Source organism: Grampus griseus (assembly GCF_964374135.1).
Source record: "Grampus griseus genome assembly, chromosome: 14".
Lineage (NCBI taxonomy): Eukaryota > Metazoa > Chordata > Mammalia > Artiodactyla > Delphinidae > Grampus > Grampus griseus.
The window spans coordinates 77200489-77339910 of NC_139008.1; the positions used below are offsets into that span (position 1 = coordinate 77200489).

Sequence of the window (139422 nt, forward strand, 5' to 3'; positions counted from 1 at the left end):
CAGATGTGGCAAAGGACTGGAATAGGATATCTCAGCGTGCAGGCCCCAAAACAGCCCCCAAAAGTATATCCATGTTAAATTCCTGGAACCTGTGAATGGTATCTCATTTGTGAAAAAGGTTCTTTGTAGCTGTGATTAAGTTAAGGCTCTTGAGATGAGGAGATAGTTCTGGATTATTCAGGTGGGCCCTAAGTACCATCAAAAGTGTCCTTATAAGAGAGAGGCAGTGGGAGATGAGAAGCGTGGAGGAGAAGACAATGTGAAAACAGAGCAGAAAGAGATATGTCCACAAGCCAAGGAATGCCGACAGCAGAAAGAGATATGTCCACAAGCCAAGGAATGCCGACAGACACCAAAAGCTGGAAGAGACAAGGGATGGATTCTCTCCCAGAGCCTCCGGAAGGAGGATGGCCCTGCTGACACTTTAATTTCAGCCTTCTGGCCTCCAGAACTATGAAAGAATACGCTTCTATTGTTTGAAGCCACACAGTTTGTGGTAATTTGTTATAGCAGTCCCGGGGAACTAAACACAACATTTCACTTAATCCTCCTGCTTTCAATATAGTACCTCTGCCTGAAAACGTGCTGGGGTCCCCAAGCCCAGATACTCTGTGCTACTGTCTCCAAAGAATAAACCTGCAGACTTTTGCAGAGGTAGGTGGCCAGTTACCTAGAGTCGGGCGGGGGCTGGGAGGATCTGCAAATCTGACTGCTCCTCAAACAGACTTTTAGGGAATTTCCTTTATTTCACATCCTCCTCTCTGCTGCCCACTCCTATCCCCAATTTTACTTTCAGGAATTGGTACCACCAATTCCCGAGCCTTTGGGAGGGATTTTGGGGGATAAATCAGGTTGGCTTTGACTTTCCCCTCTGCTGCCGGAGGATTGGGTTTTCTCAGTTCTGCCGATTAACCCATCTGCTTTCTGTTCTCCAAAATGTTCTCACTCTTGTCTCCTTTCCCATTCTCCAGTCCTTAACGGTTTATGCCTTTAAAAAAAATAATAAATCCCTTTACTGTCAACCTAGTGGAGCCAAGGGGTAAAGCAAAAGTAGAAGTGTGCGCTTAGCTGGCTGTTTTCCCAAAAGTCTCAATGGGCTAATCTTAAAATGACGCTCTGTACTTCTGCTGAAATCCCACTTCCTCCTTCCCCAGGGGTCCATGCCTAACTCATCTCTCCATTCCCTGTGCCAAGAATGGGGCCTGCCACATGGTAAGCACGGAGATGATTTTTTTTTAACAGGATCATCCTCAGCAGTTGTTACCAAGTGTGATTACCATAAGAAATTCTTTTTTTTTTTTGGCCACACCACGTGGCATGCAGGACCTTAGTTCCCTGACCAGGGATTGAACCCATGACCCCTGCAGTGGAAGTGTGGAATCTTAACCACTGGACCGCCAGGGAAGTCCCTACCATAAAAACAATTTTCTTTTAACATCTTTATTGGAGTATAATTGCTTTACAACGGTGTGTTAGTTTCTGCTTTATAACAAAGTGAATCAGCTATACATATACATATGTTCCCATATCTCTTCCCTCTTGTGTCTCCCTCCCTCCCACTCTCCCTATCCCACCCCTCTAGGTGGTCACAAAGCACTGAGCTGATCTCCCTGTGCCATGCGGCTGCTTCCCACTAGCTATCTATTTTACATTTGGTAGTGTATATATGTCCATGCTACTCTCTCACTTCGTCCCAGCTTACCCTTCCCCCTCCCCATGTCCTCAAGTCCATTCTCTAATAGGTCTGCGTCTTTATTCCAATCCTGCCCCTACGTTCTTCATGACCATTTTTTTTTTTTAGATTCCATATATAGGTGCTAGCATATGGTATTTGTTTTTCTTTCTGACTTACTTCACTCTGTACGACAGACTCTAGGTCCATCCACCTCACTACAAATAACTCAATTTCAGATTTTTTTATGGCTGAGTAATATTCCATTGTATATATGTGTCACATCTTCCTTATCCATTTATCTGTTGATGGACACTTAGGTTACTTCCATGTCCTGGCTATTGTAAATAGAGCTGCAATGAACATTGTGGTACATGACTCTTTTTGAATTATGGTTTTCTCAGGGTATATGCCCAGTAGTGGGATTGCTGAGTCGTATGGTAGTTCTTTTTAGTTTTTTAAGGAACCTCCATACTGTTCTCCATAGTGGCTGTATCAATTTTCATTCCCACCAGCAGTGCAAGAGTGTTCCCTTTTCTCCACATCCTCTCCAGCATTTATTGTTTGCAGACTTTTTGATGATGGCCATTCTGACTGGTGTGAGGTGATACCTCATTGTAGTTTGGATTTGCATTTCTCTAATAATTAGTGATGTTGAGCATTCTTTCATGTGTTTGTTGGCAGTCTGTATATCTTCTTTGGAGAAATGTCTATTTAGGTCTTCTGCCCATTTTTGGATTGGGTTGTTTGTTTTTTTGTTTTTTTCTGTGTTTTTTTTTTTTTTGATATTGACATAAAAACTCTTGAAGGGAGTGTCTTAGTTTGCCCAGATGCAGAAGTGGAGAATTAAGACAGGGAAGACAGAGAAGTCAGTGTAGGTTACGTTGTTTGTCAATTATATCTCAATATATATATATATTTAAAGTCTATAGGGAGAACATAAACAATCTTAATTTCAGGACTCTGAAATTAATATGATTGTAAACTTCACAGACACAGAAAACAGACTTGTGGTTACCAAAGGGACAAGGTGGGGAGGGATATATTAGGAGTATGGCATTAACAGATACACACCACTATATATAAAATAGATAAGTGACAAGGATTTATTGTATAGCACAGGGAACTATATTCAATATCTTGTAATAACCTATAATGGAGAATAATCTGAAAAAAAATATGTATAACTGAATCACTTTGCTGTACACCTGAAACTAACACAATATTGTATATCAACTACACGTCAATTAAAATATGATTGTAAACTTGTTCAGAGTTTCATTTATAAACTGTATTTTAAGAGTATGTATTTTTTATTAAAATACAATTAGGGGACTTCCCTGGTGGCACAGTGGTTAAGAATCTGCCTGCCAATGCAGGGGACACAGGTTTGAGCCCTGGTTCGGGAAGATCCCACATGCCACGGAGCAACTAAGCCCCTGCGCCACAACTACTAAGCCTGAGCTCTAGAGCCCGTGAGCCACAACTACTGAGCCCACGAGCCACAACTACTGAAGTTCGTGAGCCTAGAGCCCGTGCTCTGCAACAAGAGAAGCCACCGCAACGAGAAGCCCGTGCACCACAACGAAGGGTAGCCCCCCGCTTGCCACTACTAGAGAAAGCCCGTGCTCAGCAATGAAGACCCAATGCAGCCAAAAATAAATAAATAAATAAAATACAATTAGGAAGAAAGTTATTTTTGGCATTGTTTACTATACAGAATGTTAATGTTTATCAAATATATCCTTTCATTTCCTATGTATTCAAAGCCTTCTATAATCTAAAAAACAAATTAAATGTTTATAGAATTTAAATAATGAGTTACTAAACATCACTATACTCTAAAAATAAAAAATAAACTTTTCCAATTCTCTGTGTACTTCACAAAAATTGTTTATGAATTAGACAGTGAAGTAAGTCTCTGTGAAGTCAAAAAGCAGAAAATGTTTAGTATATACTACTGAGTAAAAATATAATAAAATTGGAAATGAGTAACAAAAGTTACATTTAACACTCAATAAGTAGGAAATTCTAAAACACTCCCTAAGTAAATCTTGTCTCAAAGAAGAAACTACAATGAGAGTATCATGGGTGAAAACTCATGAGATATCCTCAAAGCAGATTTTCAAAACAAAGTTAAACTCCTGAATGTTTATATCATCCAAGCATAACACACACACACACACACACACACACACACACAAACACTGTCCTCCCTTGGTATCCTTGGGGGGATTGGTTCCAGGACCCCTCATAGATACCAAAATCCATAGAGGCTCAAGTCCCTTATATAAAATGGTGTAGCACCTGCATATGACCAGGCATATCCTCTGGTGTACTTTAAATCATCTGTAGATTACTTTAATACATAACATAATGTAAATGCTATGTAAACAGTTGCCAGGGCACAGCAAATTCAAGTTTTGCTTTTTGAAACTTTCCGGAATTTTTTTTTAAATAGTTTTGATCTGCAATTGGTTGAATCCGAGGAGGCAGAACCCAAGGATATGAAGGAGGGCTGGCTGTGTGTGTTTGTGTGTGTGTGTGTGTGTGTGTGTGTGTGTGTGTGTGTGTTCAAGTGGGTCACCATTGAGGGCAGCTGAAGCTTACTCCCACTGAGGGGTTCCAGGAAACTAGAATATGACCGCAGAATTGCCCCACGCGAGGGGCAAAGGATTGGGGGTGTTTATCCTCCAACTCTTTCGAGTTACTGGTTGAGGGGTGCTCTGACAGCATCAACTCCCTAGCACAGCTGGCTTGTACTGTGCTGAGAAGAAGCCCTTAGGCAGCAGTAAGACCCTCCAAGACGGTATGAGCGGGCACTAGCAGAGTCTGGTAAGGGTAGGGGAGAGCCAAGCAGAAATTCAGATTCCCAGGCACCATGCCCAAGCTCCAGCAGGTCTGTAATAGGACTGGAATCTGTACTTTTTCACAAAATCTCTCAGCAGTACCTACTGCACCTGACTCCACTGAATTCTACAAGCCCAATTTTTTCATTTGTGCCTGGTAATTCTAGTGCTTATTACCTGCTAAGTGGCCAGGGCCAGATTAAAACACTAATGTCAACAGGCTTTAAAAAATTATTCCCAACTCTCCCCCATGTGTAAATGAATATGACACAATGCTAAATGATAACAAAAAATACAGGGAAAGCCAACACAGAACTTATTTTTCCATGGCATGGGAGGCAGAGTAATACCTCCCAAAGATGTCCACATGCTAATCCCTGGACCCTGTAAATGTATTATGTCACATGACAAGGGGCAATTAAGGTTGTTAATCAGTTAACCTGGAGACAGGGAGATCCTTCTGGGTGGGTTCAAGGTAATCACAATGCTCCTTATAAAGGAAAGAAGGCAGGACAGTCGGAGTCAGAAATGAAGTGATGATCAAAGCAGAGGTTGGAGTGATGCCATTGCTGGCTTTGAAGATACAGGATGGGACCAAAAGCCATGGAATGCGGGTAGCCTCTAGAAGCTGGAAAAGGCAAGAAAACACATTCTCCCCTAGAGCCTCCAAAAGAATGTAGCCCTGCTGACACCTTGAGTTTAGCCCCATGACACTTCTAACCTATAGAATTATAATAAATCTGTGTTGTTTTGGGAAAATGCCTTGCAATAAATCCCTTAATAAATATCTCCTGTTGGTTCTGCTTCTCTGATTGAACCTTGACTAATAACCACTTGATGGTAACCACTTTGATTCCCTTTTTAAAAAAATATGAAATATCATATTTGTTCAAAAGTTTTCATTGGTAACCCTGTTTTGTTGACACCTTCAGCATTTTCTAAACTCTGGGAACAACGGAATGATGTTCAAGTTTCCACATGCGTGAAATTGGGCTAATCAGTGTACCTCACAGGGTTATTAAAAGGATTAATAAATTACTGAGCATAATGCACTTGGAATAATGTCTGGTACAAAGTGTTCAAAAAATGTTGGAAGAGATAAAGGACAGAAGAAAGGAGAGAGAGGGAGACAAGCTCCCTGCTTTCAAGGAGATTATATCCTAGAGGGGGAAACGGATGATAAACACAGGAAGGAAGGAAAGGAAGGAGGGAGGGAAGAAGGGAAAAAATATCTGATAGTTATAAGTGTCTCAGAAACACTTACGTTTAAGACTAGACCAGGGGTTGGCAGCCCACGGCAGGCCAGATCCAGACTGCCACCTGTTTTCATATGACCCGTGAGCTAAGAATGGCTTCTACATTTTTAAATGGTTGAAAAAATAAATAAAAAGAACACTGTGTGCCACGTGAAAATCATAAGAAATTCAAACTTCAATATCCATAGAGTTTTACTGGAACACAGCCATGCCTATTTAAATCTTCGATGGCTGCTTTCCCACTGCAATGGCAGAGTTGAGTTGTTGCCACAGATCAGAATGCCCACAGAGCCTAAAATATTTACTGTCTGGCTCTTTACCAAAAAAGTTTGCTGACACCTGCTTTAGACTGAGTGGTCAGAGAGGGCCTCCCTGAGGAGGTGACATTTAAACTGAGACCTGAATGGCAGGAAAGAGGAAGATTAGGGGTAAGAGGGCAGAGATCAGAGAACCAAGGCAAAAGCTTTCTCTCTAATCTTACAACAGCCTTCCAAAGAGGGGCTCTGTCAAAACTATGATGGGGCCCTGAGGCTCTGAGGGTGCTGTGGTGTCCCAGGGTCAGAGCCCACAGGTCCCGAGTCGGGGTAGAGAGCCAAAACTGCCTGGCACGAGAGCCTGCCCCTTCTCAGCCTGGCATGGCACATGAACCCAGGAACTGCATGTTGAAAGACTTTGTTTGCCTTCCTGGGGACAGTGACTGGGGATTTTAGATTCGTTCCCAGGAATAGGTGAGGAGGGCTGGGATTGGCTCACGGTCCTGAGAGCAGGTGTTCTACAGCCCCCCTGTTGGCAGCAGGTCCAGGACTGGCACAAAGCCCAGATCTGGCCCTGACAGCAGGATCTGTGGCATGGCAGGGAGAACGGGGCAGCCCTCGATGAATTCAGTGCCCTGCTTTCATCCTGACTGGCCCACAGCTTGTAGCCCAATGCAAGGAAGCCTACCTCCAGCCCAGGGGGGCCCGACTCCAGCCAGGTGGGGTTTTCTGAGGCTGGAAAAAGAGTGACAGTCTCAAGCTCTCAGTTAATGAATGTGGCTCAGAGAGAACCCAGTTCTTAATCCTTTATGGGCCAGTTCATTCCTGCCAGGCTCTGTGCTAATGGAGGAAAGTAGGCTGTTAGTCCCATTTTAGAGCCAGAGAAATTAAGGCAGTGAGGAGCAACAGGGGATACTGGTTAAAACCAAAGACTCTGTACCTGAATCCCAGACTCAGTATTTGCCAGCTGTGTGACTTCACGCAAGTGGCTTGACTTCTCTGTGCTTCAGTTTACCACTGATGATAATCTCTTCCTGAAAGAAATGTAAGGAATTAAGGAAACAATAGCCCAGCACCACACCCACAGAGCCCATTCTCTCAGCTTTGACAACAGCCTTAAGAGGTCTTGGCGTGGCAGAGGACTCTGGCTTTGAGCCAGACAGAGCTCTTCTCCTCAAGGAGAAGACATCATCCTTGACTCCTCTCTTTCTTTTAAGGACCACAGTCCATCAGCAAACCCTGCCTTCAATGACCACCCACAGTCCAACCATTCCTGCCATACCCGTGGTATCAACTTAATCCAAAGTGCCTTCAGCTCTTGCCCAGATTATTGCAAAGGCCTCTTAGCTGGTCTGAGATCGTCCATCCTTGCCTCTGCCCCCAGGTCTCCACAGCACTCCTCTTTTCAAAACCCTTCTGTTTCCTAACACTTCTGGAGTTAACTAACAACTTTTTTTTTTAATTTTTATTTGAGTATAGTTGATTTACAATGTTGTGTTAGTTTCAGGTGTACAGCAAAGTGAATCAGTTATACATATACGTATATCCACTTTTTTTTTTTAAGATTCTTTTCCCATATAGGCCATTACAGAGTATTGAGTAGAGTTCCCTGTGCTATACAGCAGGTTCTTATTAGTTATCTATTTTATATATAGTAGTGTGTATGTCAATTCCAGTCTCCCAATTTATCCCTCCCCCTCTTATCCCCTGGTCACCATAAGTTTGTCTTCTTCATCTGTGACTCTACTTCTGTTTTGTAAATAAGTACATTTGTACCCTTTAAGATTCCACATATAAGCGATATCGTATGATATTTGTTTTTCTGTGTCTGACTTACTTCACTCAGTATGACAATCTCTAGGTCCATCATGTTTCTGCAAATGGCATTATTTTGTTCTTTTTTATGGCTGAGTAATATTCCATTGTGTATATGTACCACATCTTCTTTATACATTCCTCTGTCGATGGACATTTAGGTTGCTTCCATGTCCTGGCCACTGTAAACAGTGCTTCAGTGAACATTGGGGTGCATGTATCTTTTTGAATTATGGTTTTCTCTGGGTATACGCCCAGGAGTGGGATTGCTGGGTCATAGGGTAGTTCTATTTTTAGTTTTTTAAGGAACCTCCATACTGTTCTCCACAGTGGCTGTGCTAATTTACATTCCTACCAACAGTGTAGGAGAGTTCCCTTTTTTCCACACCCTCTCCAGCATTTACTGTTTATAGATTTTTTTGATGATGGCCATTCTGACGGATGTGAGGCGATACCTCTTTGCAGTTTTGATTTGCAATTCTCTAATAATTAGTGATATTGAGCATATTTTCATGTGCTTTTTGGCCATCTGCATGTCTTCTTTGGAGAAATGTCTATTTAGATCTTCTGCCCATTTTTTAATTTATTTTATTTTATTTGTTTACTTTTGGCTGCATTGGGTCTTCGTTGCTGCCCACAGGCTTTCTCCCGTTGCCGCGAGCGGGGGCTACTCTTGGTTATGGTGCGCGGGCCTCTCATTGCGGTGGCTTCTCTTGTTGCAGACCTTGGACTCTAGGCGCATGGGCTTCAGTAGTTTGTGGCACGCGGGCTTAGTTGCTCCACGGCATGTGGGATCTTCCCAGACCAGGGCTCAAACCCGTGTCGCCTGCATTGGCAGGCAGATTCTCAACCACTGTGCCACCAGGGAAGCCCTTCTGTCCATTTTTTATCTGGGTTATTTGTTTTTTTGGTATTGAGCTGCATGAGCTGCATGAGATAATCCCTTGTCGGTTGCTTCATTTGCAAATATTTTCTCCTATTCTGAGAATGAAATTAGAACACTCCCTAACACCATACACAAAAATAAACTCAAAATGGATTATTTATTCAAGGATCATTTTTTCTTGAGTATCTACTATATGCCAGATACTATTCCAGGCACTGGAGATAAAACAGAGAACAAAACTTCTGCATTCAGAAGTTTACATTCTCATGGAGAGAAGGACAATAAACGAATATATAAGTAAAACGTACTATTAATATGTTCAGTGTTCTGTAGGGGAATCACAGAGGGAAGGGAAGAGGGCTTGCGCTTTAGACCCAAGGTGGTCAGAGAAGGTATAATGGACAAGAAAAGGGTAAACAAAAAGCCCAAAAGTGGGAAAGGTGGGAGCCAAGGGGCAACCTAGGAGCCGAGTATCCTTGACTAAGGGCTCAGCAAGTACATGGGTGGAAGTGTTCCTGGTGTGTTTTAGGTACCCCGAGGAAGCCACTGTGACCATCGTGGAAAGTGTGCATGAGGAGAAGAGGGGATTGACCTCACGGGGGTAAGGGGGCAGGGTTCAGTCTTGGAGATTCTCCAAGTTTTTTCTTCCCTCAGATTGAGATTGGAAGCCAGTGTACATTTTGAGCAGCGGCGTGACTGCAGCTCAAAAGGATCACTGAGGCCGATGTGTGGAAAAGCTTAAAGAACAATAGCAGAGTCAGAAAGAGGGTTTAAGCAGCTATCACAGCTGCTGAGATACGATGGTTTCGACCAGGAAGGGAGGTAGCAGCAGAGGTGGTGTCAAACCCAAAGGCCTCATAACAGTGTACCAGCTCTCCCGATGGGGTTCTTCCTACCCCTCCAAACTCACCTTGTTCCTTCCTGTATCCCCAACCCCACAGACCACTGCTAAGCTCATATAGGCGTCTAATGAGTATTTGTTGAGACAATGAACAAATTAATGAACAATCTATCCCTAGATCATCATCACCTATTTTAACGATAGGCATATGGTCAGAACTCAATAAATGTTTGCAGACAGAATACCGCACGATTCTGCTAAACCCAGGTGGCTAGGCCTCTTCACAGCTGGGGAAAACTGAGCCTGGGGAAGTATACATCTGGGGTCCCTCTGCACAGCTTACGCTAGAAGCTTCCTTCCCAATTTCAGTATGGCGAATTCCTGGACACTGAGAAGAAAGAGCTTGCTTTCAGGGTGAGTCACAGTGACCTCACAGGAGTTTCCCCCAAAATGTCCCTACCCTGTGGAAGGGAAAAACTGGAATCTCGTAGGGCCGGAGGGTCAAAAGACTCAGGCCAGACAAACGCTCGGAACGTTCCCGGAAGACCTCCCACCCTCGGGCCATAGAGACGAAAGGACAGAAGTGCCGCCCTTGCGCAGCCGAGACCCCGCCCCCCGTTCCGCGCCTCCAGCGGAAGCCGGAAGCAAAAGCGGGCCCTGCTAGCCCCGCGGCTCGGTGGTCTCGGAGGCTCCGCAGGATTGGGGAGAAGATGGCGGAAGAGGAGTGAGTGGGTTTTTCCGGGGCGGCGGAGGCGGCAGGGCTGGGCCCCATCGGGTGACTGCGAGCACCTCAGGCCGCCCTCCGGCCCCATAAGGCGGAGCTCTTTGTGCTGGTTGGCCAGGACTGACCATGCCGGCGCCTGCGAGGAGGGCTGGAGGGACGGGCCTGGGCCGTGCAGCCTCCTAGAGGTTGGACCCTCTGGCTAGGGATCGGCTGCCCAGCATAGGTCTCGAAAGCCGTCTTGCGGAAGACGCAAGACAAATTTCACTTTCCTAGTTTTCGCATCCGCTGATTACGCAGCGCTTCGCTGCCTCCAGAAAGTCCCCCAGCTGCACCCCTTACGTAGCCAGTCACCTCCTCCATTGTAATGACTATTTTTCACATCTGTTTCCTTCAGTGAGTTTCATTTATTCGTTAACTGGTGGCCATCTACTCTATTTCAGGCCCTGGTCACATGGTAGTGAAGGAGGCCGACCAGGAGCCGCTCTCAGGGAGCTTCCATTCTAGTGGAAAAAGAAGACCATAAATAGACTAGATGATTTCAGTGCTGTGGAGGAAACGGAGTGGTGTTGGTGTGTGGGAGGCTTCTCGGGAAGAGGTGACGTGCCACATGAAACCTTAGTGACCAGAAGGAGGGATAGGAGAGGAAACAAAAGGTGCAAAAGGCCAGGAGCAAGAAAGAGCCTAGTGCCTTTTTGAGGGACAGAAAGAACGGCAGGATGGCTGGAGTGTGGAGAGCAAGGGAGCTAACTGTACAAGATGAGATAAAGGGGGGTGAAGGTGCCTCTGTCCTCCTGGTGCTGCTGGGGAAGGACCACTCTTAGTCCATCTACATACCTGCCAGGCACAGTCTGTTGCGTGTTATAGGTGCCCCATCTATATTTGTGGAATGAGTATGTGAAAATGAACAAGGAACCAACCCCATGGTTGAACTTTGACTTCCTCACCTGACAACTTTTCATGCATGTCTTTTGGCCTGGTGGTCATTTCATTTAGTCACATTACTTATTGAGCATCTTCTCTGTCCCAGACACTAAATTGGGCCTCAGCAGCACAAAGCAAAAGAGGTGGTATGACTCAGTGATTTCAAGTTTGGACTTAAAGCTTGATTCTGCCACTGACTGATACTCGCCAAGCTTTGCAACCTCTCTGAGCTTGTTATTCATGGGTAAAAAAGAGAAAGTAGTAGTGTCCACCTCAGGCTTATTATGCCCATTAAATGAGACTTGGTATGTTACCTGGTTCCTGGAATTAAGCCGTACTCAAAAAACATTAGCTGTTATAATCACAGTTATGGTGGTCATTATGTCAATATCGTGCTAGTTTACAATCCCAACACAGTGTGAGGAGATAGTGTGAGGAACACAGCAGTAGTATGGAGGAGGGGATTACAGAGGGGATTACATTTGGGCTTTTTGAACTCAGAGAAGGTTTTTCTAAAGTAGGGTAGAGCATTCTGACCAGATCAACAACTGGGCAAATTCAGTGGCTTCTTCAGCTTGCAGATACCATCTAAGGAAAAGAATGTAAACTGGAGAAATAAGGCACTTAGTAAATAATGTTGGACCTTGGAATATGATGAGACTCCAGTTTGCCTCCCTTTAAATCCCCCATTAAGTGCCAAAGAGCAGGCAGCCTTTGATTCTACACCGGTCCTGATTCCCCCTTGTCCCTGTCCTCTAAGTGTTTGCGTTCAGAGTACCTGAGGCCACTGGTGCCCTTGTGCTGCAGCAGGAGGGAATCTTCCTAATCAGTTTCTCTCCAAGGCCTGCCTCTTGGTTGCAAGGGTTGTGAATCCCATCAGGCTCCGTGCCGAAGTTCTCTGTCTGGTTTGTATGTGTTGGTAATTTGGAGCCCTTTTTCCTTTGTCTAATTCCGCTGCTTTTTATGTTCTCCAACAGGTTCCCCAATACAACTCATGAAGGTTTCAATGTCACCCTTCACACCACCCTGGCGGTCACTACGAAACTGGTGCGCCCGAGCCCCGCCAAGCCCATCCTCCCGGTGCAGACGGGGCAGCAGGCTCAGCAGGAGGAGCAGTCGAGCGGCATGACCATTTTCTTCAGCCTCCTGGTGCTCGGTGAGTGCGGGCCGGGGTGAGTGCGGCCCTCGGTGAGTGCGGGCCGCGGTGAGTGCGGGCCGCGGTGAGTGCGGCCCGGGGTGAGTGCGGCCCGGGGTGGGTGCGGCCCGCGGTGAGTGCGGCCCTCGGTGAGTGCGGCCCGCGGTGAGTGCGGCCCGCGGTGAGTGCGGCCCTCGGTGAGTGCGTGCGGAGACACCATCATCTGGCATTGCGAGTGTCTGTGTGTGCTGTCTGTGTGGTCAACCCCGTGTCAACCACTGTTGACTTGGTCAAGTCTTCCTCCTGTTTGGTTTTCACTTCAAACGCTGAGGGTCAGTGATCAGTCTGTTCATAACATCATAACAGGGTACTCCTTTTTCTTTATAAAATCATTGAGCTGAGCAATTCTGAAGAGCCCTTTATATATCTTAGACATCCTTTGAAAGGAAGAATTAAAGAATTTTTGCTCTAGAGAGAACTTTGAACATCTAGTTGAGTGTATTTCAGACTCCGCTCCTGAGAGTCTCTGTGTGTTTCTGTGTAGGTGGCGGTGGGAGCAGGGGGTGGGGTGGGGCCTGAAATGGCAGAGCATCCAGCTTTCTGACCAGAGCAGCATTTTGTTCCTCGTACCCATTAGGCCTCCACGTAAAATTTTACTTAGTTAAGAGGTTTGCTGTGAGTAAAAGATCACACACTCTTGCCCTAGCACACTGTTTTCCTTAACTTCCGTCATTCCCATTAACCATGGTCATGACTTTTGCCATATCTGTGTACCACCTGTGCTGTTATTTACCTATATAATGTTTTTCTTTAAACAGATTCACTCTCTCAAACTGAAAATCTCATTTTATTCGACTTCCTCCTTTAACAGGTGAAGAAATTTAGGCCCAGAGAGGTTAAATTATTGACAGACCTGGTTTGGGGGAGACTAGAGGCTAATATCCAGGTTGCCAGATATTGGTCAAGAAGTTTAGATAAAAGGCAGTAACTTAGCTGCCTCCCAGAGACTATGGACAGTAGACACCTGTTTTAGACCAGAAGACCAGTTGAAACTGCACAACCACTTTGGATCAGCTAAAGAAGAAATAGCTTCAAATATGACCCTCCAAACTCTTGTTTGAAGAGTGAAGTTGGGACGTTTACATTTTCTGCTTCTCTTTAATGATACTGAGTCATATTTCTGATTAGATCTTTTCATAAGAAAGTAAGGTACAAAAAAATGGAAAAGTGCAGAGTATTTCCATAGCCATAATAGATGGCTATTAGGACTGTTTTTTTGAGGAAAAGTGTAACTTCTTTCACACTTCTAGTCAGACTCTGTTAATTAAATAATTTTAATAAGATACTAATTTTATTTAAAATCCCAGGACTCATCCTTGTCTTTCATAGTTTTTAAAAAACTTCTAAGTTGTACACTGAAAAAGTACACAAACCACAAGTGTACAATGTCCATTTAGATTTGATATGCCCAAATAATTTTTTACTCTTTCGGTGTAATTGAATTCTACTTCTAGGGGATTACTTTAACAATCAAGGAATCTTGTTTTGTTTTCTTTTTTTTTCCTTTTGTTACAGTAGTTGAATACAAAGAAGAAAAGCAGTTCTTCCCTTGATCAAGAAGTCTTTAGTACCTGAATCCTTAAACCTGAAAGAGTATTATTAGTCTATTTACATTGTTGTCAGCATGATATGTTAGGGAATATAAAAGGCAAGCCTTGGGGAAAAAAACTTCTGTTTTGTAATCACTTTTTTCACCGGAGGGTGAAAAAGATAAGGCTTTCAAAGTAACTTTCAGGGTGTGGAGCGTCTAGGATTAGCTTGTGCCCGAGATCACAAAACAGGTTTTTATGATGTGCTTTTTAATCCAGACAAAATCCTGCCCACTTTTGGCCTCTTTGAGGCCAAAAAGGGCTGAACTGTATTTAGTAGTGCTGAATATTTCTATTGGATTGTCTTCTCTTCAAACAGATCTTCAAACCTATACTTTAGAGTCATACTGATGTCAGATGGTTTCAGTTTTCACCTAATCAGTTGAGTTGGTATCTCCACTTTTTATGTGTAGGTCAGCATACATTAGAAAAGTGGAATGCTTTCTAAGTAAATTTGAAGGCATTTTTTTCCCTCTGTTCTTGTATATCAACAAATTATTAAGTATCTTGTATATTTATTTGTGATTATGTGTCCAAACAGTGTAAATCTGATAAAGAAAAATAAAATGGCTGTTAATAAGTAACTTGCCAGCTCACTAAATATATAGACTAGTGAATTGCGGGAAATAGTCCATAGATTATTCTAGACTTCAGGAACTCATAACCTGGAACAGATTTACCACTTTTGTTTACTATTTTAGTCAGGTCAAATGAAATTGTAACTTTTGTGTGGAAAGGATGCCAAAACTCTGGTTACTTTTGACTTTTAGAAGCTTGAAATCAGTTGACTTACACTTAACCCTTGCTGATCTTTGACTCCACAGAGACAATAGTGAGTCATTATTATTGACTTAGAGTTAACTATTAGCATCATTTGACACATTTTATGGGCCATTAAATTTAATGGAGTTGTTAAAATTGACATGCCTATGTTTCAATATATTTTCTGTAATTAAAACTTCAGGCATGAAAAATTGGAAACATTAATTTGTACTCATACCCTCCATATGGCACAGAAGTTTTTGTCCCTTCTTGCTCTGTTTTTTCCCAAGTGTACTTGAAAACATGCACTTGTATGTGTATATATACATGTGTACATTCGTAAGCACATACACACCAACAGGCACATGTAGTTTGGAGTTTGTTTTAATATAAGTGGGGTCCTATAACTTGCCTTTTCATCTTACAGAATGTCTTGGACATCTTTCCATGTTAGTCTTTTTGTATCTACCTCATTTTTTTTTTAAGAAAAAGGATGTGTATGTGGTAAAATAAACATAACATAAAATTTACCATTTCAAAGTGCACAATTTAGTGGCATTTAGTACATTCACAGTACTGGGCAACCATCACCATTATCTAGTTCTAGAACATTTTCATCACCCCAAAAGGAAACCCAGTTCCTATTAAAAGCAGTCCCTCCCCATTCCGTCCCCTCAGTCTCTGGTAGACACTGTTCTGCTGTCTCTAGGAATTTGCCTACTCAGAATATCTCATACAATTGGAACCATACAATATGTGACCTTTTATGTCTGGCTTCTTTCACTTGGCATATGTTTTCAAGCTTCATCCATGTTGTGGCATGTGTCAGAATTCCCTTCCTTTTTTATGGCTGAATAATATTCCACATTATGTTTATCCATTCATCACTTGATGGGCATTTGGGTTGTTTCCACCTTTTGGCTATTGTGAATAGTGCTGCTATGAACATTTTTGTACTTTTTTTTTTTTTCTTTTGTGGTATGCGGGCCTCTCACTGTTATGGCCTCTCCCATTGCGGAGCACAGGCTCCGGATGCGCAGGCCCAGCGGCCATGGCTTATGGGCCCAGCCGCTCCGCGGCCTGTGGGATCTTCCCGGACCGGGGCACGAACCCGTGTCCCCTGCATCAGCAGGCGGACTCTCAACCACTGTGCCACCAGGGAAGCCCGTTTGTACGGGTTTTTATGTGGGCATATGTTTTTATTTCTCTTGGGTACATACTTAGAAGTGGAATTGCTGGGTTAAGTGGTTACTCTATGTGTAACTTTCTCAGGAACTGCCAAACTTTTCCACAGAGGCTGCACCATTTTACATTCCCACCAGCAATGCACAAGGGTTCCAGTTTCTCTCCATCCTTGTCAACACTTGTTATGTTAATTATAGCCTAGGGTGTGAAGTTTTATCTCATTGTGTTGTTTTTTTTTTGTTTCTCATTGTGGTTTTTTGTTTTTTGGTTTTTGTTTTTTGTTTTTTTGCGGTAGCGGTCCTCTCACTACTGTGACCTCTCCCATTGCGGAGCACAGGCTCCGGACACGCAGGCTCAGTGGCCATGGCTCACAGGCCCAGCCGCTCCGCGGCATGTGGGATCCTCCCGGACCCGGGCACGAACCCTCATCACCTGCATGGCAGGCGTACTCTCAACCACTGCGCCACCAGGGATGTCCTCATTGTGGTTTTGATTTGCATTTTTCTAATGATTAATGCTGATGAGCATCTTTTCATGTGTTTATTGGCCATTTGCATCTCTTTAGAGAAATGTCAGTTTCAGTCTTTTGCCCATTTTAAAATTGTGTTGTCTTTTTGTTGTTGAGTTGTCAGAGTTCTTTATATACTCTGGACACTAGACCTTTATCAGACATATGACTTAAAAATATTTTCTCCGATTCTATGGGTTGTCTTTGCAGATCTCCTTCTTTTTATAGCTGAAGACCATTCCCTGGCATTGATCATTCTTATATGTAGCTCTCTCCATTGATAGAGCTTTCTCTTTTGCTCTTAAAGCTGCAAATAGTTGTGTGATTTATGAGAAGAAACTGTAAACTTTTTTCATCCAGCTTGGTGCAAAGAAAGAGCAGAAACTGATTCCACTCCTTAGATCAATTTTCTGTCTACTTATGTGCTTACCTGCCTGCCTTTTTAGGCAATAGGCGGTCTCATTGGTTACATGTACTAATGCATTGGAACTTTTTTCTTGCTGTTAGTACTTAATGTAGGATTTTTCTAACTAGGCTAAATATTTATAATAAAATAACATCACAGATTGATAGTTTAGAGCACAGAATAAAAGGAGGACAAAATTTCTGTATTTACAGCTGTTTCCTTTCTCTGGCCACCTGGTGCTTCTTGGTGGGACTAAAGATAATCTAATTTGTCAGTGTGGGCTCTGAGGGTGGCCAGTTCACAGCCATGCAGATTGTTTAAACATTTCCTTTTACCAAAAAAAAAAAAGGCAACACATTTATTTTTAGTACTATCAAGGTAATACTTTGATGAGATGGCATACCACCTAGGTGCCTAGTAAGAGAAAAAGACATGCACACTAACATTTGGGTCTTGAAATTACATTTAGGAGTTATTTATGCAAAAGTGTGCTTTTTTTTGTTGTTGTTCAGAAATATGTATTCCTTTCAAATAGTTTTACATCTTTCTGTTTCTTTTCTTTCATGACAACACCCCTGTGAGGAAAGTCAGACATTATTCTTATTTTGCTGGTTGAGGAATGAAGGCCACAGGGAGGGAGGTGGTGGGTGCCCAGGATTAAGGGCACAGGGTTAGAATTAAGCTCAACCCTGTGGCGTCTACCAGCAGTGGGACCTCTCTAAGCCTCCGCTTTTATCTTGAATCAAAGGAGGTAGTGGTGATAACAGCTCATTCAGAGAGGGGTGTTGAGGGTCAAATGAGACAGCGTTTGGGAAGTGCTCGGTACAGTGCCTGGCTCATGGGAAGCCCTCAACCAGTGGGAGCCCCAGTACCCATCTGGGGAGCAAACACCCCATCTTCAGGTCTCTGATGCTCTTATCACCAAACTAATATTAACTTTGTTCTGTTTTTTAAAACACCCTTACTTCCTTCTGCGTTAAAAGAGAACAATCATGTGGTGGCAAGATACTTTGTGTCAACATATATTCTGTTGCAGCTCTAGCTGCATAAAAGTGATTGATTTCATTAACTTCCTCCTCACCATTGAGGATCATTTCTCAGAATCAGGGAAATTTGAATAATTTTAAGTGGTTGTATAATGTTTACAGCTTAGAATAGCGGTAGATGTCTGTTGCTCTTTCAACAACTGGAAAACAAACTGGTTCAGGCACGTAAAGAAATACGGAGAAAATGTAGTGAACACCATGCAGCTACCTCCTGGTTAAGAAATAAGAAATTGAAAATACAGCTGAAGTTTACTGTGTCATTGTCAGTTGTCCATTTCCCTGGCAGCCTCCTAGAAATAACCCCTGCCTTGGACTTGGTGTTTATCATTCAAAGTTGGGCTGTTTTCTAGGGGCAGGACAGGAATTAAGACGAAGACATAGAGAATGGACTTGAGGACGTGGGGAGGGGGAAGGGTAAGCTGGGGCAAAATGAGAGTGGCATGGACATATATACACTACCAAATGTAAAATAGCTAGTGGGAAGCAGCTGCATAGCATAGGGAGATCAGCTCAGTGCTTTGTGACCACCTAGAGGGGTGGGTTAGGGAGGGTGGGAGGGAGACGCAAGAGGGAGGAGATATGGGGATATATGTATACTATAGCTGATTCACTTTGTTATAAAGCAGAAACTAACACACCATTGTTAAGCAATTATACTCCAATAAAGATGTTAAAAAAATAATTTTAAAAAAAAGTCTTATTTTTTCCCACAGCTATCTGCATCATATTGGTGCATCTACTGATCCGATACAGATTACATTTCCTGCCAGAGAGCGTTGCTGTTGTCTCTTTAGGTAAGTGCTTATTGGTGATCTTATAATAAAAGCACTAACTATACCACTTTTTGAGTGCCTCCAAAGTGCTAGAAACCACAAGAGATGTGGTGTATACTGAGCTCATTTCATTGTCACTGCAAGCTGCCATGAGGGTGTTATGATCCCATTTTACAGATGAGGACACTGGGGGCTCAGGGGTGATGACCTCCTAAAGGTCACATAGAAGCCCCTCTGTCCAACTTGAGAGCCCTTTCTACTTCTAGAACCACCCTCAGGGCACATCTAAGGCTTTTATCCGCTTATTATATTGTAGTTACTTTATTTCTAGTTTCAAGTTGCCTACCAATGATATTTATTTTTTTCTTATCACCACTGCTTTTTAAGTTAATTTTATATATAAAATTATATATACTTTATAAGTTTTCTTTGCCTTGTAGATCTGGTTTAGTATATTTAGAAATTCTTTCCCAATATAGCGATGGTTTGGGTTAGCTTTGGAAATGAACATTCACACTGTTTATTCTAAGGTCTACTACTAGGCTGTGCTGTCACTCGACTAAGGCGAATAATTGATAGTTAATTCATAGAATCACTGAATTTTACAGCTGGAAGAGGCTCTCACTTTAAGGTTTAGGATGGAGGAATGGCTCACTTTAATGTCAGTCAGATCTAAGGTCTTCAGAGAGCATTCCATTCTACCTCACTTATATTTCCCTCTTTTGTTTCCTGTGGCAATTAACTGTTAAGATAATTAGCCTCTATTTAGAATGTATGAATCACTGTAATCACAGTTGACCTCACATGTAAGTCCATTGAAGTGGTTAATGAAGCAGGGACCTTACTTTTCAGTAAGTATTAAAATGAAGATGTGGGTGGGGAAGCTTAAAGGATAGTAAATAGGGTTTCACTAAGGCCAGCCAAAGCTTTCATCAGCCTATTATATTGTAGTTACTTTTACTAGTTTCCACTTGCCTACTGATGATATTTAATTTTCCTTATCACCACTGGTGCTTTATAAGTTACTTTTCTTTGCCTTAGATCCGGTTTAGTATAGTATTTAGTATTTTTTGCAATATAGCAGCAGCTTAGGTTAGCTTTAGAAATGAATGATCAGACTCTGTTCATTCTCCTTCCCCTACCAGTACCAGCATTCCTACTACTCTGTTTCAGCCCCTCCTATATTTTCCCTGGACTTCACAGTACTACTAAGTGCCAGGTTCTGGCCTATGAGCTTTCACATTGCCATCTCATTTCAGTCCCGTAACCCCCAGGTGATGCCATATTTTAAGGAAGATGTACCACTGGATAATTTTGATCTTCAGTAAAGAGTTAGAAATCAGTTTTACTCAGAGTTCCTGCTCTCTATTGAGCAGTCTCTTCAGCTACACATCCTGGCAGATTCTAACAAACTTAGTTAACAAGAGCCTTAGAGCTCTAAGAAGAGGAGGATCATTTGTTAGCATTCTTTTCCTGATATTAGGCACCTCGAAAATAACCTATATAGCTAATACCTATTATTCTGGGGCATTCAGTAAAGACTTAAAAAGCCACTGCAAGGAAGTTACAGTTTTGTGGTCAGTTTACATAGTTTCTTAAGAATAAGACCTATAGTTGGTATGTATTTAGGTATTGTGCACATGGAAATTTAAGTGGTGGTTCTTGTAATTTGGTTTGGAATGTCAGGTTCTTCACCGTCTCTTGAATGTTTCAGTAACTGCGGGTCACTGAACACCAGTGCTTGTACAAGGACTACAGCGACATTGTTGTGTGCCTACCTAAGGACCACTCCCCCTCCATGAAAACAGAACCCTCGCTTTGACCCCGTGTCTTTCCACAGTGTGGTCAAGGAAGGTGGGCCCCTCCTCCAGGTCAAGATTGGTTTTCTCCATCGTGGTAATTGTTTCAAAGGGGTGGAGGCAGCAGGCAGTGTGAAACCCAGGTCTGGCCAGTGAGACCGAGGGGAAGTGTGCTGGGGTGATGAGTTTTGGAAACATTTTTCCTCTCTGATAAAAAGAGAAATTTCCCCTTCCTTTGATGCTGTTGTATGAGGATGTGATGCCAGGAGCACTAGTAGCCATCTTGCAATCACTGTGGCTCAAAGACGAAGCCGGAATGCTGAGGCTTGCCAAGGGGACAGATGGGAAGCCCAGATTCTTGACTGCACTGTTGTTTTGTAGAATTGATAGCCCCGAAACTACCTATCTCAGAACTGCCTGTTACATGAGATAATAAACATCCATTGTTTAAGCCATTTTTAGTCAGGTGTTCTTTTACTTGCAGAGGAAAACATCTTAACTGATATAGGACTCTTTCCATTCAATGGACAAAATCAATTCAAAATGATTCAAAGAAAACAGATATTGGTGTGGGTGGAGTTGCACACCCATTGGCTCATGGCACCAAAAAACCGACAGGCAGTGCCAGCTTCAGACTTCGCTGGATCAAGTCTCCCGGGCTCCGTTTTTCTCCATTCTCAACAGTGCTTCCCTTTGTTTTGGCTTCACTCTCAGGCGGGCTCTCTCCACATGGTAAGACTTGACAGCTTCAGGCTTGCTGTCCTTACAGTAGCAGTCACGCTGGGAAAGGTGGCCTCCTCTTCCCCCTGCTTCCACCAGAAGTTGTAGGATGAAGTCTGACCAAATGGCCACCCCAGAACTGGACATGGAGTGGAGCAGTGCTGGGGGTCAGCAAAGGCTGTCCGTCCACAAGGTTTCTTTCTTTGCTGATGTTGCGCAAATAACTGTAGCCTATACAGCTAGGGCTTGGGAGTGGGTGATGGAAAGTCAGTCTTGCTTTCAGTACTTATTTGCTAACTCAGGTGATTGGAATACTAAGAGCACTTCTAGGGAGAGTACTGGGGTCCAGAAAGGACTTTTTGTTATATTAGAGGACATTTGGTTAAAATTTAGAAATGCTGACAAAGCTGTCAAAGTAGTTCTGTATTTCATAAAGCTATGTAAATGGAAGGAAAACTTTTTTCTCCTACTGGAGCAAAGTGTAACAAAATATTGAGATATCCACCGTTTCAAGAATTTCCAACTTTTGTGCCAAAAAGAATCTAGATGAAGCTGCCAGAGAAAATGGAGTTTTCATTCTTTCAAGGGTAAGTTTTCCTAGCCTACTTTTTCTAACCAGAAGTTACTTTTTAGTCCACAGTCATTTAGAGATACTGTTGGCCTTTTGTGTTAAGCATTCAGAGTTCCTAAGAAATCGTAGATATAGAAGAGGACTATCTGTACTCAAAAAGCACATTTCCGCTCTTCTATTTTATTGTATTTTCAAATGAATTGAGACTTTTTTCATTCTTTATAAAAGCATAGTATCAACATGAAGTTCTAAAGCTATTTCCTTGGCCCTTGTTCAAAGCTTTCAGATACTTTCTATACTTAGGGAATTCTGTGGTTCGGGCCTTTTAAAAATGTATATATATATTTTTTCACACTTAGCTATAAAGAAGAAAAGTCCTTTTCATTGACAACCAGCTCTTTTTATCATGCTTCCTTCTCTTCCAAACCATGTGTAGACGCACACATGCCCATCAGATGACTTGACTTGGTTTGAGCTTCAATCATTTTTTGTGTTCTTCACTTTTTACTGTTCTTTCCATGTATTAGTAAAGTTCACATATTTATTTTTATTGGCCATATAGTGCTGATTCACTGTTCATATATTTTGGGCTGAAATTGGTAAGGAGTGAAAATGAAATAGTTGTACTGCCTACTGTCCTCTGTTGTATATAGCAAAAATAGTAATAAATTTTTTTTTCATAGTCATACTTTATCGTAGAGTGAGGAAAGGCCTGCATGGGGTTAAGAATGGAATTTGACTACAAAATGCTAGGGTTTAGCCTGAATACTGCTGATAGTTAGAAAAACCGTATTTTAACTTATAACTGGATTTGATTGAATCATTGAATAAATAGGAATACACAAATGTGCTTCCTGTCATAACCTGCTTAACTATGTTTGTGCTTTTGGTTATATTAACTCCTTGTTTTGACTAAAGGATTGAAATTTTTTTTTTTTTTTAAGAGTAGGGCTCTTTTTGTCAATGGGGGTTTTGAGTGGAAGACGAAAAAAAAATCACTCAGTTCCTGAGTTGTTGACTGAAGGTAATTCTGGGAAAAAGTATATATATAGTGATTATATTCTAATTGTACTTAAGTTCTAAAAACGGTTTTTTTAGAGAAAACTTAAAGCAAGAATCCTGACTATAACTCTAACAGCTTTCCTGACTTTTTAGACTGTGAGAGTCCAGTTGTGATGCAGCTTGAGCTGTCCCATGGGGAACTCTCCCTGAGTCTCAGGTACTTTGATTTTTGTTAGAGAAGAAACGGGCATTCATTTGTTGACATTAGAGTAGCTGTCTCAGAGGTAGAGGCCAAAATTGGTTGTCACATTGACAAAATGATCACATTAGACTCTAAGGATTTTCTGGGCTGTCGCATTCCAGGGAAGAGTGCTAGCGCAGACTTTTAGCCTCTGTGTTTCTGGAAACATGGCTGAGAGGTGACAATTTATTCTTGGAACATCTTGTTGCTCGTTAGCTGCCGTTAGCTAAACGTGTGCTCTGTAATAGTGCATATGCTTTTGCCTGGAGTCTTGCTCTGATTCTCCTTAGTTTTATGGTCATCCGCTCTTGGCTCAGCATTTTTTCATCTTAAAGTTGTATTTTATACTTAAATCTTTTAGATATGTCAGAATAGTGAGGTAGTCTGAACTTTAAAGGAAGAAAGGTTGTTAAAGGATTACATTTGGAAACTTGCTACATCTGGGCTGATTTCTATAAATTTCCTCTTTCGCCACATAAATGTTCTCAACAGAACAGAAAGGAACAACATTCCACTGAAAAAGTAAGCTACCTTAAAAACAAAATATATAAACAGCATTTCCCCAGAAAGCAGAGAGACAGCTCTGGGGTCCTGATTCTCATCTTCCTGGCAGGTCTTCTGTCTTTCAGAATACTATCTTTGGAGTATCTATTTTAGTATAGGTAGCAGCATCAAGGACTGGAATTTCAAAATCACCTTATTATAGCATAAGTGATTCTATGATTATAGCTAACAAAATGTGCTAACAATATTTTAAAGTATTTTCAAAAAATCATTTGTGGTTAAAAACATATTACATAAGTAATTATATTCCTTTCTGCCCTATCCTGTAGTAGCAGGGCTGTCTCCTCATGGTAATCAGGGTTAGTCACCCCTGCCAACGTGGTAGCCTTGGTAGCCTGTTTCTAGGCCTGCTGGTCTGTTGGCACAAAAAGCCCAAAGTGACCAGGCAGCAGCCATTGTAACTCTTACTATGTGAACTCTGGTGGAAATGTCCCCTTCTGGGAGCCAGGTTCTTTCAACCCACCGAGCCTAAAGTTTCAGGCTAAGGAAGCAGAAATCCTCCAAGCAGGAATCCCCACTCTTAAGTGAGTCGCTGAGAGTGGTGGTGAGTGGTGTACCCATTGTGTGCTGTACCCATGCTTGCCTGTTGGGGATGTACCACCCTATAATGGCCACTGGTTTCAGGAGTATACCGCACCCTGGAGGAGTATGCTATTCCTTACAATATGTCACCTCCAAGCTGGTGCCTCGGCTCCATTTTTTTTTAAATTTTTATTATTTATTTATTTTTGGCTGCGTTGGGTCTTCGTTGCCGCGCGCGGGCTTTCTTTAGTTGTGGCGAGCGGGGGCTGCTCTTCGTTGCGGTGCGCAGGCTTCTCATTGCGGTGGCTTCTCTTATTGCAGAGCACGGTCTCTAGGGTGCGCAGGCTCAGTTGCTCTGCGGCATGTGGGATCTTCCCGGACCAGGGCTCAAACCTGTGTCCCCTGAATTGGCAGGCGGATTCTTAACCACTGCGCCACCGGGGAAGCCCCTCAGCTCTTTTTTAAGAGGCCATTTACCACTCTGGCTGGCTGGCAGTTTCTGGATAGGACCGTGTGGTGTCCATGTCTCATGCCCACTTCTGCACCTCCTTTGCCAAAAAGTGAGTCTCTTGGTTTGACATGTTGTTGACATATTGTTATGCAGTATCCCACTTTGGTGGCTCAGACACTTATGGACCCTGGGACAGTGGTGCTAGCATATGTGTCAGCCTCAGTCAGAATGAGTTGCTGCCCTTTCCAGGATGGAAGGGGTCTGATGTAATCGAGGTGCTATCATGCAGTTGGCTGGTCTTCTCAAGGGATGGTACCACACCAGGTGATGCGTGTTGATCTCTGTGGCTCTCCAGTCATACATTCAGCAGTGGCAATGGCTACAGAGCAGCCTTGGTGAGAGGGAGTTCATGCCGTAGGGGCCCTGCACAGCTTCCATGTCTGCCATCATGGCTACTGTGCTCATGAGCCCATTGCACAGACGCTGAAGTGGCCAACATCGGAGGCTGGCCGAGTGTTTCATGAACCACGCGTGGGTTTTTTTTTTCTCCTCTGTCAGCTGGTCTTAAAGAGCTCCCCATGAGGCCGTATGTAGGAGCTGAGCTGAGAGAGATGTTGCTGTAACAGCTAAAGATGACATAGAGGTCTGGGCCACAAGTAAAGCATACTTGTGCCTTTTAGATCGGCACAAGTCTGATCGCTAATGTAACACTTCCATCTTAAAATGGATTGCTCCTGGGCCCACCTAGCCTGACAGCAGGTATGGCAACCCAACTTATGAAAGATGATTCTGGCCACCTGGGCACTTGACGTCCCATGCTCAGATGCTCTGTCTCTACCACGGCCCAACAGCATGCCAGGAGCTTTATCGTGTTTTTCCCTTGGGAGTTTTTTGAGTGGTATATGTGTCTCTTCTGCAAATGGCATGACCTTGCTCCAGAGTCCTAGGGATCTATGCTGAGCGACCCTCCTATTGGGGCTTGCCGGCCTCCCTTCCTACCAGATACTTCCAGTTCCATGGGGTCCGCCAGATCGTATGGCGAAAGCAGCAGAGCTGCTTGAACTGCAGCTAACTGTTTTGGGCCTCACTCAAAACCGTCAGTCTCTCAAAATCCAATAAATGGGTTGAAGTGTTGAATAGTTTTCTCAAGTGTGGAATATATTGCCTCCAAAACCTGGAGAAGGCCTACCAAGCATTGTGCTTCCTTTTTTTTTTTTTTTTTTTTTTTTTTTTGTGGTATGCGGGCCTCTCACTGTTGTGGCCTCTCCCGTTGCGGAGCACAGGCTCCGGACGCGCAGGCTCAGCGGCCATGGCTCACAGGCCTACCCACTCCGCAGCATGTGGGATCTTCCCGGACCGGGGCATGAACCCGTGTCCCCTGCATCGGCAGGCGGACTCTCAACCACTGCGCCACCAGGGAAGCCCTGTGCTTCTTTATTACAGTAGAAGGGGCAGACCTTTTCCTTTACTTGGAGGCAATGTCTTGGTGTGCTTCAGACCACTTGACCTCTGAATTCTTCCCAGATGGGCAGGCCCCTGAAACTCTATCCTCTGAAGCATACGTGTCTTACCAAGACATCTCCTCGCCACTTCATGCTTGTCGCAGTACATTAGCATGATGTCAGTAGTGGACCAGTGTATTGTCCTGTGGAACGTCCATATGGTCTGTGTCCTTGGGGACTATATTATGCAGGAAGCAGTAGTTAACCTAAGGCACTTGCCTCATTTGGGGCATCTGTGTAATCTTGAAATAACCTGGGAGCTCTGTATTCCAATGGTGTGGTAGGGGCCACTTCTGCAGGCCTGGAAGGTCCACGGGAACCTGAGGGTTAAAGGTGCTCATGTGCATCTCGCTAGGCACCCCTATCCCATGTCTGAGCCCCACTTCTTCCTTATCAGGGACCTGCTAGGAGAAGGCATAGGAGATTTATCATCTTGAGTTCAGCCTTCTCTGAAGATCTGCCACTCTTGCAGTAAAGACCGGTGCCCAGTCTTCAGGTCTAGAGGCACTCCAGCTGCAGGAGATGAGGGTCTGTTTCAATGCTGCCAAGGAGGCCCTCTGACTCTCACCGTTTGCTTAAAGTTGGTGATTGTTCGGGCCTTTTGTTTTCTTTTTTTCAGAGCATCGGTGGCACTCAGCAACAACCACAATTCCACTTTTCTTACAGTTATTATTTCCGTCATAACCTCTTTAACACCAGAGATACTGCATGAGCCCTTGCCTCCTCCACCAGTGTCCCGATCCAGTCTGCCACAAGTGAAGGTCTTAGCAATGGCACTGCTACCCCCGGTGAGGGACTAGTAGTATTTTACCTGCAGTGTTGGGATCCTCTTTGCCCGGAAGCTGCTGAGTGGTCCAACTCCAGAACCCCATCCTCGAGTTTGCTTCCTTTGACCGCTCCACTCCTGGAACCAGTGGTCTTAGGTTGGCTCCCTAAAAGCAGAATCTGAGACAGGGGTTTGGGGATAGGTAATGTATTGAGGGGTGCTCTTCAAGAGCAAATCTGTAAGGGAGGGAGTCAACAAGACCAGGGAAGGAGAAAGCCAAACGGTGGGTATGATCTCAAGGTAGGCCTGGCCTAGCCTCAGCAGGAGGGCTCTGGGGCAAGAACGCCCAGCAGAGTCTGTCTCTCCTTAAACCAAGGGGGTGGGACTTGTGGACCCCCATCAGTTAGTCATTGACTATGAGCTGATGTGGGGCGGGCACAGCTTCCATGATGAGGTGCCTCTCGGCGGCTAAGGGCAGTTTTCTGGAGAAGGGGACAGCCGTGAGCACTTAGCAGCCAACACGCACAGCAGCTCCCACAGATGGGCCCAGTGAAGGGGAGTGGGCGAGCCTCACAGCATCTACCACAGAAGGCAGCTGATGAGCTCTTTACAAAATTAAAAATGCCTGTACCCTTGACCCAGCAGCCCCTCTTTCAGGAGTTTTGTCTGTGGATACGCTCACACATGTGGAATGATGTTTTTACTCAGATGGCAATGGCAGTGATAGCAGAAGCCTGGAGAACACCTGAGCGCTCATTACAAGGGGACATGTTAGATGGCACAGTGGAATACACTGCAGCCACTAACAAAACAAAAAGTGTGAGGAAGCTCTTTATGTGTTGATATGGAATAGTTTCTAAGAGGTAGTGGTGAGTTAAAAAAACTTCAGAATAGTGTAAATACTGTATTACCATTTGTTTTAAAATTTATTTTATATGTACATGCATATGCATGTATATAATTTTAAACGTACAGACACTCTCAGCAGAAATGTACAGTATAACCAAGAAACTGGTAACGTTTGTGGTCTACGGGAAGGAGAAAAAAACAAGAATGGAACAGAGACTTAAGTTTTCACTGCATACTCTCTTATACCTTTCACATTTTGTACCATAGGCATCTGTTACATAATCAAGTAAAAAATAAAGTAATTCATTTTTAAAACAATTCTGGATCTGCTATTTACTAGCTCAGTGATGCTTGTCCTTAGCCTCGGTTTCCTCACCTGTAAAATGCAGGTGACAAAGCCTTCACTTCATAGGACTGCAAATATTAAACTGGGCAATGCATAGAAATCACTTAGTATAATGCCTCCCTGCTAAGTAATCAATAACTGTTAGCTGCTGCTATTAATATTATTATCATTTATATTATTATGGTTTATTACCTTGTAGGGTAATCGTGAGAATGAGCTTAAATAAAGTATATTGTATACAGTAGCGCAGTGCCTAGCACCACAGTGTGTGTGTGTGTTTCTTTTTAACACAATGCAAATTAATAAATGTGTGTGCATATACATATATACATATATTTTTAAGGGAACTAGAATCATGTTCTACATATTGTTTTGTAACCTGATTATTATACTTAATACATTTTAGGCACTTTCCTGTACTGTTCATATTCAGGAATACTTGTATTTTACAGCGATAATGGTAGACCAGCAGTGCACCCTGGGAGTGGGAAGGGTGTTAGCAGTTCGTAGCAGTAGTGCAGTCTCCCTGTGTCTCATCGTCCAGAGGTGGTAGAAGGCACCCAGGAGCCAGCAGTCCACTGTCACTTGCTGGCCCTGAGCTGTCAGAAGAGGCTCTCTTGAGCCTTCCTGCCTGGAGCATTCTCTTGAGGAGTAAGAATAATTTAACCTGACAGATCCTGGGAGAAGGATCTCAACAAATAATTATGAATTACTCCTGATCCTTTGACTTAATCCAGTGGCATCCATAATGAGGTGTGTGTATGAAGGTCCATAGGAGGCAAAAGGAAATATTAGAACTTACGTTTCTATTTAATTTGAATCTCCCTTACAATCTCTGTTTTTTGTGTTATTTATTTTATTAATTTTTGGCTGTGTCGCACAGCTTGTGGGATCTTAGTTGCCTGACCAGGGATTGAACCTGGGCCCTCGGCAGTGAAAGTGTGGAATCCTAACCACTGGACAGCCAATTCCCTGTGTTATTTTAAAATACATTAATATAGCAGCACTTTTTTTATAATAATAAAATAAAAATTTGTAACTTGAAGGTGCATGCTCATATTCTTTTAACTGATAGGAATATACAAAATTGTATCTAGGGTATTATTTCCAGGGTGTCTGGTTGTATGGTATAAATTAATTTATCCTGGACACTAGGTTGATTTGACCTAACTTTTAACTTCAATCTCAAAAGGTAAAGGAGGAGTTTGCCAATTTAATGTTGTACCATATTTCAGTCCTAGGACATTTCAAAAGGATTACTCATGTAATAGTAATAATAGTAATAGTAGTAATAATATCATATTGTATTTTACAAAGCTTTCCAATGCCTCATTGATAATAATATAGAAACAAGCTTAGGCAATAGAATAATCACTGATTCTCAAATGTAATTGCTTCATGTGTATTAATTACAAAAGCATTGATCATAGTATTAACGTTTTTGGTGTACATTTACAAAGGAAAAAGAAAGTTGAGGTTTAGTAGCACAGAAAAACACTAGCTTTAAAAATTAAATCTGAAATCGTGAAAAAAGTTCCAACTTCCCTAGTAATCAGGAATGATTACTGAGTGCAGGTTGACTGTAAATGCAAATCGAAACCTTAAAGTACAATTTCTTGCCCCTCATACTGGCAGAAGTGTTAAAGTCTGATGATTTTCCAGGGTTGGTGAGGATGCTTTGGTGCAAGGGGTGTAAATCGGCACAGCCACTTTGGAGGACAGTTTGGCAACGTTTTCAGAGATAAAAATGCTCATGCCATTCACTGTCTCTGGATCTGCCCTAGGGAGATACTCAGACATAAAGAGGCACATACAAGCATGTTCACTGCAGCCGTTAATGGCAAACAGTTGGAGACAGCCATCATTGGGGGAACATTAAAAAGATAGTGACTTAAAAAAATTAAAATGGAGGGGAGGGATAAATTAGGAGGTTGGGATTAACACTTACACACTACTATATATAAAATAGATAACCAACAAGGACCTACTATATAGCATAGGGAACTATACTCAATATTTTATAATCTGTAAGGGAAAATAATCTGAAAAAAAAAATATATATATATATATGTTTACCTGAAACTAACATGACAGCGAAAATCAACTATACTTCAATAAAATTTTTTAAACAGTAAAGTAGAATTTATATAACATAAACTTTATAATTTTAAAGTGTAGAATTCAGTGCTTTTTAGTATATTTACAGGGTTGTGCAACCATCACCACTATCTTAATTCCAGAACATTTTTATCACCTCAAAAAGATACTCTCTGCACATTAGCAGTCACTGCCTATTTTCCCCCTCCCCTTTCCACTGGCAACCACTAACCTACCTCCTGTCTCTAGATTTGTCTGTTCTGGACATTTCATATGAATGGAACCATACGATCTGGCCTTTCGGGGCTGAGGGTGGGGCGACCGTTTTATTGTGATATAATTCACATACCATGCAAGTTACTCGTTTTAAACGTACAGTTCAGGGTTTTAGTATATTCACAGAGTTGTGCAACCATGACAACAATTTTAGAACATTTCATCACCCCAAAAAGAAGCCCCATACCCTTTAGCTATCATCCCTGAAACTCTCCTCCCCAGCCCCAGGAAACCATTTCTGTCTCTATAGAGACAAAGGCAATCTATAGATTTGCCAATTCTGAATATTTCATATCAGTGGATCATAAAAGATGTCTTTTGTGTCTGGCTTCTTTTACTTAGCATGTTTTCAAGATTCATCCACACATTGCAATATGTGTCAGTACTTCATTCTTTTTTACTGCCGGATAACATTCCATTGTGTGGATATACCACATTTTGTTGATCCATTCATCAGTTGGTGGACATTTGCGTTGTTTCCACCTTTGGGCTAATAATGCTGTTATGAACATCCATGTACAAGTTTCTGTACGAGCATAGGTTTTCTATTCTCCTTTGTAGAATTGCTGGGTCATATGGTAATTCTGTTTTACTTTTTGAGGAATTGCCAAACGTTTCTACAGCAGTTGTGCCATTTTACTTTTCCACCATTGATGTATTAAGGGTTCCAGTTTCTCTATATCCTTGCCAACACTTATTTTCCATTTAAAAATAGTTATAGCTGTCCTAGTGGGTATGAACTGGTGTCTCATTGTGGTTTTGATTTCCATTTCCCTAATGACTAATGATGTGGAGCGTCTTTTCTTGTGCTTATTGGCGATTTGTGTATCTTCTTTGGAGAAATGTCTATTCAATCTGTGGCATCTTTATGCTGTGCTGTAGAGCTGTTAAAAAGGAATGAGGCAGATCTATATGTAGTCACCCCTGATCATTACACTGAGCAAAATAGCAGGTAGTAGAAACTACCTGCTATAGGACTTCTCTGGCGGTCCCGTGTGCTTCCATTGCAGGGGGCACAGGTTCGATCCCAGGTCTGGGAACTAAGATCCCACGTGCCGGGCAGCCAAAAACAAGAAAAAAAAAGATGCATTATAGTACCATAAGCTTTATATAAATACACATGTGTGCCATGTGTTACATACACACACCCCCTAGTACTGTATGGTAAATATAAATATGTAAGAGCATAGGGAAGGGTCTGGTAGAATAGTCCCCAGACTTATCAAGATGCTTGGTTACCTTGGGGCAGGGAGAGAGAGAACTAGTGGGGGTGGGATTTCATCAAAAGGGACTTTTGTCTTATTTATAACATTTTACAAAGTATTCATGAACTATCTGGTTAATAAAAAATTGTATGAAAACTCCTTAAAATATATACACAGTTTAAAAATATAAGAAAAAGAAAGCAACTGGGGAACTCTAGAGAGGGGTTAGAATCAGTGCTTTCATGCCACGTTGAAGTGAATGTACAATTACTGTTCGGAAAATGTCATTGATCATTGATTCCCTTTATGGCTCAGACCTATTTCGTCTTATATCCTTTTTATCAAAACAGTTTTGTTGGGCTTCCCTGGTGGTGCAGTGGTTGAGAGTCCGCCTGCCGATGCAGGGGACACGGGTTCGTGCCCCGGTCCGGGAAGATCCCACATGCCGCGGAGTGGGTAGGCCCGTGAGCCATGGCCACTGAGCCTGCGCGTCTGGAGCCTGTGCTCCGCAACGGGAGAGGCCACAACAGTGAGAGGCCCGTGTACCGCAAAAAAAAAAAAAAAAAAGTTTTGTTGGTCTTTTACTAATATATAAAAATACAAATAGTAGAGAGGTTTATAAAGTTAAAATTAACTGATCCTCTCTTCACCTCAAACCCCTCCTTCCCCATGACAATTAGTGTTAGTGCAGCTTCTTTTCCTAATAAACCTCTGTGTTTTTGTATGTTCTTCTCACCCCACCCAATAAGGTGTGTTTCGTCAGCTTTCTGTTGTTGATGGGAAAAAGCTCCTTCCCCTCTAGGGGTAAGGGAAGTCCTTTTTTTTGGCTGCATTGGGTCTTCATTGCTGTATGCGGGCTTTTCTCTTGTTGCAGAGAGCGGGGGCTACTCTTGGTTGCGGTGAGCGGACTTGGCTTCTCTTGTTGCGGAGCACGGGCTCTAGGCACGTGGGCTTCAGTAGTTGTGGCTTGTGGGCTCTAGAGCACAGGCTCAGTAGTTATGCCACACAGGCTTAGTTGCTCCGTGGCATATGGGATCTTCCCGGACCAGGGATCGAACCCTGTCCCCTGCATTGGCAGGCGGATTCTTAACCACTGCGCCACCAGGGAAGTCCGAAAGGGAAGTCTGTCTTTAAGCATCTGTGATAGTGGTCTTCAGCCTTGCTTTGTATCACCCCCTACCAGAGATCGTTATTTTGCAGATCCCAAGTTCTGCTCAGGTGTCTTTATTTCATAAAAAGCTCCCATGATGATTCTGATGAGGCCACAGGGTTAAGAATCATTAATCTAGTGAGTAACAGAGCAATCATAAATTGTACCCATGATGCTTCTTCGAGAATTATTTTTGGTAGGTTCTTTATGAGAGAGTAATGAGCCTGTCAGCTTTGTGGAAACATGCCTGAACTAAGATGGTCTGTTTTGTTCCAGGAATTTCACAGAATTTTCACTTTAGGTTATTTTCAGCATTGGAGCTTTAACTCTAACTAAATACTCTACATAGAGCTACCATTTGAGCCTGAGAAAGTGATCTTGGATTCCTTTTTGAAAACGGTAGGAATAGGTAGTACAGGGTAGTACAGTAGTACAGTACAGAACTTTGCTTTCTGCCATTTCAATCGAAAATGAGTGGATATAGCAAGAATGACAGATGCTTAAATCTTCCATGCCAGGCAAACTATCCCTAGGTCTTGTTTTGTAAAGTTTTTTCACCTCTCCCCCCACCCCCACCCCCAGCCCCAGCCCCAGATTTTTGTAGACTTTTTTTTTTTTTTTTTTTTTTTTGTGGTACGCGGGCCTCTCACTGTTGTGGCCTCTCCCGTTGCGGAGCACAGGCTCCGGACGCGCAGGCTTAGCGGCCATGGCTTACGGGCCCAGCCACTCCGCGGCATGTGGGATCTTCCCGGACCAGGGCACGAACCCGTGTGCCCTGCATTGGCAGGCGGACTCTCAACCACTGCACCACCAGGGAAGCCCTGGACTTCTTTATAGTATGTTTGCCTGAGATGCAAGTGAGAAACTCACGTGATTCATAAAACTCCCCACGAATTTCCATTCTTAATGTTTTCAGACGTAAAACACAGAAATTCATAGATGCCATTTAGAGACGTAATAATAATCAGTTTCTTTAGAATAATAAACCTGAGTAATCTTTCTTATATCTTAAATTTTTTTAAACTTTACATTTTCTCTTCTAGGTATTCTCATGGGAGCAGTTATAAAAATTATAGAGTTTAAAAAACTGGCAAATTGGAAGGTAGGTTTACCCAATTGTTCTTTTTTTTAACATATTTACAATTTTTATTGGTTCTTAAGTTTAGTAACACTGATTATGGTGGCTTTCTTATCATTCCTTGACGGTCAGTGAAGTTTATATTGTCCCATTAATTTTTTAACATTCTGGTAGATTAGGGTTGATATCTTTACATCTGAGTTTTCTGAAAAAGCATAAATCTCACACTTTCAAATTAACATAGGCGCATTCAATGCCATGTTTTGTTATTTACTTGCATTTTTATAATCTTAGACTAACTTGCTGTATACAGGGCTCTAATTAGCATTTAACATTAAACAATGTTTATTGCTCCTAATTCCATTCTGACAGCTGAGCCCAATAAGACATATCTGCCCAGCACTGTAGACCTTACAGAACGCTTTATATACTGTAGCTTTTGTCATCCTCATGACAACCATGGAGGCAGATTGACCACGTATTATCCCCGTTTTTACAGATGAAGAAAGTGACCTCTGAGGGGTTGAGACATGTCTAACATCACAGAGCTAGAGAGCGGTTGGGTTGGCTCTTGTGTCCAGACCCTCTGGTTCTATGTGTTCTATATTTTCTCTGCCACAGCATGCTGTCCTCACTTGTGGATGTTCCCACCCTTACGTTCACACAATGGTCATTAGAGCGTGAGGTCCAAGGACTAATTGAAACTCAAGTTTCAGCTTAAACTTTGAGCATCTATATCGAGTAGGGAGTTTAACAAGTGTGTAACAAAACTGATTTTGTGGAGGGAAATAAGGTCCATTTCAAAATATTAAAAGAATTGTATGGTTAAAATGTGTCACATTTGAGCCCTTCCTACTTTGACGCAGCTCCTAGGTGTGAGGATTAATTTACCTGTGGAACTGTAGAGTATAAATTTGCAAAACAGGGCTTCCCTGGTGGCGCAGTGGTTAAGAATCCGCCTGCCAGTGCAAGGGACACGGGTTTGAGCCCTGGTCCGGGAAGATCCCACATGCCGTGGAGCAACTAAGCCCGTGCGCCACAACTACTGAGCCTATGCTCTAGGGCCTGTGAGCCACAATTACTGAAGCCTGTGCACCTAGAGCCTGTGCTCCACAACAAGAGAAGCCCACCACAATGAGAAGCCCGCACACCGCAACGAAGAGGAGCCCCCGCTCACCACAACTAGAGAAAGCCCAAAGCCCACACACGGCAACGAAGACCCAATGCAGCCAAACATAAAGAAATAAGTAAACTAAAAAAAAAAAATTTGCAAAACAAGCCTCATGGTCTGACGTAAAACACAATTTGAAGCTGTTATAAATAATATTCAGGATATATTTTATTAAATGAATTCTCAAAATGTACATTGAGCTTGGAATATTTCTAGAGCTACCCTCAGCTGGGGAAGGGGCGAGGCAGGCCCCACTGGAGCATGCTGTGTATGAAGCTCAACTGGTTCAGTTTAACCCCCCTCCCAGTAGCTTCTGCAACTGGTTCAGTTTAACCCCCCTCACAGTGGCTCATTCTAGGGCAGGAGCAACTGACTGTACACTCTTTCTCAACTCTTAGACTAGATAGAGCCTGATGTGTAAATACCACCTGCTAACACATTTTGTTTGATTTAAAATCAATTGATCAAAATTGGAATCGATTTGAAAACAATTAAAAAATCATTAAGTTTTTTGTTTTGTTTTATTTTGTTTTTCATGGAGGAGAAAGAAAGAGTGGCTTTATTTCTTTGCCAGGCAAAGGGGGAACACAGTAGGTTAGCACCTCAAGAACTGTGCCCCCAGTTTTATTTTAAATGTTATTAATCTATACAAAATTCTAGAAATTTCACATGGATTTTTTTTAATATTTTAAACTGCTTAATTTGTAATCTTTTTAAAAAATTAATTAAAGTATTTATTTTTGGCTGCATTGGGTCTTCGTTGCTGCGCGCGGGCTTTCTCTAGTTGCAGTGAGTGGGGGCTACTCTTCGATGTCATGAGCAGGCTTCTCTTGTTGTGGAGCACGGGCTGTAGGCACGCAGGCTTCAGTAGTTATGGAATGCGGGCTCAGTAGTTGTGGCTCACGGGCTTAGTTGCCCCAAGGCGTGTGGGATCTTCCCGGACCAGGGCTCAAGCCTGTGTCCCCTGCATTGGTAGGCGGATTCTTAACCACTGCGCCACCAGGGAAGTCCTCACATAAAAATTTGAACTTCTAGCTTCTCTCAAAGAAGCAGAAGCTCTCTCAACACCAGGCCCACATTCCCCACAGCAGAGATCCGAGGCACTGAGTGCAGCTGCAGCCCTGGGGAACGCTGTATGATCCCTTCTCCGAGCAGGAGGAGGAAAGGTTATCTTTTATTTTTAGTTTTATATGCTTCGGTATTATTAAATTTATTTTTCAACAGATGTTAGTTTTCAAGTTAAATAATAATAATATATTGAATAGTATAGATGAGTGAACCACAGTTGGGTGGTGAATGTAATTAAGTGCCCTGAAGAGCCATCTAGACAACCAGTGCTTGACCTCAGAAACGGGTGAGGTTTTTAGGCTAAAACCATTGGGCAGGCTTTCTGGAGGAGCAGGTGTTTGTGGAAGCCAAAGCAGGAAGTAGGATCTGTTTGGAAACTGGGTGCTGCAGTGAACAGGGGAGGTAAGAAAAACAGTGAAGTTGCTGGGTATTTTCTTTCCATGTAGGTCTGTTTCCAGACTGCCCTGCTGGGCCTGCCTTCTACCTATATTGTCATATGCTTAATATGTTTCTTTAAGTCAACTTGCTTTTTTGTGTATATAAGTCTTTATAGCAGTTTTTTAAAAGCTTTTATTGTGGTAAAATATACGTAACATAAAATTTAGCATTTTAGCCATTTTTAAGTGTACAATTCAGTGGCATTAAATACATTTACAATGTTGTTTAATCATCACCACTATCTATTTCCAGAATTTTTTCATCATCCCAGACGGAAACTCTACCCATTAAACAATTCCCTATTCCTCTCTCCCTACTTTGTTTTCTACTTTCTATTTTTCTTAGTATTTTCTATTTTTTTAGTAGCCCCTATTCTACTTTCTGTGTTTATGAATTTACCTATTCTAGGTACCTCAAATGGGTGGAATCATATAATATTTGTCCTTTTTTATCTGGCTTATTTTATCAGTACTTAGCATGATGTGTTTTTTCTGTTTTGTTTTGTTTTGTTTTTGCGGTACGTGGGCCTCTCACTGGTGTGGCCTCTCCCGCTGTGGAGCACAGGCTCCGGACGCGCAGGCTCAGCGGCCATGGCTCACGGGCCTAGCTGCTCCGCAGCATGTGGGATCTTCCCAGACCGGGGCACAAACCCATGTCCCCTGCATCGGCAGGTGGACTCTCAACCACTGCGCCACCAGGGAAGCCCTAGCATGCTGTTTTTAAGGTTCATCCACTTTGTAGCCTGTGTCATAACTTGTTTCCTTTTTATGGCTGAATAATATTCCATGGTCAGTATATACGACACTTTGTTTATCCATTTATCTGTTGATGGGCCCTGGGGTTGTTTCCACCTTTTGACTGTCGTGAATAATGCTGCTATGAACGTTGGTGTACTATATACATTTATTTTAAAGGAAACATTATAATACTGTTTTAAGTGGGAAACCAATATTGTTTTTATAAATAAATACGATAAAAACAAAGTGGTACATTTGCTTGCTGAAGCCTCTGAGGACAAGCCTGTCCTCTTTGTCAAAAAGGGGGATCAGCATATTGGAGAGAGGCTTAACACGGTAGCACCAAACTGACGCGTCTGACTTAATTGGGATTGAGAAAGAATCAAAAAGGGCTGACTTTCTCAATCTGTGGGGTCAGTGGTATTCAACACACATTGCTCAAGTACCACCTAAAACCACATCAGATCACTTTAGGGGAGATACCGCCCAAAGGAACTTGGGATCTTTCTGTGACACTATTCACTGTAAGGTGGTGTGTGCATTTCCTGTGGCTTCTGTAACGAATTACCACAAATTGGGTGGCTTAAAACAGCAGAGATTTGTTCTCTCATAGTTCTAGAGGCCAGAAGTCTGAAATCAAGGTGTTGGCAGGGCCACACTCCCTCAAGGGAGTGAATCCAGGCCCTAGGGGAGAATCCTTCGCTGCCTCTTCCGGCTTCAGGTGGTCCCAGGCATTCCTTGGTGATGGCAGCCTAACTCCTGTCTCTGCTTCAGTCTGTCCTCATGTGCCTTCATCTCTGTGTCTGTGTGTCCCTTTCTGTCTCTTTTAAGGACACTGTCATTGGGTTTAGGGCCCACCCTAATCCAGTATGGTCTCAGCTGTGATTCTTCCCTTAATTCCATCTGCAAAGACCCTATTTTCAAATCAGGTCGCATTTTGAGGTTCCAGGTCACATGAATTGGGAGGAGAGGACACTGTGAACCCACTGCAGGTGGGTTCTCCTTTTTCCCAGGGGGTGTTTTGTTTCTGAAACTCCCAGAGTCTCTGCAGTGGCCCAACTGCACAGATCCTGCGAATAGCTTGCCCCACAAAGCACAGAGATCGGCCCATTTCTTTTCACATGGCCCCAGTCTGAGTCATGAGCTTGTGATACAGGCGGTTATTTTAAGACTTAATAAGGCATTTTCAGAAGTCATCATTTGCTTCTATTTTGAGCCTTTTTTGAATGTTATTTTAGTCTTTATGGTAACAGCCGTACATTTGTAAGGATACATTTATCATTCTTTTGAATAGGGATTTTGACAAGAAGTCAGACTGTCAAGATTGTGACATAGAAGTTTTCATATGAAAAGGGCCTGATTTTGCAGTATTAAATAGACTGCGTATTACCTGTAGTCATTTTGGGTTTGAGAACCAGTATGTATTTTCCCCCAATCCACCAACAACTAGAGAACTGTATTACTATAGAAGATGAAATTATTATTCCATTCCCCCCAAAGGTGGCCATATTCTAAAAATACCTTTCATAATGGTACTTAATATTTGAATCTGAAAGCATGACAAGGGGCTCGCTTTATAGCCATGTCCCAGGTTGCAAGGGCATCAGGTGAGGACTGTTTCATCACATCAGATTTAGGAAAATGGCATAGTTGTCTATGACATGCAGAGAAAAGGCAGGGCTATTTTAAACATGAGTAGGGTTTACTCTTCCTCTAAGTGGATTGTTTTAGGGCTTACCGTTAACCTTTTTCCTGGAGGAATCCAATTTGTGGACTTCTTTTTGAAAGTGTTCTATCTGAATTGAAATGTTTTCTATATTAAAATTAGTTTTCTTTCCTTAGTAAAGAATAAAAAGCATACCGCTGTATGTTTGGAAGTGGTTCATTCTGCTATTTATTTTGCTGGTCACCTTTTAAAATCATTTGTCCTACATTTTTAAATGCAGGTTTTGAGAGTTTTGTATATTTGTTTGTTTTTGTCTCTCCTTTTGTTTGTTTTTGTCGCTCCTTTTGTTTGGTTTTATTATCAGGTGGTGGTTTAAGCATTGTATTTTTCCACTGGGCCAGGTTCTAAGAGAACAGTTACTTTGGCTTTTCATTGATGGATTTATTTCTTAATTACACAGATTTCATGCCTCTGAAAATATCCATTTTATATTTACAGGAGGAAGAAATGTTTCGTCCAAATATGTTTTTCCTCCTTTTGCTTCCACCTATTATATTTGAGTCAGGATATTCATTACACAAGGTAAGACTCAGGCACACATTAGTGCTTTTGGTCTGGGTGGCTCCGTGTGTTTGTAAGGCAAGTTCCTTAAAAGCTCAGGTGTTAATTTAGCAGTGGTGGCTCTGTGTGAACACCCTGGCGTGTGTGGTAGAAGCTAGACTGTCATGCCTGACTTGTAGAGGGAGCAAACATGGTCAGTGGGCTGCTTTCATGGTTTTAGGCAGTGTGGCTTACTAGTGTTTTCCATAGAGGGGTACTTTGCCTAGAAAGAAATAGCCAAAGTGATTTTGGTGGTACACAGGTGTTACATTGACTCCTCTTGGACACAGACTGACCCATGTTAAGAGGACAGACTGTGTCCTGGGATGACAGGGACAGGTGCCCCAGGCCTACTGGTTCTCTCACGTCACCATATCGGGCCTTTCTCCTGCCTTGGGCCCATCCATCCTTCAGTGTCTCCCCTCTCAGGGCACTGCCCTGGGCCTCAGCTCCCAGCCATTATGCCCTTTAAGCCCCAGTCTCCATTCCTTCCCACCCTCTCCCTGGCCGTGCTTTTCCTCACCAGACTGGAGCCCCATCCTTCCCCCTAGTCTTCCACCTCCTTCTGGCCCAGCCACCTACTCCCACAGTTGCTCCGCTCATTCTTGGCTCCCTGACCCTGGAGAGCAGCATCACTGGCCCCTGCTCAGTTCTCTGCTTTGCTCTGGCATTTCTGGTCTCTGTCTTCCAGCTTCCAGTGGGGCTCTTTCTGCCTGGGCAGGAGCTTCTCGCTTTTAAGCCAGTTTGTGTGTGTACCTGAGTCTTTTCCTTGTCTATGAGTTCCTTTTTTTTTTTTAATTTGTGTAGCAAACTTGTTTTTTTAAATACATTTATTTATTTATTTATTTATGGCTGCGTTGGGTCTTCGTTGCTGCCTGCGGGCTTTCTCTAGTTGCAGCGAGCGGGGCTACTCTTCATTGCGGTGCGCCGGCTTCTCATTGTGGTGGCTTCTCTTGTTGCGGAGCGTGGGCTCTAGGTGTGTGAGCTTCAGTAGCTGTGGCATGCGGGCTCAGTAGTTGTGGCACACGGGCTCTAGAGCGCAGGCTCAGTAGTTGTAGCGCACAGGCTTAGTTGCTCCGTGGCATGTGGGATCTTCCCGGACCAGGGCTCGAACCCATGTCCCCTGCATTGGCAGGCGGATTCTAAACCACTGCGTCACTAGGGAAGTCCATATGAGTTCTTTTTAAATATAAGTGTATTTAAGTTTTAAAATAAAAAGGTGATTCAACTTAAAATACTAGTAATACAACAGTTATTTTGTAAATATGATTTTAAAAAACTGTGAAGGTTGGAAAGACTAAGGATCGGCATATCTTTGGAGAGAGGAAAGAGCCTGGACTTTAGAGCCGGAGAGACCTAGGCCTAATCATGCGCTGCCCCCTATAGGTTCCTCTTGAGTAGAGTAGAAATTAAAAACAGAGGACAAAAAGATCCCCAAAACCCTACCTCCTAGGTTGCTTTGAGATTTACATTAGATGAAAGTGTATGCAAAGCACCACTCACCACATTAAATAATTGGTAGTGCTTCTTGTTATTATCTATTATAACATGACTAGTGTTACTATTAATAATAATGTAATAAACTTGAGTTAAATTTGTTATGAGAGTTTTGGTAAAAACATACAAATTAAATTTTTAATTTTCCTCCTGGATATTAAAGCAAAATTATTCTAAGATGTTCAGGCCAGATTTTTTTTAAGTTATTATTTTATTGTGCATTAATCAAAAGAAAAAGTGAAAAGGAAATTTAATATTAAAAAAGTCCCATATCTTATAAACCATTACTGACATCAGATAATTGTTAAAAAGAAAACAAGCAAGAAGGATTTGAAGGTCAGTATCTCTCACTCTTTAATTTTGTGAACAAATCTTGAAAGAACTGAGCAGATTATGAAAATATTTCAAAACAGCGCTGAAGAAAATGGATTGATTTTTTTTTTTCCCTTTGGCTGCCACTCGGCATGTGGGATCTTAGTTCCTCGACCAGGGATTGAACCTGGGCCCTCGGCAATGAGAGCAAGAGTCCTAATCACTGGACTGCCAGGGAACTCCCAAAAAATGATTCGATTTTGACTTAAAAACATAAGACTGGTTATTATATTAGCACATGTAAACTTTTTATTTTCTAATTTTTTGGAGGGAGGGGAAATAAACTTATTCAAAATTTGAGGAAAATAGTAGTTTCTTAAGAGAAGAAATTTTTGAAGATGGCTTTACAGCAGAAACTGTGACAATTTATGTGAAAGGGACTAGTGTGAGTTGGAATGGGAATTCAGAGACTTCTGTCCACTGCCTACCCACCCCCAAAGAAGATAGGAAGTTGACTTTATTTTAATATTGCTATATTTGCTGACGTAAATTTGGACTTGGAATAAAAATTTCAGTACAGTTATCATCAGTTGGTATGTATTAGGTAGGCAGCTATTTGGTTCTTTAAATTATTAATATAAAGAATAGAACTTTTTAAAAAATAAATTTATTTATTTATTTACTTTTGGCTGCATTGGGTCTTCGTTGCTGCGCGTCGGCTTTCTCTAGTTGGGGCGAGCGGGGGCTACTCTTCATTGAAGTGCACAGGCTTCTCATTGCGGTGGCTTCTCTTGTTGTGGAGCACGGGCTCTAGGCTCGCGGGCCTCAGAAGCTGTGGCTCACAGGCTCTAGAGCGCAGGCTCAGTAATTGTGGTGCACAGGCTTAGTTGCTCCGCGGCATGTGGGATCTTCCCGGACCAGGGCTCGAACCCATGTTTCCTGTATTGGCAGGCGGATTCTTAACCACTGCACCACCAGGGAAGCCCAAGAATAGAACATTTTTTAAATTATGTCTGAGAGAAGCAGATAAATTTGCTTTATGTAGCAAAGGGAAGTTCTTATAGTGGGGCAACTTGAATTTGGGTAACTTTCCAACATCCAGATTAATATTAGCCAACGACGTAAGTTATATCAGAATTAGATCCCTATAAACAGACCAAGGCTTAGTGTAATCTATTTTTAAATAACAAAATTAAGCAGCTCTCTGCAAAGAAAAACTCATAGATGAAAGCCTTTTGTTTAGGAAAAAACCAAATCATTGTGTTTGCCTTGAGCTATTTTAAAGTTCTTTGTGTGCTAAAGATTGAGATGCCAAACAAAGTAATTGAATGTCTGATTATGGTCAGCCAAATCAAAATTGCAAAAAATGAAGCAAAGAAACTTCCTGAAGGAGATAGGCTTAGTGGGTTGTCAGTGCTGAGCTGAGGACAGTCTTCTGAAGTGAGCTTTAAAGTATCAGTTCCTGGGAATTCCCTCGTGGTCCAGTGGTTAGGACTCAGCACTTTCACTGCCGAGGGCCCGGGTTTCAATCCCTGGTCAGGGAACTAAGATCCCACAAGCTGCATGACGTGGCCAAAAAAAAAAAGTATCAGTTCCTGTTGTTCATGGCTTGACAATTTCTGAGCGAAAAAATGGTTTTCCTTGTCCAGACCCACAATCACGGACCATCAAGTTACCCTGGCCTTATTCCTAAACAGAGTCCACAGGGTTCTAATAAATAGCTTAATTTTTTAAATTTTATGGAAATTTGAAAGATGTTACCATACTGCTTGGACTCAAATATTTTCTCTTAAATGCTGTATAGATGGGAATATATTTTATCTATCATATTTGATGATACTAATAGAGTGAAATAAAATTGCTTAAAAGATGTGGACTACAAAAAGGAGCTTCTGATAGTATAAACTATTATCTTGACATTCTTTGTAGCAATGTACCTTTTCTTAATTAATTGAAAAATTATAATTATATAAACTTCGGACTTTAATCAGACATGAAACACAGTTAATTCCTTTAGTACCTATTCATGGGGCATCTTGCATCTCACAGGCTGTATGCCAGTGACTGTTGTACAAAAGCAGATGTGGTCTTTGCCCCCATTGAGCCTGCAACCTAGTGGGAAAGACAGATACCAAATAATTACATAAAATAAATGTAACGTTTCAGCTATGTCAAGTGCTACCAGGAGAGAGTCACTGTGCATTGAGAGCATAGACTGGGATCTGACTTGGGTAAGGGATCAGAGAAGGCTTCCCTCAGGAAGAGTCAAAATGTCCTGAGATCTTGGGACGATTAAAGTTCACTAAGCGAAGGGGAAGGAAGAGTGGTCCAAGCCCAGGGAGCATGATGTGTTTGAAAAACAAAAAGCTACTAGTGTGACTGGAACCCAGAGAACAAAGGGGAGGTTAGAGGCCTTCGAGGGGTCAAACCATCCAGGCTTTGGTTGGGTTTTAACTGCGTTTTGAGTGGAAGTGGGGGTCAGAATGTAGGCAGCACAGTCAGACTTATCTTTTGCAGAGATCATTCTGGAAGCACTTGGAGAGCAAGAGGGCAAGGGCCAGGGCTGGTTGAGACTTGTTAGAAGCTATTGCAGTGATCCAGGGGAGAGATGATGGCAGTTGGGCAAGGGCAGTGGGGATGGTGATGGAGAGAAGCAGGGAGATGTGAGTGACGGGGGGAACGCAAAAGCCACAGGACTTGGCTCTGCATTGCATGTGGGGGTGAGGGAAGATGCCCAGGTTTCTAGAGCTTGCCAACCAAGGTGGGTGATGGTGCCCTTTACAGAGAATCAAGCATGTGAGGAGGGCCAGCTGTGGGGTCCATGACTTCACTGAGCAGACCAGCCTTTCTAATCATTCCTCTCATTTCTGTTCTCTCAAACAGGGTAACTTCTTTCAAAATATTGGTTCCATCACCCTATTTGCTGTTTTTGGTACGGCAATTTCCGCTTTTGTAGTAGGTGGAGGAATTTACTTTCTGGGTCAGGTAAGGAAAACATCTTTGAAAACTTTGAAAACCTTAAATTCTTAGAGCTCATGCAGGGCAGTGGGGTAGTGACACCTCATGGGGGTTTTACAGTCAAGGTAAATGCTCTCCTGCAAAGAAATCTGGACTCAAACAAGGCACAGTAAAGGCATGCTGAAGTTGTCTCTCAGTGTCCTCGAGAAGCTTTGGTGTCTGGAATTGAGTGAATCTTTTCCATAATCCCCAAAAGTATTTGATATTATTTGCAAACCAATATTGTCTTAAGTTGGAATACCTAAAAATAAAGCAGAATATATACCATCAAGATCTTCAAATTATAACAGTATCAATTCTGTTGTCCGACTGAATCAAGGTTAAACACTGTTTCTTTAATAAAAATTTGCATTTTAAAAATCAAAGATAATTCTGTATGTCTTCACTCAATTCTAAGCTGTCCTGTAGAATTACTTTCCCTGGATTTTCCACCATTGCTAAACCAATTCCCGGTGTCATCAACTGAGTGTTTTGTACTTTGAATTCAAATTAATTTGAGTTAATTTAAACCAGACCTACCTAGGAAGGTAGTATCTGTAGCTTTGCATTATGCACGTCTGTGCATGTCACAGTTCTCTTCCAGTATGGTCAGTTGCAGAAAGTTTCTCCGCCCTAGTTCTGCAAACGCAGTTTGAGATCCAGGCCTTGGGGTAACTGGCAGATTTCTCTTACATGTGTCAGATGTGTCTGCTGCTTTTGATGGCTGTCGGTAAAAGCCCATATATTCCATCTGATTTTCACCTTTACTGCTGCCTCAATGGCACCAGAATAAATCTGTCTGTCATGCAACCTTCTTCATTGCTCAGCTTCCAGCTTCAAATGGGAATAAACTTTAGAGAAGAAAACTCGTTAATTTGGCTTGCAGATATTAGTGTTCATTTTCATACTTCCTGTGTATGATGATTGAATGCATGCCTAAACTAAAACTTAGGAGTTTTCTGTATTTTTCAAGTGGTTTGGGGACTGAAGATTAATGTCCTTATTAGTTTGTAATAAAGCACTAATGGACATTTTAATCTTCTTGGCTGTTCTCCAGGGGTTTTTTTTGTGTGTCTGTGTGTTTGTGTTTTTTATTTTACAGGCTGATGTAATCTCTAAACTCAACATGACAGACAGGTAAACCTTTCATACTGTAACACCCATGTGGCTACTTTTCAGACTGGGGCCAAGTTTTCTCCACATTGATTCCTGGCTGTGGTACTTCTCTATTCTGTCTTTTCGTTTTGCTGACTATTTCTGCTGTAGAATCTATTCTGAATTAATTTGTGTCTCTGAAATGAATCAAAACTATATTGAGGAATTTTGAAGATCTCCAGTCAGAGGGTTGCTGATGAAAATGATTTAGTTTCAGCTTTGAAGGGAATAACTCTTGGTTAGTTAAGTTAACTGCCACCTCACACACACCACACGCTGCACCATTGTCCTTTTATTATTAAGAATCATCTTCAGCTCATTTCTAAGGCTTTGCAATGGCCATAATGAAAAGTTGTCTTCTTGAGAGATTGGGGATGGAGTCGGGGGTGAGGTGTGAATCTTTACTCTGGGATTCCCCCCAAGGCGGTGGGGATGGGGAGGGGGAAGGAGGTGCTCTGTTGTGGGCGCCCTTCTCAGGCTGCAGCTACTCCATTGGGCACTCAGAGCTGCTGTCTAGGAGCCCAATCCAGAAATTTCCATAATTGGCTTAGCAAGAAGCAACCTAGGAAGCCGAAGTTACCAGATCTAGTGCTAAAAAAGTGCACACACACAGCGTGACCTGGTTTCCCGTCTCTGAGAAGTGCAGTGAATATGCAGCCTTGCTCTGTGTTTCTCTCCCGGGAGCACTGGATTCTGTCTTGTGCTTGGCTGGGGAGCTCGGAAGTGGGACCCAGTGCTCTGCCCCGGGGTCCCTTTCACTGGGCCAACCAGAGCTTACAGCCTTCAGCAGCAACTTGGAGATTAAAATCTTGGAGCCCTTTTCGTGAGAAATGTGCCTTTGATAGCATCAAGTCCAGCCTCATTTTCTCTCCAGGGACATAAATTTCAAAGCCTTTGTTGTAAGATAGTCTTGCTATACAAACAAGTAGCGAAAGTCACATCCCTGTTCCATAGGGAGCGTGAAGCCGAGCAGAACTGATGCCATGCATTTTGTAGGTATTTTGCAACTGAAAAGAAATGTTCAAAACCCAGTGGATGTAAAGGAAGATGTCACAGCATTCAGTCCTTCAACCTGTTTGGGGGCAACTGCTTAGAGATACAAAAAACGCTTGATAAATCCTTGTGTAATTGAATTGAACCGGAGGTTGGGATGTTCAGGAAGAGAGGAATAAAAGAATTGGCCCTTAGACAAGCAGAGTAAGAACCAGGTGGAGTTTCTCTCTGTGTGGGCAGACACTTCCTTTCCTGTTAGAAAGTGACTGTCCCACAGATGGGGGGGTGCTCTGGGGGAAATTAGCCAGCAGTCACAAACCCACACAGCTGCAGGGCCTGACAGAACCCTTCACAGAGGGGAGCTGGCCAGGTGTGTGTCTGGAGGTGGTGACAGTGGTGAGCCGGAGAGCCCATCGTCTGAAGGGGACAGCCACCTCTTAGCTCCACCGGCTAATTACCACGTGGGAACATGGACCCAGAATTGCCAGATACTTAATTGTTTTTTTCCCAAAAGAGGCCAAGTTTCTAGATTTTAATAGGGAATTTTCCTGTTTTAAATGTTGCCAACTTGATCCATTTTTCAAAACACCATGCAGGTCAAACATGAGGCCCATGGACCTCTGCACGGTAGGAAACATAAAAATAACTTTTTTGCACAGAAGGTTTTACTTCACTGGTGTTTCCTCTGGAGAGCTAATTCACTCATAGATACACCCTAAATTATTTCACCATCCCAGTCCATTTTCTTTTTTTTTTTTTATTTTTAAATTTTATTTATTTTTGGCTGCGTTGGGTCTTCGTTGCTGCACACAGGCTTTCTCTAGTTGCGGCGAGTGGGGCTTCTCATTGCGGTGGCTTCTCTTGTTGCAGAGCACGGGCTCTAGGTGTGCGGGCTTCAGTAGTTGTGGCATGCAGGCTCAGTAGTTGCGGCTCATGGGCTCTAGAGCGCAGACTCAGTAGTTGTGGTACAGGGGCTTAGCTGCTCCACGGCATGTGGGATCTTCCCAGATCAGGGCTCCCTGCGTTGGCAGGCAGATTCTTAACCACTGTGCCACCAGGGAAGTCCCCCAGTCCATTTTCTTTTTGTTTTGTTGACGTTGCTGTCTTCTGAGATGATGGAATAAAGAAAACACATTGTTCAGTTGAACTGGCTTTTGGCCTTTTAAAAGACTGGGTCATAAGCTGTGATGTGGAACAGCTGCGGGCAAGATTCAATGCCTGCTTATATTCAGACCTCTCCATGATTCAGGCAGTTCATATTTCCGACTTTCCATGTTCACTGTCAGAAACACTGTGCCCCAATTTAGAGTCTCAGCCAAAGCTAAATGTGTTACATAATTTATGCAAAGCACTTCTCCCCCAACATTTTATTATGGAAATTTCAAACACACAGAAAAGGTGAAGCACTGTACAGTGGACACGCACGTGACCGCCTAGATTCTACAGTCACTGTTTTCACTGGATTTGCTTTAACCACAGATCTTTCCATCTCTCCATCCCTCTGTCCATTCATCAATCCGTCTTCTGGTTCCTGCTGTTTGGTTTTCAGTTCAGGATGCCACAGGAACTATGACAAAGAACATCAGTCAGGCCTCTTTCAGTGCAACTGAAACCCAACACGAACTCGTTTTAGCAAAAAAGAAGTGTGTTGACTCATAGAACAGAAGTGTCCCCGGAGTGATGGCTTCCTGCATGACAGCCTCTGGGGGCCTGTGATGTCAGGAACCTCTCCTCTCTCTGTCTTAGCTGTTCCCTGGTCAACGTCATCCTCAGGTGCGCTCACCCCACGTGGCAGCACCAATGGCTTTCGTCTCACGATCACCCTCGCCATCCCCGCCAAAAGGGCCAACCTAATATCTGGTGACCTGGTAGAATGCCTGGCGATGGACCTCTGACCAGGCTTGGGTCCCCTGCCTACTCCTAGAGCCCCACGCAATACAGGGATGGAAGGTGGAGGAGGCCTGGCTCCACAAAGGGAAATTGGAGCCCAGTGGGGCTGTGGGTGCTGTCCACTGTGTGCTTGCTGAGGGATGGAGGGAGGGGCCCGCGAGCCGCACGGAGTCGTCGCCCAGCACACAACTTGCGGCACACTCCCAGGCTCCCACCCTGCTTTGGGATGCACTTTTTTTTTTTTTTTTTTTTACTTATTTAGGCCTCGCCGCACAGCTTGCAGGATCTCAGTTCCCTGACCAGGGATCGAACCAAGGCTTTGGCAGTGAAAGAGCAGAGTCCTAATCAATGGACCACCAGGGAAGTCCCCAAGATGTACTTTTTAGACGTTCTTCTTCCTTCGAGGCCTCTGTTATGTCGCTGTGGGTGATGAGAGTGGGAATAAAAGAAGGAGAGGGGAGAGAAGAATCTCTGTGGGTTGCAGAGCAAGGGCTTCAGGCCAGCTGCCAACAAATCATGGCCTCCCGGGTTGGCAGCTGTTCGGTGGAGTTACCTTTTCTTCCCTCCCGGACCCCTCCCTCCTGCCTGCCTTCCCCAAATATCTCTGGGCGCTCACAGTGAGGTGAGAGGCAGGTGAAGTCACAGCTCATAATGCACGCGACAAGCTCTGTGAGGACAGGGCAAGTCTGGGAACTGAAGTCTGAGCTGAGGCCGTCTTTGAAGTGAGCAGGCTCTCCTGCATGAATTCACATTTCCCTCTGGCGCCACCACGGAAACCGGTACGCCAGATTATCGGTTTATGAAGAGAACTGTAACTGGCAGGGCAGCCACACGTCCCTTCCCACCAGCGCTCCTCTCCCTGAGCCCGGAGCCAGATGATCGTGCTGGTGACATACGGTGGACAGAGCACGCTCCAGTCCCCAGGCCAGGTAGCTCCTCATCCCTCCCAGACCGCAAGCTTGGTGCGGGCAGGAAACAGGTGGATGGGCTCTGGCTCACGTCTCCACCCGAGGCTGTCCCCTCGTGGCTCCTGGTGTTGCGGAAGGGGGCAGACCTAACCATTCTGCTGAGCTGGAAGGAAAGCAGTGCCAGGCGAGGCCTTTTGAGGGAAGCGACGAGGGCTTGCAAGAACTCTAAGGGGAAGAAGACAAATGGGCTGCAAGAATAATCGTCCTGACTCCTCAGGCGGCCCCCAAGGCCCCGCAGGGTGACCCGGCCCTGCCTCCCTCCCAGACTCCAACATTTCCAGCCACTTGCCCTCACTGCGCTGCTGCCAGGCTCACTGTTTTGTTTCTCAGGCAACCAAGCTTGCTCCACCTCAGAGGTAGCTTGCTCTGGTCACTGCCCCCAGGTCTTGGCCTGTCCATCTGCTTCTTGTCAGGTAGGCCCTCGTTTAAATAAGCATCATTTCTTCAGAGAGGCCTTTCCTGACCCCCCCGATCTAAGTGGGCCCCACCCCCATGCCTCCACACCACCCCGCCATGTTACTCTTTCTCTCATCACCCTGACTTCCTGTGTAACACTCGCCTTTTCTAAGTTGACCTTGGCCTCCGGGTATTGCTGTATCCAGTGTAGTGGCTAAGAGCACCCACTCTGAGCCAGATGGCCTGTGTTTGGATCCGGGCTTCGCCACCTCCTAGCTGTCTGACCTTGGGCAAGTTCCTTCACCTCATTGTCCCTCAGTTTTCTCCTATGTAATCAGAGCAATACTAGTACCATTTCATACGGTTGCTTTGTGGATTATTGAGCTACTATATGTAAAGTGCTCAGAACACTGCCTGGCACGTGGTAAGTGCCACATAAATATTTGCTATTATTATAAGCCTTGGGACTTCCCTGGTGGTCCAGTGGTTAAGAATCCACCTTCCAATGCAGGGGACGCAGGTTCAGTCCCTGGTCAGGGAACGAAGATCCCACACGCCGTGGGGCAACTAAGCCCTCACCGCAACTACTGAGCTCGCATGCTCTGGAGCCCGCGCGCTGCAACGAAAGAGCCTGCATGCCGCAACTAAGACCCGACGCAGCCAAATAAATAAATAAATAAATAAATGTTTTTTAAGAAAAAGCCTTAGTGCTTGAAACATGTTAGGCGGTTAATGCCCATTTGTTGGAGGTAGTTAGACCCTCGTGAGTACTGGGGTGAGAGCTGCTGGCCTGGTGGTAGGCAGCACTGGTGTCGCTGTCTGCCTCCCAGGCTGCGCAGCCCCTGAAGCAGGCTGCAGTTGCTGCTGACTTTTGGCACTTTCCTAGATGTTGCAGATCTGAGTGGAGGCTGGCGTCGGTCACAGATGGCACTCCGGTGGCCTGGTGGCAAGGGGCAGAGCAGAGGTCAGACCCAGGAGCACATGGGCCATTTAGGGGACGCCCTCTGGGCCACCATGGTTCCAGCTGCTCTGACCAAGAAGGCTGGGATGGCTGTCATGTATTTAAGCAAAAGTCTTCCCTCTGTCATTGGTCAAAATAAAATCTTGGTATTCTCAGTGGAAAACCAGGCCATTCATAACAACAGCTTGTAGAGTGGGACTTTCACTTCTCCACCCACAATGTTAATTAGCAGGTATTTTAAGTGGAGAAAAAACCACCATCTTCTATAGTTCCTTCAGCTACAGTGTGTACTGTTGTTATACTAAATACCGTCTCTGAGTTTAATGTTTTACTATGTGGACCAGGGGTTAAGCGTTACAGAACTACCCCTTCCTTTTCTCTTTGACAGTTTTGCATTTGGCTCCCTAATATCTGCTGTTGATCCAGTGGCTACTATTGCTATTTTCAATGCACTTCATGTGGACCCGGTGCTCAACATGCTGGTTTTTGGAGAGAGCATTCTCAACGATGCGGTCTCCATTGTCCTGACCAAGTAAGTGTGCTTTCTTCAAGTGACGGAACTAAAGGGCCTTGTATCAGAGGGGCAGATACTTCCGTGCAGCTGCGTGTACAGTTGCTTATCCTCTGGGTGCTTGGTTCACTGCTTCTCCATCTTTCTGGCCTGACAAGCCTTGATGTGCCCCAGGAATCTTGTCAAGGCCCAGGGTGATTAGAGGAGAATCTGCCTTTTAGGGTCTACCTTTTAGCAGTGCTTTTAAATTAAACCCAGCTTGGACTTCGCTGGAGGTCCAGTGGTTAAAACTCCACGCTTCCAATGCAGGGGTGGGGGTTCGATCCCTGGTCGGGGAACTACAATCCCACATGCCATGGGGTGTGGCCTAAATAAATAAATAAAGCCCAGCTTCTCATCAGCATCACGGGGGGTGCTTATTAAATGTAGCATTCCCAGGTGCCACCCTGAGAGCTTCTGATTCAGTAGGTCTGGGGTGAGTCCCCAGATGATGATGGAGCAGCCAGTTGAGGGATCAGTATTTGGGCAGCATTGTTCCAGATGAAAGCATGTGACAGAGGCCCTGTTCTCCCACTTGTGAGCTGGTGCACGTCACCTTCCTTTTCGCAGCTGTAAGGTACGGTAGTGATATTCACGGGCATCCTGCCTTAAGATGCTAATATGTGAAAGCTACTTTGGAAATTGCAGATCTTTTTCAGTTGTTCATTGGTATACTGCCCTTGTTGATAGGATCTGAGAAATTAAAGATGAGCCATAAAATGTCAAGAAGTCATTGGGAAAAGCAAATGAGTCTAAGTTCATCTCAAATCCATTTGTCGGATGCGGGGCTGTTTCCTTGCACTCTGAGGTTTGTGGTGTTCATGTATGGACAGGAGACCCAGACAGTTTGACCAAAAAACAAGAAGGTACAGACAGTCAAAGCAGTTGGAGAAAAGAGCCCTGGACAATGTATCAGAGATGAGCTAAGAGAATTTGGGGGGCCATTATGTGTTCTGTTAAAGAATAGTTTTTCCATTTTGATTTTGAACTTGTTTCCTTTGTTGTGGGATTCCTTGCAAAGCATAACCACTCTGTGGTTTTCTTAAAAGCCTTACTATAGACTATATTCAGCATTCTTATGTTGGAATAAAAGAACATTTTATCGTGGAAAGAGCCCAGGTCTTGGGGTCAGGCTGACCTGGGTTCAAGTTCCAGTGATGGCCACTCAGCTGTGTGACACCCTGGGTCAGCTCCTTAACCTCTCTGAGCCACAGGTGTCTCAACAGTAAAGTGAGGGTGATAATGCCTCAGCCTAGAATCGGATTTGAGGATTGAGTAGTTAAATCTACTATGTGAAAAGCATCTGCCGTCGGTTAATGTGAGATCCTTTCCTCTTCTGCTCCTGTCCCCCAGCTATTGTTTGTCCTGTTTTTGTCCTGCTTTTGCAGGAAACACTTACCAAGTGTTGCTTAATTGAAAGAGGTGCTCAGCAGACCCTTAAACAAAACAAAAACATATGTATATATTCTAAAATAATCCATATATTCTGTATATAAAATTTAGAAAACTTACAAAGAAAGAAAGAAAAGAAAAAAAATGCAAGCATTGTAACTCCCAAGAGATAATTACAGTTAACAATTTGGTAGAAGGTACATGTAATTTATTTAGATGGGTATATACTCTATTGTAACTTTTCCATTGAATGGAGTTGATAAACATCATTTATATTTATAACATCATTTAACTAGTTGCATAGTATTCTTTCTATGGGTTTACTGTGATCTGTTTATGGATTTACTGTAATCTATTTGACCAGTTCCCTATTGTTGGCTTTTTCATGTTTCTCTTGGCAAAAATTTCTGTAGCTTTATTAGGAAATTATATATCATGCTGTAAGAGCTTTTAAAAAAAATCTGATATTTTTTGTTAAGATCTACTTTGAAAGTGTCTTAGTTTTCTGGTTTTTACCTTTAGCTTGTGTCCTGGTTGTGCATTTGAACATTTGTGATAAGGAATTGTGCCTAAATTGGAGGTGACATCATGAGTTATTGTTATACATGAGGAGCTAAACTCAACTGCCTTGTCTCTAATTTATTTTTTTCTTAAATCTGGCAGAAGTAGGATCTTTTCTGAGCTTTCCCAGGTCTCCTTTGCCACAGAAAGGCCAAAGGTTAGGAGATACTTTGTTTTTAAAATGAGAAAGGATGGAGTCATTGTAACTAGCCATACATTCTTCCTGGAAAAGTGCTTTTGAAGGCCAAGTTCACCTATGATGACAGTTTCCAAAATTGAATCAGGGGGCCACATGCATATATGGTTTCCAGCCTTTACCTCCACTACTTACCGGTACACAGGCTGGGGTAGGAGTCACTGACCTAAGTCTCTGACTCAGATGGGTTGTCCCGTGAGTCCGTAGGCATTTTCCGGTGAAAGCGGGAGATGGGGGAGAAAGGGGATGTGGTAGGACTGCCTTGTTTTTGCAGTGTAGGGGGGAGTTGTTGTCAGCTTTCCTTGGTTACAAGGAAGGATCACATCTTGTTTTTCAAAGTGATCTGATGATGATACATTTATCTTTGTAACTGAATATGTGAATGAATTACCCCTTTTTTAATGTTTTCACTTTCATAAATGCCAGAAAGCTGAGTATCTTCTGTTTCTTCATTAACCTTAATTAAATTATTTTTAGCTTTGATTTGTTACTATGACAATCTATTCTTACAATAATTGTGGTAGAGGAAACCTTTAGTTCTCTGCAGCTGCAGCTAAAGCTCATGAAATGGATCCTGAAGCAACATTGTCTTTTATTCTTTAAGGTGTGAGGAACATGACCTGAAAAAGTAAAATGCATGACATTTCCAGGCTAGAAAGAGTCCAAATTCTACCTTCATTTATCTTGAGTTCAGAAACCATTGGCCTCGGCCCTGGGTCTGCTGTTAACCATTGGTGTGACCTCACCCAGTTAGCCACTTTCTTTAGGCCTCAGTCTCCTTTGCATGAAAAGAAAGCAGTGACACCAGCCAGTGTCCCAGATGTGGTAATGAAATGAGGGGGCTGGATGCTATGCTCGTGGCCCACGGATCCATTTGGGACCTAGAGGTGATCTTAGCCTTCAAAAGTACTTTCCCAATAAGAACCTTATTGGTTCCCAGCTTTCCCCAAGGTGGGATGTTAACATGGGATCTGCTGGGAAAGAAAGGGAATGGGGGCTATTGGGGTGAGTTTAGAAAACTTTTATGTGAAAAAAGTTGGTTTTCTTTTTTGCAGCACTTCTCAGAACCTTTATTATGTTATATTATGCTGTAAATCACCACAAAAGCCTGAGGTTATCTGACCGAGCCACCCTTTTATCGCAAATTATCCTGCTTTAAAATTATACCAGTTCATGAAACGCTAATTAATGAAGCTGAGCATTATTATTGACAATTCTTTGTTTTGTTTACTGATTCAGCAAAAATTTGTTGAGTATCTTCTGTGTGCTGGGCTCTGCTTAGGCCCTGGACATATGGCAGTGAACAAGGTGGACACAGGCATGGTCCTCATGGAATGATTCACTAGTTCCACTGCTGTGGAGAAGTCAGGCACCAGGAGAGCCTGTAAATGGGCTGGCCTATGTGAAGGCAGGTGTCCCTGAGGGAGTGTCACTGACCCTGTGTGCTGAGAACAAGCCAGAGTCAGCTGGAGCCCAGGAAGAGTGACATACGACCTACCACCGGGAGGTGTCAGTGACAGTGGAGCCCCGCCCGAATGAGGAGGAGATGGGATGGGAGATGTGGTGGGGAGGAGTCCGTCAGGCTCAGAAGCCTAAGCTTCCCCCTGAAAGCAGCAGGAGACTGACGAGGGGTTTTGAACAGGCCAGTAACTCCATCAGATGTGCATTTTCAAGGGATCGTTCAGGCCCCTGAGTAGAGAATGGGTTCTCCTAGGAAGAGCAGGATGTATAGAGAGAGAGATCCGTGAGGCAGAAGCCCTGAGCTGGAGGATAGTAGGGGAGGGAGGGAGAGAAGTGGATGGATTTGAGAGAAGGTGGACTCAGCAGGAGGAGGAGATTTAATGAGAATAACTCTTTTAATGGTATAATGGTTTTACCCTTGGGGGTAAAACCAACAGTTGAATTTAATGGCTGCTGACATTTTTCTTTGCTCTGTAGCAGTGAAAGGAAAGCCCTTTCAATTCTTCCTCTTGATGTCTCCTCCCAGATCCCCACTCTGGGCCTTACACACTGATATTTCTTCTTCAGGAGGCTCCATTCTAGTCTGACTTCATGCCACAGCCTCAGTTTCGGGTTTTATCCCACAGGATCCCCACTCCCCCACGCCCACCCCGCACTGAAAACATTTCCTGTGACTCCCCAGGGCCTTCAGGATGAAACACCAACTCCTTAGCTTGGTTCATCGAAAGCCTTTCACAGGGCCTGGCCCCGCCTGCTGCTCTTGCCTTACTCTTGCCACTGTCCTCCCCGCCAGCCCCTCCCCCAGCAGCCAGTTCCTGTGTTCTGTCCACAGTTGTCTTTGTAACTTCCTGCTCCTAGATACACTGCTAGTATTTTGGGGCTCCCTACCTCCACACATGCTCTTCCCTCTGCCTTGGGTGCATTCCCTCATTTCTTCACCTGGTTAGCTCTTCTTTATCCTAAATTGAAACCCAGCCCATGTGTCATAAAGAACCTTCCTAGACCCCCACCAGTCTGAGTTCGAAGCCCACCGTGTATTTCCTACAGCTCTCTGCTCTTTCCTGAGATGGTCCTAGTTTCCATCTTGTTAGTTTTTTATTTTCTTTTTGGCTGTGTTGGGTCTTCGTTGCTGCGCGTGGGCTTTCTCTAGTTGCCGTGAGCAGGGGCTACTCTTTGTTGCGGTGCGCGGGCTTCTCATTGCAGTGGCTTCTCTCGTTGCAGAGCACGGGCTCTAGGCGCGTGGGCTTCAGTAGTTGCGGCACGTGGGCTCAGTAGTTGTGACTCACGGGCTCTAGAGCACAGGCTTAGTAGTTGTGGCGCACAGGCTTAGTAGTTGTGGCGCACGGGCTTAGTTGCTCCGTGGCATGTGGGATCTTCCCGGACTGGGGCTCAAACCCGTGTCCCCTGCATTGGCAGGCGGATTCTTAACCACTGCGCCACCAGGGAAGCCCTCCATCTTGTTTTTCTCCCTCATTAGACTATAGAGTTCCCTAAGGGCAGGCACCTGCTCTCATCTCTGAACCCCCAGAAACTAACACAGTGCCTGGAACAAAGTAGGTGAACAAATAAGTGTTTGACTAATGGGTTGAATGATGAATGAATGAGAGAATAAGCCAGAAATAAGTTTTGAGTTCTAAGTTAATTTCTAATAACTTTGTCTATAACATTTTAACTTCTTTCTTTTTTTTCTTTTATTTCCTAGCACAGCTGAAGGTTTAACAAGAAAAAATATGTCAGATGTCAGTGGGTGGCAAACATTTTTACAAGCCCTTGGCTACTTCCTCAAAATGTTCTTTGGCTCAGCAGCACTCGGCACTCTCACTGGCTTAATCTCTGCATTAATATCCTTTTAATATGATGAACACATGTGGCTGAGAAGATTATTCCTAATTACATCCGTCTCTCGTCATTTTCTCCAGTTCCTTAAGGGGACCAATTTTAGTCTAAAGTCATATTTAAGGAGGACTTTTATGCTTAGTTCTGGTTTGAAGAACACTTTAATTTAAACTCAAGGATTTTAAAATTTAACATTAGAAATTTAGGATATCACTTTTCAAAGCTTAAAAAACATGTACACTGTTGAATATCAGATCTGACTTTGGGGTCTTCTCAGTTCCCAGAGTGTGATAACTGCATTCAGATGAATTTCATTTTCTGCTGTCTCACTTTTCATATTAAGAAAATCGGAAATTAATTTCCTTTGAAAATGTCAAATTGAGAAAATCTCTACGCCACTGAAAGTATTTATCTGGAAGAACCAGAAAAGAGACTTTCAAAGTGAGCTCCATCTAAGTTATTCACACTGATTTTGTGGCTTAACAACCCATAAGCTTTTCCAGCCATAGAAGCCAAGAGACTTGTTAAGGCCGCTGACACCTTTATTGCTGTAGAAAATTTGTCACATTTAAAACAGGAACAGGCACCAGACCTTTTCTGTGTGAGCGTAAGCCTGCATGCATCTTGGGGAGATGGCCACCTGGCCCTCCTCCGCCAGCAGTTTGTTTCACAGATGGCCGGCCAGGAAAGCCTCTTCTGCCTGAGACAGGCGTGTTTGTCTGCCATCCTGTTGAATTTTCCCTTCAGTTCCTATGTCCAGAAGTCTCAAGGTGCTGTTGAGTCAGCTGACAGCTTCTTATATTGTATCAATAAACGGAATGGAAAAGAAAACTTTTTCTAGTTCAGTATTTTCCTCTGTATTTATCTCTTTATTTAAAAGAGCGGAGGGGCGGGCGGGGAGAGCATCTTCTTTAATGAAGCCTCAGTAAATGGGTGCTGTGGGCTCCAGCACAGGCATGTGAACAACATTTGAATACGTGGAAGATTCTCCTTTCACAGGAACATGAGTTTATAAATGTCCAGGAATAGGAGAGAAGGTCCTTCAATGGGTCCCCAGGATTCTGGAAACCCCATTAGTGACCTCAGCTGATGTGGTCAGTGGAGTGGAAGAGGGACACGGCCCTGGAAGGGGCCTGGCAGTATGGGGTGTCCTCAGTCTGTCTGCAGCCCCAGCTCCCCACAGCCCGCCCCCCACCCATCCCCCGGTGGCTCCCAGCCCTCCAAGTCAGCATTTCCAAATGAAATGACTTAGGGTGACTTTAGTTTTCCCCTACCGTTTGTCTCAGGAATTTACATCTCTTAGTATTTTGTCAGATGCCCTTCCTTAAAACAAGAGTCTCCCTGCAAAGAAAAAAATCCATAATGACAAATTTTCACCTGTTACCTTGAGATGTTCCCAAATCTTTGTATCCATTGTTTACCTTCTCTATTTGGAAGGCAGCAGTTTTGTGACTTCTCTAGACCGCCCGTAAGTGTCCTTTGATTCTTTTTCCTTGACAATTGTCATTTACGTGCTAAAGCATATTGACTTGAGGAAAACGCCCTCCTTGGAGTTTGGCATGATGATCATTTTTGCTTATCTTCCATATGGGCTCGCAGAAGGAATCTCACTCTCAGGTAAGTGACGGAGAGTGTTGAAATGCTGGGGTTGATGGTCCGTGGTCCTGCCTGGTGAAAGGTTATGTCGATTGGGTCACTTTCAATAATAAGAGAGTCACGACTCAGAAGAGCTTAAGCAGTAAAGGGGACTAACTGGCTCTCTAGGGATACATCTGGATTTAGACCTGGCTGGATCCAGGAACTCAGTGTTGTCAGGGTCACCTTTTCTCTTTACCCGCCATCCTGTAGCAGAGATCAAAACATCTCTTCCAATGTTGCCTCTCTCTCAAACAAGCCCTCTGAAGGGCCTTGAGACTGCCACGGGCAGTCAATCCCTTAGCCCGTCCCTGGGCCCTGGCACCCACTGACCTGCATTCTTCCACTATAGTTTTGCCTTTTCCAGAATATAAATGTCATATAAAGGGAATCATGTAGTTTTTAGTCTTTTGTGACTTGTTTCTTTCAGTTTTCATAATGTTCTTGAGAGACACCACGTTTTTGCTGTATCGGTAGTTTTACATTCTTATTGAGCCGGTTTTTCCATTCACCCTTTGAAGGACATTTGGACTTTTCCAGATTTTGGCTATTAATGTGCGTATCTTCATTTATCTTGGATAAATACCGAGGAGTAAGTAAGGTTGCCGGGTCTTATGGTAGGTGTATATTTTGCTTTATCAGAAACTGCCCAGTGTTTTACAGAGTGACTGGGCCATTTGCATCCCCACCACAATGTATGAGAGAGTGTCAGCTGCTTCACATCCTCGTCAACACTTATTTTAATTTTAAACACTAGCCATTCTGACGGGTATGTGGCAGTTTGGTTTTGATGTGCCTTGGTGTGCTTCTCTTTATCTTCCTCTCGGGATTTGTTGAACTTCATGGGTTTGTAGTTTGTGTAAGTTTATGGCTTTTATCCAATGTAGTACGTTTTTATCAGTTTCTTGAAATGTTTTTTTCTGTTCCTCCTCTGCTGCTGAGCAGAATTCTCCTTCCCTCAGGTCACTGTAGGGCATCACACATGGGTCCTCTGTGAGCAGGTGTTGCCAAGGAGGAGGCAGAGAGGACTCTGGCCATTTTCCCTGGAGAACTTTGTAAACCTCAGGGTCTCGTTTGTTTTTAATCCCAAGCCAGTTCTCTTGGATAATTTCATCCCGGTATCTGCCATCCTGTTCCCTCTCTTACCTTTCCTGAATTTTGGCACTTACATAAACACCACCTGTGAGTCATTTGGCTCTAGCCTAGCTATTTTTACCTCTGTTTTTCTAGATCATTCCCCACCCCTTTGAGATGAACACTGAGTACCTGTTGGCAAAGATGTATTTCTTGCATCCATTTAAAATTTGTGATTAAGACCAGGGAGTGTTTTTCTTGTCTTTTCTTCAGAGAGGCAGTGTTTTCTATTTGTAGGGGTTTCGTTTCCTTGGGGACCTCTGCCGTGCACGCTGATGGGGCCAAAAAGAGCACATGCAAGCCAAGAACACACTTGTCCGCCTCTGGGTGACGGGCTGGCTCTGCCCACACTCTGCCGGTGGGATGTTTGTCACGCAGGGTTTTCAGAGAAGGGGAGGCTCACCCTGTTAATGTAAGGGTACAAACAGGAAAGGTGGCTTTGGTGCGGTCCCCTCCTTCCTCTTTGTGCTCTGCTTTTCCTGACTGTCACAAAGGACGAAGTGGTTACCACAGCCACCAAACAGGACGTTCTCCCTAAGAATCATTTACCTAAATCTGTGTGTCTAGAACACAGTGGTTAAGGGCACCGGACAGACTCGGTTTGAATCCCACCTCCACCTCTCATTAGCTGTGTAACTGCAGAGAGCAGACTTAACCACTCTGAGCTTCTACTTCCTCACATGAAGTAGACATAATAAAAGTGCCACTCTGGGGCTTCCCTGGTGGTGCAGTGGTTGAGAATCTGCCTGCCAATGCAGGGGACACGGGTTCGATCCCTGATCCGGGAAGATCCCACATGCCACGGAGCAACTAAGCCCGTGCGCCACAACTACTAAGCCTGTGCTCTAGAGCCCGTGAGCCACAACTACTGAGCCCATGTGCCGCAACTACTGAAGCCCACGCGCCTAGAGCCCGTGCTCCGCAACAAGAGAAGCCACCGCAATGAGAAACCTGTGCACCGCAATGAAGAGTAGCCCCTGCTTGCCGCAACTAGAGGAAGCCCGCGCGCAGCAACGAAGACCCAACGCAGCCAAAAATTAATTAATTAATTAAATTTAAAAAAGAAAAAGAAAAACCTTTCACTCATCCATTCAGTAAATATTTATTTAATGCCTACCCTGTGCGGAGAACGCTCCTTGGTTTCAGAGGTACAGTAATAAACAAGACAAGATCAGGTTTCTGCCTGGAGAAGGAAGATAATAAGCAAGTAAGCAAACACATAGGGTAATTTCAGGTAGGAAGAAGTGATGTGAAAAAAAGAAATCAGAGTAATGTGATGGAGTGTCACGGGGGCAGGAACGTTATGAGGTAGGGGGTCAGGAAGGTGTCCTCAGAGGGGTGGCACTGGGGCTAAGACCTGTGTGGTGAAAAGGAGCCAGCGTCGGAGGCTCTGGGGAGGGAGTGATTGGCAGCGTGAGCAGCAGGTGCCGAGAGTCCCAGATAGATCTGAGGGAGCTTGGCTTGCTCCAGGAAGAGCAGGAAGATAGCGTGGCTGAAACAGAAGGGCAAGGACCCCATCCCGCAGGGTTCTGTAGGCCTGGGAAGGAGTTGGCATTCTGTTACACACGCAAAGCCAAGTGTTGGAGGACTTTTTAAAAATCACTGTGCCAGTAATACGTGTCATATCTGTAGTATGATACTGTTTATTACTTTTTAAAAATATATTTATTATTTCTTTTTTTGGCTTCATTGGGTCTTCGCTGCTGCGCGCGGCTTTCTCTACTTGCGGCAAGCGGGAGCTACCCTTCGCTGCAGTGTGCGGGCCCCTCATTGCGGTGGCCTCCCTTGCTGCGGAGCTTGGGCTCTAGGTGTGCGGGCCTCAGCAGTTGTGGCTCACGGGCTCTAGATCACAGGCTCCGTAGTTGTGGCGCATGGGCCCAGTCGCTCTGAGGCATCCCGGACCAGGGCCCGAACCTGTGTCCCCTGCACTGCGCCACCAGGGAAGACCCTGTTTATTACTTTTTTTAAAGACAGATAAACTTTATAATGGCATAGTAAAAGAGCTGGCAATCTGCATGTTGAACTGTATGGTAGTTACCTCTGGGCAGGCGGTGTGAATGGAGAGTCTTGTTTTGCTCTTTACCTCTGAGTTCAGATTTTTTATAGCAAAATATGTTCCTTATTGGGTAATTAACAAACAAAACTGACTATGGCCTGACTCAGCCTTCAAGAAGTACATCATGTTTTACCCGCAGTAAAGTTCAGTGCAATAGAAATTGTACACAATACCCTTTCAACTCCTGCCTTTTGGATTTGAATCCCTTTATTCCTTAATTACATTTGAAACAATGGATTTAACTGAGACTAGAAGTGGATTTCCTCCCTCCTCCCTCCCTCTCTTCTTTTCCTGCCTGCCTTCAGAGGCTGACCGCTTGCTGCACTGCTGTCTGCTTCCTTAAATGAACTTGCCTTCTGAAAGAAGTAAATGTGTCAGGATTCTTCATTCCAGGGCATGTTTTAAATCCCCAGGCCTTTTATCTCCAGGAGTGAGCCTGCTGGACCGTTTTCCCCTTCAGTGTCTTTGCAGCCTATGCCGGGGGCAGCTGCAGTGGGTGAGGGTCGTCTAAGTGGTAAAGTCACCTGGGCTTAGGGAGGGCACGTAGGGCAGACACTTGAGCTGTCCCTGCAGCTTTTGTACCCACTGCTGACCCTGACTCTTTCCTTTAGCCCCCGGGATTTGAGAGTTCCCCCGACCCCAGACTGGACTGGCATGAAGGTCGTGGCTGGCTGGTCACTCTTGTAGTCCAGAGGGCCCATTTCTGTATGGTCCAAATTCAGCCCCCAAATGGGATTTGTTTACCTCTACAGAAAATGTTTAAACACTTCAATTAGTTGCTGTCGTTAAAAGTCAGAAGATTTCTGGGAATTCCCTGGCGGTTCAGTGGTTAGGGCTCGCTGCTTTCACCGCCGGGGGCCCGGGGTTCAGTCCCTGGTCAGCGAACTAAGATCCAGCGAGCTGTGCGGCGCGGCCAAAAAAAAAAAAAAAAGTTGGAAGATTTCCCATAAGAAACAGATTTCTGGAGTTTCTCAAAAACCGGAAGGAAGACTGGCCAGCACTAGGCCTCCATCCACAGGGCTGCCATCAGCCCTTTATAGATGGGCTTGTGCCTTCTCTGCCCATGTGCCAGTCACCCGCTTATTGTTTTTATCTTTATTTTTATTGTCTGGCCCCTGAGGAGTTTGGGTTTCCAACCCCTAGCCTACGGTGCACCAGACTAAAGCGGCCAGCCAGACGCCTGCTGCGTTGAGCCTGTCTCCTTGTTTCCTGTGGAGGAAAGCTTGCTGGGCCTCTGGCCGTGGCCTCTCCTGATGCTAGTCCCACGGGAAGTTCCACGTTTCACTGTCAGAGCTGACTTTCCAGAACCTTTGGCTTTCTGCAGTGGCTGTTTAATACCGGGACTCCCGTGGGCTATGATGACCTCGTTCTGTAGGCAGAATGACGACGTGGGCGGAAGGCCACTCGTGTCACAACTTAAGCGGTTGTGATTCACAGCTTAAGTGGTTCAGGCTCCTCCGGGGTTGACTTTCCCTTCAGGGTAAGAACTCCAAAGCCTCAGCTTTGCAGTGAATTGATAACCCTTCTTGAAGCAGGCTGGCGAAACAAAGCCCTTTGAGAGCCCAGAAGCCAGAGCCGTCTCTAGCATTGGACTGCACGGAAGGAAGAGAGAGGCTTAGGAGCAAGTCCATAGGAACTGAAGTGTGCTGTGCCGCGTGCTCCTCCCCCAACCTCGACGGTTCTGGTCTTTCCCTCTGTTTCACCTCACATTGCCTGTGGCGTCTGTGGTCTAGATGCAGAGTCAGGAAGGAGAAGCTCTCGGGTGGTTGCCTGCAGGAACTTACTGAGAAGAGCAGATGAATTGAGGGGACAGCCGGAGGTGTTGTTATTGTGTGTTTTATCTAGCGGAGCAGAGGCTCAGAACGACTCGTAACTTCCAGAGTCTTCTCACTGCTCTGAAGTAGCAAGTAAAGAAGTCTCCTGCCCTCTCCTTTCCCTTCTCCAGGCTCATCAGGTGTGGCTCTTGGGCAGCATTGCTGGAATTTCCCTGTCTGGCCTCCTTTTTGGGAAAAATGAAAGAGCAAAGGAATTTGCTGTTTCCCAAGAGGGCTAGGAGATAACACGTTCCAGCTACTGCTATCTCTCTGGCCAGCAAATACCTGCTGGGCACCGCAAAGAGCGGGGTTTTCCTCTGTTTTGTAAGGTCTTGTTTATGCAGCAAGCTTGGCAGTTGAAATGTCTCCAACGCAATTCTGTGTTTTTCAATCATTTTGTTTTCTGCCAAAACAAACTTTATTGCACCAAAAAGAAAAAACAAGACTTCATTTATGTACAGTCAGATATAAAGACATCTCTTTGACTCCTGTGCATATTTCCTCAACTCAAGATTAGGGTGTAAAAGTCAGGCTGCTATGCCAGACGTGCTCTGCCCATGGCAGGACCAAGGAGAGGATTGTCACTTGAAAGTGGGAACACTTAAATGGATGACAGGTAACACTGGACCAACAGACCAAGGGCATTCTTCCAAGCCTGTACTAGCTCTGGGAATGGAAGAGGGAAATTGGAAGCAGGGCCCCTTTTTGAGACTTCTTTGAAGAGACCCAGCCTTCAGGTATCAAAGCTAAACTTCTGTCCCCCAAGCGCACTTCCTGTCCGGTTCCTTTGCTTCCTGCCCTCCCAAGTAGGACATTCTCCTATGCGTCACTCATTTTTAAATGGAAAGTTAGCCAGTAATCTGTTTCTACAAAATGGCATAAGTGAGTTAAATATTTGCTTATAAAGGTTGACTTGGAATTCATGTATCTTGGCAGCTTGTTTAATGGCTTTGTAAAAATCTCAGCTTCCTTACATGAAATAAAGACCTCTTTGCTGCTGCCTTGCCAGGGAGACACTGAGAGGAAACCCATGGAAGTGGCTTCAGCAGTGATTAGGGGCAGTGGACAAAAGTTGAAACTCAAATCCTGAGTACACAACAAAAGTTGTAGACTCTCTCATGGTGACCTTTAAAGAAAAGACATCACTTTTTTTTAAATAACACATCTCTCTTTTCATATTATAAGGTTAATTCATGGCGATTATAGGAAAATTCAAAATTAAAGTATGACAGAGTAAATAAAAATCCACCCATTCTCCATACCCAGATTCTTATGTTCCCTTTCTGCCCCAAGAGTGGTTCACCTGCCCCTATTATATCCATGGATGACAGTGACGGCTCACACCTGTTCTGCCCTGGTCTTGTGAAGGGCACTTTACATGGCTTCTCTGCATTACCCTCCTAACATGTCCATGAGCGTGGGTACTATTAGTCCCACTGTACAGTTGAGAAAACTGAGGCCTGGTGAGGGGAAGAAACGTGGCCCAAGGTCACCCAGCCGGTAATGAAGCTGCCAGAGAGACGGGCCCTTAGCAGTTCTCTGCAGCCTCTGGGAAGCCTCAGGTATTATTTTCCCATCCTTTTTCTTAAAACACCTAATACTATAGGCTCCAGGGACTTGTAGGAAGTGTGAGGCATTATTGCCTATCACATGGAAGGTGCTTTTCTGTTCTGTTCATGTCTGTGCACTTTGCCCCTTTGTCCCTCTCTAGGCATTATGGCCATCCTGTTCTCAGGCATCGTGATGTCTCACTACACACACCATAACCTGTCCCCAGTCACCCAGATCCTCATGCAGCAAACCCTCCGGACTGTGGCCTTCTTGTGCGGTGAGTTCTGCCTCTGTGTGGTCCCACGTGGGCCTACCCAGAGCTACTTGTTCTTCCTCAGCCTGTTTCAGGAGTCCGTTGAGATTTTCCCTGACAGAAGAGGCAGCAGAATTCCTCAGAGCCAGATACTGCACTCCCTTATCTTTCGTTTGTTACTCTGGCTTTCACATTTCATAAAGTAAGCCTAATACCTAACAAATGGAACTTTCGATGCCTGTAATTTTAAGACCAAAAAATAATGAGAACTGCGAATAACGAACGTTTGAGACTCATGTATTTGCAATATATGAAAGTGACGTTTCTAAAAAATGCGTTCCTTGGAACTGATATTGATGAGAATTAAGTGAAAAAAGACTCCATAGTCAAAAAACAGTTTGGGAAATCCTGGGGTAAATAAAGTTGAACAAGTTTCTGAACTTGTGAGACTTTTCCGCCAACGTGCATTGTGAATTTCTAAGAGAGAGACAGAGTGACAGCATTTCCCAAACTTGTCCACAGGATCCTTTGTTCACAAGAGCATCTTGAAGGATGTGTCTCAGGTAAACCCTGAATTAGAGGTGTCATCGTTGGCCTGGGCCACACCGTGATGACTGTTTCTCTTAAGCAGTTTCAGTTATGCATCACAGTCTGATGAACCCATCATGTACCTGCCCCTAGTTTACACCTGGGAGTGAAGGAACCACTCTCACACTGTCCCTTTACACCGGCCCCCAAGTGGCTGTGCTCTGCCTGTCACCATCAGCACCTCCCCTGGCATTTCTGTGGGCTGTCTCATTTCGAAGCACCAGTTCCACACTGTCACATGCTGGGAGTCGGGGGCAAGCTGTGCAGAGACTTCATTCCACAAACAGGGAGTCTCAGGTCACATGATCTGAGCACTGTCTTATGGCTAAGAAGTGAGTCTGGAAGCGGTCTGTCTCTTCCTGGCCCAGTGGGTATTGTTTCCACAGCACCCTTCTCAGAAAGTCATGGCGAAAGACTCTCTCACCGTAAGGAAATGTAAAGCAAAACATCCATCAAATTCTATTTTGTACCCATCAGATTTTCAGTTTGGTGATTCCCCACTTCCGGCACAAACGTATAGAAAATAGGCCCTGTTGACGGGCATATACATTGATGCCATCTTTTTTGGAGAGTCATTTGCAGCGTCAGTCTGAATTTAAAAGGCACATACTCTTTGACCCAGCGATTCTACCATCAGGGATTTAGTCTGTGCACAGGGATGTTTGTTGTTGCTTTTTCAATATCAGAAATAGAAACAGTCTAAATATCCATCAAGGATTCATTAAATTAACCGTGACGTGTCCACATAATAGTATTCGTGCTGCCAGGGAAAAGCATTACATAGATCTGGATGTGTTCTAAATAAGCTGATTGCAAAAGATGACAAAAATATTTGATAAAAACATTCAAGGAGGAGAAGGGTAAGTATACTGTCCAGCTTGTGGACTTGTTCTAAGAGGATACACATTTGAAGAAAAAAAACATTGCTGAAATGTTTCAAAACAGCCTTGATGTTTTATGATGCTCAACTTTTAAAATAGTGTCTTTGTCTCCCTGGCTCTACGTTTATTCTGGAGGATGTTACAGTCTAAGCGGGGAGCCTGGTGCTAGGAATTTCTAAGGTGCTTTTTCTTAGGATACACAAGTGACTGCTTGTACAGCAAGAATAAATGTCAGACTCTCTTTGACTTGTGGAGTGGAGCCAAGAGTTGAAATGTATTTCTTCCTGCAAATCCTGCAGGATGTAAGCCTTCTTCTAAACTTTGTGGCAACATTAAATATGTGAAGTCAGTCATTTGGCTTTGTCCACTCTGGCAAGGAAGTTAACAAAGGGCCCTTTCACACTAGTCACATGGCATCTGCAGTCATTTGCTCTGAATTTTTGCCACTTTGCCGCAGTTGGGATCCTTGCTGATCACAGTGTTCAGCAAATGGACAGATTCATATATTTATCACCGTCCCCGGGTGGGAGAGTATTTATTTGCATGGGTATTTGACAGCTGGCTTATTAAATTAGGAGATTCTGAATAGCAAGCACTTGGTGCTTATGTGATAGAAAAGAATGAGAGAATCAAAGGACAAGTTTGCCAAGGTACTGGTTGCAGGATTTTCCAGAAAATAAGCAAAGTGGTATACTGGATTCTGATTAACTTCTGAATGTTTGCTTGCATAACAATCCCATGCTGTACTGGAAGAAAATAGTTGAGGCTGAATAATCCATTCTTTGGTTTGTTTCAGAAACATGTGTGTTTGCATTTCTTGGCCTGTCCATTTTTAGTTTCCCTCACAAGTTTGAAATTTCCTTTGTCATCTGGTGCATAGTAAGTATTTTCCTTGTTTTTTATTTAACTACTTATTTGTAGATCGATAACCACATATTCTGGATTCATTTATGTAACTGTTAACTGGTCAAAGTCAACAGCTACATAGACAACCTTCTGTTTGAAGTTTCTTTTTGTTACAAATTCATGAACATACAATAAATGGGAAGGGATGGAATTAAGTAAATAAATATCCCTAGAAAAGAATTCTTGCTTGGTTTTAATTTTAAGTGGCCTTGAACTGTTATAGTCTTCTTTAAAAATTACCATTTTTTTCAGGACTTCCCTGGCAGTCCAGTGGTTAAGACTTCCGAGCTTCCACTGCAGGGAGCCCAGGTTTGATCCCTGGTCAGCAGGGAACTAAGATCCTGCAGGCTGCAAGGCGCAGCCATAAAAAAAAAAAAAAAATTTACCAGTTTGTAACGTTAGGTAGTAAAAGCAGATTTCAGAATTGAAATGTGTAATTGATCATAACCATGTAAAAACGGCATGCATAGAAAAAAGAAAATATGTAAGAAAATGCAGCCGAATGTTCACAGTGGTTGTAGAACGGGGGAAGATTTCTTTCTCTTTTCTACTTTTTCTGGATGATTATAATGAATATACCTAATTCTTGCTGTGGTTTCCTTCAAATGTGTCCATTTATAAGCATGACCTTGGACACTTGTTCAAGGTAAAGATTACGAGGCCCTTACCTCCTTTGGAGATGCATCTGGAGGAATCATCATCCCAGGTGGTTCTTATCATTGAGAAGATTTGGGAAACTGTTGTAATTGGACGAGAGAGGGGTGGTGGCAGTAGGAGACAAGTTAAAATGTACCTTTAAAAAAGAAAAATAGAAGTTTAAATATTTGCATTCAAATCAGATCTTGGGAATGGAATGGGAGAAAAATAAATGTTTAAGCATTTAAAAGAAAGGTCCAGCTCCCTCAGGCATCTGATCAAAGTGACGGGAATGGCTAACATTTGGGCATTAGCCTGGTGTTCCCAGGTCCCTCGTCTGCGTCCCTCCTGTGTCTCTGTCCCGTCAGTGTGAACTCATCTCCCATAGGTCCTCCTGCTGATTTATACTCCTGTCCCTAATTTGATCTGTTTGTTGTCTTTTTAGATCCTCTGTTAATTTAAGGCACTTGCAAAGCACAGCTTGTTGAGTTACCATAATTCATCTTAACTCTTATTACCAGCTCCACTTAACAAAACACAGCTATTGAGAGGCAGGCTTTTTCTTTTAAATCACTGTCACCTACCACGTGCAAACCAGTGAGGCCTACCTATTTGGCATATGGGGAACCTGAGGCAGAGAAGATAAGGAACCCTAAAGAAAAAGATGTTTCCCCTTGCAATCTGGGTGCTTCTGCCTTAGTTGGCACAAGCTCATTGCTTTTATCACTGTTATGTGTCCTCCAAACTCAGGTTTTAGGACAAGAAAACAGCAGCAAAAGTCTTTTATAGAAAGTATAGTAGCCTTTAATGTGGTCACTGGGTGAAAGGGGCCACATTTGGTCAACCCTGAAACACACATGTGGGAATGGAGGATTAGATTTCAGTGGGTGAAACAGGGAGGTGGCGATCTCAGCCATGAGCTGGGAGGGAAAGAAAAATGAGGCGATGCCTGGGGTAGTGACTCAGTTTCCCCTGAGCAACTGGTCAGTCTGGCCCTGGCACTCCTAGAGATGGCCTGTGCCGCTCAGATGGATTACCTTAGACTCACTCAGTGGTCAAGGGCATGGGCTCTGGGGACCGAGCCAGGTTTGGGACTTGGCTCCACCACTTCCTGCCTGCGTCAGCTTGGACCAGTTACTTAATACTTAACCTCTCGCTGTCTCAGTTTACTTGTCTCTAAAATAGAGACAGTAATACCTACCTCATGAGACCTTTGGAAGGATGTAAATTGAACAAGATAATGCATATAAAATCATTAGAGCATTGTGTGGCATATAAATGTTAGATGATTGTGGGTAATTATTAACTTGACCTTCCAAGGCACAACAGTCCAAAGCACACTCAATTCATGCTGGTTGTAAGAATAAACTTAGAGCCTTAGAATGTATATATATATATACAAGTTAGTTCAAGTTAGTTATGGTGAGAACCAAGATGAAGAAACGAAGTAAATTAATAAGTAGTTCTAAGAAGCCACTTAGATAAGATTTAGACTTTACATAAAGCTATATTTTGTTAAAATCGACATGCCTTTGGAGATGGCTAGGAACCAAAAGCCATGGCAAGCAACTGGCTAGACAGGGTGTGTGTGACCTCCTGTTAGAACCCACCTGTGCATTCCTCTTGCGCAGGGAGCAGCATTTACGGACATAGGTAGGCGCTTTTCAGTCTTCGCTCCTTTCCCTGAGGAGTGGGGCCCCCATGGGAGAGGCAGGAATACCTTGTCTGTTCCCCCAGAGCTAGCCCATTGGGAATGATCAGTGCAGGCCTGTCCCACAGCGGAGCACATTTGGAGGAGCCAGATTACCCTTAAATTAATCTCTGGGTACTTCTGCACGGCCTCTTGGCATTACTGAAGCTGTCATTGATACCTTGTTAGTCCTCTCTTTCTGACAATGGAAACGTAACATACAAAGCTTTAATCCTTTCCTAGACACATAGAAACTGGCATCTCCTGGGTCTCTGCCTAGCACTGAGTTCATGTCTTTGATGACAAGGGGATGCTGCCTTTATAATGGGTGTGTTACCAGGTCTGTGTTAGCCTCAACAAGCTTCAACTTGAAGAACCAGAGGTTTCCATGTTAAGACTTAGTTTGTTGCTGTTAACAGGTGCTTGTGCTGTTTGGCAGAGCGGTGAACATTTTCCCTCTCTCCTACCTCCTGAACTTCTTCCGAGATCATAAAATCACACCAAAGATGATGTTCATCATGTGGTTCAGCGGTAAGCCCAATCTTGAACGAACGGTGGAGGGAAGATGTGTGTTGTAAAGGCACAGGCCCTGCGGAGAATGCACGTGCCTGTCCCCGAAGCCCTTGCGAAACGAGCATGCCTCATCGGCCCCAAGTTGCACGTGCTCCCGTTTAAGGGCGCCTGCTATAACACAGGCCCTGAGCGAGGCCCTTCGCAGGCGGTACCCCTCCCCACAGCGCAGCAAGTGGGTGGTGCGTGTCTGCTCTACAGATGAGGAACCTCAGGCTCAAGGGTAAAGGACTTGCTCGGGACGAGGGGCCCCAGGAGGCAGAGCCAGGATTGCCCTCCTTCCCTCCACTCTTTCCTGGACAGACGGGGAAGCCCAGGGCAAGGTGTGCACGGCGCCCCTCCCACCTGAGCGCTTTCTAGGCTGAAGTAACAAGGGGCTCAGAATAAAAAGGTTAAAGTTTAAACTTTTTTGTACTCTAGGTTAGATTTGGCTTTTTTTTATTCAGTTACTAAGTTCTGATAGTTTATTTGACCATTTCAGTTGCTGTTCAATCCCATATTCCTCTACTTTTTAAAGGATCGAAATGATTGCATAAATCTTTGACTCCTAAAGAACCGGATCCGTAGACATCTTTAAATTTACTTAGGAGCAAATACATCCAGTTCTTTGTGCTTTCTTGTTTAAATATTATAATTAAAATATTTCTGTGTGGGTCAGGGTATAGCAACGTGCTTTGTAAGCTGTTTTCTGTCCAACAGCATATCTGTAAATTTCTCGCAGATTTCCTTTTCAAAAGACCTTGTTTAAAATATATTCATAGGTGTGTGTGTGACAGATCTAGGTAGGTAGGTGTGTATATATGTGTGTACAGTGAGAGAAACTTTTTTCTTAATCTTTTTTGCCAGTGAGGGAAAAAAATCGTAAAGTAGTTGATCCAAGGTCTTGAAAATCTGAAAGAAAATCTAAGAAATGTATCAGGCATTTTACAAAGTATGTGAGCTCTTTGGGGTTGCGGGGTGTGGTGAGAGACCTCTACAGGGAAGTGGGCGGTGGTTTTAAACAGGGAGGGCTCTTGGTTCCGGGTGTCCTCAGGCTGTCCAGGCCTCTCTCCATTGATTCCCTCCCTCCTTCCTGGATCCTCACCCTGTCCCACTGGCTCCGCCATCATTCAACAGTTGAAGATTCTCCTTTTCCCCGCAAAAAACCAACGACTTCAGCCAAAACCCCTGCACCTCGTCCCCTCCAGCTGCTTCCCCATCTCTTCCTATCGTGGCCAGACCTCTTGAGTGAGCTTTTCTTGCCCATTTTCTCCACTTCCTCCCCTCCTGTCCTCAGGGCTGGACTTGGCCTCGCCCGGGTCACCAGCAGCCTCCCCCAGGCAGACCTGGTGGGCACCGGTTAGCCCTCATCCCACCCGCCTCCTCGGCTTGGGGCTCCTTCCTCCCACCGACCTGCCCTCTGACTGGGAGGATACCCTCTCCTCTTCCCTTGGCCTCCAGGCCATGCTCTGGTTCCCCTCCTTTCCCTTGGGATCTCCTCAGGCTCCTGTCCAGGTCCCCATCTGCCTTTACCGGCACCTCAGCAAATATTGTCTTCCTCAGGACTCAGCCTCAGACCTGCTTCATCTCTTGCGCTCTCACAAGCTCACCTGTCCTGTGGCCTCAACTTCCATCTGGTTCCCACCCTCCCAAAGCTGTTTCCTCCGACCAGGCCTTCCCTCTGGGATCCAGACTCCAGTGTCTGAATCCTCCTTGGATGTTGTGGAGCCATGGCCATCTCATTGTCTAGGACGGAACTTACCTTCCTGCCCCAGCTGCTTGTTTGCCAGCATCCCCCTTCCTTCCACAGGAAACAATAACACGTGGCTCCCTCTTACGAAGTGTTTACTGTGCGCACATGCTGTTCTATGCCAAGGCATTTCATCCTCGGGCCGCCGTCATGGCAGGCCCTGTGTCTCGTTCCTCATGCCAGCCTGGGAGGCCCCAGGGAAAGCAGGAGGCCAGGGGGTGGACCCAGGAGCCAGACTCCCGACCCCGTGCCCAGACCGTCGCGCAGCCAGCCTCCTAGGACCCGGGCATCCTCCAGGCCCTTCCCTTCCCTGGTCACTCCACCTTCCCCTTGCTCCTGTGACCTGTTGCTTCTGCTCCCCGTGTCTCTTTTAATTCCACCCCCTTCCCTCCGCCCTGCTGTGTCCCCATATAGGGTCTGGGCTGCAGCAGCCAGCCCCCCATCATGCTGTGATGCGCCGGCCTCCACGTCTGGGTCAGATCCTGTCGCTGTGTGCCCGGCCCGCCCTCCCTTCTCCTTCAGGCCCTCACCCTCACACGAGTCCTCGTTTGACATCTCTCCTCCCCGCTGCTCTGGGAGCTTCTGTCCCCCCGTATGGCACCAGACAAGCCAGGAAGTTTTTTAGAGAGAACGTGCCATTTCCCGGCTCAGTCCATACCCCTCAGTCCAGCCAGCACCCTCCCAGGGAACCAAAACAGGAAGTAAGGGAGAGGCCGTGATGCAGTCCCCTGAGCCGCTGGCCACCACGGGGGTGGCATCCTCCACTACAGTGGGCATTGGGCAAAAGGCATTCTGTGACGTTGCCAGTAAAGCGTGTGGCCCTGGGAGGACACCTCATTCTCAGTCTCGGCGCCTCATCTGTGCGCTGTGAGAATAACAGGACCAGCTCTACAGCTGTGACAATCGGATGAGGTCATGTCCGCGGAGCACGTAGCACAGGGAGGGCTCGTCTGCACCAGCTGTCGTGTTTCTAAAACATAAGCGCTGGGCTTGATAAATCCTCAACACGCACACGCCCGGCGCTTCACAGCCTGGACAGGTCACTTCACCCGCTCCGCTCTGCCGCCTTGAGAAGTGGGAGCGGAGGTGAGCCTCCGTTCCTTGCGCCTGCTTCTCTCACACCCCAGAGCCTCACAGGCTGAGTTCGCACTCTCCAGTGGGTGCATTAGGATGTCGAGCGGCTGTGGTGCCGGGCTGGGCCCAGATCCCCCGCGAACTGCTGCCCCCTCCCGCCTGCCTCCGTCCCTCTTACTCCCTTCACTGTCGCCCAGGCCTGCGGGGGGCCATCCCCTACGCCCTGAGCCTGCACCTGGACCTGGAGCCCATGGAGAAGCGGCAGCTCATCGGCACCACCACCATCAGCATCGTGCTCTTCACCATTCTGCTGCTGGGCGGCAGCACCATGCCCCTCATCCGCTTCGCGGACATCGAGGATGCCAGGGCGCGCCGCAGGAACAAGAAGGACGTCAACCTCAGCAAGACCGAGAAGATGGTGAGTGCCGGCCGGGCGGGCAGGGGCAGAGGGTGGGTCCCCACTCGCCGCCAGAAAATGGGGGAACGAGACACGATCTGAGGATGATCCGTCCCTGGGCACGCACGCATAGGCGCGCAGCACATGCACACACGCACGCACCAGCTTCCCAAAGTGACAAGGAGGTTGGACTCAGGGTCTGAAGCGTGACTCTTTGGGGTGGGTTGTCTGCCGGCCTCGTGAAGCCACGGAGGCAGTGGCGTGGGAACGTGAACCTTCCAGACTCTTCCAGGAATGCTCCTCCCCTGCCAGTAACCACACCGCCCCATCAGGCCGGGACTGGAAGGAGGGTTTCAAAATCACAAAATGACAAAATTGTATCATTCCCTAGCATCTACTAAAAAGCCTCCTGTTGGGGCTAGATAAGGGGAAAGTGCTCACAGAGGCTTGGAGAGTCACAGGAGATGGCCCTCCACTGAGGACAGGCAAGGGCATGATTTGGGGGTGGAGGTGCCCAAGGCCATCTGCAGCGAGCCTGAGGCCCCCGGACCCCTGCCCACCTCTGCCTCCTCCAAGCCACCCTCCTCCCCTGAGTCACAGTGATTGTGCCTTTCCTGCCCTGTGTTCCCTCGGGCCCTGGCCTCTGGTCCTGCCTTCCTGCTCCACACACATGCTTTTGCAGAAATGCATCTTTTTCTAGTTCCCTTGTTCAAGGCCATCAGTAACTTTACTCAGCCCTGGAAGGCACAGAAATCCTCAACCAGAGGTGGGGAAGGGGGATGTGGCCCACCTCTCACTCTGGAAAGTCCAGTCTGGGTGGATCTTGGCCTCCAGTCTCTGCCCGCAGCCTCTCCAGCCAGAGTTGTGCTGCTGAGAGAACCTTCAGATGACGTCAGACAGGGCTGGCTCACAGAACTTTCCTCACTCTCCGTGGCCCTTCTCCCCCCACCCCCATCCACCAGCCTTCTTGTCTGTTTTTAACCAAAGTTCAAGTATAGGTTCTCGAAGCTTTTAGTGGGTGTCAGGATTGGTGGAGGGCTCCAGGGTCTTACAGGTCTGGGGTGGGCGCCCAAAGAATTTGCATTTCTGATGAGTTGCCGGGAGGTACAGCCACACTTGGCCAAGCACAGCTCTGGTAGAACCAGGATGTGTGCTCGGGGGGAGCAGCTGCTGTTTAGGGCATGTTTTCTGTGGTGCCTGCGCTGTCCTTGGACTGTCCCTGATAACCTGCAGGAAGCAGATGGTCTCATGATCCCCATTTTGCAGATGAGAGCACTGAGGCACAGAGACCAAACCACACAGCCCTGGTCACACAGACTCTTAACCACCCCACTTTCCATCACTGGTCGTCAAGGTGGGGTTCCTGGTCCAGCAGCATCGGTGGGCGCTTGTTAGAAATGCACATTCTTGGGCCCCCTCCCAGACCTGCTGAATCAGGAACTGCAGGTGGGCCTAGTGGGCCCAGCATTTTGTGGCTCCCCAAGCTCCAGGTGATTCTGACGCCGGCCCGAGTTTAGAAGCGCTGCTCCACGGCAGGGAAATGCCCTCCCTGCCGCTCCCTCTCTCCCACCTCCTACACCCAGGGTACACCTGCGCTTGGGGGCGACTGCAAAACTGCCTATGGTCGCCCCTGCAGAGGGTGGGTGGTCCTTCCCTCCCTCCCTCTCTCCCTCTCCACATCCCTCCCTGCTGCATCCACATGACCAGCAGATGTACAAAAGCCGCCTCCCTCATTCAGTTCACTGGTAAAGAGACAGCCTAGAAGAGCTCCCAGTCCTGGCCGCACAGACAGCCACCTGGAGAGCTTACAGTAGACCAAGCCCCAGCCCTGAGCTTCCAACTTCTTCACAATTCTGATTTTCCTGGATGTCCATCGTTTTCTTACACACCTTCCCGCCTCCCTACAGGCTCCCAGGAGGCCTCTTTGCTGCCACCGTTAGGGTTGGGGACACAGGGGCCGGGGTGAAGAGCTGCGGAGGAGGTAGGCTGGGTGGTGTGAGGGCTTCCAGGCAGGTGTCAGCTGACGAGCCTTCGGCTGCCTTCCCCCCACCCGCCGCAGGGCAACACCGTCGAGTCGGAGCACCTGTCAGAGCTCACCGAGGAGGAGTACGAAGCCCACTACGTCAGGCGGCAGGACCTCAAAGGCTTCCTGTGGCTGGATGCCAAGTACCTGAACCCCTTCTTCACGCGGCGGCTGACCCAGGAGGTGGGACGCAGGCCAGGGGTCCCTCGCCTTCCTCCCTCAGGGCCTGCAGTGGCCAAGAGCAGGGTGGGCAGGGAAGACCCACGTGCCGGGCTGGGTGGGGGCCTCTCCCCACTCAGCGTTCTCTCCTTCCCAGCCTCGCAGGCTGGACATGCTTGCAGCACTCTGCATCTGCTGTTTTTCCTTCGCTGCCGTATTTAATGCTGGTTTGTTTATTTATTTATTTAATTCATTTATTTTTGGCTGCACTGGGTCTTCGTTGCTGCGCGAGGGCTTTCTCTAGTTGCGGCGAGCGGGGGCTACTCTGCGTTGCGGTGCGCGGGCTTCTTATTGTCATGGTTTCTCTTGTTGCAGAGCATGGGCTCTAGGTGCGTGGGCTTCAGTAGTTGTGACACGTGGGCTCAGTAGTTGTGGCTCGCGGGCTCTAGAGTGCAGGCTCGGTAGTTGTGGTAGTTGTGGCTCACGGGCTTAGTTCCTCCACAGCATGTGGGATCTTCCCGGACCAGGGCTCGAACCGTGTCCCCTGCATTGACAGGCAGATTCTTAACCACTGTGACACCAGGGAAGTCTCCAGTGCTAGTTTAATAATAGACTTGTTAACCCAGTTTGGATTTCCTGGATGACAGACTTGGGACATTGATCGGCTACTGAATCTGAGCTGAGGAATTTCAGACCTGCCAGGGCCTTGGACAGTGGCCCGAGGCTCAGGGCTCTTGCTCCATCCCTCCAGGCACCACTGGCCTGACAGTGAGTGACACACTCAGGGACCAGCTTGGGCCTGCTTTGCTGAAACCGTCATCCTGCACCGTGCAGGGTGGGGGAGGGGTTCTGGCTGCTGCCCCGCTTTGGTCCTGAGCCCCGTTTTCCCTCCCTCAGCAGTCAGGATCGCTGTCAGCACGTGAGTTCTTACTGTGAGCCAGGCGCTACACCAGACGTTTTTCACGATTGCTTCATTTCATTCTCCCAGCAACCCATGCAGTAGATGCAGCGGGTTGTCTCAGTTGATAGCCGGGGAGACTGAGGCCCAGAGAGGTGAAGTAACCCCCCGAGGTCACACAGCCAGTACCTGGCAAAGCTGGAAGCAGAGCCCAAGTGTGTCTGATTCCAGAGGCCAGGTTTTTTAACATCATGCCATCCTGCCTCCTACTCCTGTTCCAGGGTGACACCTCCCGTTATCTCCTCCCCAACAGAGAATGATCCCAGCTTGCGGTTAGTCAGTTAACACTTTGAAATTGCTTGTGGCCGCGCCCCCTGCCTCCCGTCTCCTCCCTTCCTCAGCCCTGACCCTGAGCCAGACCACTGACAAGGGCTTGCTGTGTCTCCCACCCCAGGACCTCCACCACGGGCGCATCCAGATGAAAACCCTCACCAACAAGTGGTACGAAGAGGTGCGCCAAGGCCCCTCCGGCTCCGAGGACGACGAGCAGGAGCTGCTGTGACCGACCAGGACGCATGGCTTCCGGGCAACCGGGGCCGCAGCACTGCCATCCAGCCTCCCCGCGGCTCCCAGGACGGCCACCCAGCAAGGGCCCCCGAGGCGTGTGCATGTGGCACTTCTTTGGGGCGGATGGAAGCAGGGTGACGCACAGGCTACTGTCGTCTTAACCCAGGACCTCCCAGGCCTTTGGAGCCAGCCGGCTGCCCTGAAGCACCCTCTCCCCGCTCCCTACTGGGCTGGACCTCTGCCCTCAGGGTGGCTTCCCAGCCTGCGGATTGGAGGGACCACCTTTGCAGGTACATGTTTCCTTCTGCTTCTGTAGCCGGGGAATAGTCATCTGTCACGCCAAGGTGCCTGAGAGGAGAAATCCTGCCATGGACCCACTGTGCAGGGCGTCCCGGGAGCGTGGTGCGCCGTTGCCGCCATCCCTGGCCACTGCCTTCATTACAGGGGCCCTTCCCTGCCGGACGGGTGTCGGTAGCAGCAGGGCGAGAGGCCAGCCGCCGCTTCCCTGTGCGTCATCAAGGCACCTCGACCCTCAGCAGCGGCGGTTCTCACTTAAGCAGCAGGCTCAGAGGCCTTGGAAACCTCACACTCCCCTTCGTGATGTCGCTTGCACTCCCTGAGAAAGAGAAACTGAGTGACCTTTTTCTCTTTACCTCTGATTGGCACCTCACAGGCTGTCTCCCTGGGCAGCAGGCAGCTACTGCCCTTCTCTGGGAATACTGTGAATGTTTACACTGGAACCGAGCACGAGGGCACAGGCACCTCTCTAGAGCCCCATTGGAAGCCGTATCCCTGGGTTTTTTGGGGGTGAGTGACCCTATTCAATGTAGGGTCAGAGCACCCTCTAGAGGGAAAGTCTTCAGGGTTTATGCTGGCCAGCAGCTGCTGTCTTTGAATTCAGTTTAAATTCATGCACTTTTACAAAGTGGTGAGAGCCTAGCAGTCCCTTCCCTGACCTCGATTCCTTACTCAGTGGTCCTTGTTTGTTCAGAGGCCCCTTTTCCTGGGCTCTGCCCACCGTTTACCTGCTGCACCTTCACTGCTCATCGGCATCTTTTTTTTTTCCCCTCCCAATTCTCTACCATCTTGGGTCCCATTTGTCCCCGTGCTCCTCGTCTGCCACCCCTTCCCAGGGCTCCAGTGGCCTGCAGCCAGATGCATCTGAGTCTCACCTGCAATCCCTGAGCAGCCACTGCTCCCTCAGGACTCGCTCACAGAGCGCTTGCGCACGCGCGCACACACACCACACACACCCCTGCCCCGGCCACGCGCGCGCGCACACACACACACACAGCCCTGCCCTGGCCACGCGCGCACACACACACACACACACAAACCACTGCCCCGGCCACGCGCGCGCGCACACACACACACACCACACACACACACACACACACCCCTGCCCCGGCCGCGCGCGCACACACACACACACCCCTGCCCCGGCCCCATGGTCCGGGCCCCTGGGCCACCTCAAGGTGAGGAGCTGCCAATCATGTCCAGAGGACATGGAGTTTCTGACTTCCCCGCATCCACCCCCTTCACCGGCCCTTTAACAAGTCTTTACCTGCTTGCTTGTGCCCATCTACAGGCCTCTGGCAGTTTCCATATGTGGCTCAGGGTCTCAGCTGGAGCCTTGGGACTCAGCACCCCCTGGCGTGGTTTAATTCATCATGTGCATGTCGTTGGTTCTGTTTCGGACACAGTGGGCCAGCATGGACCTTGGGCTGGCAGCAAATATGTTTCCATCTTCTCAGCCTCAGGCAGCGTGGCTCTGGATGTGAGGAAGGACTGACCTCGGGACCCTCCAGGACCCATGTACCCAGCCCACGAGGCCAGACCCCTGCCCTAACCCCTTCCCTTGCCCCAGAAGTGTAAGCGTAAAGCCAGTCAGGCAGGAGGGCACATGGTTTCCTTTTTATGCATGAAAAGTCAATTGGTACTTGATAGAGCTAAAATATGATTTCTTTTTGTAATCTCCCACCGTAACCCCATAATTTGAGCCAAATAGGATTACTTTACTTCACCTAATATCCCCACTGGAAGATTAATGCCATGCATAATTCCAGTCTCCGTCATTTCCTATTTCTTTTTAGTGGAAGAGAGAAGAGGTCAAAGGGAGAGGACCTTTGTCCATAAGGGGAGGGGGCAGGGATCAGAGGCCAGATTGTTCTCTCATTCTCCAATTAGTAAGTAACTGACTTTCCCCCTGAAATTCAGAGTCTGATCTCCGAGGTGTAAGTTGCATTGTAAACTCAGTAGCTTGCCGGAAAAAAATTTTGGGGGCTGTGAGTTCATAGATTAAATAATGAAAACAGGATCTTCTCAGTTCAGACTGCCCTTTGTCACCAGGTCCCACCTGTCCTTCCACTTTTAGCTGAGACCTGAGAGTGACAGTAAGTAGAGAAGCACGCGGGATCGGGGCGAGGTCCCCAAGGCTTGGCTATGTGAAGGTGGCTGGGGGAGAGTCTTGCCTGGCCTGGAGCAGCGCCAGCCTGGGCATCCTGTGAGCTGCTCCTGCCCTCTTCTGGCCAAGTAGTGGCTTAGCAGCGTGGGAGGGCATTTCCCCGCCAAGGAGGGCGCCCCGTGTGCCTCAGCCATCACCTTTGAACAGGCCAAAGCCCATCGAGAGAGATTTTTCTGGTGGACTTTTTTCAGATGTCTTTGCCTGAGAATCAAAAATTGCTGCTGTCTACCTTTAGCATTCCTAATAATTCTATTGTTGGGGGAATAAATGCCTAGAAGATTAAAAATATCCAGCATAACTATAACTTCACACGTTTTCTTTTAGGTCTAGGCCATGGGACAGGAGAAGTATAGCACAGAGAGAAGGTAATACTTGAGGAGGAGGTGGAGGCTGTAAGGTCAGTGCGTGCCTTTGGGGAAGCTGGTTGGCTAGCCAGTGAACTCTGAAGACACACCGTCTTGGGGAGCTGGGGCGTCCTGTAGTGCTAAGGCCCCACCCCAAGGCTCCCCCAGCAGCCCCTCCACAGCAGGCCCTACGATTTTGGACTTGGAATTCATCACGTGTTCTGCAGCCCTGTGGTTGTAGGACCTCTGGGACTAACCATGCTCAGAGGCTTGGAGTGAGAGGCCTCACAGGAAAAGAAGCTGGCTTTTCCTAGGTCCCCAGAGACCAAGTTCGGGCTGAGCTGGAACAGAGCCAGGCAGAAGGTGGCTCAGTTCCATCATCTGGTGCTCACTCAGCCCAGGGGCAGACCCTGTCCCCCTGGCCAGCTGCCTCTTTTCACACACTGGGAATGCTTGCTGGGCCCCGGCTGACATGAGGCCAGGGGCCCAGAATGTTGGCAGCCCCTGAGTGCCCCAAGTCAACCTAGGGAGGCCCTGATTTGCCTGCAGATTCCTCTGTGTGCAGTGGAGTGTGGAAAGGCTGGTGAGTGGGGAGCCTTCTCCTTCAAGCCCTCACCTAAGGTGGCCTTCCGGGGTCTCAGGTCCACACTCCCATGGGGGTCCACACACGTGGCAAAGTCCCCAGTGGGGAGGCCACAGCCAGAATCCCTCTTCTGCTTCAGTGGGGAGAGTGAGGGTGGGGCCTGGTGGCGACCGGCTTCTCCTCAGTCAAGTCCGGGCCATCGAAGGTCCGGCAAGGTGTAGGCGTGGCTTAGGGTGGCCTTAGAACTGACCCCTGATTCTAGTGGGAGGAGGAATCTCTCAACAGCAATGATTGACTGTCAGTTAGGACTTCAAATGCCAAAAAAAGAGGAAAGATCCTTTGCTCCTTCCTCATTCCCTCCAGAATGCAGGCATGTGATTCTCCTGCCGGGTGGTGGGTAGGAAATTATCTGAAACGTTCCTGGTAGAGCAGCCAGAATCATTAAGAAGTTGTTCTACCAGGAACCCGGTCTCCAAAGCCCCAGGCAATGTTTTAAATGAAAACACCACAGTCAGAGTGACGGCTTCGGATAATCAGCCACACTCCCTTCCACTTAGTCTCCTGTCATTTCTCACACAAATGGAGTTAGATGTTCAGGGACTTCCACCATCATTGCCCATGTTACGAAAGAAGACTTTCTAATTTCCCCCACCCCGTTTCACCCTTTCTCAACCCAGCCGACACAGTCCCTAATCCCAGAGGGAAAAAAAATTTGTGGCTTTTCCTACCCAGGAGCTGGTCTTTTCCTAGCTGCTCCGCGTTGAGCATCCTGGCTTCAGGGCGAGAGAGCTGAGTCCTTGGAGTGCAGCTGCGGGCCCCGTGGCCATGGGATCCATGGGGATTGTGCAGTTCGGTGGTCAAGAGAAAGGTCACCTGTCAGCACTATGGGCCCCTGTCCAAGGAGCTGGTCAGCCACGCGGAAGAGCCACTTCTCCAGGCCCCAGCGCTGCTCTGAGGAGCCGCGGAGGCCCATGGGCCGGGGAAGGCTCCTCGCTCGCTCGGCTGACTCGGGGTTTGTGGCTACCAAAGGCTTTAGCGTTTTCTCCAGTACAGCTCCTGCAAAGCTTGATTTATTCTCAAGATTAATCAGAATCTTGTATTCTTTTGAGTAATTTTCTTTTTAAAAATGAAGGATTTTTTTAAGTACAGCTTTTTGATATAAGGACTATTGGGAAGGTCAGGCTTGTTCTTTTGTCCTCCCCCAAGTAAGATGTGAGAGGCAGCCGTTAGTCCTGGTTCCTGAGAAATATGCTGCTCCTCTTGGTGGGGCTGTGGGTTGCAGAGGCGAAGGTGGGTCGGAGGTGGAGGGACCTGCAGCTGCTCTGCTGGAGCCTCTACCTCGTCTCACTGGACTCTTCAAAGAATTCAGAAATGGATGAAAAACAGTAATGTCACTGGATTCTTATTTAGAAATAAAAATGAATGCTGCTGAATCAGACCCACTTTCTGTGTTTGTGTTCCGTGGCTTTGCAAAGGCCTGGGTCATGCCCCCCTAGACTCGGCTCTGTCCACGCCTGCCCGGCTCTCGCGGCCAGAAGCCTGGCAGAACGCAGTGGTTAGTGGGCAGGAGTGCGGGCTTTGGGCCCCAGTTCCTGCCTCTGTCCCTGTTGGGCTGGACCCCGTGAGCCCATAAGCTTTGTAGTTGCCCAGCCTTGAGACCAGAGGAAGAGCCTAGAGACAGCAACAGAGACATGAACGGCTTGTTGGATAGAGGGATCTTAACAAACGGTCCTGGAGCAAAACCCCACGGCATGCAGCAGCCATCGGACAGGACACCAGGACATGGCAGCAGTCCTCACCACATCAGGGAGATTGATGTCAGGTGGGCTCGGTTACCAGGAACTAATTGAGCCCTATGATTAAGAGGATTGGATAGTCACGTGAGGGAAGCAGGGGCTGATCGAGCAGGGGATATGCAGAGAGCAGGGGACAGCCATCTTGAATGGCCTGAGCACACAGTCCCTCAGTGAGGAGGACGTGAGGCCAAGCAGAAGGGCTCAGCTCAGGCCCAGCCTCCAGCCTCCAGCCACAGCTGCTTCCTCACAGGTGCGAGGGACTTGTCCTCCCTGGGGTTCTCTGGGCTAGCCGCCCTCCTCCCTGCTGGGGTTGCAGACTGGCCCCTGGTAGGCCTTTGACTGAAACCAGGCTCTGAACCCACACGGCCGTGCGAGTCAGATGGAAGCTGGTGGCGGTATCTGTGGGGCGTCTGGAGGCTCCGTTTGTTTATACACTCTCATGCTTCCAGAAGGCATCTGAAGCTACTTACGGTAACAGGTGCAAACAAAAAATACATGTGATATAAATGAAACCAGGCAGAAGAACCTGTCCTGACCCCAGGCACGAGCCTCCTGACAGGGAGGCCAGAACCAGGGCTCTTAGTTCCTCTCCACCCTGCAATGCATCCCCACCCCCAGGCCAAAGGAGGAACGGTGGGGGGAGAATAAATCACATCCTGGACCCTTCCTCTACCTGGATTGCTAACTGCACGCCCAAACCAATGCCTGCTGGTGTCAGGCAGGGAACCTGGTCAGGGAGCAGCGCTGGTAGGAGGCGCACGTGGCCCTCAGCTCCCTTCCGCCTGTGACGGAGACCTGGGTTCAGAGAAGGATTCCTCCACCCTAATGAAACCATGCAGGTGGGATGACAGGTGGCACTGGAGTGATAGGCCTCTGGCAAATATAAAGCAGAATCTTCCCAGGCCACCGATGGCTGCAGAGGAGGCTAGGAAATGAGCAGAGTGTCAGCCTGGACAAAATGGAACCCTGGTAGTAAAGGTGAGCAGAGCCTGAGTGGGACTGGGTATTTTCATTCACATTTCAACCTTCTCAATGTCTAGAAAAAGCACTCAGGGTGAAGGGGAGCAAACCAGGGAAGTAGTATTTTGCTTGGAGGCCAGAAAGCTGCAGGGGAGGGTCACACACAAAGTTGAGGGCCCCATGACCTCCACTCGACTCCCAGGGGAGCTGAGGAGAGATGAAGCCATTTATGGTCATTCCACTCCCCTCGCCTGAGAATGCTGAGGAATGGGCCTCTGGCCCAATTCCGACAGAAGAATGAAGCAACGTCTTAGGGAATTTCCAGGACTGTTTCCTCACACTCAGTCACTCAAAGAAGGGAAGCACCCTCTTCCCATGGTCTGGCCTTTGCCTCCCATTATGTGGGGATGCAGTGCTCAGACCTGCTGCAGCAATTCTGAGACAAGGGAAGGCCTCACCAACCTGCTGCGCAGAAAGACAGAGGCCCTGAGTTGTTAACAACACTGTCGGACCAGTGAATTAAGCAGTCCTGGAACCGACCTCCCACCGGAGCTCACTGCGGGAGACAATACATGTTCTTGCTGCTGATGCTGTTTGGGTTGGGTTTTATGTTACAACAAAAATAATCCTAACTGAAAGAACTTCATGAAGTCAGACGAGCAGATTCCAAAACAACATATATAGCATCAGCCTCCAAAAATTAAATTGATGTGTGTGTATATAGGAAAAAATCTGGAAGGATAGGTATGAAGTTTGAGAGAACTTTGGTCCTCTCTGAGTGGAAAGATAATGGGTAACTTTTAAGATCTCGTCTGAAGATATTTTCTATTTCTTTCACAAAGAACTTTTATTCAGACCAGAGGGCAGACAGCAGAAGCAAGAAGAACTACAATTCTGCAGCCTGTGGAACGAAAACCACATTCACAGAAAAGTGGACAAAATTTAAAGGCAGAGGACTGTGTACCAGATGAAGGAACAAGATAAAACCCCAGAAAACAACTAAATGAAGTGGAGATAGGCAAGCTTCCAGAAAAAGAATTCAGAATAATGATAGTGAAGATGATCCAGGGCCCTGGAAAAAGAATGGAGGCAAAGATCGAGAAGATGCAAGAAATGTTTAACAAAGACCTAGAAGAATTAAAGAACAAACACCTAGAAGAATTAAAGAACAAACAGAGATGAACAATACAATAACTGAAATGAAAAATACACTAGAAGGAATCAACAGCAGAATAAATGAAGCAGAAGAACAGATAAGTGACCTGGAAGACAGAATAGTGGAATTCACTGCCGTGGAACAGAATAAAGAAAAAAGAATGAAAGGAAATGAAGACAGTCTAAGAGACCTCTGGGACAACATTAAACACAGCATTTGCATTATAGGGGTCCCAGAAGGAGAAGAGAGAGAAAAAGGACCCGAGAAAATATGTGAACAGATTATAGTTGAAAACTTCCCTAACATGGGAAAGGAAATAGCCACCCAAATCCAGGAAGCACAGAGAGTCCCAGGCAGGATAAACCCAAGGAGAAACATGCTGAGACACACAGTAATCAAACTGACAAAAATTAAAGACAAAATATTATTGAAAGCAACAAGGGAAAAATGACAAGTAACATACAAGGGAACTCCCATAAGGTTAACAGCTGATTTCTCAGCAGAAACTCTACAAGCCAGAAGGGAGTGGCACAATATATTTAAAGTGATGAAAGGGAAGAAACTACAACCAAGATTATTCTACCTAGCAAGGATCTCATTCAGATTCGACGGAGAAATCAAAAGCTTTACAGACAAGCAAAAGCTAAGAGAATTCAGCACCACCAAACCAGCCCTACAACAAATGCTAAAGGAACTTCTGTAAGTGGGAAACGCAAAAGAAAAGGACCTACGAAAACAAACCCATAACAATTAACAAAATGGTAATAGGAACATATGTATCGATAATTACCTTAAACATGAATGGATTAAATGCTCCAACCAAAAGACACAGGCTCGCTGAATGGATACAAAAAGAAGACCCATATATATGCTGTTTACAAGAGACCCACTTCAGACCTAGGGACACTTACAGACTGAAAGTGAGGGGATGGAAAAAGATATTCCATGCAAACGGAAATCAAAAGAAAGCTGGAGTAGCAATACTCATATCAGATAAAATAGACTTTAAAATAAAGAATGTTACAAGAGACAAGGACACTACATAATGATCAAGGGATCTATCCAAGAAGAAGATATAACAATTATATATGCACCCAACATAGGAGCACCTCAATACATAAGGCAACTGCTAACAGCTATAAAAGAGGAAATCGACAGTAACACAATAATAGTGGGGGACTTTAACACCTCACTTACATCAATGGACAGATCATCCAGACAGAAAATTAATAAGGAAACAGAAGGTTTAAATGACATAACAGACCAGATAGATTTAATATTTATAGGACGTTCCATCCAAAAACAGCAGATTACACTTTCTTCTCAAGTGCACATGGAACATTCTCCAGGATAGATCACATCTTGGGTCATAAATCAAGCCTCGGTAAATTTAAGAAAAATTGAAATCATATCAAGCATCTTTTCTGACCACAACGCTATGAGATTAGAAATCAATCACAGGGAAAAAAACCATAAAAAACACAAACACATGGAAGCTAAACAATACGTTACTAAATAACCAAGAGATCACTGAAGAAATCAAAGAGGAAATCAAAAAATACCTAGAGACAAATTACAACGAAAACATGACAATCTAAAACCTATGGGATGCAGCAAAAGCAGTTCTAAGAGGGAAGTTTATAGCAATACAATCCTACCTCAAGAAACAAAAAAAATCTCAAATAAACAACTACACTTACACCTAAAGGAACTAGAGAAAGAAGAACAAACAAAACCCAAAGTTAGTAGAAGGAAAGAAATCATAAAGATCAGAGCAGAAACAAATGGAATAGAAACGAAGAAAACAATAGCAAAGATCAATAAAACTAAAAGCTGGTTCTTTGAGAAGGTAAACAAATTGATAAACCTTTAGCCAGACTCATCAGGAAAAAGAGGGAGAGGACTCAAATCAATAAAATTAGAAATGAAAAAGGAGAAATTACAACGGACACCACAGAAATACAAAGCATCCTAAGAGACTACTACAAGCAACTCTATGCCAATAAAATGGACAACCTGGAAGAAATGGACAAATTCTTAGGAAGGTATAACCTTCCAAGACTGAACCAGGAAAAAACAGAAAATATGAACAGACCATCACAAGTAATGAAATTGAAACTGTGATTAAAAATCTTCCAACAAACAAAAGTCCAGGACCAGGTGGCTTCACAGGTGAATTCTATCAAACATTTACAGAAGAGCTAACACCAATCCTTCTCAAACTCTTCCAAAAAATTGCAGAGGAAGTAACAGTCCCAAACTCATTCTACGAGGCCACCATCACCCTGATACCAAAACCAGACAGAGATACTACAAAAAAAGAAAATTACAGACCAATATCACTGATAAATATAGATGAAAAAATCCTGAACAAAATACTAGCAACAGAATCCAACAACATATTAAAAGGATCATACACCATGATCAAGTGGGATTTATCCCAGGGATGCAAGGATTCTTCAATATACGCAAATCAATCAATGTGATATACCACATTAACAAACTGAAAGATAAAAACCATATGATCATCTCAATAGATGCAGAAAAAGCTTTTGACAAAATTCAACGCCCATTTATGATAAAAACTCTCCAGAAAGTGGGCATAGAGGAAAACTACCTCAAAATAATAAAGGCCATATATGACAAACCCACAGCAAACATCATTCTCAATGGTGAAAAACAAACCATTTCCTCTAAGATCAGGAACAAGACAAGGATGTCCACTCTCGCCACTATTATTCAACATAGTTTTGAAAGTCCTAGCCACGGCAATCAGAGAAGAAAAATAAAAGGAATGCAAATTGGAAAAGAAGAAGTAAAACTGTCACTGTTTGCAGATGACATGATACTATACATAGAGAATCCTAAAGATGCCACCAGAAAACTACTAGAGCTAATCAATGAATTTGGTAAAGTTGCAGGATACAAAATTAATGCACAGAAATCTCTTGCATTCCTATACATTAACAACGAAAGACCAGAAAGAGAAATTAAGGGAACAATCCCATTCACCATTGCAACAAAAAGAATAAAATACCTAGAAATAAACCTACCTAAGGTGGTAAAAGACCTGTACTCAGAAAACTATAAGACACTGATGAAAGAAATCAAAGATGACACAAACAGATGGAGAGATACACCATGTTGTTGGATTGGAAGAATCAATATTGTGAAAATGACTATACTACCCAAAGCAATCTACAGATTCAATGCAATCCCTATCAAATTACGAATGGTATTTTTTACAGAACTAGAACAAAAAAATCTTAAAATTTGTATGGAGACAAAAGACCCCGAATAGCCAAAGCGATCTTAGGGGAAAAAACGGAGCTGGAGGAATCAGACTCCCTGACTTCAGACTATACTACAGAGCTACAGTAATGAAGACAATATGGTACTGGCACAAAAACAGAAATATAGATCAATGGAACAGGATAGAAAGCCCAGAGATAAACCCATGCACCTATGGTCAACTAATCTATGACAAAGGAGGTAAGGATATACAATAGAGAAAAGACAAGTCTCTTCAGTAAGTGGTGCTGGAAAACTGGACAGCTACAGGTAAAAGAATGAAATTAGAACACTCCCTAACACCACACACAAAAATAAATTCAAAATGGATTAAAGACCTAAACATAAGACCAGACACTATAAAACTCTTAGAGGAAAACATAGGAAGAACACTCTTTGACATAAACCACAGCAAGATCTTTTTTGATCCACCTCCTAGAGTAATGGAAATAAAAACAAAAATAAACAAATGGGACCTAATGAAACTTAAAAGCTTTTGCACAGCAAAGGAACTACAAACAAGACGAAAAGGCAACCCTCAGAATGGGAGAAAATATTTGCAAATGAATCAACGGCAAAGGATTAATCTCCAAAATATATAAACAGATCATGCAGTTCAATATTAGAAAAACAAACAACCCAATCAAAAAATGGGCGGAAGACCTAAATAGACATTTCTCCAAAGAAGACATACAGATGGCCAAAGGCTGCTCAACATCACTAATTATTAGAGAAATACAAATCAAAGCTACAATGAGGTATCACCTCACACCTGTTAGAATGGGCATCATCAGAAAATCTACAAACAACAGATGCTGGATAGGGTGTGGAGAAAAGGGAACCCTCTTGCACTGTTGGTGGGAATGTAAATTGATACAGCCACTATGGAGAACAGTATGGAGATTCCTTAAAAAACTAAAAATAGAATTACCATATGACCCAGCAATCCCACTACTGGGCATATACCGAGAGAAAGCCATAATTCAAAAAGACACATGCACCCCAATGTTCACTGCAGCACTATTTACAATAGCCAGGTCATGGAAGCAACCTAAATGCCCATCGACAGACGAATGGATAAAGAAGATGTGGTACATATATACAATGGAATATCAGCCATAAAAAGGAACGAAACTGGGTCATTTGTAGAGACGTGGATGGATCTAGAGACTGTCATATAGAGTGAAGTAAGTCAGAAAAACAAACATCGTATATTAACACAGATATGTGGAATCCAGAAAAATGGTACAGATGAACCAGTTTGCAAGGCAGAAATAGAGACACAGATGTAGAGAACAAACGTATGGACACCAAGGGGGGAAAGTGGCAGGGGGCTCGTGGTGGTGGGATGAATTGGGAGATTGGGATTGACATATATATACTAATATGTGTAAAATGGATAACTAATAAGAACCTGCTGTATAAAAAGTAAATAAAATTCAAAAAGAACTTTCATTCAGTAATAAGGAACATACAGTGTGCTATCTTCACTTTTCAAAATGTGATTATAAATGAAACTAGAACTAGAGGAGCAATGCATTAAATGGAGAGATCTGATGTGATTTCAAGAGGGCTAGGGATGATACAAATGAACTTATTTACAAAACAAATAGACTCACAGACATAGAAAACAAACTTATGGTTACCAAAACGGGAAAAGGGGGTGATAAATTAGGAGTTTGGGAGTAAAATATACACGCTACTATATATAAAATAGATAAGCAACAAAAACCTACTGTATAGCACACAGAACTATACTCAACATCTTCAGTACACCTATAATGGAAAAGAATCTAAAAAATATATATATATATATATATACACACACACACACACACACACACAACTGAATCACTTTGCTGGACACCTCAAACTAACACAACATTGTAAATCAATTATATTTCAATAAAATTTTTAAGAATTTAAAAATAAATTTTAAAAAGATTTTTTTAAAGTGAAGAAAAAAACGCTAGGGAAATAGGAAGTCTCCTCATGCTCTGGTGAGGGTCTAAATTGATGGAATTCACTTTGAAGAGCACCTGGCAGTGCCTAGTAAAGTTAAAGATGCCTGGGACCCTTCAATCCAGCGAGTCCTCTCCTCGGTTTAAGCCCTAGAGAGCAAGGAGAGGCAAACACTGCCTGAGGCCCAAGCCCAGCCTGTCTCCTGTTCTGTACCACCAGCGAGCTGAGCCTGGGATTTTAACGTGTTCAAATGGTTGAAAAAAAAAAATTCAAAAGAACAGTATTTCACGACATGAAAATTATATGAAATTCAAAGTTTAATGTCCATAAAGTTTTGAATGTTTTAATAAAAAATTCGTGGAAATTTGTTTTATTTGTTCTATATTATCTATATAATAATATATAAATATAAATATATATATTTGCCTCTTGTCTCCCAAAGCCAAAAATATTCACTATCACCATTTACAGAAAAAGTGTGCCCACGCCACCCTATAGAAATTCTTACATAGTCATGCATACTCAGGAGACACCTACAAGAATATCTGTAATAGCAAATTATTGGAAACGAGCTGTTTCCCACTAGGAGAATGGATTAAACAGTGGCACAGTAATGTAAGGAACAGTATACAGCAGCAAGAACGGATGGATGGATGAATGAATGAAACTAGAATAACATATCAACATGGATAAATCTCAAAATACTGAAAGAAGGGGAGAAAGAAAGCTGCAGATGAATAAGTACATACAAAACCAGGCAAAATGATGTTGTGAAACAGTAGTGCTTAGGGATGCAGCCAAGTGTAGCAGAGTGTGAAGAGAGGCTGGAAAAGTCAACCCCAGGATCCAGGGCTCCTCTGGGGTAGGGGAAGGAAGGTGAGGAACTGCATTTGAACCACATGACACCTACCCTGGCTTCACTTGTATCCCTGATATTTCATTTCCTAACAGAGCCATGGGCAACCAGGAGTTAATCTTATGTGCAAACTTGCAAAGGCTCCTCACACTCTCTGAGCCTTAGTCCTTCTCCCCGCTCTGTGGTGAGTAACTGAGATGCTCTCCAAGGGTTGTCCCAGGTGACTCCCTCCTTTCAGGATCAGGTCTAGCTATGGTGACAAAATCAAAACTAGTAGTGGCTTCCCTGGACCCCTTGAGAACCAGGATCCTCAGCATGGGAATAAAAGAGAAATGAGGTTGAGCAAAAATCCTGTGGTCCTGAATTTTAATTTAAGTATAAGTATGAACTTACAACGTACTTTGTGTTTTTAGAGATATAAACCCATTGCTAGCTCTGCTCACTGAAAAGACCTGGAAACAATGACCAACCCAGAGGCAGTGAGCACCCTTAGCTCTCGGACTTTGGTATCCAAATGTCATTTCACAGCAAAAGGACCCAGGGCTCTTTGGAGAAACATCTGAGCCCAGGAGTTGGGCAGGAAATGTACAAAGATGAACATGGAGCCCCTTGTCATACCAAACAGAGAGGAAGCAATCAGAGGTTTCAGGGTCAGGTCAGGACTCAGGAGCCAGCTTGAAGAGGTTCTGACTGAACAAAGACAGGAATTTGAGCATCAATAACAGTAATCATGTAATTGATTGAAATACTTAAAATATATGGAAATCAATGAGTTCATAATAATATACTTTTAAAAAATCAGTCACTGCTGGGGAATTCTAAGGCATCAATTCATTATTCTAAGTAAAAATAAAGGCAAAGAGGGCTTCCCTGGTGGCACAGTGGTTAAGAATGCGCCTGCCAATGCAGGGGACAAGGGTTCGAGCCCTGGTCCGGGAAGATCCAACATGCTGCAGAGCAAATAAGCCCATGCGCCGCAGTTACTGAGCCTACACTCTAGAGCCTGCGAGCCACAACTACTGAGCCCGTGTGCCTAGAGCCCGTGCTCTACAACAAGAGAAGCCACCAATGAGAAGCCCGCGCACTGCAACGAAGAGTGGACCCTGCTCACCACAACTAGAGAAAGCCCGTGCGTGCAGCAGCGAAGACCCAGCACAGCCATAAATAAATAAATAAATAAATAAATAAATAAATAAATAAATAAATAAATACAAAGAAGTACGCATCTATCCCCCCACCTTTTTTTTGGCCGTGCAGCATGTGGGATCTTAGTACCCCGATCAGGGATCGGACCTGTGCCTCCTGCAGTGGAAGCACGGAGTCTTAACCACTGGACCACCAGGGAAGTCCCCATCCTGCTTTTCTTAAACTATATCACTGGTAGTCAAATAGTAGATGAGGGAAGTTTCTTTGTCTAACTTTTTTTTTAATTCATAGATTTATAGGAAGTTGCAAAAATAGTACAGAAAGGTCCCATGTACCCATGTTTCTCCCAGGGGTAACATCTTGCACAACTATAAAGCAGTATCACAACCAGGAAACTGACATTGGCATAGACCTTGTTCAGATTACAGCAGTTTTACGTGCTGTCCTCTGTGTGTGTGTGTGTTTAGCTCCATGCAGTTTTGTCCCAGGTATAGAGTCACACCACCACAGAAAAGTTTCTTTTTATAGAAGTATTCCAGTTGCCAAACAAGACTAGAATTGGAATATCTCCATTTTGCATGCTCTGATGAAATAATGGATCTAAGTCCTGACTAACAGCCTTAACAGCTATTAATATCCCAAAGGGAGAGAACTCGACATCATGTGCCTCCTGATGAAAGAAAATAACATCTATGAAGTATTCTTACAACAACAAAAAAAATCATACCCACATCTGAGCAAGCCTCAAAAGTCAACTACCATGTGATATAGCACATTAATGGGATGAAGAACAAAGACTACAAGATCATCTCAATTAATGCATGAAAAGCGTTTGACAAAATTCAACATACTTTCATGATAAAAAACACTCAACAAACTAGGAATAGAAGGAAACTATCTCAACATAATAAAAGCCACATATGAAAACACATACACCACAGCTAACTTCATACTCAGTGATGAAAGACAGAGTTTTTCCTTTAGAAGAGGCCACGATGCCCACTCTTGCCTCTTCTATTAAACATAGTACTGGTAGGCTTAGCCAGAGCAATTAAGCATAAATCAATCAATCAATCAATCAATCAATAGCATCCAAACTGGAAAGAAGTGAAATTATATCTGTTCTCAGATGACATGATCTTACGTAGAAAACCCTAAAGATTACACACATACACACACCTGTTAGAACTAAGAAATGAATTCAGCCAAGTTGCAGGATACAAAATCAACACACAAAAATCAGTTGCATTTCTATACACGAATACTGAACAATCTGAAGAGAAAATTACAAAAACAATTCCACTTACAATAGCATCAAAAAGAATAAAATATTTAGAAGTAAACTTAACCAAGGAGGTGAAGGACTTGCACACCAAAAACTACAAAACATTGCTGAAAGAAATTAAAGAAGAGACAAATTAATGGAAAGACATCCTGTACTCATGAGTTAGAAGACTGAATATCATTAAAATGTCCACACTACCCAAAGCAATCTACTGACTCAATGTAATCCCTATCAAAATCCCAATGGCATATTTGCACAGATGGGAAAAAAATCCTAAAATTTATATGGGATCTCAAGGGACCCCGAATAGCCAGAACAATCTTGAGAAAGAAGAACGACGTTGGAGGCCTCACACTTCCTGATTTCAAAACACATTACATACAGGGCTTCCCTGGTGGCGCAGCGGTGAGAATCTGCCTGCCAATGCAGGGGACACGGGTTCGAGCCCTGGTCTGGGAAGATCCCACATGCCGCAGAGCACCTAGGCCTGTGAGCCACAACTACTGAGCCTGCGCGTCTGGAGCCTGTGCTCCACAACAAGAGAGGCCGCGACAGTGAGAGGCCCGCGCACCACGATGAAGAGTGGCCCCTGCTCGCCGCAACTAGAGAAAGCCCTCGCACAGAAACGAAGACCCAACACAGCCATAAATAAATAAATAAATAAATAAAAATAAAAACACATTACATACAAAGCTACAGTAATCAAAATAGTGTGGTACTGGCATAAAGATAGACCTATGGTCCAATGGAACAGAATAGAGAGGCCAGAAATAAACCCTCACGTATGTAGTCAAAAGATCTTCAACAGGGAAGCCAAGATCACTCAATGGGGAAAGGTCAGTCTCCTCAAATGGTACTGGGAAAACTGGATATCCAAATGCAAAAGAACGAAGTTAGACCCTTACCTTACACCATACACAAAACTGAAAACGGATTAAAGTGTTCAAATGTAAGACCTAAAACTAAAAAGCTCCTAGAAGAAAACAGAGAGAAGTTTCATGACGCTGGATTTGGCAACAATTTCTTGGATATAACACCAAAAGCATAGGTAACAAAAGCAAAAGTAGAAAAGGGGACCACAGCAAACTTTAAAACTTCTGCACATTCAAGGGATGCCCCTTCTCGGCCACTCAGGCAGCCTCACCCACACCCGCCAGGTCCCTACCCCACTGTGAGAGTCCTCGAGCCACTTTCCCATCCCTCCACCTGCCTCGGCCTCATTCGGAGGCTCCCCAAAGTCAGCGAGCTAAAGGCTGCCCCCGGGAGTCCTAACCTGGAGATTCTCCAGGCACAGGGACTTCTCAGAAGCAAAGTTCTCTCCTGTGACTGAATTTCAGTATCTCTTTCCTTCCTGGCACAGGTCCGGGCTCACCTGGTTCGGCGACTGGACCCCCACACTCGTGCCTTTGCCATCAAAGTGGAGATTCCTGTTTCCATTTGCCTTTTCACTTTACACACATCAGCTAGGATTGCCCAGTGAACCTGGCTAAAAGCAGAGCCATGGGGCCAAACAAGCAGTTGGGATTTAGCCATGGCTGCAGCTTGGGTCCTGGTGTTGGCGACTGTGATGCTGGACTTGGCCAGAGCAGGCCCTGTCCCCACGTCCAAGCCCACCACAACCGGGAAGGGCTGCCACATGGGCCGGTTCCAATCTCTGTTGCCAAGGGAGCTGGAGGGCTTCAAGAAAGCCAAGGATGCCTTAGAAGAGTCGCTCTCGCTGAAGAACTGGAGCTGCAGCTCTCACCGCTTCCCCAGGACCCGGGACCTGAGGCAGCGGCAGGTGTGGGAGCGTCCTGTGGCCTTGGAGGCAGAGTTAGACCTGACGCTGAAGGTCCTGGGTGCTGTGGCAGACTCGTCCTCGGGGGTCATCCTGGACCAGCCGCTGCACACGTTGCGCCACATCCACTCCGAGCTTCAGGCTTGCATCCCGGCTCGGCCCACAGCAGAATCCCAGCCCCAGACCGCCTCCACCACTGGCTGTGCCGGCTCCAGGAGGCCACAAAGGAGGAGTCCCAAGGCTGTCTCGAGGCCTCTGTCACATTCAACCTCTTCTGCCTCCTCATGAGGGATCTGAGAATTGTTGCCAGTGGAGACCTGAATATCTGAAAACCTGGACCCAGACCTTACTTATGCACTAAGCCCCAACCCTGCCTTAAGTTATTTCCTCTAATCCTTTATTTATGGAGCTGCAGAAGAAATGTTTATTTTTCTACTTTTGTACAACATGTTCAAACAAACAGTAAGAAACTGTAAAAAAAAAAAAGAAGAGCCAGCTGCCAATTTTCAGGAGGTTGAGAGAACAGAGGAACGTGATAAACAACAGCAGAGGATGCAATCAGCAAAATGTAGACTCTGGCAAACTGAAGGACAAACAATCCGATTTCTTCAACAAATACATTTCAAGGGAAAAGAAGAGAAAGAGGAAAATGTCCTTCTATAGGGACAGCCTTTAGGATAAATGTGATTTAAAGATCTATCCATTGCAACAACATGAGACCTTATTTGGGCCCCAACGCAAACACACAGTTTTAAAAGTATGCACTTCTAAGACAATTGGACCTGCGAACAGTGATTGGGTATTTGTTACAATTAAGAAACTGTTATAAAAATTTAGATGTGATCATGGTATTGTTTTAAAAGTCCTTGTCTTTTAGATACAGGTACTGAAATGTTCACAAGTGAAACAGATGTCTGGAATTTGCTTCTAAGAAACTTAGGAGTGGGGAAAGTGGATTGACAGGTACAGAAAAAAGTCAGATTGGCCGGAAGTTGTTAACCATTGAGCTGCTGAAGTCCTGCGTTCGATGTACATGAGGCATCATTAGAGTAGTCTCACTTCTTTTGTAAATAAAAAGCTTTCCAAAATGAGCAAATGGAAAAAATGTGGTTTAAGCAAGACAGAAGTTTACTTCTCACATATAAAACTCTGAAGGCAGGTGGGGCAGGCCAGGTATGATGGTGGCTTCCTAAGCATCAGGGACCCAGCCTCTTCCAGCTACTCACTGCAGCCCCCTTCACTTGGCCTCTGCCTCAGAGTCTCACATGGCTGCTCCATGCCAGCCAGCGCAGCCAGGGTGGGAAAAACAAGCTTCTTTCTTTGAAGGACATGTCTCAGAAGCCACACACAGTATCTTTCCATCCTAGGGACCAGACATAACCGTATGACCATGCCCAGCTGCAGGAGAGGCTGGGAAAGGCAGTCTTTATTCTGGATGGCTAGATGTCTAAAATTCAAGGCTTCTATTACCAAGGGAGAAAGGGTGAGCAGAGATTGGGGTCCAATTGGCAACGTCGTGTGGGGTACAGAGCTGGCAGCAAGGCTAATGTTAATCTTGTACAACTGGTGGGCCTGAGGATGTTTATGCTTGTCATTTACATATACGAATTAAGCAACCTGCTCAGAGTCTCTGCTCCGCTTTAGATACAGGAGTGAGTGTCTGGCTTCCTTTGCTCTCCCAGGCTGGGTGTTCATCTCTAGGAAGCTGCTGTTCCTGGTAGCCAGGATGGCAGTGCCATTTCCTATGCTGTCACTAAAACCAAACCCAGTACCTGGGCCTTGGTCTGGTCCAAGGCTTGGATATTTGCTCAGCCAGTGAATGAGATGGAGAAAACCGTTCAGTCTCTTCCCCGACAGCTGAGTGGCTTTGTGGGGTCCAACCCTGCAGAGTGGTCAGCATGGTGGCACAGACACCCCACCAGTGCATAAAGACAGGATGTCCCAAACCACAGCTGCGCTTATACCACTCTTAAGATTTTTGCAATACATTCTGCTTTTAAGTCAACCATGATTTATTTTTTATTTATTTTTATTGAAGTAGAGTTGATTTACAATGTTATATTAGTTTCAGGAAACTTCATTTTTAAAAACACCTTAAATTGATTTTTAAAGTAATCCCCCATTATGGCCTGCCCTAAATAGAAGGTAACTGAAAACCTAAGATTCTGCCAGAGGTTCTCAGCCTGACTCCTGCTTTCTCTTGTTAAAGACAAACTCGCATTACACTGACCAGAATCCTCCTTAGGGCATTTAAACGGATCAAAAAAATTTTAAACGGGATTAATTTTTTTCACAACGCCCTTCAATGTTATTTAATTCCTGTCAGGTCACCAGCAACAATCACTTCTCCTGGAGTCTGCAGTCTCACTTCTAGGAAACACGGCTGAACTCTGAACACCTTGGTTTCCCCGTTGGTAAGATGGGGATCAGAACAGGATTTATGTTATCTTCTAGGAGGATTGAGACAATTATATGAGATCACGAACGTAAAGTCTCAGCGTATAAAATGCCTGGCTCACAGTATAAGCATTCAAATGCTGGCTGTTATTATTCGTCAGTTTAATGGAGGAAAAAATGTGAGTCCTGTCACTAAAGAACTAAAACATGGCTTGAGCAAAAAAAACAAAAACAAACAAAAAAACACCGAAAAACCCAAGCAACCGGACTTCCCTGGTGGCGCAGTGGTTAAGAATCCACCTGCCTGGTTAAGAATGCAGGGGACACGGGTTCAAGCCTTGGTCCAGGAAGATCCCACATGCCACAGAGCAGCTAGGCCCGTGTGCCACAACTACTGAGCCTGCACTCTAGAGCCCACGCTCTGCAACAAAAAAAGCCACCGCAACAAGAAGCCTGCGCACTGCGACAAAGAGTAGCCCTCACTCACCGCAACTAAAGAAAGCCCACGCACAGCAACGAAGACCCAACACAGCCATAAATAAATAAATAAATAAATAAATTTTCTTGAAGTTAAATTTAAAAACAAAAAACCCCAAGCAACCCAAACTTCAAAGCAGCAGGGAGGAGGGACATAAAACCCCAAACACTTCATTTAACAATGGAAGACACTTTATTTATTTTTTTAAATCATCTCTCAACATTTCAACTCTTGGTAGAAATCAAATGCAAAACATCTGCTTTTTTAAGTTAGCGTGTATTTATCTCAGTCACAGCAACCTCATACAATAAGATACACAACGAGGAGGAGCACGGTCACAGCATTTCCTATTCCAGTCCACGAACACAGTATTTCCGTGATGATACACACACTGGCCTTTCTCTTCCAGGACAAGTTAGTTATTCCTACTTTCGTCTGCTGTGTAAGTTACGTGGCATCACGGTTGGTTAAAAGAGTTAGTGTAGTGCTAGAGCAGTCTGGAAATGGAAAACTAGAAAACTCAGGACTGGGACAGGCACGGACACTTCTGAAACGTGAAAAGGAAGAACATCAGAGATGAATGCCCCAGAATGGGTGGGTCTTAGTAATAAAGTTGGTTGAAATTCAGCTTTATATACACATTGAATATCTACACGTGATCTACTAGATATATAGAAAAAGAGCCATAGAAGATTTTGAAAACCTTAAAATCACGCAACTAAGTTGGAAGAACATCAGCAAATTCACAGTGGCCTCAGGATTCAGCCAGATTTAAATTTGCTCAAGAGCTGAATACCTCCTTCTATCAGAAAACGCACTGCATGTAAATTCCTACAACGTTCTGTACATCACAAACACTTATGGCTAAAATATACTGTTAGTTCACAAGGAAGCAGTTTTATTTTCAAATTCTTGCCCCACTCCTGCTCTGCACCCCAAAAGGAAATCCGGGGTCAGCAATTCACATTAGGAGTTTAAGAGGCCTTCGGGTTTAGGAGCGCTGAGGCTCGGCTAAGAACCTCAGGACACATCTGTCTGATGGGCGCACGCCGGCTCCTGCCCACTTTTAGTGCAAAAAGGTCACAAATGTTGCAGAGGAATCCTGGAAACAGGTGAAGAGAAGAGGACTGAGATAGAGGGGTGGTGGGAATCCCAAACGATTTTCCTTCTGAATTGAGACTCAAGAAGTTTGGAGTGCAAGGTTCACACTCAGCAAGCGGCAAAGACCAGGCCGGAGATCCACAGGGTGAGGTTCCTGAATGGTCACTAGGTTGTCACAGTCTGCAGGCGCACAGACCTCTCGGCCCAGACTAACCCCCTAAGTGCACACTGGAGGTAGGTGTTAGAAATTTATTGTAGGGAAGACAGTGGCTCTCCACCAACTCAGGGGACATCGTCTCTGTTCCTCCTCTGCCCCTACAATCTCCACTCTACCCTCGGGCTGTGGCGAGTGGAGGATACAAGATGGAAGGGCACGAGCCCCTCCCTTGGAAGACTAAAGAACCCGGGGCATTTTTATAAATAGCTACATCGTTAATGTTTTAACCACTTTGAAACACACAGCAAGTTGAATATTTATTTAAAAATAAATCTCAAAAATATCTATTTACAGTAGAGTAAGAGAGGCATGTGCAAACAACAGAAAGGGGGGAAAAGTCAGTCCCAGTGTGGAAGGTCCACCCTTCAGAGAGCTAGAGCCAACTTCACAAACCCCAAGGCTGAACTGAGCTGTGGAGGCAACAGGATGACATTAAGCGAATCCTGGACTGGGGTCACCCTCGATACGTGGAGAGGCAGTGAAGTTGGGTGGGGGGCTGCCGCCGGGGATCCTCGTGTTTGGGAAAGGGTGGTGGAGGGATGAGCCAGTGGATGAGGCCCGGTGTGGCAGGAGGGCTCATTTCACAAGCCAACAGGCCTCTAGCTCACCACTCCAGGTGGGCGTTTGGAGGGGACCTGGAGGGCCCTTCCCAGTCCAAGTTGGCTTTGCCGTGGGAGCAGTCGGCATGGCAAGAGTCCCAGAGATAGAAATCCTCTTTGAGAGACAAAAACAAAAGAATGGAACAGGGAGTGAGAGCAAAAATGAATCTGAATGCAAGTGCCACCCGTCTCTCTTGCCAGGTGGCGAAGCAGCCATCAGCTGACATATCTGAGTCGATACGGGAACTCCCACGTGGGGCAGCAGACCACACGATCCCCCCCCACAACCACGTGGTCAAGTGCAGGCCTCTGCTTCTGGGATCAACGTGTTAACGTTTCTTCCCCATGAAACCAGAAAGGTCAGTGGTGTAGCCCTTGTAGCAGGGAGGTGCAAGGTCGAGTCTATCTGTACACGAGATGGGAGAACTGGGCGGACTTGTAGTTCAGCTGGTTGTTGGGCATGAACTTGTGCAGCTCACTCTTTTTGCAGCAGGGGTCGTAATGGTAGGTGCTGAGGCAGGCGTCGCAGGAGGCTTTCGAACATTGGGTGCAGGTGTTGGCGGCCCCGGGGCGGTCACAGAAGCCACAGCGGGTGGCGGCTGCAGAGGAGGGCTTGGATTTCGAGTGGAGGTGCGGCGGCCGGTCGAGGCCCTGTGTCTGGCCTGCATACTTCTCCCGCAGAGATGACCCGTGGGCCAGGCTGTCGTGGGCGGAGGCCTTGCTGGGGAAGCCGCCGGGCTTGGAGGCCGGGGAGCAGGCGAGCAGGCTGTCGCAGCGCTGGCAGAGGGAGGAGCTGCAGGACAGACCGCAGTTTTGGCACTTGGAGAGGGCGGACTCTTTGGCGGGGGGCGAGCGCTTGTGGTAGATGGGGTGGGCGTCGTTTCTGACCAGCCAGACATCTGGCCGCAGGGCATCCTGCCTCCGGTACGTGGCCCTGGGTTCCGAGTCTGTGTACAGATCCACATCCTCCTGAGCAGAGAAGTACGTGCCACGCAGCAAGCCAAGGCCGTTGTTGGGGGAGGGGGATGGCAGGTCATCCGGGCTGCCGTGGGGGGAGCTGGACATGGTCAGGAGCGAGGGGGACGGGCGGATGATCTCGTCCTTGAGGTCGTCCCCCAAGTCTGCTGCCACAGGCTCCTTCCGCAGGCTCAACGAGGTCTTCAGGGGCGGCTTCCGGCTCTCCCAATAATTGTCATAGGTGTCCACCGACCTTGAGGGCTTGGTCACACGGGGCTTGTAGTAGTCCTTGGCTGCCCGCTCGCTGGCCGACTTCTGGAGCACCACGCGGGCCATGGAGGTTGTCAGGTGCTCCCGGCCCTCGGCCCGCCGCCGCAGGGCATCTGAGCAGCCTCGCACGTCCTCCGCGCTGCTCTTGCGCTCGCTCACCACGTCCAGCTCAGAGTAGCCTTTGTCCTTGACTTGGGAGTGGATTTCCAGCATCTGTTCACACTCCACCTTGGCCAGAAAGAGTTCAAAGGAGACCATCTTCACTTGGAGGGTCTCTACCAGCTCTTTGAGCTTGTACGCAGTCCCCAACTCGGGCACGTAGCCCATGTAATTCAGGATGGCTCGGATGTCCTCTTCCAGTAATGTGGACTTGACGTAATAAACAAAGGGGCCCGTGTAGGTCTAGGGGAAGGAAGGGGGGTAGAAAAAGAGAGGTGGGTGTTTCTCTCTGCGGCACACAACGAACGGAGCCTGCATCAGAGCGTATCCCATCAAGTCTGAACCGGAACACACAGGGAGAGGAAGGGGGAGTGATCTCCACGGCAGTGTCTCACTGCGCAAGGCAGAGGCTAATGCTTCCCAACAGCTAGGCGCACGGGTCTGAGGGAAATGACGCAGCGCTCCTTTTTCCAGCGTAGGGAACAAAGCCACTAGCTTTCTACGTGGGGTGCAGCGGCTCTGCTCCTTGAGGAAGAGCAGGCACAACACCCATGAGCAATGAGAATATTCCTTTCTGGCATTTCTACAAAGGTTTGAAGCATACGTTAGGCTTAGCCTGACTTGGTGGAAACTCTCCTGAGCCATCACTGCCTTTGGAATGATTCAGAATTCTGTCTCGAGTTCATCCTCCTCCCCGCTCTCTGCTTTCCTCCGCTTGCGCGGACACCTGCAGCAGCCTCCTAACGGTCTCCCCGGCTGACTCTTGCCCCTCTACAATCTCTCTCCCGTACAGCAACCAGGAGGATTCTTTTCCAATGTAAACCTGATCCCGGCACTGCCTGCTTCCCAGCCCCCTTAGAATAAATTCCAGCCCTCTGCCCTGGGCTCCAAGGCCCTGCACAACCGGTACTGCCCACCTTTCCAACCTCAGTTTCAGATGTGAGCTGCCAGGGGTGGGGAGCCAGTTAAGAGATGACACCAGGCAGAGGGGCCAGGTGGGGAGCCATAGGGGCAGTTCTGGTTGTTATCTCAAAGGCAGTGGAGAACCTGGGGGGACCCGTGAGCAGAGGAAGGATGTGATTAGATGGGCACAAACCCTCTCAAGATGGACTGGAAGGGGCAAGAAGGGAGAAGGGAGACCAGTGTGGAGAGCCCGTCCCTAGACCTTACCTTGATGCTTCTGAATTCCTTCTTCCACGGGTAGAGGAAAAGGTTGACACCCACCGTTTCGAGCACACTGAAGGCACAGTGCAGAGCCCGCAGACTGGAGGAGCTCAGTGAGCGCAGAGAGCTCTCCACCACCTCATAGAACTGGATCAGCCGGAATCGATAAAAGGGATCCACCTTGTGCAGGCTGAGCAGGGTCGAGGCTGCCACCCGCAGGGACTCATCACTGCCAGGCCGCTGCTTGCTGGGGGTGGTGTCCACTTTGCCTTCATGGAACTGCACGTACTTCCGAAATAAGTCATCCTTATATTTTGCATCCATTGAACTGGGCTTCCCCATCCGATCCGATCCAGGGACGGGGGCTACCTTATTTCCTCCATGGCTTCTGAGTTAGAGGCAGGGACATTGCTAGAAGCATTGACATGTCGCCTGCCTGGACCAGCAGAGTGCTCTGCAAGAGGAAGAATAAGCAGCACATCATTCCTTGAAATGGTCCACGTCCCAGCTTGTAGCAGCTGAGGCCAAACAAAAAACAGCTGTCCTGAGCTACACTGGGCACCACCAGCCCCTGGCCCTCAACACATTTAGTGAATAGGTACACCATGTTGTAGTGGAAACACGACAGATAAGGTCCTTGACTTTGCTGAGCTCACAAATGAAAAATATGATTGGGGCACCTAACCTGGTTTCATGGGGATGGGGGATGGTTAAAAAGCCCCTGAGAAAGTGACGGTTAGACCCAAAGGATGAGGCGTCGGCAGGGAGGAAGGCCCTGAGCTAACACTATCAGCACTTACTACCTGCCAGGTGCCTACATGGACTAACTCATTCCATCTTCTTAAACAACTCGAGGAGATAGGCACTGTTGTTATCCCCATTTTACAAATGTGAAAACTGAGACATGAAGACATCAAGAAACTTGCCCAAAGTTACAGGACTATTAAGAAGCAGAGCTGAGATCAGAGCCCAGGCAGGCTGGCTCCCAAGTCCGTCCCCTTAACCACCACACCCCGCTTTCCTGAGGCGGGAAGGAGCCTGGCATGTGAACACAAAGAAGGCTAGTGTGGCTGAAGCAGGGAGAGGAGGGGAGTCACAGGAGATGAAGCTGCCGGCAGAAGCAGGATCCTGATCCCCAAGGTCTCAAAGAGTTGTACATTTTATTCAAAGAGCCAAGTGAAGCCCCTGAACAGTTCAAAGCAAGGGGAAGAGGGACATGATCGTATCTGCAATTTTTTTTAAAAAGACCACTTTGGGGCTTCCCTGGTGGTGCAGTGGTTGAGAGTCTGCCTGCCGATGCAGGGGACACGGGTTCGTGCCCCGGTCCGGGAAGATCCCACATGCCGTGGAGCGGCTGGGCCCGTGAGCGTGGCCACTGAGCCTGCGCGTCCGGAGCCTGTGCTCCGCAACGGGAGAGGCCACAGCAGTGAGAGGCCCGCGTACTGCGAGAGGGAAAAAAAAAAAAAAAAAAGACCACTTTGACTGCTGAGCCCTGGAGAGTGCCTTTATCCATCTTTGATTTTTTTGTTTGTTTTTTTGGGCCATGCCACATGTGGGATCTTAATTCCCAGACCAGGGATCGAACCCATGCCCCCTGCAGTGCAAGCGTGGAATCCTAACCATGGACCGCCAGGGAATTCCATATCCGACTTTTACAGTCTGCTGTTGGGAGAGGAAAGGACATTCAGAGCTGGGACACACAGGATTTATACACTCTTGCTGTCTCCTTGGCCACTTGTTAGTAGAACATGTACAGATCCATCAGAATTCTTGGTGTTACGATGCTGGGAGCAAATCTGGATTCATGGAGGGACCTGCCAGGCCAGGGGAGGCGACACAGCATCGGGGTTACAAACAGATTGCAAAGCTGGACTGCCTGGGTGTGAACCCTGGATCTGCTTTTCTAGGTTACTTGGGCAAACTACTCAACCTGGGCCTCAGTTTTCTCATCTGAAAAAGGGGGTTAATAATAGCACTTATAGTCCAGAGTTGGTGGAAGGATTATATGCAATCAGTATAGAAAGCTCTTCAGAATGCCAGCTCAAAGTAAGCCCTTGATACACACAAGCAGACATTTCTGGTGTCTGAAGGTGCTAGACCCTCCAAGCATCCTCAAGGATGTTTGTAAGATCAGAGTGATGCAAATATCTCCGACTGGGGGGTGGACATGCATTTTCACACTTGCCCGTCCTACCTTTCCTGACCACAAGCTCATGGGTGCAGGGATTGCAACCAAATGACTCAGTAGGGGTCACAGTGCCAGAGCAGGTTACATGCTTCATAAACACCTGCTGCCTGAGTGAAGGGTGGGGTCCTGCTGGCTGTGGGAAATGTTGAGGGACCAAAAAGAAGCCGCGGTGGGATGGGACGGACCTGTGGAGTCCTTTAGCAGATCTGAGTTCAGCTCAGAAGTTCTAAGGGCCTACAAGCCTGGCAACTCTCAGGAAGTCAATAAAATCACCCATGTCTCAATGAGCCACTCCTCTGGCTTCTCCACAGTTTTGGGGAGACACCCAGGGGTCTTAACTGTTGGGTGAGGGGTAAGACATGCAGGAGAATTAGGGACACAGAGAGGTCACCTTCTCCCACCCACTGCCCTGCCAAGGAAGCCCAAGGCTTCAGGAACAAATAGAACAAATAGGCCTGAGGAGCACACAAGGCAAACAAATCCATTTGGGATCAAATTCTACCTCCTGACCAACGTCTCTGTGGTCCTCAGAGCAGTCTTTCCCTTCCCTCTTAAGGTCCACCCACAAGGACCCTTCTGTCTGCTCCTCAAACACATCAAGCCCATTTCTACCTCAAGACCTTTTTTTTTTTAAAAGGCCAGGTAACCTTTTTGTTTTGTTTTGTTTTTAATTCATTTATTTATTTTTGGCTGCATTGGGTCTTCGTTGCTGCGCGCGAGCTTCCTCTAGTTGCAGCGAGCGGGGGCTACTCTTCGTTGCGTTGCGCGGGTTTCTCATCGCGGTGGCTTCTCTTGTTGCAGAGCTCGGGCTCTAGGCACGCAGGCTTCAGTAGTTGCGGCTCGCGGGCCCTAGAGCGCAGGCTCAGTAGTTGTGGCGCACGGGCTTAGTTGCTCCGCGGCATGCGGGGTCTTCCCAGACCAGGGCTCGAACCCATGTCCCCTGCATTGGCAGGTGGATTCTCAACCACTGCACCACCAGGGAAGTCCCTACCTCAGGCCTCTGCACATGTTGTTCCTTCTGCATGTTCTTCCTTTGATTCCTCCTGTCGCTGGCTCACTCTCATCATTCAGGTCTCAGCTCAAATGTCATCCCTCCGAGGCTCTCCCTGACAACCGCAGCTCAGTAAATCCCACATGCCCTGTCCCTCGTTATTGCGTTACCCTGGGGTAATCACCATTTGAAATTACCAACTTTATTCATTTACTAGCTTCCTCTCTTTGTCTCCCACCAATACCCAGTAAGCTCCACAAAGGCAAGGACAGTGTCTGTTTTGCTCACCATGATGCCTCACACAGCTCCTGGCACACAGTAGGTGTTTGATAAAACAGGCGAAATGATGCTTTACTTTCTCATTTAGCTCTCCCCAGAATTCTGGGAGACCAGCAAGAGCGAGAAGAAACCGAGGCTCCATGACATGACGTGCTGTCTATAGCTCAGTGTTAGGAAAAGGTGGATCCCAGATTCCACTGGCCTTATGACATGAAACCTGTGTACCTCCCACCACCCCATGATTCCTGAGCTCAACAAGTATGCAGCACCTACCCTATGCCGGGCCCTAGGCTGGGTGCAGTGGGGGGAATGTGGGGTGGGTAGGGGACAGTAGGGAACAGAAGCTGAGAAGATAAAGCTCTGCCCTGAATTCTACTTGAAAGGGCTTACTGCCCAGTATCAAAGTATGTATGTTCTCTTAAAAAATAAAATTGTATTACAACCTGAGAGAAGACATCACTGTCCTTGCTAAAAAAAAACCCATATACATATACCATTTTTTATTTATCCAAAAGAAGCTTTCATCCAGCCTCTGGCCCCAGGGACTTTTTTTTAGTACACCTGAGAACAATTTAAACAGAGGGACATCAAGTCTCCTAAACACTGCTGTGATTTTTCTCCAAGGAAGTCAGCCTTCAGCCAATAGAGACTGATTTTTTTTTTTAAAACAAAGTCAGCCGCCCTCAAGCTCAGCGTCTGCTGCTCTGTAATCACACCACAGTCCACACCCTTGTTTAAGGCTGGCAGATAAACAAGGAAAAGGGATCCAAATAGCCCAGTTGGTATTCAAAGTCCCAAAGTCAAGGATAGGAAACTCATCTAAGAAAAATCTTGAACCAACCTAGGTAGGTGAGGAAACAGGTGAAAGAAAATGAATGCTAAAAGATAATTAAGGCAAGGAGAGAAGGAAACTAACAATTATTGAAGTCCTACTATGTGCTAAACATTGGGCTTTCCACTTTAACTGCATCACCCAGTTTAATCCTCACAATTCTACGAGGAAACAGACCAAGGCTCAGCCATTAAACAACCTGCCCAACACAGCTTGAATGGGTCAGAGCTGGAATCTGAACTTGGGTTGACCGGCCCTGCAGCCTGTGCTTTTTCTCATTTATCTCACTCATTTATTGTTACCATTAGTACCATTCACCAAGGGATTAGTACATAAGGGCCCTTTGCTAAGTGCTCCGTGAAAATCAATGAAATCCACACGACAACCCCAGGGTTAAAAAGAAAAAACTGAGGCTCAGAGGGGCCAAGTCGCTTGCCCTAAGTCACAAGGCTAGGAAGAAGTGGCTCTGAGATCTGAACCTAGGTCTGAGGCCAAAACCCTGACTCAAGCTCTGAGCTGTGCTGCTTTCAGGCAAAGCTGTCCTGCTGCTGGACAGCTCTTCTTGAAAGGGCTCAACTAAGTCAGAACGCCCTATGGCAGGGCCAGCAGAGTTGAGCTCTAAAAATTCCTGTAGTAGCAAAATTCACATCTTCTCACACAGAATGGGGTTGGAAGAGCCACAAATCTATTTATGACGTAAGCTCAAGGGCCAAGAGGAGAGGCGACCAGAGCCGGGCCAGTGGTAGAGCAGCTGACATCATCCCTCCTGAATTCATTCCTGAGAATACAGGCTGCATTGTAGCTGGTGTCTCTTCTGAGCATAGAGCCAGCAATTTATTCCTAGCACTCTGCAAAAACAACAAAAAACACGCTCTCTGCAAAAACAGCGTGGTTACAGGAGACCAAGACAGCCTGGTGACAGAAGCCATTAATTTCTCCAAGCAACCCAAGGATTGGAACGCCAAGACGTGCCAGTGTGGCGGAAAGAAAAAAAAAAAAAAATGGCACCGTGAACGTCCCTAACAGAATCAGACGGGTGCCCAGAGCCAACAGGCCTGGTCAGCACTTCCTGCACCCATAATCCGGGTCCCCTTTGAAAAGCAAAGCAATGAAGAGAGAGATGTTGCAATCAGGGAGGTGGTGGATTTTAATTATTATTTTTTAAACATCTCAAAGGAAAGCTATATCTGTTTAAAACCTCACTAAACGGAATTGAAATGATTCTGGATAGCAAAGCATGAGCTTGGCTTTACCTCAGCTGGCCCATTCAAGCAGAAACATTCTCCAAGCAGCATTTGAAGGCGCCCCCTCCCTGCACAGACAGAAGCTATTTTGGGCCCGGCATCGCCCCAGTCCACAGGTTTATGTATCCCTGGTCTAGCTTCAAGAGGCTCAGAGTTTCCCTGGCCTCCAAACAGCAGCAAGGGGAGCGCAGAACAACCCCCTCCACCTCCGCACCCCAATCCTCTGCATTCATCCCCAGCCCAAGGCCCGTGAGACACATCCTAGGCAACCTTCCACTGGCTGTGAAGCGCCAGAGGGTCCCCACACCCCAACCCAGTTCCAGAGAGATTCAGAGAGAGGATTTCCAAACCTTTGAAAATAATCTCAGCGATGCTGAAATTGGGCTTCCCCAGTGGCAGCTGCGACTCGCAGAGGGGCTCTGAAGCAAGGAGGTTCCCCTCCCTGCAGGGAACAGAAGCTGGCGACTGCTATTCCCAGCCTGATAATTCCAACAACCTCTGAGTGCGACATCAGTTGTGAAAAACACCCTAGTCCCAAACTCGGGCTCTCCCCACGGGTCTGTGAATTAATTAACAGCAGCTATCATTTATTGGACGCCTGCTGTATGCCAGAGACTGTGCTTCGCATGCATCTCACTTCATCCCCACCACGGCCCTAGTAGGCAGGTTCACTACCCATTTAACTGATCAGGCAACTAAGGCTCAGAGACGAAGTGACTTGCCCAAGGTCACACAGTGAGTACAAACCCCAGAATGTCGCCAGAGCGTGAGCTGGGGACCACTGCGCGGTAACTGCCTCACGGTGGAATCGGGGTGTCCTCCTGCCTTGTTAGTCGCTGTAGAGGGGGTGTTCCTCCTGAGCTGCCCTTAGCCACCCTGCGGGAGTGGGGATCCTGAGAATTAAATGGGCCCCCGGAGCGCCGAAAAGACGGGCCCGCCCGTCGCCCCCGCAGGCCGCGAAGGGACCCCGCTCCCGGGCCGGCAGAGCCCCGCCTAACCGGGGGGCCCCCTCCGCCGGGGAAAGCCCCAGAGGCCTTTTCCGCCCACGGCCGCCCCGCACTCACCCCGGCACTGCCGCCGAGGACGCCCCGGCCGAGGGGAGCAGGAAGGAGCCGCGGCCGCCGCCGGAGCCAGGCCCGGCTGGGCTCTCGCAGCTCCGGCCGGCTGCAGGGGACAGAGACCAGTAGCCCGGGGCCACGGCGACCCGGAAACACTCAACCAGGAAGTGACGTATCTCGGAGGCGGGTCCAAAGGGAGGCCCGGCCGCGGCTACGCCCTGGGCTGGGGTGAGGCCGTTGCTCGCTGGCGGTGGAGGAAGAAGCGGGAGGCAGAAGAGTGAGCAGAGAGGCCGCGGAGTCCCGCTTTGAGGTCTAAAGGCCCACTGCCTCTGCTGGGGCTGGAACCCGGAAATAAACGTGCCGGAAGTGACGCACGCCCTCGGTCACAGGATGGCGGCTGGCCGGGTTGTCATGGGAACCGGTCTGTAGTCTGGAGATGGTAGCTCGGAGCTGCGATCTCAGACTGAGCGATCCGCGGCCTCCTCCTCCCCTTGTCGAGATGATCTGCGAGCTGAGCTCCCGACCGCGCCTGACCAGAAGCTGACAATTGGATCCCTCACCCCCATTTTACAGGTGGAAATACCAGAGGCTTAAAAAGAGCAAGTGAGGTGCCCAGTATCACGTGAGCCTGAATCCAGACTTGAGAGGACTGTTGATGTTACAGGCTGTGTTTAGTGAGGGTTCCAGCTTTGCCTTTGCATTTTACCAGCTGCATGACCTTAGGCTAGTTACTTAACTTCTCTGAGCCTCAGCTTTTTCACCTGTAAGATGCAAGAATAATATACCACCTCCTGAGATTCATGTGAGAATGAAGTGAGTATGGAAACAGCTTATTACAGTAGTTGGCATATAGTAATAATCTAAATACACTTTGTTTTTAAAATCTGGTTAAGTTGGGAATTCCCTGGCGGCCTAGTGGTTAGGACTTGGCGCTTTCACTGCGGTCGGCAAGGGTTCAATCCCTGGTGGGGGAACTAAGATCCCGCAAGCCCTGCCGTGGGGCCAGAAATAAATAAATAAAGTAATAAAGTAATAAAATCTGGTTAAGTTAAAGGAAATGACTTCTCTCAGCCCTCAACTTCCTTGAATGGAAACCAGGGTTGGGGAAGACCAAACCAAATATTGCCTCCTTGCTTTGTGACCTCACCAGACACCTGCAGTGTAAACTACACTGGCATAGATTCTGGTGGCTTGTCACTTCACTTCATAGATTTGCCTCCCACCCACCACATTGACCGTGAACTCTGCTTTTGTGGTTCACCACTCACTGAATCCCTAGTGCTTGCAAAGTGCCTAGCACTTACTCAAGACTTTGTTGAACATATTTACCATTGAACCACTCATTCTATCTCTCTAACTTACCCCAGACTCAGAGCCCACTCCGTGCCAAGTTCTCTTTCTCCAACATGGTCTTGGCTGTCTGTACCTACCATACTCTTCCTCCCCTCTGGCCTCTATGCCTCTATATGCTGTTTCCTGGGTTTGAGTGTTCTTCCTTTCGCCTCTTTCCTTCCTTGTTTTCTTGGCTTCCAGCCCCAGCTCAGTCCTCACATCCTTTCTGAAGCTTTCTCTGATTTCTCCAGGCAAAGACCCACCTTCCTCTGGTTTCCCACCCCATAACACTGTCTTTCAATATTTTATCTCAGCTCTTACTATAAATAAGTATATATACATATATATATATATATATATATACACTTAAACCTGACACCCCCCACAAGACCTGGAGCTTCTTATTTATCTGTGTTTCCTGTGAGCTCTGCACATGATCAGAAGGTGCCCAACAGATGTTGCTTGATTGCAGGATTCTCTCTCAGCCTTGGGGTCCCCAGCTAAAGTCAGTGGGTCTTGTCTCAGGAGTCAATGACATAATACAGGGGAGAGCATTTGGAGAACCAGCAACCAGCTATTCAAACAGCAGCAATTACTGTATTTAGCTGTTGCTGTCTGAGCATCACTTAAGGTCTTCGTATACTTCAGCTGTTATCAGCTCATGTTTAAGCTTCTCTCTTAATCACCTGTAAGGTGATGGTGTTTACAGGAATTCCAGCTGAGAAAAACTGTCCTACCCAAACCCTCTGCCTTTGCAACAACTCAAAACTGTCCTTTGGAAACTGTTATAAGACTGCATGAGGCTGCTAATAAGTCCCTTCCATCTCTGTGGTTCTGTGACAGCAAAAAAGAAAACAGATTTTTAAGAAGGCTTTACCGGTAGGAAACCCTGGCCATTGATTCTCGGTGACATTTCGTATCAGAAAAATACCAAAGTCTCTGAAGGGAGCCATGTTTCTCATCTTTTAGACAGGGCTGGAGGTCTGAGAGTTCTCTGCTTGGTGACATGGAATCACGGGAGCATCCTTTTCAGATTTTATTACATAATGATTAGCAGATTATGTAACAGTCATGTAACAATGATTAGGCACCTCTACTTTCTAAAAGCCAACAACATGAACCATCTACCTACTTCTTTCTATTTTTTAGTGGTTTTTTTTTTTAATCACAAAAGTAATGCATGAATTCTAATGACACAGACGTGTAGAGCAAAAAATGAAAAAAAAAGCAATGGGGCTTCCCTGGTGGTGCAGTGGTTGAGAGTCCGCCTGCCGATACAGGGGACACGGGCTCGTGCCCCGGTCCGGGAAGATCCCACATGCTGCGGAGCGGCTGCGCCCGTGAGCCCTGGCCACTGAGCCTGGGCGTCCGGAGCCTGTGCCCCGCAACAGGAGAGGCCACAACAGTGAGAGGCCCGCATACCGCAAAAAAAATAAATAAATATATAAATAAAAGCAAGCCTATGACCCATCAATTTGATTTCTTGTAATCTACCAGAGAAAAAGCGTAAATGCACAAGGACACCTGTTGCATCATTGTTTGTAATGCAAAAACAAAACCCAGAAACATTCTGAATGTCCATCAAGGGAATGGTGTAGCCATACTAATGACTACTATGTATCACTTAAAAAGGATAATGTAAACCTACATAACTCTGCAAGACATATTTTGGAAGGAAAAAAGAGAGACATACCCTGAAATGGAAAACAAAACATCAACTGATACGATATATTTTCTAAGGGTGCGTATGTACGTATGCATATGTATGAAGCCAACTGTGGACAATAATGCAAATACAGATCATGTTTTTTATATCATTCTACAAATACATATTATATGATTTTTATTAATATCTTTGTCCCCTAGAAGTCAGTTAGCTCTGTGAAGTCAAAACTAGTATACCTGTTTTGCTCACAATTATATTACTACTACCTGCCATACTACACTACTACTAGTAGTACACCCATTAGAGAGCATTTGTTTCCAACTGAAATTTTCATTGAATGCCTACAATGTGCCAGGATTGATGTTCGATTTAAGGGGCAGAGACAGACACAAGCAAGACAGATACAGCCCTTGCCCTCAAGGAACATACAGCCTCCTTATCAGAAAGAGAATATTAAGGGACTTCCCTGCTGGCACAGTGGTTAAGACTCCACACTCCCAATGCAGGGGGCCTGGGTTCAATCCCTGGTCAGGGAACTAGATCCCACATGCATGCCACAACTAAGAGTTTTCATGCCACAACTAAGGAGCCCACCTGCCACAACTAAGACCTGGCACAGCCAAATAAATAAAATAAATAACTATTTTTAAAATGAGAGAATATTAATAAATTAGGAGTAGGATGAACTAAAAACCAGTGATTCAGGATAGAAGGTGGCGAATGTTATGAGAGGGATAGAGACCTTAGAGAATGGAGAAGTGACATCTGAGATGGCAAATTGGGGACAGCCTCAAGGAGGAGGTGGCATTTGCACTGGGCTTTGAGTGACTTGGACATGTAAGCATGTCCAGCTTTCCTTCCAGCTGGAGGGAAGAAAGCAATAAAAAGTAAGGACTGGAAATTGAAACTCAACTGCCTACAAGCATGTAAGGTAGGCATAACTAGTACTAGAGTACTATCATCTCATACTATATAGTACCAGAAATTAGTAGTAATGTAATACAACATAGTACCTGGCTCACAGTAGGCATTCAATAAATACTTCAGTGAGAAAACGAAAATTATTGAACCCCTACCATCCTCCAGCTGATTGTTGCCAATTTCCCAGCTGATCATGATCAGATATTCAGGTTTCTGAAGAGGAGCTAAAAGTCCAGATTTTTAAGTGAAATTTTGCAATTATAAACACTATATGTAGATACACTTCCTAGTTCTGTCTACTGAGTGAGCCTATGAGAAATGACACCGCTGTTAGAAAAAAAAAGGGGGGGGGGAATTCCCTGGCAGTCCAGTGATTAGGACTCCCTGGTCCCACTGCAGGGGCACAGGTTCCATCCCTGGTTGGGGAGCTAAGATCCCACAAGCCATGCGATATGGCAAAAAAAAAAAAGAAAGAAAGAAAGAAATGACACCGCTGTAGCAATAAGCACTGACCACCCATATCTTGCTTTCTAAATACCATTCTCCACTAAAATGAGCCAAGCCTTGGAGAAACAACTGATTGTCAGAGCTGGGACAGGGAAATTACAATGTGGGGCTGGTACATCTTACTGAGCCGGAAAGTAAGGAAGTGCCAAAAGCATGATGGGACTTGTGAAAAGAAGCCAAAAGGCCTGAGTTCAGATCCCAGTTCTGCCACTTTCCAACTATATGTGACTTTGGACAAGCTAGTTACCTCGCTGGGCCTCAGTTTCCTTATCAGCAAAATGGGGTTAATAGAACTAACTACCCCCAAGGATTGAATGAGCTAATACAGGTGCCAGTGCGGAGTGATAGTTCAACACAAGCTAGCTAGGATTATTTTTGACTCAGACTCATGGGGCTTGCTAGGCTGGGGTGTACAGTAGGCCTCAGATGTTTGGGCAACGTGGTTGTGCTTGATGTCATTCTGCTCAATCCTGGGCACCTTGCATTTATGCTGCTCAGAAGAGTAGAATTTATAATATCCAAAATATATAAAAAACTCCTACAATTCAACAACAAAAAGACAACTCAATTTAGGGACTTCCCTGGTGGTCCAGTGTTTAAGACTCCGAGCTTCCACTGCAGGGGGCACAGGTTTGATCCCTGGTTGGGGAACTAAGATCCCACATGATGCAGGGTGTGGACAAAAAAAAAGACAACCCAATTTAAAAATGGCCAAAAGACTGGAATAGATATTTGGGATAGATATTTCTCCAAAGAATACAGACAAATGGTGAATAAGCACATGAAAAGACACTCAACATCATTAGCCATTAGGGAATGCAAATCAAAACCACAATGAGGGGCTTCCCTGGTGGCGCAGTGGTTAAGAGTCTGCCTGCCGATGCAGGGGACACGGGTTCGTGCCCCGGTCCGGGAGGATCCCACATGCCGCGGAGCAGCTGGGCCCGTGAGCCATGGCCGCTGAGCCTGCGCGTCCGGAGCCTGTGCTCAGCAACGGGAGAGGCCACAACAGTGAGAGGCCCGCGTACTGCAAAAAAAAAAAACAAAAAACACAATAAGATACAACTTCACACCTATTAGGATGGCTATAATTTAAAAAAAAAAGAAAAGAAAAATAACAAGCGTTGGCAAGGATGTGGAGAAATTGGAAAACTTGTACCTTGCTGGTTGGAATGAAAAATGGTGCAGCTGCTGTGGAAAACAGTTTGGTAGTTCTTGAAAAGTTAAAAAGAATTACCATGTGACCTAGCAATTCTAGTCCTAGGTATATACCCAAAATAATTGAAAACATGGACTTGAGCAGAATATTGTACACCAATATTCATAGCAGTATTATTCACAATAGCCAAAAGGTGAAAACAACCCAAGTGTCCATCAACAGATGAGTGGATATACAAAATATGGTATATCCAAACAATGGAATATTATTCAGCCATAAAAAGGAATGAAGTTTAGACACATGCTACACCATGGATTAACCTTGAAAACATTATGCTGAGTAAAAGAAGCCAGTCACAGAAGGACAAATATTATGTGATTGCACTCACATGAAATGCCTATTGTAGGCAAATTCAAAGAGACAGGGACTTCCCTGGTGGCACAGTGGTTGAGAGTCTGCCTGACATTGCGGGGGACATGGGTTCAATCCCTGGTCTGGGAAGATCCCACATGCCGCAGAGCAACTAAGCCCATGCACCACAGCTACTGAGCCCATGCTCTAGAGTCCGCGTGCCGCAACTACAGAGCCCATGTGCTGCAATTACTGAAGCCCGTGCACCTATAGCCCGTGCTCCGCAACAAGAGAGGCCACCGCAATAAGCCTGCGCACCACAATGAAGAGTAGCCCCTGCTCGCCGCAACTAGAGAAAGCCAGCGCACAGCAACGAAGACCCAACGCAGCCAAAAAAAAACCAACCAAAGGACAGAAAGTAGATTAGACATTACCAGGAGCAACCATAATATCCATTTTTCAGGTTTAGTTCTTATCAGATCTTGCTGACCCTTGATATAATACAAATTGTAAAATGCTGTGCAAAAGCAATGAGCTGGTGGAGTGACTGATGAACTGCAATTTTCTGGAAGCAGCCTTTTTACGTGGTCATCCCCCGTGTCTTTCCTGTTTATATCCAAATCATTCTCTGCCATAATTCCAACACCTATCAGGATACCTGACACCTAGAAGTTATTGGTTAAATAGACATTTATTTATTATTAGTTTACTTATTTATTTGTTTTTGGCTGCATTGGGTCTTCGTTGCTGTGCACGGGCTTTCTCTAGTTGCGGGCGAGCAGCGGCTACTCTTCGTTGTGGTGCGCGGGCTTCTCATTGCAGTGGCTTCTTTTGTTGCAGAGCACGGGTTCTAGGGGCACAGGCTTCAGTTAGTTGTGGCACGCGGGCTTAGTTGCTCCGCAGCATGTGGGATCTTCCCAGACCAAGGCTCAAACCCGTGTCCCCTGCATTGGCAGGTGGATTCTTAACCACCGCGCTACCAGGGAAGTCCCTAAATAGACATTTACATGCCAGTGTCACTCATGTTAAAACTCCTTGCAATCCGACACTATGTCCTTTTTTTCCCCAGTCTTTTTTTTTTTGTTCTTTTTGGTTTTTACTTCCATGCTAAGTACAGTAAGCCATAGAGGTAGGGGCAGTAAACATTTAAGGAACTGTAAAGAACAAGGGAAGCCATGATCACCTAGTTGAGCCAGGCAAGGTGAGCCTGTGAGATACTCCTACGCCCCCTAGTGGTGCAGATGGGAATTCCTCCTGGCTCTCTTACCAGTTTGGCAATCTTTTTTTTTTTTTTTTTTTTAAGGTTTAATTTTAGGGCTTCCCTGGTGGCGCAGTGGTTGAGAGTCCGCCTGCCGATGCAGGGCACATGGGTTCGTACCCTGGTCCAGGAAGATCCGCAGAGCGGCTGGGCCCGTGAGCCATGGCCGCTGAGCCTCCACTTCCAGAGCCTGTGCTCCACAACGGGAGAGACCACAACAGTGAGAGGCCCGCGTATCGCAAAAAAAAAAAAAAAAAAAAAAAAAAAAAGTAATGCATGAACTTGATAGAAAAGTTTAGACAATACAATAGGGAAGAGAATGACAAGTAAGTCTTGCTCCAGGCCCAGAACCTAGGCCCCAGGCCCTCAGTTTCACTTCCTGATAATAGCCACTTGTACTAGATTCTCTGTAATCCTTCCAGCAGGGTAATCAACTCATCCTGCTCTGCCTGGGACTTTCCCAGCTTTAGCACTGAAAGCCTCACATCCTGGGAAACCCCTCAGCCCCAGGCAAATTGGGATAGTTGGTTACCCTACCTTCCAGAGACATCTATTCATCATACACAAACATATTCACATATTATTTGCATTACTCAGCATCCTGGTGTTATTTTAATCAAAACTATATTTCAAACATCATTCCTTATCAGCTGTATATTCATTTAACGAATACTTATGGAGTTACCTACCATGCTCTAGGTACTGTTTTAGAAGGTGAATATACAGTAGTAAACAAAATGGGCAAAAATCCCTTTCCTCATGGAGTTAACATACCAGTAATTATATCTGTTGTATTAATCACTTTGCTATTATGACCAATGCTGTCCTGGACATTTGTGTGTACGTATCTTTCCTACATGTCAGTGTGAGTTGGTCTATAGCAGCACCGTCCACAGAACTTTCTGTGATGACGGAAATGTCCTCTATCTGCTGTGTCCAGTATATAACCACTAGCTACATGGGCTATTGAGCTTTAAAAATATCACTAGTGAGCCTGAAGAATTGAATTTTTAATTTTGTTTTTTAATTTAAATTTTTAAATGTAAATAGCCACAGTATTGGATGATGCAAGTCTGTGGGAGAAAGTCCTAAAAATAGAAAAGATAAATCAAAAGATGTGTGCTCTTGTAAATTGGATAATTATAGGCAAATCGCCCACGAAGAGGTTGTATTAGTTATTTGTTGCTGTATAACAAAAGACCACAAGCTTAGCAGCTTAAGCAACACACACTATGTCACAGTTTCTGTGGGCAAGAAGTGTGGGCATGGTGGGACTGGATCATGGCATAACAAAAGATTACAGGAGCAGATTTCCCATTGATTTTCCTTAGGATCACTATTTAGTTGAATAATTTTTTAAACCATCTGTCGCCACCCGCCTACCTCACTGCCTATTAGAGACCATGTCTTTCTCCCTCACGCCATATCCCCGGCACTGGAGGGCCCAGCACACAGTAGGCCCACAGGGACTCTTTGTTGCCTGAATGAATGAGTCTCCCTTGGCAGTAAAAATCAAGTTTGCGAAGCCTTTGAGCAGGACCCCTTCCCCACTCCAGGCTCTCATCAGAACCCCAAGAGGGTCTTAGATGATGTAGGCCATCTGAGAGAGGCTGCCAAAAACTAAAGAGGAAGAGATGATTGTAGGAAACATTTTCCTCAAGAACATTAAGGGAAAATGGGAGGAGAAAGATCCATTCATTGGACACACATTATTAGGTTGATTGTTTTTGAAAAACAGCCAGTGTGACTGTGGGGAATGAGGGAGGGCTGGCAATACATTTGCAAGCTAAGAAAGGGAGAGTGGGGACATTTTCACGGAGAATGCCCAGAAAAAGCAGGAAGGGATATTGCACATTTAGTCTAGTCTCAGCATTGACCGGGGCTGGGGTTGGGGGACGGGGGTGGGGGGTGGGGGCGTATAATGTAGGTTAGTGGTTCTCAAAGTACAGTCCTGTCCAGCAGTGGCTGCATCACCTGGAAAAAATGTTAGAAATGCAAATCCTCAGGCCACACCCTAGATTTACTGACCTGCTGAATCAAGAACTCTGGGGGTCTGCCCCGGCAAATCTTGTTTTCAGAAGCCCTCCAGGTGACTCTGATGCACGTAAGAGTTTGAGAACGACTGGCACTCTGAAATGCACAGGTACCAAAGCCAGACTGCATGGGTTCAAATCCTCACTCCGGTTTTCCATCTGTGTTAAAAGGTAATTTAATCTCTCTGTGCTTCGATTTGCATAGTTGTAAAATGTGAGTGCTAGAAAGCTACGTCACAGCTTGCTCTGAGGATTCATTCATGGAAAGTGCTTAGAATAATAAGCACACAAAAAGTTCACTATTAATATAGTATTATTTCAATCCTGTCCTCCTGTCTCTGTGACTAAGTGTACGAGCTCATGGAAAGTTCATTTCAAGAGCCCAAACTGGAGGCACTCAGTGGATTTGAAGCCCGGGTCTGGGACTCCCCTGCCCTCACCGTCCTCCCTGCTCTCAGCACAGGGTCTGGTGGCAGCTACAAAGCCAACACAAAGGCTTATAATACCCACAACACACCTCTGCCCCCACTAAAGCACCCCCATCCCTGGAGAGGAGAAAGGGCACTTTTGGCTGGGAAGAGGTCAGATGCACAGGTGCCTGGCATAGGAACAAGAAAAAGAAATGGTAAAACATAAGCATTGGCCCTCTAGGGTTGCTGCCTACCCGCCAGGTTATTCGTTTGTGAAAAGATGCCCACATGGCAAGCTAAAAATAATCCTCCTGCTGCCAGCAGGTCAAGCAAAATCAACCCAGAGGACTGAGAATGGGACAAATGAGGCGCAAATTTGCATTCAATTAATCTGGCTTAGCAAACGTGGTTTATTTGTCCTGTGCAGACTCCTTACTGTGAGGGCTTTGTGGCCTTTCAGGGTGGAGTTTAATTGATCATTGACTTTCCTGGTTAAGAAAACCACACAGACTTGTTAGCAGAGCCTGCCTTTTAAAAAGATGTAGCTTTTGTTAAGTGGGCTATATACAAGAGCCAATTTGGTGCAGTGAAAAGTGGAGAAAGTTGAGATTCAAAACATCTGGGTTTTAGGCCTGCTCCTTTCAGGATTGAGGTTTAGTCTCTCTTCAAACCCGAGGCTCCCCATCTTATACAGAGCTGGAGCTGGACCCCATGGCCAGGAGGCATGTGGACACAATTTTAAATAGTTTGACTCTAAGGGAGATAGAGATTACTTCTGCTTTCACTAGGAAGTCTCAGTGTGGTGGTAGTCTGTCTTCAGCACCTCTCTACTCATACTTAATCTCCCTTTTCAGCGGCAACAGTATCCAGCATGAATTTATAAGATTGTATTGTTTCCATTGTATTTTTCCAGTGTCCTGTAGAAATGTGATACTGATTTTCTATTTGTAGCTTGGGAGTGATAACAGATCTCCCTTTAAAATTTGTTTGCTGAAGTTTAAAAAAAGAACAACTCGATTGAAGAGAAAGATTCAGTAATAGTGCATAAGTAAATTTTAAGTAATAGTAATAACGATTTAAATTTGGGAAACAGTGGCTGAAGCACAAAGCCTGTTCCACAAAGCCAGTCTCTGGATCTGGCTCCACATTTTCCAGATTTCCCTCCCTCCCTCCCGTCAGAGAGGCCAGGAGACGCTGCCCACCCACTAGCCCCGCCCCCAGCCCCCAACGCACGTTCCATAAGTCACGCCCCCAGCCCGACGCACGTTCCGTGAGTCACGCCCCCAGCCCGACGCACGTTTCATAAGCCCCGCCCCTAGCCCCGCCCCCGCGTGCTCCTCCTTCTCGGCCGCCGTTGGCCTGCGCTGAGCGGCGGCAAGATGGCGGCGCAACTGCAGGACCGTGATGGTGGTTCGCAGCTGGCAGGGCCGGCGGCGGAGGCCGACCCCCTGGGCCGCTTCACATGTCCCGTGTGCCTAGAGGTGTACGAGAAGCCGGTGCAGGTGCCCTGTGGACACGTGTAAGTGGAGGGTCAGGGGCCGGTCGTGGGGGCGCCTGACTGGGAGGAAAATGGAGCCGAGGAGCGAGGCCTCGGCAGGGAGGGTCTCGAGGAGGGAGCGGGAGGACACGGAGTTCCTGGAGGCCCGTGGAAGTTGGCGGGGTGGTCTTCTCTTCCGCCCTGCTTACTCCCAAGTATCCCGCTCTTCCGTTGAGCGCCTGCTGTGTTACAGGCAGCCTGCCAGGCTCCTTCCCACGCGCGATGGTGGAGTCGCACCCTGCTGGGGGTTTGGTAGGGTCTAAAGTCGGCTCTTGGGGAGTCAGTTTCTCTTAAATAGTCTGTACGTGGCCCCTGAAGTACACTGTATATGGCGTCATGTGTCTAGCTGTGCCAAGTAATGCTAATGTTCACTACAGTTGGGGAAACGCCGGACTAGACCAGAAGAACAAAAGGGAAGTCTTGATGTAGATCTGACCAGTCTGCCCTTCGCTGTGAAAGAGGTGGGGAGTTGGCAGATAGGGATTGTTAGCATTCCTACTTGGGTACGAGGTTTGTTTCATTGTATTTGAAATTATAAAGCTTCCATATTGCTAATAGACTGCTTATGACGACTGAAGAGAATGTGTGTGAAAATGTCCAGTATAGGTTCTGGGGTAGGTGCTTTGAGGTTGGCTGGGTTTGAATCTAAGCCTTGCTCCATCAGACACACATCAGACGCTTAAGTTGAAAGAACTGTAGAAAATGTGGCTACCTACCTCTTGCTACTGGGAGTTGGAGTTTCCTCTGTGGCCTTCCCCAGTGCTCGTCACGGGCATCATCTTGGTATTGGTCTTAGGACCCCTCTGTTGGTCAGTAGGCACAATAGGCACCTACTGGACCTCATGGGCATTCTTATTTCTGCAGCACTACAGCAGGGGAAGAGGGTTGGAGGCCATCTTGCAGGTGAGGGCACTGAGGCTCACTTAGGGCAGGTTCACCATTGTCTACTCTCCCCAGATGGACTGCAGGTGTCTGTTTGCCAGTTCAGAGAACAGTTGGCACCTGGCAAGGGCTCTTCAGGCACACTGACTGCTTTTTGCTTCTTCAAGTGCACCAAGCTCTTTCTAGCTTCAGGCTGTTCCTGTTTGCAGTTCAATTAGCCTGGAACTCTTCTTGCCTCATTTGCACCTCCCCCGTCTCTATCCCAGATCCTTTCCAGACTTCAAGTCCCAGTTTAAGTTACCTCCCTTGTCACCATCCCCATTTAAATTACCTCCCTGCTTCTTTCCTGGGGCTTCTTTCTCCAGCCTTGCACAGAGCAAAACTTAGGGATCACGAGGGTAGTGATCATGTCTGTTTTGCGCCTCTTTCTGTCCCAAGTGCCCAGCGTAGTGTCTGAGCAACCATCTTCCAATCTTATGTTCAACTGGCTAAAATATTTGTGTGCTCACTATGTGCCAGATTTGGGGGCACAGTAGGAAACAAGGTGATTCTGCCCTCGGAGTTCACAGTCCAGTGAATTGATGATAAATAAGTACTAATAATGCTCAAACTTTTGTCAAAACTCATTGTGCAATGGGAAGGTATTATAGAGATCAAACCTGGGATGGGGACAGGGGGAGTGATCAAGTAAGGAACGAATGAACTAAGAAATTAGTGGTGGAAGCAAACTTTGTGAAAGTTGAAGTGGAGCCTAGGTAGCTTTCTGGTTGAGTCCTCTTTTCCTTGGATCAGTCCTCATTATTATGTTTACCCAATTTTGGATTAATTCAGTGGATTTCATTTACAGTTAACATTTATGAAGAGGATTGACCCAGCACAATTTGCCAACTGAAGAGAAGCAAAATTTGAGGTTTCCTTGAGCCAGATGGACCTTTCCTAGGTCAGAGGTCAGGGAGCAGTACTGGGATTCAAACCTTGGCTCTTTTCTGTACTCACCATACTAGCTCCGTGTGTTCATCAGTTCAATGTTGATTAAAGACAGATGGCTACACCTCTGTGAGGGCAGCCAAGTCTCCCTTAGCTCCAGCCGAGTGCTTTTTGCTCTGCCTGGTTGATTTTTGCTAACTTTTGTGCTTGGAGGTGAGCAGCACTGCAGCTCCGGCTGCGTGGAGCGTTGATCTTTATAAAACTTTATTTCAAGCCCTGAATTTTACATCCCCCTCCAACTTAGTGGAATACAGCTGGAGAATGGCAGGTGGCTAGGTGCCCAAGAGAAGGATTTTCTAAGTAGCAGTATAACAGGAAGTGGAGCATCTAGAAGGCTGAACTAGAAAAAGGCCCATAAATAGGAAATGGAAACTAAAAGCCAGTCCAAGGTGCAGGGGCCATTTACAAGCAGGCTTGTTCGTCGGGTATGACTCAGGCACAGAGTGGCTTGTGAACATTGATCTCTGAGCTGAATCTTGGTGTATGCTTGAAGGGAGGCTTTGAGCCGCTTTTATCTACAAGCTGGGTTTGATTTCATTATGCTCTCTGGGATCTTCTGTGCTCTCTTGGGTACTCTATTGATCTGCCTTTGAGGTACAACAAGTGATGGCCATAAGGCCCCATCTGCCTCTTTAACCTCATCGCTTATCCTCTCCCCGTGGTCTACCACATCATGGCCTCAGAGACCTTCCTTTCTGCCTTTTGGTTCCCGCTTTGCACTTGGTGTCATCTCTGTGGAACTCTTTTCATCCACGTCTGTGCGGCTCTCCTCATAATTTTAGGTCTCAGCTCAACTGTTACCCCTTTAAAGACGCTTTCTATGACCCCCTTCCCCCGCAGCTGATCTCTTTGCCTTGTTTTATTTCCTTCATATATTTAATCACTATCTGAAGTTAACACTTGTGTTTTCCCCTACTCTGGAATATAAGCATCATGATGACAGGGGTTTTGTTTAGTTCACCACTGTGCCCTCGCTTGTGAATCATTAGACCCCCTCACTTTCTCCCATCCTGGTTTAGAATTTTGTCTAGCAGCATTTAACATCTAGCTAAATAACAAAAAGGAAGAAAATTTTTAGAGACAGTAAAAAATGGTCAGATGCACAGATTACCTTTGATTATATGTCCTGAGTTCTTCCTGGCAGATTTTGTTATCTTGTCTGTCAGGTTGAGGATGTAGCCAGGGTATTTTCATGCTTTATTATTCCTTCCTTCTCTGTACCATATCTGAGTATCACCACCTATCTAGGCTTCGGACAGAAAGTTGGTCATCTTTGACTTCTTTTCTTTTCCAAATTCAGTAAATTGCCAAGTCCTACTGATTCTACCCCTGAATCATTTCCTGAATTCTTTATTGCCTCACGGTTTCTTGCCTTTGGCCATCTGTTTGGTTTCTACATCAAGTCTTTTCTGTCTTTCCTCATCTAAAAAATTTTTTAAACCAGCAACTCTATTGTCCTTGATAACGCCAGAGTTATTTTTCTAAAACTTGAATTTGGTCTGGTTGCTACCTTGTTTTAAACACCTGGCTCCCTACTGCTTTTGAGGAAAGGTGTTAAACACTCACGATGCATCTGAGGAAATAAAAGTCTAAGTCTAAGGGCCTGGAATATTCTTCCCCTCCTGTACCACTGAACTCTTTCTTTTAAGGCTCTTTCGCGGATGCTGCCTCTGAAGTCTTACCAGCTCTGTCCTTCTTGGGTCACAACTGTTGCTCTTGACTTTGTGTTTCCATAGTGCTTTGCATTCACCTCTAATGATAGCCGCGTCTGTTTGTGGTGCATTTCATATGTGCTAGACACTGTAGTAAGAGTCTGCTATGCATAATCCATCCTCCCAGCAATCCTAGAAGTAGGTACGACAATCTCCACTTCACAGAGGAGAAACTGAAGTTCAGGAGATCCCGCCAAGATCCCTCAGCGGCAGGGGCTAAGGTCTGAAGACTGTGCCGTAGCACCTTCTGCCATGTCATGGGAGTTTGCATTTATTTCTGTTGCTGGACCTGTGTGTTTGTTGCAAGGAACACCCTCCCCCCCTTTTCTTGCCCAGAAGGACTCAGTATTTGAATCAAGAGCAGGGAGCAAGTTGTTTTTTATTCATTGATGTCATTTTAAAAGTTTATCCATCTTTGTTGTCTTGTCTCCACGATGCATGACGCAGGTTCTCTGTATGTCTTGTTCTAGCTTTTGCTCTGCATGCCTGCAGGAATGTCTGAAGCCGAAGAAGCCTGTCTGTGGGGTGTGTCGCAGCACTCTGGCACCTGGCGTCCGAGCTGTGGAGCTCGAGCGGCAGATTGAGAGCACAGAGACTTCTTGCCATGGCTGCCGTAAAAATGTATGTGGAAGTAAAACGGAAGAGTCAGTGTCTTTCTATAAGATGGGTAAAATGTAGATCTGTTGCCACGTCGTTTCTGAAGTTAGAGCGTGACTAAGTGACTAACAGCACGTGTGCATGCTGGTTATCTGTGGCAGTGGCTGTGCTGTTGCATTTTGGTAACCTTAATTGGTTGTGGTGGGGGTTTTTTTCCTTTAAGAATTGGTTTAGTATATTACATAGTTTAGCTTTGAAAGCCATAGAAATCAGTTGTCCCGGTTTTTTCCTGCAAAAGACCCATTTTCCCAAAGCAGCATACACAGTTTTAATTAGAATATAATGAATGACATTTCTTAATTTTTTTAAATATAAAATGAAGTCAGTGACTCAAAGTTACCTGCTGCAATGAGTTTGAGGGGAAAATTTTTCTTTTTTGGGGGGGGGGCCATGCCACCTGGCATGCAGGATCTTAGTTTCCCAACCCCAGGGATGGAACCCGTGCCCCCTGCAGTGGAAGCACGGAGTCTTAACCACTGGAACACCAGGGAAGTCCTGAGGGGAAATTTTATAATGTATATTACTAAAGATATAAAACTTGTTCAACTTTTTAGCACTTGGCGAGGAGGAATTGTAGTGCAAAGGTCAATATGAAGTCATTTGATTATAGTAGCAATATCTAACATTTGACGTGCATCCATACTCTTTTGTGTGACCATATTCGAGTCAAGAATATTTATCTTAACATCTGTTGTAACTGCACAGGTTACAACATTTTATTTTCAAAGAGATATACACAGCATTATTGGTTTTTAAATCATTATGATTTTATTAATTCCAGACAACACAAAAATATAAACTAATGTAGGCTTGTTCCCCACTCCAGAGATGACCTCTTTAAAAATGCTTCAATTTGGAAGGCTGCAAGATATTTTTCTGCCCATTGACAAACACAAGTGTGAGATTTCTACAAAATAGGATCATACTATAATATATATTTCTACAAGTTCTTTTCACTTTTGAAAACTTTTTCTAACTTAATGACTTATTTGACATCCTCGCATTTTAGTTTCATTACTTTAACACCTTAATAGCCATAAAATGGATATACCTTACCATTTCTTTCCTTTCAGAGTGATTTAGCACTAGGGGTACCCAGTGGGTGCAGTTCTGAGTAGGGCTGTTTCCCGTCCCTTTTAATTGGGAGCTCTTTGATAGACAGCTTGAGGTCAAGTTCTTTAGCTGGAGATAAGACAGAAAGAAGCATCATGGTAAGCCAGAGCTCAAATACTGAAACATATTTTTCCTTGTAGTTTCTTTTGATTTAGAAACTCAAGATACTGAAATAAAGTTTCCTGTTACCTTCATCTTTCTTTATGTATGCATGATGAGTTTTTAAAAATTTCTGTATGCTTTTGATTTTCTTCATTTTAAAGATTAGTGATTGTATTGTATTATACCTCCAGAAATGTTTATCTTCCCTTTACGTCCTCTTTCTTCATTCCTTACACTTTTTCTTTCTTTTTAGATCACCTGTGATGAAGCACTCTTCTGTGGGTTTTCTTTTCTCTTTCCATCTTGCAAAGACTAGATTTTATTAGAGAAATAGAATTCAGATTCTGGGTTTTTTTTGTAAGATCATTTATCACAATCTGGTGATAGGATATAATTGTTTAACTAGGATTACTAGCCTTTATCCCTTTTACGTAAATCATCACTTTTCTTTGCCGCACTTATAATGGAATGTGGTTCTTGGCTTGCATAAGGAGATTAGTTTAAGTGCCAGTGTGGAAAACTTTAAAAACTTCACTGGGTTTGGAGTGTCTCTGTGAGCAGAGAGCATATCATGAATAAAGCAAACCTCCCTGCGAGTGATTTTAGAGTGGAGGCAGATAGCCTCGTTTGGTCACGTAAAACATCAGCCTTGGTATTAACAGAAACCCTGCAACAGTCAAGAGTTTCAGTCCCATCAGCATAGCCAGGAGTCTGGTGAGATTGTTTGCCAGGGTGACATAGGTCTAGTTTTCATCTTGCCTTCACTTTGGGACTGTGTTGGACTGGGTACAAGTTCCTGACTAACTTGTGGGCTCTGATTCTTCCTACTTAAGTTCTTCCTATCCAAGATCCGTGCACATGTGGCTACCTGTTCCAAATACCAGAATTACATCATGGAAGGTGTGAAGGCCACCACCAAGGATGTGTCCCTTCAGCCAAGGTAAATGACTCTCACTCTCTTAGGTGGACGTCTTTCTTCATGAGTTTTGGAAAGTGGCGGTATAATTGTTATGCTGGCTAAAGCTGACATAAGGTTTTGTTTTGGGATGGGTGTGGAGAAGGACTCTCATGTTCACTTCAAATATTAGCTGATCTGTTATTTTCAGTCATTTGACCTGATGCATAAGTGATCATCAGAACCCCTGTCATGACACATTGAGTGAACTTTGTTCCTTTTGGGAGGGTACAGTGATTGAAATTATGTGGAAAGTTACTCACAGAGAGGTTTCTTCTTTTTTCCTGCCTTTCATCTTCCAGAAATGTCCCAAACCGTTATACTTTCCCTTGTCCTTACTGTCCGGAGAAGAATTTTGATCAAGAAGGACTTGTAGAACACTGCAGGTTGTTGCATAGCACGGACACCAAATCTGTGGTAAGAGTAACTCTTGGAGTTTTTTGTTTTGTTATGTGGGTTTTTGTTGTTGTTTTTTGAATTTTTATGAGGAAAAAAAGTCAAACTTAACAGAAAAATTACAGGGTTAGTTAAATGAACTCTATGTACCCTTTACCTAGAGTCACAGATTAATAAGATTTTACCATATTTGCTTAACTATACTCTATATACATATTTTATGCTAACCATTTGAGAATAAGTTACAGATATCGTGACCCTTTGTCCCTAAATACTTCAGCACATATCTCCTAAGAAGAAGTAAACGTCTTCTTAGAAAACCACATTTTTTTGTGAGTCTGATTTTCACATTCAGGAATTGTAACATTGATACAATCTAATACCTACTTTGGGATTCATGTTTAAATTTTAACAATTGTAGTGTCCTTCATAGCAATCTCCCCTGGCCCCAAAATCCTGGATCTGTGTGTTATATTTAGGTATCATGTCTCTTTAGTCCTCAGTTTTTCTTTGTCTTTCATGACCTTGACATTTTTAAAGAGGACAGGCCAGTTGTTTTGTAGAATGTCCCTCAGTTTGGGTTTGTCTGTTTCTTCATGATTATGAGCAGGGATGCTACATCTTCCGGGTATACATCAGGCGGGTCATGTGATGTTTGTTGTTCCCATTGTTGGTAATGTTAACTTGGATCCCCTGGTGTCTGCATAAAGCTACCGTTTTCCATTTGAGTAGCTTCTTCATAGTTGTGGGGAAAGAGAATGTAGATGAAATTATTAGGATAGTGCTTATCAGTCCTTTGATGTTTAATTTATATATCAAGGCTGACATGTAGTTTTCTTTAAAAAAAAAAAAGTTTGAATTTGGTCCATCTCAGCAGTGTTACCCTTCCCTCTTAATGTGATTGACAGACTAGGTCTTAATACAACTTTCTCTATAGTTTTGTTTGTTTTCCCATTTATCTCACACTGCTTCTGTTGAACTGTGTAGCTAGTTTTATGAGCAGATCTTCAGCTCCACTGCTATAAAAGATGGTGTACAGACTTGAGAATTTGCATGAGCTTTTTGCTAGTAGAATTAGGCCTGATGGCACTCGGTGTTTTTCTGTCTTAAATCTTAAGATTCAGCTGGTCTGTTTGAGAATACCTTGAATTTTCTCTATTGAACTCCTTGCCAAGTCCAAATTCTGGTCAGTACAGCTACTTTTTACACTGGGCTCCCTGGACTCTTAATGTTGTGCTGTGACAGATTCCACAGATGAACCCCCCCCCCCTGCTTTTCCCAACTCCCCAAACTAGGGAACTGGGCTGGCTTGGCCCAGCGAGCACCCTGTTTTCAGCCAGGCCCTATTGCCACTAGGCACACACACACACTGTCTGGTGGCTGTACTGGGCACTCTCTTTTCATTAAGTTCCTGGCATGAACTATCCCCATCTTTTCCACAGATAATGGTGAGTCCTGCTTTTCACTAAGTTCCAAGTACCAGGTGTGTGTTCCTTTCTTCTCTGTTCGTTCTGTCTCAGGAGCTCTCTGATCTATCTCTGAGGTCACAGACTGGCAGCCTGTCTGGCCCATACCCATTTTCATTTCCCCAACCTTTAAAAATTAGCAGATTTCTCAATCTTGATACTCCACATTTGAGAAGTGAGAAGTTCCGGCAAGAGTTGGCTGGCTCTGAGTAGTGCTGGCCCCTCTAGATGGGATGGCTCACAGACATCCTGCTTTGCTTGTTTGCCTTTCCCACCGGGTTCCTGTGAACGCTTGAGTGTGCACCCCTCCTTCTGTGTCCTTATCATTCCCTCGTGCTGAGGAAAAGGCTCCTTTGCAAGTCTGCCTCTTCTCTGCCCGCATCCTCAGATCCAGGCAGAGGACTGAGACTAGGGCCTTGCCCTGCCCCTGAGGCTTCCTCTCCCCACCATGTCTCTCCTGTCACCTTCAGCTTTTCTCTCTACCCGCTCGTAACACTTGCTTTCCTTCAGACATGCCCAGTCTTCCCTGTCTAATTGGTGGGAGGAATATTTGGTCTACTGTTTTCTCTATATAACCTGCAGTTTCTCTTTTCCTTCAGGCTTTGGTTTGTCAGCTGCTGCTGTCTCTTCCGTATTCTCTCCTTTATCCCTTTAGAGTCCAGCGTCCACTGCTGGCATCACATTCTCCATGGACCCAGCTGGTCTTCTTAAGTCCTTGTTTTCTCTCACCTCGCTGCAATTTTTAAAATTTGTTTCTTTGTATGTAGTCAGTTCCTTGTATAAGAAGTGGACTGTGGCCCCTTCCCCTAGACTCCTGGTTCCCTCTATACCATCAGTTATTCAAGTATTTTTTATATTCTTGCAATTTAGTTTATGTTTGGATGTGAGAAATGCATTATATTACCACTTGTCATTTTTGTATAATAGAAGTAAACCCAGTGTAAAAGTAGAACAACACACCATGCCTGCCGACCTTGCATGAGATCAGTCACAAAGAACTGATTATTTTCTCTCAGAAATAAACAGCCTCATCATTTGATACTAATACCCATCCTTCTGAGATCTGTATCTTTATTACATAGATGAGTGTTGAGGTTTCTGAGGCAGATGCCAATCTGGAATGGCCATCGCACCCCAGAGCCATCTGGGATGAGCCACTTCTCAGCCGCCATGTCTTCAGATTCATCTGCATTAAACTTAGTAAATCCCCACTCCTTGGAGATGCAGATTTCCTGGCGGCCAGGGCGCCTGAACTTGGCCCTGCACAGGGCCTCAGTCACATGCTCCTTGTTCTGCAGCTTGGTGTGGATGGGCCTGATGACTTCACCAATGGAAGACTCTGGCTACTGTGCCCAAGGGCCTTCCCAAGGCACCCTGTACACCTGTCTGGAGCCTAGACTGGGGATGGCCTGAGGCCAGACATTTTCTTTTCCTATGATTCCAGAATAGCTGCTCAGTGCACATTCTTTGTCTGCACTAAGCATGATATGTTCTATGAAAAACACCCCAAAGCCAGGTTTTCAGCTGCTTCTTCAAGATGTTTCAGTTATGGTTCTTAATAACTAATTACTGATTGAAAGAGCAAATGAGCTTAGACACAGACACACAAACACCACCACCTGCTCCCACTACCCATTTTCCATTTTAAAGTTAGCCAGATAAGCTCAGCTGTTTTAGTAATTACGAAAACTAAAACGGATGTTAAATCAAACGATAGAGCTACTCAAATTCATTTCCTACCACTGTCTCCCCTGCACTCATTTCTGGAAGTGAATAAGAAACCAGCGTACCACCCACGCTAAGTGGATTGCCCACATTGTGAAGCTGGTTAGTGCATAACCAGTACTGGAACCCAGTGTCCTGGCTCCTAAACCAGTTCTCTCTTAACAGCATCAGAGACATCTCTGTCGGGTGCTCATTGGCCTCTGAGTAGTGCTCAACTGTGTGTGTGGAAAATACACAGTTATGTCATGCAGTGACATTTCTAGCTTTCAAATGTATGATTCGTGTGCGTCTTCCTTTTTTGTCCCCCTTTGGATGCAAGTGACAGCGCATTTCTACACACCGTAACCAATGTTGTTGACCTCTGTCCACATCAGTACATGTAGATCTGATTCTTTTTTAATGAGCTTCTCAGTTTTCCATTACTTGTCTGTACCATGATTTAACTGGTCCCCTATTGATAAACGTCAAGGTTACTTCCAGACGGTATCAGAAAATTTGATTAAAGACTGGATATTAAATGCTACTAAAAAAAAATTGATCGTTGGGTGAGATAATAAATAGTACTGTATTTGTAAAGGGAAACACATATTTTTAGGACTGTTCTGAAACAGTTAAGGGTGAATTGTTGTGTCTTATTTTTAAATGCTTCATTTTGTGCTGAAGTAAGTATGCCAAACTTAAATCTAGGTGTTGAGGATAAGGGATGGTTTATCAAACTATTATCTACTTTGCTATAGTTCTGAAGTTTTTCATAGTACATTTGTAAAGGCTGTCATAGATTTTAACATACCTTTGCCTGTATTTACGTATGTCTGAAAAATAAAGTCTTAGCCTGCAGCCAGTTAAGCCGACCGTGCTCTTTTCTCCATGGGGGCCCGGTGTGCAATGGCTGCAGAGAGCAGCCTCCTTGGTAGTGTATGCAGCCTGTTGCCTGTACAGGTTGCCCTAAGGGACCTTGGAGACAGCGCTTTCCAGTGGACATTCGTGTCTGGCCTCAGGCCGTCCCCAGTCCAGGCTCCAGACAGGTGTACAGGGTGCCTTGGGAAAACCCTTGGGCACAGTAGCCAGAGTCTTCCGTTGGCGAAGTCATCATGCCCATCCACACCAAGCTGCAGAACGAGGAGCATGTGATTGAGGCCCTGTGCAGGGACAAGTTCAAGTACCCTGGCTGCCAGGAAATCTGCGTCTCCAAGGAGTGGGGATTTACTAAGTTTAATGCAGATGAATCTGAAGACATGGCGGCTGAGAAGTGGCTCATCCCAGATAGCTCTGGGGTCAAATACATCACTAATCGTGGCTCCTGGACAGAGGCACTCATGAGACTTTGGCCCTGTCCCTTCCTCACTGAGGCCCATCAGTGAATCCCACTTCCTAACAAAAAAAAAGAATAGTAATAAAGTCTTAGATATGGATTAATTTGGTCAAAGGTTAAGTACATTCATAATTTTGATAGATATTGCTAAACTACTCTGTGGTATCTGGTACTGCAACCTAATTTTTTGTCCTTTTTTTCACCTCCTTTGGCTTCTTGAAATCCCTCTGATTATTTTGTCTCTGTTGAAGCCTCACTTCCTTCAGCCCTTGGTCCTCTGTTCTGCCCCTCTCCTTCTGCAGAACTCCTTAAATGTCAGTGTTTCAGCCCTTCCCTTTGGAAGCCTCCTCCTCCCCAGACTCTGGTTCTGATCATGCTCTCCTCCACAGCGCCAGCCGCCTGCCTAGCTCCTTAACCATTTCATATTTATCTTACGTCAGCCCCCTTTGTCACATATCTTCCTTGTAGATGGTGGGGTTCCGTCGGCAAGCCAGACCGCTTATGCCTGCTTCTCCCCCCCTCCAACTCCTCTCTGCCCCTCGCCGTGAATTCTCCATTCTAGCCAGACTAATTGGCTTCTTGCCATGTACTCTTTGTCTTTCCGAATACCTCCCGCTCTTCAAAGCCCAAATCAACCTCTTGTATGAAGGCTCTTTAGCCTGAGCCCCCTCATCTGCGCATTTACTTTATAAAAATAGCACATAAGTCTGTGTTTTACTTCCTTGGGATGTCGCTCATCTGTCATTTCCTTGGTTTTCTTTGTGCTTTTAGATCATTTTGTGTGCTGGGTTGGAAGGTCGTAGTCTAGGCTCCTCCTAGGTTGACACAGTGTTCTCACCTCAGAAGGGGATCAAAAATGGGTGGTATCATGGCCTAAGCCTTTTGACTCGAGTGGGAGACTGACAGTGTCTTCTGGGATGTGAATGTGCACTTGAAGATGTGACCAGGCCCTGGACTGGTGGTCAGGAAAGCTGTCCTGGAAGAAAGGTGGCCGGACACAGGCCACAGAGGGCTAATGTCAGCTCAGACATCCAGCACCTGATACCGTGCTTCTTTATTGAAAGGTTTGTCCGATCTGTGCCTCGATGCCCTGGGGAGACCCTAACTACCGCAGCGCCAACTTCATAGAGCACATCCAGCGCCGGCACCAGTTTTCTTACGACACTTTCGTGGTGAGTCTGGAGCCTGTGCTCTAACTCCTTCCCCCGGGGGGTGGCACAGCTCCCTCCCTTCTCTTACCTGGAGAACTGTGGGCCCCCTTGGTGAGTTTTGTCACTGATGTGATGGGCTCCCTGGAATGACAGCTGTGTGGTATTTAAGATGAACTGGCCAGTCATCTAGACTGAGATATAGTAAGCTTGCTTTTATTTTATGTTTTCCAAAACTTTTGTCCACTTCAGTATGTGGTTTCTACCTGTTATGGAACCTGGTTTAGGATCCTTAAGCTCAGGTGCCCACGGGAACCAGGCAAGGAATGGAAGTGATTCTGCTAAGGAATTGCAAGCTGGGCGGTGTGTGACTCAGGTAATGCAGCCAGCAACGCCAGCTGCAATTCCCAAATAGATAGCTTTGCCTCATTGAATCAAAAAGGCTGCTTTTACTTCGGAACGCTCCAGGTCTGAATGCTTGGTCTGTGCCAGGCTTCACTCAAGTGGTCTCTGGTCCCCACCCTTCCATCTGAGGGAGCCGTCATCATGGTCATCGTCAGGATGAGGCAGCCAAGGCACAGAGAGATCAAGCACTTTCCCGGAGTCATGCAGCCGGCATCGCAGACCGTGGAGCTGGCCCCTGGCCTCCGGCCCCTCTCCAGAGCCACCGCTCACATACCCTGCTTCTCCAACTGAAAGTGAGTTCTTGCAGCTGCGCACAGTTGGCTGAGGCCGAGCGTCTTTTTTGCCCGTAGGATTACGACGTGGATGAGGAGGACATGATGAACCAGGTCCTGCAGCGCTCCATCATCGACCAGTGAGCAGGCTCTGCTGGGGCTCGTGTTCCAGAGCTTCCATTACATGTTCCGCGGGAAACGTGTGACTCCTCCACCTAAATGTACAACAGACCTGGAAGTGAGCCGTGGTATTAGGACAGGGTCACTTCCAACGGGGAACAGGTCCCCAGATCAGAGCCCTCCTTTCCTTTGGTCTCTTCCCCTACTGTTTACCCTGCTTGTCACATGTCTGGTCTTGCTCCTCAGCCACATCCTGCAGCTTCTGCCTCCTTTTTGGAAGGGAACCCAGCTTCTCCACCTGTTCTTGTTTCACATTTGAGCCTCGTGTTCGATGTTGACCTCTCAGGTCCTCTGAGCCAGCCAGGACCTTTTCTCGGTCATGAATAACACAGATGAGACAAGCGTCTCCTCTCCTTGTCCCCGGGGTGTGAGCTCTGGCAATAACGCATCTGATCAGTGATGGAGCTCCTTCTGTGCTGTGCAAGTTCCTGTTAGTTGGTCCTTGGCAGCAGCTGCCAGAAGCTGGAGTTACCTCATGGGAAACATTTCACACGTCCTGTTGGCCTGAATGTTCTGGACTTAACATGGTCTGGTGCTGGAAGTTTTGCTTAGTGATATTTTCCTACCATTCCTGCACACCCTTAGGATTAACTGGTTCAATCTTAAATGCCTGCATGGTGCCTTTTTAGGATAAAGGTGTAACCACATATTTTTAGTGAAAGTAAGTGTTTCTGGCTTAGGAAAGTTAAACTCCATTTATCCATAAGTGGGGAGGAGGGTCAGCTAAGTGAGGTGGGAGGGCCATAGCTTTTTGGTTCTGATTTTCAAACTAATGAAGTATTTTCCGGTGACTTGGTTATGTTTGCTTCTCTACTGGGGAGCCTGCTTATGTTCCTGTCCTTGAAGCACAAAAAGGAGTCCTCAAATGAATAAGAAGTTTGGGGGCTCCAGTGGATACTAGTTCTTTTATTTGGTAATTTAGATTAAACTGTGTGTTGCTTTTCTGTCATGAATGGTTTCCTTATAAAACTGGTTTCAACACGTAAGTCGGTGTGTGAAGACCTGCCTTCTAAAGCGGAGGGGTTGGGGAGATCTGGTATCGCCACTGCTGTCTCTGACAAGACACGCTGTTCAGAAGGCACAGCACACTTCCTGGGAGCAGTTGGTAATGGAAGCTGTCCACTGGAAACTTGCTTTGCTAATACCTTCGGAAGCCTGAAGTTCGACTGTTTCACGAATATTAATAAATACGAGGCTAAGGGCTGTCTACTCTGTAGGAGCAGAGCTTCTGATCCACCAAAAGGCATCTGGGTCTAGGTTCATTTTTCCTTGTTAGATCTCTTGTCTGAATATGGACATTGTTTCTGGTCAGTGGCTGAGGTTTCAGATGACAAGGGGCTCTGGGCCTGTGCACTGAGCTGTGGGCCTTGTGCTCCCTGCCAGCGAGAGCTGCACGTGCCCAGGGCCCAGCAAAGACGGGCCCTTTGGGGGCAGAGTAACTTTTTCTAATGTGCTGTTGCTTGGGAGGGCCCCGATGTTATGGTCAGATTCTTCACTAATTTCTGGAAGAAGTTCATCTCAGTCTAAGTTTAGAGGGAAATTTGACAAAACCTTCATTTGCGGGACCTGATGATGGTGGTCTCACTGGTGATACCAGGAAACTGAGTTCCTTGTATTAAGTGCACTTCATGTATTTCTAATAAGACGACTTTCCAGAAAGTGACATTTGTTATGTTCTGGCTTTTAAAAGGTGAAATATAAATAAATTTCATAATTTATCCAACTGGTAAGCTGTAATGCCTGTTTTCATTAACCACCATTTGCTGAAGTCTGGGTCTGGGGGGCTCCCGGAAGATTGTTGCTCTTTTTAAGGGGAAGTTCTTGTCTGTCATGAGTGAGTCCCATCTGGCTCTGATCTCAGCTCTGATACTTCGCCGGCTGGCTTCACCGGGCCTGTGTTGTCTGGAGAATGAACCCCCTTCCCTGCCGAACCCCCCCCTCGCCCCCCATGTTGGGAGGTCCCATGAGGCAAGAAGTGGCTGTGTTCCATGAAACGACTTCAGGTGCCTTAGCGGCAGCCCTGAAACCTCATAGCAGAGGGTTCCACACGTGAACATCTGAGGTCATGGGCGTGTTTCTGTTCTGCACTCTGCCGCTGGCTGTAGGATGTCTGGAAAATACTTCCCCCTCCCGATTTAAATAGGTTTTAATAGGATCTATCTCCTACATGTGGAGAAGGGACAACAGGGGGAAAGAGGGGAAGCAGAGACCAGGGAGGCTGCTGTTGGCGGTTCCGGGCAGGAGACAGCGGCTGCTTCGGGCCGTGTAGCCATAGGGGTGCTGAAGTTGTCTGATTCCGTCAGATGTATTTTTGAGGGTAAGGTGTGAAAGCAAGAGAGGAGTTGCCGTGAGAGAATGACACCAAGGTTTGGGGCTTGAATGACTGCGGGGTGGAGTTATCTTTCTGAATTGAAGGGAAGACTCCAAGAGGAGCAGCTGTGGGGGAATCAGATGTTTTAGGAATGGGTACCTAGACCTTGGGATAAGACTTCAAGTTCTAGCATCATGCACAAGATACAGGAAGTGCCAGCCCTCGAGCAACTCAAATAGGACTAGGATGTGCCTGGGGCACTTAAATAACTAAAAGTTACTCTGATATTGTCAGTTACTCTGATGTCAAAGGTGGATGTGGATCAAACTATTTCTTAAAATGTATGACTAGACAATATATTTCTACACTTGTTTTAAATATAGTGTAATTAAAAATAAGTAGGCATTAGAAGTATTTCATCTTCAGTGCTAAAAGCTCTCACATTCAATTTGGCCAAAAAACTTGATTTCCTTATATTCAGGCATATATGGTGTTTACTAAGCACCCATTATGAGCCAGGATTGTGCTAGCCACTGGGGATTTATACACTAATCAAATGTATAATTACAGGCTGTTAAGTCCTCGTGGTAGGGGATTAATAAATGGTAGCTATTTCATAAATAGTAAATACCTCCTACTTTATAAAGAAACTAGAAGCCAGAAGTCCAAAGGCTTACAGAAGCATCTAGACCCTTTATCCCTTCTCTACCTGTGCCTTCTCCCTTTCCTATAATATTGCATGGGAGTGTAATTTGCCCAAGTTAGGAAGTGAACACCAGGAATATTCATACTAAAAAATTATTTGTTTGTTTGAAATTCATATTTAACTGGGTGTCCTGTATTTTTATCCATTGTCTGGAAACCCTAGTCAATGTATATTAGCAGAATAAATGTCCTGAACATCTGCCATATGCCAGGCAGCTCACACCTTGTCATTAAATCATCATTTGTGCAGTTACTTGTTTTAATGGCTGCCTCGCACACTAACAAGCTCTTGAGGACAAGGACCATACCTGTCTTGTGCACCACTCTCCTCCGTACTTGACCCCGAGTATACTCAGTAAATATTCCTAGAATTGAAATGGAACTAAAGGGAGCCCTTTCACAATGATACTTCCTTTCCGTGGCGACTCTTCCAGCCCAGAATTAGGGGCCGGTACGGTGGCAAAAAGATCCTGAAAGAAGCTGGCCCCGCTGTCCAGCGCGGGGAGGCGGGTCCTCAAACCGGAAGCGCAGGAGCCAGGACTTGCCGGGCAGAGGGGGCGAGACTGGGGGCAGGTAAGATGGCTGCTGCCTGGTGGGGACCTGACCTGCCCAGGCCCTCGACGTGATCCCTGGAAGCTCTCTTGCCTTTTTCCCTCTCGCAATATCCCCTGGCCTTCCACAGTATCTGCTGAATGTCCCATATGAGGCTCAGCTGGGCGTTAATGAGTACAGGAATAACGACAATAGATAACCATTCTCATCCTGGGTTCCTGACACAGCGCCTGCCCTCAAATAATTTTTATTTAACCCTCTTTCCTGAAAGGTGACCAAAACCAGGCATTCAGGATACTCCAGAAAAGTCAATCTGATCGAATCCTTTTAACCAGCCCCGCCATTACACACATGATGGAGTGGAGGAGGGAAAGGGTGAGTAATTTTCCCGAGCGGAACAGGAACAACTCGGTGGTACAGCATAGAGGTGTGAATAGACGCATGGTCTCAGGCACACTGCACAGTCCCCAGCATCTACACTACTAGTTGTGTGACCTTGGACAATTTTTTTTTGGTTTGGCCGCGCCGTGCAGCTTGTGGGATCTTAGTCCCCCGACCAGGGGGTCAGACTCGGGCCCTGGGCAGTGAAAGCGCAGAGCCCTAACCACTGGACCGCCAGGGAATTTCCTTGAACAACTTACTCTAATCTCTTTGTGCCTTGGTTTCCTCATCCGTAACATGGGGTTAATAAACGTGTCTTCCTCACAGAGTTGTGGGAAATCTAGTGAAATAGTCCACATCAAGCCTTAGAACAGGGCCTGGCACAAAATAAGTGCTTAATAAATGTGAGCTCCCAGTGCCACTACTGTTTTTCTCCATTCTTGAGACCACCCAGCAGTGCCCAGCCTCACCCAAGCAGCTAGCAGCTGTAAATGTTTGATGACTAAGTACTACTATTAAGTGAAGTGTTTCCCAAACTTGCCCTGAAGACATGAATTACCTGGGAGGCAGTTGCTCCAAAATAGATTCTCAGGCTCTTCTCTTAGAGATTCTGGTTGGCAGATGTGGGTGGGGCCTGGGAATCTGTATCTTTTAAAAAGAGCCTCAGGTAAAACGCATCCTTAGGCTAGCATAGGAAATTCTGTTCTGTACACAGGCTAGTGTTACAACACGTCTATTGCAGCTGGGGTGGGGCAGCCACTGAGTTGATGGTTAGAACCAGACGGACAAGCTCAGTTCTTACAAGACTTTAGGGATAACTCTTCTGCTTATAAAAATCATCTAGACTGTTTGGTCTCACATGATGACCCCACAAAGGGAAAATTAGTAACTTTGTAGCGGAGAAACCTAGCAGACACCTTCTTTACCAAGGGATCAGACTTAGTATCCCCGATAATGGGACAAACCGTGGGTGACATGATGGGATGCACTCGAGGACGCAGCACTTCCGAGGTTCCTGGCAGAAAAACGTTTAACCTGAGTCTAATTATAAGGAAACATCAGGCAAGTCATCCAAACTGAGGGACATTTTTCGAAACTCTTGAAAAATGTCAAGGTCAGATTAAAGAAGACTAAAGAGGCAAGCAACCGACTGCAATGCTGCATGATCCCGGGTTGGATTCTTGATGGGATAGGGGTTGCCCTAAAGGATGTTAATGGGCCAGTTGCTGACATTTGAATATGGATTATGGAACAAGTAATAGTATTTTATCAGTGTTAGATTTCCTGATTTTGATAATTACACCACAGTCACGTAGAGAATGTCCTTATTCTTAGGAGATATGCATAGAAGAGCATATCAAATTACTCTCAAACGGTTCAGAAGAAAATAATACATGCCTGTGTATAAATAGATAAATAAAACGATAAAGCAAATATGCACAATGTTAAAAATGATAAGGCTTATTGTTTTAAAAAATAACAGAAGACAGGTAAAGCAGAAAAATCTGAAAAAGAAAGTGCAAACCACTCCTCATCCCACCCCAGACAGCCAGGGATCATTTCTTCAATGAAATACTTACATGTCCTTGGATCACCATATTTTTGATTGAAACTTAAAATGGGCAAATGCTTTACTTCTGGTCTATAACCTGCATTTTTCACTCCATGATATATCTCTCAACATCCTTCCTGTCATTGTGGTGTCATTTTTAATGACTGCATGATGCTCCTGGTGAGGATGGACCATACTTTATTTATCAGTGGGTATTTAGGTTGTTTGCAGTTTGACTGTGTCAACCTAAAACAATAATACAGCCAGTTATTTTAGCAACAAAATGAGTTTATCCAGGAGCAGCAAAGAATTGCAACTCGGGACATGCAGCTATGGCAAACCACATGCGAGTCTGGTAGAACAAAGGAGAGGAAACTCTTTTATAGAGGAGAAGGGGAAGTTGGGAGGGGCTGTTATAAACAAAAAGTCCATTGGAGGAAACTGGGAGTTCAGAGTATAGTGCCTTGTCATTGGCTGCATTGTGAAAGTCTCTCAATGGCTGAGCTATTGTCAAGCAAGGAGAAAATCTTTCTTCCTCCTGCTAGTACTAGTAAAATAGTGTCACTTCCTGCCGGAGATGCAAGGTACATCCCCTGTTGGGATTTGTATTGACTTCTAGTGGCATATGCATGAGAGCTCCCCCTTCTGGCCTCC

General features: G+C 45.6%; 4 protein-coding genes across 6 annotated transcripts; 3 read left to right on the plus strand and 1 right to left on the minus strand.

Moving 5' to 3' along the window:
• Positions 1–10210: 10210 nt before the first annotated feature.
• On the plus strand, positions 10211–82040 carry SLC9A8 (solute carrier family 9 member A8). Of its 3 annotated transcripts, none has more exons than XM_082670848.1 (16): positions 10211–10297; positions 12196–12374; positions 18623–18703; positions 33787–33845; positions 39400–39483; positions 44194–44295; positions 45365–45444; positions 51059–51202; positions 56533–56671; positions 58178–58283; positions 65017–65133; positions 67375–67457; positions 70230–70341; positions 73381–73601; positions 75640–75786; positions 77115–82040. In XM_082670848.1, exons 1-16 carry the CDS (start codon positions 10284–10286, stop codon positions 77220–77222), a joined length of 1776 nt encoding a protein of 591 aa, XP_082526974.1. In that variant the 5' UTR covers positions 10211–10283; the 3' UTR covers positions 77223–82040. The 3 variants fall into 3 exon arrangements, with proteins under 3 accessions (XP_082526974.1, XP_082526975.1, XP_082526976.1); XM_082670849.1 differs by having other exon boundaries at positions 45410–45444; XM_082670850.1 differs by lacking the exon at positions 39400–39483.
• Positions 82041–94601: 12561 nt separating this feature from the next.
• LOC309832782 (interferon lambda-1-like) lies at positions 94602–95176 on the plus strand (the record flags this gene model as incomplete). The annotated part of the gene is given in 2 exon segments (XM_082670749.1): positions 94602–95028; positions 95031–95176. Coding segments are annotated over 2 exon segments (573 nt in total).
• A 2713-nt stretch (positions 95177–97889) lies between these two features.
• On the minus strand, positions 97890–108907 carry SPATA2 (spermatogenesis associated 2). The gene is made up of 3 exons (XM_082670471.1): positions 108788–108907; positions 102196–102643; positions 97890–101268 (listed from the first exon to the last, which is right to left on the minus strand). Exons 2-3 carry the CDS (start codon positions 102529–102531, stop codon positions 100042–100044), a joined length of 1563 nt encoding a protein of 520 aa, XP_082526597.1. The 5' UTR covers positions 102532–102643; positions 108788–108907; the 3' UTR covers positions 97890–100041.
• Positions 108908–119783: 10876 nt separating this feature from the next.
• Positions 119784–134991, plus strand: RNF114 (ring finger protein 114). Its single transcript, XM_082669619.1, has 6 exons — positions 119784–119937; positions 124007–124157; positions 126242–126348; positions 126666–126780; positions 132327–132434; positions 133166–134991. Exons 1-6 carry the CDS (start codon positions 119798–119800, stop codon positions 133229–133231), a joined length of 687 nt encoding a protein of 228 aa, XP_082525745.1. The 5' UTR covers positions 119784–119797; the 3' UTR covers positions 133232–134991.
• The last annotated feature ends 4431 nt before the right edge of the window (positions 134992–139422 follow it).

Excerpts from the sequence above, each read along its gene's own strand:
- SLC9A8 (XM_082670848.1), top strand. Across the intron at positions 18,704-33,786 it reads CGTTGCTGTTGTCTCTTTAG|GTATTCTCATGGGAGCAGTT; the intron begins GTAAGTGCTTAT and ends TTTCTCTTCTAG. Across the intron at positions 67,458-70,229 it reads CCTTTGTCATCTGGTGCATA|GTGCTTGTGCTGTTTGGCAG; the intron begins GTAAGTATTTTC and ends TGCTGTTAACAG.
- SPATA2 (XM_082670471.1), bottom strand. The coding sequence starts at position 102,531 with ATGGGGAAGCCCAGTTCAATGGATGCAAAATATAAGGATGACTTATTT. Across the intron at positions 101,269-102,195 it reads AGGAATTCAGAAGCATCAAG|ACCTACACGGGCCCCTTTGT; the intron begins GTAAGGTCTAGG and ends TCCTTCCCCTAG.
- RNF114 (XM_082669619.1), top strand. The coding sequence starts at position 119,798 with ATGGCGGCGCAACTGCAGGACCGTGATGGTGGTTCGCAGCTGGCAGGG. Across the intron at positions 119,938-124,006 it reads CAGGTGCCCTGTGGACACGT|CTTTTGCTCTGCATGCCTGC; the intron begins GTAAGTGGAGGG and ends GTCTTGTTCTAG. Across the intron at positions 124,158-126,241 it reads GCCATGGCTGCCGTAAAAAT|TTCTTCCTATCCAAGATCCG; the intron begins GTATGTGGAAGT and ends TTCCTACTTAAG.